At 44.5% G+C, this 144,179-nt stretch overlaps 3 protein-coding genes across 5 annotated transcripts; 1 reads left to right on the top strand and 2 right to left on the bottom strand.

The window, feature by feature from the left end:
• Nucleotides 1-30,860: 30,860 nt before the first annotated feature.
• LOC138663585 (oocyte zinc finger protein XlCOF22-like) lies at nt 30,861-77,203 on the bottom strand. Of its 3 annotated transcripts, XM_069749841.1 has the most exons (9): nt 77,148-77,203; nt 57,311-57,497; nt 46,153-46,239; nt 41,556-41,705; nt 41,247-41,426; nt 41,040-41,163; nt 40,862-40,956; nt 40,573-40,663; nt 30,861-32,445 (listed from the first exon to the last, which is right to left on the bottom strand). In XM_069749841.1, exons 3-9 carry the CDS (start codon nt 46,225-46,227, stop codon nt 31,256-31,258), a joined length of 1,905 nt encoding a protein of 634 aa, XP_069605942.1. In that variant the 5' UTR covers nt 46,228-46,239; nt 57,311-57,497; nt 77,148-77,203; the 3' UTR covers nt 30,861-31,255. The 3 variants fall into 3 exon arrangements, with proteins under 3 accessions (XP_069605942.1, XP_069605941.1, XP_069605943.1); XM_069749840.1 differs by lacking the exon at nt 77,148-77,203 and having other exon boundaries at nt 31,057-32,448; nt 57,311-58,748; XM_069749842.1 differs by lacking the exons at nt 46,153-46,239; nt 77,148-77,203 and having other exon boundaries at nt 31,057-32,448; nt 57,311-58,748.
• An 11,030-nt stretch (nt 77,204-88,233) lies between these two features.
• LOC138663587 (oocyte zinc finger protein XlCOF22-like) lies at nt 88,234-107,521 on the top strand. Its single transcript, XM_069749845.1, has 7 exons — nt 88,234-88,293; nt 101,469-101,617; nt 101,747-101,926; nt 102,003-102,126; nt 102,210-102,310; nt 102,513-102,603; nt 105,506-107,521. The coding sequence occupies exons 2-7, from the start codon at nt 101,540-101,542 to the stop codon at nt 106,696-106,698; spliced, it is 1,767 nt and encodes a 588-aa protein (XP_069605946.1). The 5' UTR covers nt 88,234-88,293; nt 101,469-101,539; the 3' UTR covers nt 106,699-107,521.
• An 18,946-nt stretch (nt 107,522-126,467) lies between these two features.
• Nucleotides 126,468-131,157, bottom strand: LOC138666499 (gastrula zinc finger protein XlCGF71.1-like). The gene is made up of 3 exons (XM_069754714.1): nt 131,106-131,157; nt 126,977-127,177; nt 126,468-126,856 (listed from the first exon to the last, which is right to left on the bottom strand). Exons 1-3 carry the CDS (start codon nt 131,155-131,157, stop codon nt 126,468-126,470), a joined length of 642 nt encoding a protein of 213 aa, XP_069610815.1.
• Between the last annotated feature and the right edge of the window lie 13,022 nt (nt 131,158-144,179).

Genomic DNA, 144,179 nt, shown 5'->3' with positions numbered 1-144,179 from the left:
CGGAATGGCACCGACTTTCATGACGCCTACGTGGCGTCAAAGGTCGGGAAGGGGTTAAAGGGCTTTGAATGGAGGCCCGATAGAGTCTTGTGCAATAAAAAGCGTTGCTGTTTGTATGTGATATATTTTCCGTATCTGGTATGGTAAGATATACGTGTTGTTTCGTACTTATAGTCAGAATAGTGCCAATCATTGGTGGCCAATGGTGGTAACTGCGTCCTAGAGATGAAATATAAGGAGCTTAGATAAGTTTCTATTAGGCTGTGAAAGCGGCACACTATATGTGGAGAGACTGTACCTGAGGCTGTAGAACCGTCGGCGATATGCTTGCGCCCTGTTCCCCTGGCTGGCGTGGAGTGAGAGCACATGTGGGAGGTATAAATAGCAATGCAGCTGCATACTAATGAGTGCAGAGCGGCTTAGTGTTGTGTGCTACCAGAACAACATAGAGACGGGGCGGGTATGAAGCGGGCCATAGTGACAGGGCTATTGTAACCACTGGTTTGTTCAGGTGTGATAAAGACTGGGGGTGGATAGGGATAGAAGGATGAAGAAACAGACTATTGAATGGGGCTAATGGACTCACCATTAGAATGTAGTGTCAGCGCGTCTGTAGAAAATAAAGGAAAAGTAGTAACAGTTTAAAGTAGCCAATTGATCTCACGATGAAGGCCTTTGGGAGCCAAGATATCCAATCTGTGGATCCAAAAATATTCCCTTGCTTTAAGTAATTTAATATGGTTCCCATCCCTTCTTGGTCTGGGTACCTGCTCAATAACTAGATATTTTAGTTGTGCCACGGTATGTTTATTTGCTACAAAATGGTCCGGTAGAGGCAACCATGTTTTGCCACAACGTATGGTGGATTTGTGGCTTGCAATATGATCTTTTACATGTTACGTTGTTTCCCCCACGTACAGGAGGCCACATGGGCATTTTATTACGTAAACAGCAAAATTAGCGTCGCAGGTATGGAAGCAACATATAGGGTAGGATTTTCCAGTTCTAGGGTGTGTGACACAGTCGGATTTAATAATATATGAGCATGCTGCGCAATTAAGGCAGGGGAAGGTGCCATTACGGCGTGCGCTGAGGAGTCACTGGGTGGCGGTGGGTTGTGAATTGCCTATTTCTGCTCGTACTAGTCTATCCCTTATCTTGGGAGCTCTTCTACTACACATAAGTGTAGGGGCGGTGAAGCATTCGATGTTGGGGTAGGTTTTATCGAGAAGTGGCCAGTGTTTCCTGATAATGGAGTGCACTTTGGGCATGAGGGGATGGTAAGTATGTACGAAAGGGACCCTTTCCTTTGCATTAAGTGGGGGTGGAGAGGGTTGTGGGTTAAGAGTAAGGGCCTTCTCCTGTTCTAGCAAGCGCTTACGGTATCTCCTATCCCTAAATTTCTCTGTCATGTCCTGAAGGCGAATGGGGAGAATACTGGGGCTAGAGACTATTCTGTATACTCTTTTGAATTTGGATCTTGGGAGGCTGTTTTTGGTTGCTCTGGGATGACTACTTGAGTAATGAAGCAAGCTGTTACAGTCAGTAGGTTTTGTGAACAAGTCAGTAGAAAGTTTACCCCTAGAGTCTTTCTGTACCATGGTATCAAGAAAGGAGATTTTGCTCATATTGTGATTGATAGTGAACTGTTGTTCAGGGTAGACAGAGTTCAGGTGTAGATGAAATGATTGAAGTAGTTCCAATGATCCCATCCAAATGAGAAAGATATCGTCTATATAGCGATGGTAACATATAGTATGGCCGGTAAACTGAGTCTCTGAGTAAATATAGTTCTCTTCGAAGAGGTTCATATACACATTAGCTTAGGCTGGTGTGACATTGGAACCCATCGCGGTCCCACGTGTCTGAACATAGAATACATCTTCGTAAAGAAAACATTTTTCATAAAGAACCAATTTGAGGAGTTCTAGGCGGAATTGTATGGAACTTGGTGACATGTTAGAAGTTTCTAGAAGTGTTTTTGTTGCCAGGATACCTCTCTCATGAGGGATTGATGTATGTAAGCTGTTCACATCAAGTGTTACTAGTATACTATCAGGCGGTACCAATATTAAAATATTATAAATTTTATTGAATATGATTAAAATGATTTAAAAAATACCAAACAAAGCTATAAGAGCCACACAAAAGAAGAACACACAGACAAGGAGACCTATGGACAATGCCAATTGAATGTCTATAAACCAGGTATGTTAAGAATTTATGCCATAATTCATGAAACTTTCATGCGCAACAAGATATATAGTCAGCCTGACATAATAATACTAGAAACGATGCGCCTTATGTGCAAAAAATGCTACAAAAGTGACGGCTAGCAAATGCTACTTAAAGTGCCTGGTATATTCACAACCAATTGCTCAATTTAATACTAACCCCTTCCATATGGTGGGTATTGTACCATTCCATAAGACTATCTCATATATAGCGTGACCAACAATGAATGATCCCCACTATGGTACTATTTAAAAACAATATTTTATTGAACAAGACAATTCCATAAAACAATATATTAAATATCCATAACTGCATGTAACAATAGAGTGCAAATTCCACAGACAAGGGACTATGATGCCGTAGGTAATCTCTCAAAGAATGTAGGCTGATATATGCATAGGTTGTAATAGTCTGCCAATATTTAACCACACCACAATCAAGATTGAAATAGTCTCTCAGCAGTGTGAGCAAAGGGTAAACAGTGCCGATGCTCCGAAAAGAAAAATAGACCTATATGTGTGCCCTATTCGCTGACACTGCCTGAACTAGTAACATTAGTAAGATACATAGAGTGTGTGGCTAAGTGGCAATAAAATAATTACCTGGCAATCGGCCCGTGAAGATACCTCGGCGTCCCTCTGCCCTGACGCGCGTTTCGCAATGCTTCTTCGGGAGGCGTGTCAGGGCAGGGGGTAAGCCGGGTTAAATAGGGCAAGCCTCTACAATGATTGGATCTGTATAATTAAAAGACCGTGTTCAGCTGGAAGACGTGACGCCTATCCCACACGCATTAGTGAGACCAGCGTGTGGCGGTGTATGAAGCCCAAAAGTGCGACAAGCGGTGATTGTACGTAAACCGGAGGTACCCGGAAGTGAAGTCAAAAAAGGCACCGCTGTACGGAGTTCTTCACAACCTAAGCTCAATGACGCATTCGCAGATCCGCAGTAATCTGTGGCAAATGGAGAGTCGGATCGCGGTCACGAGGTCGGAGAGGCCGGGTCCACCTAGGTGTGACGCGGCGTCCCCAGCCCCTATCGACCGCTATCCGCCCTCTCCTCAGGTCTGCGTTCCGCGCATGCGTGCCGCCCATGGAAGGAGAAGGGACACCGTTCTATAAATCTGTAAGTATGTAGGTTGCGACTTGCTATATACGTAATATGTGTCCAAAAGAAGTGCCTATGTGCCAACTTGTCAAAAAAGATCCAAAATATGGATCTATATACCTGAGTGTAAAAAAATGTGTAAATATGACTCAACGTGCTAATAAATATGCAGAATAAATAAACTTATCTAAAATCAGCGATTCGCTGAAGATAATCCTCAACTAGTGACATGACCTTAATCATCATCCCTATATGCAATAAATATATCTATTAAAAGATCCTCAGATTGTGATGTGGGCTACTACCTATCCCAGTGAATACATATCCATGTTATATGCTAAATGTGAATCTCATGTGCATGTGTAGATAACAATTCTAAAAATGGTTAATAACAACCTCTACTATACAAAGTCTACACTGGTTTCTTCATCCAACATAGACATACATAATTTACTACTAAATTATAAGTAATAATAATACAAACAGTCCATACAATCCCCCCATGGACGGGGTAATGGAATCTATAATTAGCTGATATATTCCAGATGAATAATGATCTCTCGATGTTGTCTTCCTCCATTCAATAGCCGATTTCTTCCGTCCAATCAAAGAAGATGGTACTCTCAAGTAATAGGCAATAAACACTCTGCAGTAAAGAAAGAACAGGTAAGTTAAAAACCCTCAAAAACCCATAAAAAAGGAGAGAAATATCACGGCCCACCTAATAGGTCAATGACAAACCCCCTACCACTCTACTATCCTCTAGAAGTATCTCTTACAAAAACGCACTAAATCCAAAACTCTCGTTTAATCCCTGTGGTACTAAGGTTCCCAATCTGTAAATCCATTGGCTTTCCTTTGTTGCCAATCTTTTGCCCATGTCGCCCCCCCCTAGGTCCTAGATCCAACATATCGATACCTGTGACTGACAATAGCTTGGAATTGCACTGATGGTAGCGCCTGAAATGTTTGGGGAGGGTTTTAAGCGTGGTTTCATCCATGGTGTTTTTGGCCTTGTCAATGTCTAAGCAGTGTTCCCTGACCCTGATTTTCAATTCACGACTAGTCATACCGATGTAAACTTTCCCACATGGGCACACTGCATGGTATATAATACCCCTAGATGAACATGTAATATGCGCCCTGATGTCAAGCATCCTAGTGCCATCGTGATTTTGAAAGGTAGTTTTCTTCATATTAGCGCACCCCTTGCAAATACCACATGGGAAGAATCCCTGTCTAACGGTGGACCTCTTATCTCTGGCTACTCTTTTGGGATCATAGGCACTGTGTACCAAAATGTCCCGTAGACTAAGTGCTCGTCTAGCTACTAGGGAAGGTTGTTCTGGTAGGATTTTCCGTAAACAGGATCTTCCAATGTTTTTGGACAATACTGCGTAGATCATGCCATTCATTGCTGAAGTTGGTAATAAACCTTACCTGGTTGTCCTGCCCTTCCGTTATTGGGGTGATTTGGTTTTTATGTAAAAGTTGTTGTCGAGGAGTCTTTTTCGCTCTCCAATAACCCCTCTGAATAACTCGTCGGTTATATCCCCTATCTTGGAATCTCTCCCTCAGAGATTTGGCTTGTGCCTCGAATTGTTCTTCCTCGGAGCAGATCTTTTTGATGCGTAAGTATTGGCTAGTCGGTATACTGTTGGTGGTGGATTTTGGATGTGATGACGATGCGTGTAGCAAAGAGTTCGTTGCCGTGGGTTTGCGGAACACTGTTGTTGATAAATGTCCATCAGGTAGGGCTGTAATGAATAGGTCCAAAAAATCAATCTCTCGTCCAAATTTGTATGTGAGTTTAATGTTTCTATCATTTTGGTTTAGTCTAGTCATTAAGGCATTAAGTTCTTCAATAGGGCCTTCCCAGATGAACAAAATGTCATCAATGAAGCGGATCAATTGTGGATCCGCTCCATGCCCGGGATCTCATTTTCCTGGAAAATAGACCATTCCCAGGCTCCCATGAACAAATTGGCATACGAGGGGGCACAATAGGCCCCCATTGCTGTGCCTTGTAATTGCAGGTACACCGTGGTAGGACGGCCTACAGGCAGTAGAGAAATACTTAATACATAGCAATATGGAGAGGGAGATGTCAAAATTTAATCTCAAGCTACTTAAATTTATTCTCACCCACAATGCCTTCATGTTTGCGGGGAGGGTGTACCTGCAATTACCAGGCACAGCAATGGGGGCCTCTTGTGCCCCCTCGTATGCCAATTTGTTCATGGGAGCCTGGGAATGATCTATTTTCCAGGAAAATGAGATCCCGGGCATGGAGCGGATCCACAATTGGATCCGCTTCATTGATGACATTTTGTTCATCTGGGAAGGCCCTATTGAAGAACTTAATGCCTTAATGACTAGACTAAACCAAAATGATAGAAACATTAAACTCACATACAAATTTGGACGAGAGATTGATTTTTTGGACCTATTCATTACAGCCCTACCTGATGGACATTTATCAACAACAGTGTTCCGCAAACCCACGGCAACGAACTCTTTGCTACACGCATCGTCGTTACATCCAAAATCCACCACCAACAGTATACCGACTGGCCAATACTTACGCATCAAAAGGATCTGCTCCGAGGAAGAACAATTCGAGGCACAAGCCAAATCTCTTAGGGAGAGATTCCAAGATAGGGGATATAACCAACGAGTTATTCAGTGGGGTTATTGGAGAGCGAAAAAGATTCCTCGACAACAACTTTTACATAAAAACCAAATCACCCCAATAACGGAAGGGCAGGACAACCAGGTAAGGTTTATTACCAACTTCAGGAATGAATGGCATGATCTACGCAGTATTGTCCAAAAACATTGGAAGATCCTGTTTATGGACCCTATACTGCGGAAAATCCTACCAGAACAACCTTCCCTAGTAGCTAGAAGAGCACCTAGTCTATGGGACATTTTGGTACACAGTGCCTATGATCCCAAAAGAGTAGCCAGAGATAAGAGGTCCACCGTTAGACAGGAATTCTTCCCGTGTGGTATTTGCAAGGGGTGCGCTAATATGAAGAAAACAACTACCTTTCAAAATCACGATGGCACTAGGATGTTTGACATCAGGGCGCATATTACATGTTCATCTAGGGGTATTATATACCATGCAGTGTGCCCATGTGGGAAAGTTTACATCGGTATGACTAGTCGTGAATTGAAAATCAGGGTCAGGGAACACTGCTTAGACATTGACAAGGCCAAAAACACCATGGATGAGACCACGCTTAAAACCCTCCCCAAACATTTCAGGCGCTACCATCAGTGCAATTCCAAGCTATTGTCAGTCACAGGTATCGATATGTTGGATCTAGGACCTAGGGGGGGAGACATGGGCAAAAGATTGGCAAAAAAGGAAAGCCAATGGATTTACAGATTGGGAACCTTAGTACCACAGGGATTAAACGAGAGTTTTGGATTTAGTGCGTTTTTGTAAGAGATACTTCTAGAGGATAGTAGAGTGGTAGGGGGTTTGTCATTGACCTATTAGGTGGGCCGTGATATTTCTCTCCTTTTTTATGGGTTTTTGAGGGTTTTTAACTTACCTGTTCTTTCTTTACTGCAGAATGTTTATTGCCTATTACTTGAGAGTACCATCTTCTTTGGTTGGACGGAAGAAATCGGCTATTGAATGGAGGAAGACAACATCGAGAGATCATTATTCATCGGGAATATATCAGCTAATTATGGATTCCTTTACCCCGTCCATGGGGGGATTGTATGGACTGTTTGTATTATTATTACTTATAATTTAGTAGTAAATTATGTATGTCTATGTTGGATGAAGATACCAGTGTAGACCTTGTAGAGTAGAGGTTGTTATTAACCATTTTTAGAATTGTTATCTACACATGCACATGAGATTCACATTTAGCATATACAGTTAGGGCCAGAAATATTTGGACAGTGACACAATTTTCGCGAGTTGGGCTCTGCATGCCACCACATTGGATTTGAAATGAAACCTCTACAACAGAATTCAAGTGCAGATTGTAACGTTTAATTTGAAGGGTTGAACAAAAATATCTGATAGAAAATGTAGGAATTGTACACATTTCTTTACAAACACTCCACATTTTAGGAGGTCAAAAGTAATTGGACAAATAAACATAACCCAAACAAAATATTTTTATTTTCAATATTTTGTTGCAAATCCTTTGGAGGCAATCACTGCCTTAAGTCTGGAACCCATGAACATCACCAAACGCTGGGTTTCCTCCTTCTTAATGCTTTGCCAGGCCTTTACAGCCGCAGCCTTCAGGTCTTGCTTGTTTGTGGGTCTTTCCGTCTTAAGTCTGGATTTGAGCAAGTGAAATGCATGCTCAATTGGGTTTAGATCTGGAGATTGACTTGGCCATTGCAGAATGTTCCACTTTTTGGCACTCATGAACTCCTGGGTAGCTTTTGATGTATGCTTGGGGTCATTGTCCATCTGTACTATGAAGCGCCGTCCAATCAACTTTGCAGCATTTGGCTGAATCTGGGCTGAAAGTATATCCCGGTACACTTCAGAATTCATCCGGCTACTCTTGTCTGCTCTTATGTCATCAATAAACACAAGTGACCCAGTGCCATTGAAAGCCATGCATGCCCATGCCATCACGTTGCCTCCACCATGTTTTACAGAGGATGTGGTGTGCCTTGGATCATGTGCCGTTCCCTTTCTTTTCCAAACTTTTTTCTTCCCATCATTCTGGTACAGGTTGATCTTTGTCTCATCTGTCCATAGAATACTTTTCCAGAACTGAGCTGGCTTCTTGAGGTGTTTTTCTGCAAATTTAACTCTGGCCTGTCTATTTTTGGTATTGATGAATGGTTTGCATCTAGATGTGAACCCTTTGTATTTACTGTCATGGAGTCTTCTCTTTACTGTTGACTTAGAGACAGATACACCTACTTCACTGAGAGTGTTCTGGACTTCAGTTGATGTTGTGAACGGGTTCTTCTTCACCAAATTAAGTATGCGGCGATCATCCACCACTGTTGTCATCCGTGGACGCCCAGGCCTTTTTGAGTTCCCAAGCTCACCAGTCAATTCCTTTTTTCTCAGAATGTACCCAACTGTTGATTTTGCTACTCCAAGCATGTCTGCTATCTCTCTGATGGATTTTTTCTTTTTTTTCAGCCTCAGGATGTTCTGCTTCACCTCAATTGAGAGTTCCTTTGACCGCATGTTGTCTGCTCACAGCAACAGCTTCCAAATGCAAAACCACACACCTGGAATCCACCCCTGACCTTTTAACTACTTCATTGATTGCAGGTTAACGAGGGAGAAGCCTTCAGAGTTAATTGCAGCCCTTAGAGTCCATTGTCCAATTACTTTTGGTCCCTTGAAAAAGAGGACGCTATACATTACAGAGCTATGATTCCTAAACCCTTTCTCCGATTTGGATGTGAAAACTATCATATTGCAGCTGGGAGTGTGCACTTTCAGCCCATATTATATATATAATTGTATTTCTGAACATGTTTTTGTAAACAGCTAAAATAACAAAACTTGTGTCACTGTCCAAATATTTCTGGCCCTAACTGTAATATGGATATGTATTCACTGGGATAGGTAGTAGCCCACATCACAATCTGAGGATCTTTTAATAGATATATTTATTGCATATAGTGATGATGATTAAGGTCATGTCACTAGTTGAGGATTATCTTCAGCGAATCGCTGATTTTAGATAAGTTTATTTATTCTGCATATTTATTAGCACGTTGAGTCATATTTACACATTTTTTTACACTCAGGTATATAGATCCATATTTTGGATCTTTTTTGACAAGTTGGCACATAGGCACTTCTTTTGGACACATATTACGTATATAGCAAGTCGCAACCTACATACTTACAGATTTATAGAACGGTGTCCCTTCTCCTTCCATGGGCGGCACGCATGCGCGGAACGCAGACCTGAGGAGAGGGCGGATAGCGGTCGATAGGGGCTGGGGACGCCGCGTCACACCTAGGTGGACCCGGCCTCTCCGACCTCGTGACCGCGATCCGACTCTCCATTTGCCACAGATTACTGCGGATCTGCGAATGCGTCATTGAGCTTAGGTTGTGAAGAACTCCGTACAGCGGTGCCTTTTTTGACTTCACTTCCGGGTACCTCCGGTTTACGTACAATCACCGCTTGTTGCACTTCCGGGCTTCATTCACCGCCACACGCTGGTCTCACTAATGCGTGTGGGATAGGCGTCACGTCTTCCAGCTGAACACGGTCTTTTAATTATACAGATCCAATCATTGTAGAGGCTTGCCCTATTTAACCCGGCTTACCCCCTGCCCTGACACGCCTCCCGAAGAAGCATTGCGAAACGTGCGTTGGGGCAGAGGGACGCCGAGGTATCTTCACGGGCCGATTGCCAGGTAATTATTTTATTGCCACTTAGCCGCACACTCTATGTATCTTACTAATGTTACTAGTTCAGGCAGTGTCAGCGAATAGGGCACACATATAGGTCTATTTTTCTTTTCGGAGCATCGGCACTGTTTACCCTTTGCTCACACTGCTGAGAGACTATTTCAATCTTGATTGTGGTGTGGTTAAATATTGGCAGACTATTACAACCTATGCATATATCAGCCTACATTCTTTGAGAGATTACCTACGGCATCATAGTCCCTTGTCTGTGGAATTTGCACTCTATTGTTACATGCAGTTATGGATTCATGCCGCGGCCCTTTTTCATTTTTGTGTTTTCGTTTTTCGCTCCCCTCCTTCCCAGAGCCGTAACTTTTTTATTTTTCCGTCAATATGGCCATGTGAGGGCTTGTTTTTTGCGTGCCGAGCTGACGTTTTTAATGATACCACATTTGTGCAGATATGTTCTTTTGATCGCCCGTTATTGCATTTGAATGCAATGTCGCGGCGACCCAAAAAAACGTAATTCTGGTGTTTCAAATTTTTTTCTCGCTACACTGTTTAGCGATCAGGTTAATGCTTTTTTTTTACTGATAGATCGGGCGATTCTGAACGCGGCGATACCAAATATGTGTAGGTTTGATTTTTTTTTTTTATTATATTTTGCATGGGGCGAAATGGGGGTTATTTAAACTTTCATATTTTTTTATTTTTTTTCATATTTTTAAAAACATTTTTTTTAACTTTTGCTATGCTTCAATAGCCTCCATGGGAGGCTAGAAGCTGGCGCCACTCGATCGGCTCAGCTACATAGCAGCGAACATCAGATCGCTGCTATGTAGCTGAATTGCAGGTGTGCTATGAGCACCGACCACAGGGGGGCGCTCACAGCAGGCCGGCATCAGTAACCATAGAGGTCTCGAGGACCTCTATGGTTACCATCCTGACGCATCGCCGACCCCCGATCATGTGACGGGGGTTGGCGATGCGCTTCTTTTCCAGCCGCGCGACGGTTAAATGCCGCTGTCAGCGTTTGACAGTGGCATTTAACAGGTTAATAGCGGCGGGGGAATCGCGATTTCTCCCGCCGCTATTGCGCGCACATGTCAGCTGTACAAAACAGCTGAAATGTCTCAACTTTGATGTGGGCTCAACGCCGGAGCCCACATCAAAGGGGGAGACACGATATGAGCAGTACATGTACTGCTCATGTCATGAAGGGGTTAATATACTGATTTATGGAATTGTCTTGTTCAATAAAATATTGTTTTTAAATAGTACCATAGTGGGGATCATTCATTGTTGGTCACGCTATATGTGAGATAGTCTTAAAGTGCCTGGTGCATTCTACAAACAAAAGAAACTGAATATATATGTATGAATGGTGCTAAACAAACTGTCAGATACAGATAAATAAGCTGAATAACAAAGAGGCTACAAAAATCATGTGTGCACAAAAGATGATAATAATCAGTCTGACAAGACAGACCTTTTTTATAAATAAATAATGAAAGTAATGAAAAAAAATGTGATCATACCTGAATATGAGTGAGTGTGGAAGGTCCCAAACTGCACGTGTGCTCTCACCCCGACAGCGCTGTTTCGCTATTGCTTCCTCTATGGGGGCATAGGATGCACCAGGCACTTTAAGTAGCATTTGCTAGCCGTCACTTTTGTAGCATTTTTTGGTATCTTTTACATCATTTTAATCATATTCAATAAAATTTATAATATTTTAATATTGTTGCGTTATCGTCTTTTCTACTCTTTATTTAAGTAGTAGTGTGTATTCATATTGTACCTGACGTTTTTTGCAAGGAATTTTTTTCAAGACTGTGTTGAATAATATCAGGAGGTACTGAATCATATTGTTTAATTAAGTCCAGGAAGTGTCCGGTGTCCAAGAGAAAAGACTTAGTAGATCTGACCAAAGGTGTAAGTATTTTTTCTAGGCAAATTGAGAGGGGAGATAATATGGAGTCTGTAGACGCCACAATTGGTCTACCCAGTGGATTGATGAGTGATTTATGAATTTTTGGGAGGATATAGAAGACAGGAGTGATTGGATGTTGATTAATGAGAAACGTAGCTGTCTTTTAGTCAAAGGTATTATTGTCAAGGTAAATACTGATCAGATTTTGAATCTTGTTAATAATGAGGGTAGTAGAGTCCTTATGGACACTTTTGTAAGTTGTGGAATCAGATAGTTGTCTCTTGACCTCATTAGAATAGGCAGTACGGTCCACTACGACAATAGCACCGCCTTTGTCGGCTGGTTTGATATAATGGATTTATTATTTTGGAGAGATGTAATTGCCTGTTTCTCTGTTTGTGTAAAGTTGTTATGAGTTGGGAAAAGACCCAAACGTTGTTGGTGTGATATCTCTTTTCCATCACGATCAAATAGAGGGATGAATGTTTCAATAGCATGGTACGATTGTGGCAGCAGAAGTTGCTAGGATTGTGGAGTCCTAGGGTAGAGATGGATATCTCAAAAGCAGAGACATCCCCTGTGGGAGACACTTTGCTGTCTGAGGTCCCAGTCTGGATCCCGAAATGAGTCTTAAGTCTTAGAGTACGATAGAAACGTTGGAGGTTCTGTTCCAGCTGGAATGAGTCCCATGGGGGTAGGACAGTAGCACAGTCCTTTCTGGAGAACTGAAAGCTCTGCAGGGAAGAGCGTATGACCAGAAATGTTAATCACCAGGTTAGGTGTCTTACCTGGGACCGGGTCATCATTTTTTTTTCTGGATCGTCGCATCAGTCTACGCGTTGATATCCTCCCCTGCGGCCTTTGGATCAAAAACAGGATCTGTTGGAACCAGTGGATGAGTCGCTGTCCGTACTGTAGGATCTGGGTCTGCATTGACGATGCCAATTTCTTGAACCAGCAGAATCGCTCCATTTATAAACTCTGTTATGTTATTGGCGTAGTCATCTGTATCACGCTGAAACTTGAGGCTTTTCCTCTCTTGTAAAAATTTCTCGTGGACAGCCAGGCACTTGTCGGTCTTTTCTTCAATAATTATTCCAGGAATGTAATGCACAGTTAGCTCTTTATTTTCTCACTATTTATACCCTTTGCTTAGCGTCCTCTCATTATATAAGCTATTAATTTATAAGTGCACAGTATCTATTGACCTTAGAAACTGATATAAAGTGACATTTCTACAATTCATTTATATATACAGTACAGACCAAAAGTTTGCACACACCTTCTCATTTAAAGATTTTTCTGTATTTTCATGACTATGAAAATTGTACATTCACACTGAAGGCATCAAAACTATGAATTAACACATGTGGAATTATATACTTAACAAAAAAAAGTGTGAAACAACTGAAATTATGTCTTATATTCTAGGTTCTTCAAAGTAGCCACCTTTTGCTTTGATGACTGCTTTGTGCACTCTTGGCATTCTCTTGATGAGCTTCAAGAGGTAGTCACCGGGAATGGTTTTCACTTCACAGTTGTGCCCTGTCAGGTTTAATAAGTGGGATTTCTTGCCTTATAAATGGTGTTGGGACCATCAGTTGTGTCTGGTGGATACAAAGTCTGGTCTGGTGCAGAAGTCTGGTGGATACAAAGCTGATAGTCCTACTAAATAGACTGTTAGAATTTGTATTATGGCAAGAAAATAGCGCTACAAAGAAACTGGCTCACATGAGGACTGCCCCAGGAAAGGAAGACCAAGAGTCACCTCTGCTTCTGAGGATAAGTTTATTTAAGTCACCAGCCTCAGAAATCGCAGGTTAACAGCAGCTCAGATTAGAGACCAGGTCAATGCCAGAAGAGACTTGTTTGGGCTAAAGAACACCAGGAATGGACATTAGACCAGTGGAAATCTGTGCTTTGGTCTGATGTGTCCTTGTGCGATGCAGAAAAGGTGAACGGATAGACTTTACATTCCTGGTTCCCACCGTGAAGCATGGAGGAGGTGTGATGGTGTGAGGGTGCTTTTCTGGTGACACTGTTGGGGATTCATTCAAAATTGAAGGCATACTGAACCAGCATGGCTACCACAACATCTAGCAGTGGCATGCTATTCCATTCACACTTCTTTTGTTAAGTATATAATTCCACATGTGTTAATTCATAGTTTTGATGCCTTCAGTGTAAATTTACAATTTTCTTAGTCATGAAAATACAGAAAAATCTTTAAATGAGAAGGTGTGTCCAAACTTTTTGTTTGTACTGTATCTATGTATGTATTTATTTTATACTCAATAAATCAATAAATACAGTGCACTTAAAGGGCCACTGTCACCCCCTCCAGCCGTTATAAACTAAAAGAGCCACCTTGTGCAGCAGTAATGCTGCATTCTAACAAGGTGGCACTTTTAGTTTTTGGTGCATGTATTCCAAAAATAAAGCGTTTTATAACTTCTCCAAAATACCCGTCTTTCGCCAGGGAGGCAGGTCCTCACCCCCCTGCTTGAACCGCCACATTGCCATCACTCAAATCTTCAGGGGCTCCGGGCGCCGCCCCCTCCATGCTGTCGGCTGTGCGGCCACCCACCGTAATCCCAGCCCCGCAGTGTGTTATGCATTATGCACAGTGCGGGGCTGAGATTCCTGGGCATGCGCACTGCGTGTGTCAGCCACTCACCCAGGTCCCCCGCTGACACACGCAGTACGCATGCCCAGGAATCCCAGCCCTGCACTGTGCATAATGCATAACACACTGCGGGGCTGGGATTCCCAAGGTGGGTGGCCGCACTGGCCGCACAGGCGCAGTCTGCAAGCCTGGCTGGGACGTCAGATGGCCAGAGCTTACTGCGCCTGCACGAGACAGTACTACACAGCGCAGGTGCCTGATTTCATGCGAAAACAGCGCGGAGCGGGTGGCGCCCGGAGCCTCTGAAGATTTGAGTGACGGCAGTGTGGCGTTTCAAGCAGGGGGTTGAGGACCTGCCTCCCTGGCGAAAGACAGGTATTTTGGAGAAGTTATAAAATGCTTTATTTTGGGAATACATACACCAAAAACTAAAAGAGCCACCTTGTTAGAATGCAGCATTACTGCTGCACAAGGTGGCTCTTTTAGTTTATAACAGCTGGAGGGGGTGACAGTGGCCCTTTATTCTCATTTCAACCTTGATAGTGACACTGTCTTAGGAAAATATTTAGAATTGAGAGTCCTCAGTGGTTGATACCTTTTAATGGCTAACTGAAAAGATGGTATCAAATTGCAAACTTTCGATACTACTGCTCAAGTCTCTTCATCAGACACAGAATAATATAAAATCTGAAGAATCACATATTTATACACAACACAGCACAGACATAATTCAATACATAAGACAAGTGACATGAAGCAGAATTATCATCATGGGAGAGGGATAAACAGTGGTAGCCATAAATATTGGAACACTTCATAGATTAGGAGTGTGAAAGTTTTATTGTTCTCTGATAGGGGTCTGGTTCTGTGTTGTGATGCCCCCACAAGGTCTGAGGAGCACATTCCTTAATTGATGTAAAAAGACATGAATTCATGCGACACATTCATGCCTTCATTAAGTGTGTCCAAAGATTGTTATGGGTTTATGCTTCCAGATCCTTCTGTCTCTCTGAGATTTGATGTTACCGTTTTAATACAAGTAATTTCATGTTCATGGTGGTATGATCAGTGCTACAAAAATGTTTTGCCACAGGTAGATCCATTTTTTTCTTAGTGTGGTGGTTAGAATTCATCCTTGTTCTAAGCTTTTGCCCTGTCCCCCACATACAGACCCCCAGATGGAAATTTGGTACAAAAAATGAAGTACACCACACTTACATACCTTACACCACACTTAATTATTTGTGGAGCTACAACTTTCGACATTTGCCTAAAATTTTATATCTACACATGGTTTACACAAATTATATTTTGTTGTCTTAACTATATACTAATTAACATTATAAGCTGTGTATTTTTAGAATTATTTGTATGTATACATGATTGATTACCACTTCTGTCTCTAAAAACAATCCGCTTTCTGACATAGGGTGTAAATGTATGCCGATGTTGGACTCCCTCCCTTTGATGTGTGCTCCGACACTGAGCCCACATCTTTTCCGATACATGTCAGCTGTTTTGAACAGCCTCTGACAGCGGCATTAAGCTCGCACTTCTGGCAAGCGCGCCAGAAATCCCGCCCATCTGCGACCCCGTCATGTGATCGCGAGTCACCGATATGTTGGCATGACAACCAGAAGTCTCCAGCAGACCTCTATGATTGTCACTGCTGGATTGCAATGAGTGCTGCCCGCTATCAGATAACCACATGGACCAGGGATCGTCCAGCCAAACTCTCGCATTTTAACATGAGCAAAACGCTACTCAGACAACACAGGGTGAGGGTAAAACAGTGCTTTATAGAACTGCAAAACATGCAGGTAACACGTAGAACAGTCCCAGCAAAATACATAAGATGGTGCACATTAGAGTCTCACCCTTCCGCTGACTCGCTAGGATAATAGCAGCCGTGACTTCAGATCTTCCAGGGTCGCTACACCACCTGTGGCACGCACACAGAGAGGAGGTAACGACAAGCGTAGGAAAATGACAGTCCATTCAGTCTATACAAGGCAGGTTGATCCGAGGATCACAACCTGGCTTCATATTCCAGGGTCGGTTACTCCACCTGTGGCACGCACACAGAGATGGGGTAACAGCAAGTGTAGGAAGATGACAGTCCATTGAGTCCATACAAGGCCAGTTGATTCGATGTCTTGGATGGATGTCTTGGCAGAATTTCATGCTGTTTCTCTCTCTCAGTCTCTTTATACAGAGGCATGTAATCTATTTTTAGACTTAACAATTGTCCCTCACTCAGTATTTACATAAAGGGTAAGAATGGAGACAAGATCAAGAAGCATTACTTGATTATGTAAACTATTTGCATAGTTTTTCCTTTCCGCTTAAGAAGTCAAGACACAGGTTCCTTAATACACTGCTCAAAAAAATAAAAGGAACACTAAAATCTCACATCCTAGATATCACTGAATTAAATATAGTGGAATGCGTTGAGAAGAATAAAACATAAAAATGATCAATGTAAATCAAAATTAATATCCCATGGAGGTCTGAATTTGGAATTATACTCAAAATCAAAGTGGAAAATTAAATTACAACTTCAGTGGAAATGCCTCAAGACAAGGAAATGATGCTCAGTAGTGTGTGTGGCCTCCACGTGCCTGTATGACCTCCCTACAACACCTGGGCATGCTCCTGATGAGGTGGTAGATGGTCTCCTGAGGGATCTCCTCCCAGACCTGGACTAAAGCATCCGCCAACTCCTGGACAGTCTGTGGTGCAATGTGACGTTGGTTGATGGTGCAAGACTCGATGTCCCAGATGTGTTCAATCGGATTCAGGTCTGGGGAATGGGCAAGCCAGTCCATAGCTTCAGTGCCTTCATCTTGCAGGAACTGCTGACACATTCCAGCCACATGAGGTCTGGCGTTGTCCTGCATTAGGAGGAACCCAGGACCAACCGCACCTGCATGTGGTATCACAAGGGGTCTGAGGATCTCATCTCGTTACCTAATGGCAGTCAGGCTATCTCTGGGGATCACATGGAGGGCCATGCGGCCCTCCAAAGAAATACCACCCCTCATCATTACTAACCCACTGCCAAACCGGTCATGCTGAAGGATGTTGCAGGCAGCAGACCACTCTCCACGGCGTCTCCAGACTGTCACATGTGCTCAGTGTGAACCTGCTTACATCTGTGAAGAGCACAGGGCACCAGTGGCGAATTTAACAATCCTGGTGTTCTGTGGCAAATGCCAAGTGTCCTGGACAGTGTTGGGCTGTGAGCACAACCCCCATCTGTGGACGTTGTGCAGTCAGACCATCCTCATGGAGTTGGTCTATAACTGTTTGTGCAGACACAGGCACATTTGTGGCCTGCTGGAGATCATTTTGCAGGGCTGGCAGTGCTCCTCCTGTTCCTCCTTGCACAAAGGCTGAGGTAGCGGTCCTGCTGCTGGGTTGTTGCCCTCCTACGGCCCCCTCCATGTCTCCTGCTGTACTGGCCTGTCTCCTGGTAGCGCCTCCATCCTCTGGACACTACGCTGATACAGCAAACCTTCTTGCCACAGCTCGCATTGATGTGCCATCCTGTATGAGCTGCACTACCTGAGCCACTTGTGTGGGTTGTAGAGTCCGTTTCATACTGCCACGAGTGTGAAAGAACAATCAACATTCAAAAGTGACCAAAACATCAGAAAGCATTGGTCCTGAGATGTGGTCTGTGGTCCCCACCTGCAGAACCACTCCCTTATTGAGTGTGTCTTGATAATTGCCAATAATTTCCATCTGTTGTCTATTCCATTTGCACAACAGTATGTGAAATTGATTGTCAAACAGTGTTGCTTCCTAAAGGTACCGTCACATTAAGCGACGCTACAGCGATATAGACAACGAGCCGATTGCTGCAGCGCCCCTGTTTAGGTCGCTAGGAGACGTCAAACACGGCAACAGCTGAACGATGCAGGAGCGATCCAGAGACGTACTTATCGTTCTCACTGGTTGTTAGCTCCATGAAAAAACATTGCAGGCATCGTAGCTTTTGCTGTCAAACATGACGAATCACACCAACCTGACGACCAAATAAAGTTCCGGACTTCTAGATACGACCAGCGATGTCACAGCGGGATCCTGATCGCTGCTGCGTGTCAAACACAACGAGATCGCTATCTAGGACGCTGCAACGTCACGGATCGCTGTCCTCGTTCTAAAGTTGCTCATTGTGAAGGTACCTTTAAGGTACCGTCTCACAGTGGCACTTTGGTCGCTACGACAGCACGATCCGTGACGCTCCAGCGTCGTAGACTGCAGTCACACTTCGCAATGCACGACGCTGGAGCGATAATTTCATGACGTATTTGCGATGTAGAAGCCATTGGTTACTATGCGCACATCGTATACAATATCGTGCACACCTTTGTTACACCATGCGATCATGCCGCCACAGCGGGACACTAGACGACGAAAGAAAGTTTCAAACGATCTGCTACGACGTACGATTCTCAGCGGGGTCCCTGATCGCAGTAGCGTGTCAGACACAGCGAGATCGTAAGTATATCGCTGGAACGTCACGAATCGTGCCGTCGTAGCGATCAAAATGCCACTGTGTGACGGTACCCTTAGTGGACAGTTTGATTTCACAGAAGTTTGATTTACTTGGAGATATATTCTGTTGTTTAAGTGTTCCCTTTATTTTTTTGAGCAGTGTATAATGCATAATTAGCATATCAGCAAACATCAGTAGTGATTAAGGATAAGCGCACAACAAGAGTCAATATTACAGGCTTAATCAAACAAAAGTCTGTTTTCTTGACCAACCAGAAAACAACACTTAAGGTACCGTCACACTTAGCGACGCTGCAGCGATACCGACAACGATCCGGATCGCTGCAGCGTCGCTGTTTGGTCGCTGGAGAGCTGTCACACAGACAGCTCTCCAGCGACCAACGATCCCGAGGTCCCCGGTAACCAGGGTAAACATCGGGTAACTAAGCGCAGGGCCGCGCTTAGTAACCCGATGTTTACCCTGGTTACCAGCGTAAAAAAACAAACAGTACATACTTACATTCAGCTGTCTGTCCCTTGCCGTCTGGTTCCTGCACTGACTGCTGGCCGTAAAGTGAAAGTGAAAGCACAGCACAGCGGTGAGTCACACAGTGGTGACTCACCGCTGTGGCTGTGCTCTGCTTTCACTTTACGGCCAGCAGTCAGTGCAGGAACCAGACGGCAAGGGACAGACAGCTGAATGTACGTAAGTATGTACTGTTTGTTTTTTTACGCTGGTAACCAGGGTAACATAGTAACATAGTTAGTAAGGCCGAAAAAAGACATTTGTCCATCCAGTTCAGCCTATATTCCATCATAATAAATACCCAGATCTACGTCCTTCTACAGAACCTAATAATTGTATGATACAATATTGTTCTGCTCCAGGAAGACATCCAGGCCTCTCTTGAACCCCTCGACTGAGTTCGCCATCACCACCTCCTCAGGCAAGCAATTCCAGATTCTCACTGCCCTAACAGTAAAGAATCCTCTTCTATGTTGGTGGAAAAACCTTCTCTCCTCCAGACGCAAAGAATGCCCCCTTGTGCCCGTCACCTTCCTTGGTATAAACAGATCCTCAGCGAGATATTTGTATTGTCCCCTTATATACTTATACATGGTTATTAGATCGCCCCTCAGTCGTCTTTTTTCTAGACTAAATAATCCTAATTTCGCTAATCTATCTGGGTATTGTAGTTCTCCCATCCCCTTTATTAATTTTGTTGCCCTCCTTTGTACTCTCTCTAGTTCCATTATATCCTTCCTGAGCACCGGTGCCCAAAACTGGACACAGTACTCCATGTGCGGTCTAACTAGGGATTTGTACAGAGGCAGTATAATGCTCTCATCATGTGTATCCAGACCTCTTTTAATGCACCCCATGATCCTGTTTGCCTTGGCAGCTGCTGCCTGGCACTGGCTGCTCCAGGTAAGTTTATCATTAACTAGGATCCCCAAGTCCTTCTCCCTGTCAGATTTACCCAGTGGTTTCCCGTTCAGTGTGTAATGGTGATATTGATTCCCTCTTCCCATGTGTATAACCTTACATTTATCATTGTTAAACCTCATCTGCCACCTTTCAGCCCAAGTTTCCAACTTATCCAGATCCATCTGTAGCAGAATACTATCTTCTCTTGTATTAACTGCTTTACATAGTTTTGTATCATCTGCAAATATCAATATTTTACTGTGTAAACCTTCTACCAGATCATTAATGAATATGTTGAAGAGAACAGGTCCCAATACCGACCCCTGCGGTACCCCACTGGTCACAGCGACCCAGTTAGAGACTATACCATTTATAACCACCCTCTGCTTTCTATCACTAAGCCAGTTACTAACCCATTTACACACATTTTCCCCCAGACCAAGTATTCTCATTTTGTGTACCAACCTCTTGTGCGGCACGGTATCAAACGCTTTGGAAAAATCGAGATATACCACGTCCAATGACTCACCGTGGTCCAGTCTATAGCTTACCTCTTCATAAAAACTGATTAGATTGGTTTGACAGGAGCGATTTCTCATAAACCCATGCTGATATGGAGTTAAACAGTTATTCTCATTGAGATAATCCAGAATAACATCCCTCAGAAACCCTTCAAATATTTTACCAATAATAGAGGTTAGACTTACTGGCCTATAATTTCCAGGTTCACTTTTAGAGCCCTTTTTGAATATTGGCACCACATTTGCTATGCGCCAGTCCTGCGGAACAGACCCTGTCGCTATAGAGTCCCTAAAAATAAGAAATAATGGTTTATCTATTACATTACTTAGTTCCCTTAGTACTCGTGGGTGTATGCCATCCGGACCCGGAGATTTATCTATTTTAATCTTATTTAGCCGATTTCGCACCTCTTCTTGGGTTAGATTGGTGACCCTTAATATAGGGTTTTCATTGTTTCTTGGGATTTCACCTAGCATTTCATTTTCCACCGTGAATACCGTGGAGAAGAAGGTGTTTAATATGTTAGCTTTTTCCTCGTCATCTACAACCATTCTTTCCTCACTATTTTTTAAGGGGCCTACATTTTCAGTTTTTATTCTTTTACTATTGATATAGTTGAAGAACAGTTTGGGATTAGTTTTACTCTCCTTAGCAATGTGCTTCTCTGTTTCCTTTTTGGCAGCTTTAATTAGTTTTTTAGATAAAGTATTTTTCTCCCTATAGTTTTTTAGAGCTTCAATGGTGCCATCCTGCTTTAGTAGTGCAAATGCTTTCTTTTTCTGTTAATTGCCTGTCTTACTTCTTTGTTTAGCCACATTGGGTTTTTCCTATTTCTAGTCCTTTTATTCCCACAAGGTATAAACCGCTTACACTGCCTATTTAGGATGTTCTTAAACATTTCCCATTTATTATCTGTATTCTCATTTCTGAGGATATTGTCCCAGTCTACCAGATTAAGGGCATCTCTAAGCTGTTCAAACTTTGCCTTCCTAAAGTTCAATGTTTTTGTGACTCCCTGACAAGTCCCCCTAGTGAAAGACAGGTGAAACTGCACAATATTGTGGTCGCTATTTCCTAAATGCCCAACCACCTGCAGATTTGTTATTCTGTCAGGTCTATTAGATAGTATTAGGTCTAAAAGTGCTGCTCCTCTGGTTGGATTCTGCACCAATTGTGAAAGATAATTTTTCTTGGTTATTAGCAGAAACCTGTTGCCTTTATGGGTTTCACAGGTTTCTGTTTCCCAGTTAAAATCCGGGTAGTTAAAGTCCCCCATAACCAGGACCTCATTATGGGTTGCAGCTTCATCTATCTGCTTTAGAAGTAGACTTTCCATGCTTTCTGTTATATTTGGGGGTTTGTAACAGACCCCAATGAGAATTTTGTTACCATTTTTCCCTCCATGAATTTCAACCCATATGGACTCGACATCCTCATTCCCTTCGCTAATATCCTCCCTTAAAGTGGACTTTAGACAAGACTTTACATAGAGACAAACCCCTCCTCCTCTCCGATTTTTACGATCCTTTCTAAACAGACTGTAACCCTGTAAGTTAACTGCCCAGTCATAGCTTTCATCTAACCATGTCTCGGTTATTCCCACTATGTCAAAGTTACCTGTAGATATTTCTGCTTCTAGTTCTTCCATCTTGTTTGTCAGGCTTCTGGCGTTTGCGAGCATGCAGTTTAGAGGATTTTGTTTTGTTCCAATCTCCTCACTGTGGATTGTTTTAGAAATGTTCTTACCTCCCTTCTGAGTATGTTTTCCTGGGTCGTCTTTGTTCGAGTCTAATGTTTTTCTTCCCGTCCCCTCTTCTTCTAGTTTAACGCCCTCCTGATGAGTGTAGCGAGTCTTCTGGCGAATGTGTGTTTCCCAGGTTTGTTGAGGTGTAGTCCGTCTCTGGCGAGGAGTCCATCATACCAGTAATTCACACCGTGGTCCAGGAATCCAAATCCTTGTTGTCTGCACCATCGTCTTAGCCAGTTGTTTGCATCAAGGATCCTGTTCCATCTCCTGGTGCCATGCCCGTCTACTGGAAGGATAGAAGAAAAAACTACCTGTGCATCCAGTTCCTTTACTTTCTTCCCCAACTCTTCAAAGTCCTTGCAGATTGTCGGTAGGTCCTTCCTTGCCGTGTCATTGGTGCCAACATGTATCAGAAGAAATGGGTGGACGTCCTTGGAGCTGAAGAGCTTTGGTATCCTATCGGTCACATCCTTGATCATCGCACCTGGAAGGCAGCATACTTCTCTTGCAGTTATGTCCGGTCTGCAGATGGCTGCTTCGGTGCCTCTCAGTAGTGAGTCTCCCACCACCACCACTCTTCGTTGCTTCTTGGCTGTACTTTTTGCTGTCACTTGTTGCTGTGTGCCCTTTTCTTTTTTGCTTGCTGGTATTGCTTCATTCTTAGGTGTGCCATCTTCATCCTCTACAAAGATTTGATATCGGTTCTTCAGTTGTGTGGTTGGTGATTTCTCCATGGTCTTCTTGCTTCTTTTGGTCACATGCTTCCACTCATCTGCTTTTGGAGGTTCTCTGACACTTTTTGCACCTTCTGTGACCAGTAGAGATGCTTCTGTTCTGTCTAGAAAGTCTTCATTCTCTTTGATGAGTTTCAAAGTTGCTATTCTTTCTTCCAGACCCCGCACCTTTTCTTCTAAAAGGGCCACTAGTCTACACTTCTGACAGGTGAAATTGGATTCTTCTTCTGGTCGATCTGTGAACATGTAGCACATGCTGCAGCTCACCATGTAGGTTGTCACATCTGCCATGTTGCTCCTAGATCCTGCTGACTTGCTGTGTGTTTTCCTTCTTGTGTAATCTACTCAGCCAAGCTCTCTTGCAATAATGTCCTACAGGCAAAAATTCGCGCGCCATAAGGCGCGCGGTTTGGTGATGCTTTCGAAGCAGCTGGTCCCGGCTGTACCCAACGATCTTCTAGCTTAGGGAGACTTCGCTTCTCCCAGAAGGCACCTGGAATATGCAAATTAGCCTCCTGAAGCTTGAATCCCTGGTTTGGTGATGCTTTCGAAGCAGCTGGTCCCGGCTGTACCCAACGATCTTCTAGCTTAGGGAGACTTCGCTTCTCCCAGAAGGCACCTGGAATATGCAAATTAGCCTCCTGAAGCTTGAATCCCTGGTTTGGTGATGCTTTCGAAGCAGCTGGTCCCGGCTGTACCCAACGATCTTCTAGCTTAGGGAGACTTCGCTTCTCCCAGAAGGCACCTGGAATATGCAAATTAGCCTCCTGAAGCTTGAATCCCTGGTTTGGTGATGCTTTCGAAGCAGCTGGTCCCGGCTGTACCCAACGATCTTCTAGCTTAGGGAGACTTCGCTTCTCCCAGAAGGCACCTGGAATATGCAAATTAGCCTCCTGAAGCTTGAATCCCTGGTTTGGTGATGCTTTCGAAGCAGCTGGTCCCGGCTGTACCCAACGATCTTCTAGCTTAGGGAGACTTCGCTTCTCCCAGAAGGCACCTGGAATATGCAAATTAGCCTCCTGAAGCTTGAATCCCTGGTTTGGTGATGCTTTCGAAGCAGCTGGTCCCGGCTGTACCCAACGATCTTCTAGCTTAGGGAGACTTCGCTTCTCCCAGAAGGCACCTGGAATATGCAAATTAGCCTCCTGAAGCTTGAATCCCTGGTTTGGTGATGCTTTCGAAGCAGCTGGTCCCGGCTGTACCCAACGATCTTCTAGCTTAGGGAGACTTCGCTTCTCCCAGAAGGCACCTGGAATATGCAAATTAGCCTCCTGAAGCTTGAATCCCTGGTTTGGTGATGCTTTCGAAGCAGCTGGTCCCGGCTGTACCCAACGATCTTCTAGCTTAGGGAGACTTCGCTTCTCCCAGAAGGCACCTGGAATATGCAAATTAGCCTCCTGAAGCTTGAATCCCTGGTTTGGTGATTTTTTCGAAGCAGCTGGTCCCGGCTGTACCCAACGATCTTCTAGCTTAGGGAGACTTCGCTTCTCCCAGAAGGCACCTGGAATATGCAAATTAGCCTCCTGAAGCTTGAATCCCTGGTTTGGTGATGCTTTCGAAGCAGCTGGTCCCGGCTGTACCCAACGATCTTCTAGCTTAGGGAGACTTCGCTTCTCCCAGAAGGCACCTGGAATATGCAAATTAGCCTCCTGAAGCTTGAATCCCTGGTTTGGTGATGCTTTCGAAGCAGCTGGTCCCGGCTGTACCCAACGATCTTCTAGCTTAGGGAGACTTCGCTTCTCCCAGAAGGCACCTGGAATATGCAAATTAGCCTCCTGAAGCTTGAATCCCTGGTTTGGTGATGCTTTCGAAGCAGCTGGTCCCGGCTGTACCCAACGATCTTCTAGCTTAGGGAGACTTCGCTTCTCCCAGAAGGCACCTGGAATATGCAAATTAGCCTCCTGAAGCTTGAATCCCTGGTTTGGTGATGCTTTCGAAGCAGCTGGTCCCGGCTGTACCCAACGATCTTCTAGCTTAGGGAGACTTCGCTTCTCCCAGAAGGCACCTGGAATATGCAAATTAGCCTCCTGAAGCTTGAATCCCTGGTTTGGTGATGCTTTCGAAGCAGCTGGTCCCGGCTGTACCCAACGATCTTCTAGCTTAGGGAGACTTCGCTTCTCCCAGAAGGCACCTGGAATATGCAAATTAGCCTCCTGAAGCTTGAATCCCTGGTTTGGTGATGCTTTCGAAGCAGCTGGTCCCGGCTGTACCCAACGATCTTCTAGCTTAGGGAGACTTCGCTTCTCCCAGAAGGCACCTGGAATATGCAAATTAGCCTCCTGAAGCTTGAATCCCTGGTTTGGTGATTTTTTCGAAGCAGCTGGTCCCGGCTGTACCCAACGATCTTCTAGCTTAGGGAGACTTCGCTTCTCCCAGAAGGCACCTGGAATATGCAAATTAGCCTCCTGAAGCTTGAATCCCTGGTTTGGTGATGCTTTCGAAGCAGCTGGTCCCGGCTGTACCCAACGATCTTCTAGCTTAGGGAGACTTCGCTTCTCCCAGAAGGCACCTGGAATATGCAAATTAGCCTCCTGAAGCTTGAATCCCTGGTTTGGTGATGCTTTCGAACCAGCTGGTCCCGGCTGTACCCAACGATCTTCTAGCTTAGGGAGACTTCGCTTCTCCCAGAAGGCACCTGGAATATGCAAATTAGCCTCCTGAAGCTTGAATCCCTGGTTTGGTGATGCTTTCGAAGCAGCTGGTCCCGGCTGTACCCAACGATCTTCTAGCTTAGGGAGACTTCGCTTCTCCCAGAAGGCACCTGGAATATGCAAATTAGCCTCCTGAAGCTTGAATCCCTGGTTTGGTGATGCTTTCGAAGCAGCTGGTCCCGGCTGTACCCAACGATCTTCTAGCTTAGGGAGACTTCGCTTCTCCCAGAAGGCACCTGGAATATGCAAATTAGCCTCCTGAAGCTTGAATCCCTGGTTTGGTGATGCTTTCGAAGCAGCTGGTCCCGGCTGTACCCAACGATCTTCTAGCTTAGGGAGACTTCGCTTCTCCCAGAAGGCACCTGGAATATGCAAATTAGCCTCCTGAAGCTTGAATCCCTGGTTTGGTGATGCTTTCGAAGCAGCTGGTCCCGGCTGTACCCAACGATCTTCTAGCTTAGGGAGACTTCGCTTCTCCCAGAAGGCACCTGGAATATGCAAATTAGCCTCCTGAAGCTTGAATCCCTGGTTTGGTGATGCTTTCGAAGCAGCTGGTCCCGGCTGTACCCAACGATCTTCTAGCTTAGGGAGACTTCGCTTCTCCCAGAAGGCACCTGGAATATGCAAATTAGCCTCCTGAAGCTTGAATCCCTGGTTTGGTGATGCTTTCGAAGCAGCTGGCCCCGGCTGTACCCAACGATCTTCTAGCTTAGGGAGACTTCGCTTCTCCCAGAAGGCACCTGGAATATGCAAATTAGCCTCCTGAAGCTTGAATCCCTGGTTTGGTGATGCTTTCGAAGCAGCTGGTCCCGGCTGTACCCAACGATCTTCTAGCTTAGGGAGACTTCGCTTCTCCCAGAAGGCACCTGGAATATGCAAATTAGCCTCCTGAAGCTTGAATCCCTGGTTTGGTGATGCTTTCGAAGCAGCTGGTCCCGGCTGTACCCAACGATCTTCTAGCTTAGGGAGACTTCGCTTCTCCCAGAAGGCACCTGGAATATGCAAATTAGCCTCCTGAAGCTTGAATCCCTGGTTTGGTGATGCTTTCGAAGCAGCTGGTCCCGGCTGTACCCAACGATCTTCTAGCTTAGGGAGACTTCGCTTCTCCCAGAAGGCACCTGGAATATGCAAATTAGCCTCCTGAAGCTTGAATCCCTGGTTTGGTGATGCTTTCGAAGCAGCTGGTCCCGGCTGTACCCAACGATCTTCTAGCTTAGGGAGACTTCGCTTCTCCCAGAAGGCACCTGGAATATGCAAATTAGCCTCCTGAAGCTTGAATCCCTGGTTTGGTGATGCTTTCGAAGCAGCTGGTCCCGGCTGTACCCAACGATCTTCTAGCTTAGGGAGACTTCGCTTCTCCCAGAAGGCACCTGGAATATGCAAATTAGCCTCCTGAAGCTTGAATCCCTGGTTTGGTGATGCTTTCGAAGCAGCTGGTCCCGGCTGTACCCAACGATCTTCTAGCTTAGGGAGACTTCGCTTCTCCCAGAAGGCACCTGGAATATGCAAATTAGCCTCCTGAAGCTTGAATCCCTGGTTTGGTGATGCTTTCGAAGCAGCTGGTCCCGGCTGTACCCAACGATCTTCTAGCTTAGGGAGACTTCGCTTCTCCCAGAAGGCACCTGGAATATGCAAATTAGCCTCCTGAAGCTTGAATCCCTGGTTTGGTGATGCTTTCGAAGCAGCTGGTCCCGGCTGTACCCAACGATCTTCTAGCTTAGGGAGACTTCGCTTCTCCCAGAAGGCACCTGGAATATGCAAATTAGCCTCCTGAAGCTTGAATCCCTGGTTTGGTGATGCTTTCGAAGCAGCTGGTCCCGGCTGTACCCAACGATCTTCTAGCTTAGGGAGACTTCGCTTCTCCCAGAAGGCACCTGGAATATGCAAATTAGCCTCCTGAAGCTTGAATCCCTGGTTTGGTGATGCTTTCGAAGCAGCTGGTCCCGGCTGTACCCAACGATCTTCTAGCTTAGGGAGACTTCGCTTCTCCCAGAAGGCACCTGGAATATGCAAATTAGCCTCCTGAAGCTTGAATCCCTGGTTTGGTGATGCTTTCGAAGCAGCTGGTCCCGGCTGTACCCAACGATCTTCTAGCTTAGGGAGACTTCGCTTCTCCCAGAAGGCACCTGGAATATGCAAATTAGCCTCCTGAAGCTTGAATCCCTGGTTTGGTGATGCTTTCGAAGCAGCTGGTCCCGGCTGTACCCAACGATCTTCTAGCTTAGGGAGACTTCGCTTCTCCCAGAAGGCACCTGGAATATGCAAATTAGCCTCCTGAAGCTTGAATCCCTGGTTTGGTGATGCTTTCGAAGCAGCTGGTCCCGGCTGTACCCAACGATCTTCTAGCTTAGGGAGACTTCGCTTCTCCCAGAAGGCACCTGGAATATGTAAATTAGCCTCCTGAAGCTTGAATCCCTGGTTTGGTGATGCTTTCGAAGCAGCTGGTCCCGGCTGTACCCAACGATCTTCTAGCTTAGGGAGACTTCGCTTCTCCCAGAAGGCACCTGGAATATGCAAATTAGCCTCCTGAAGCTTGAATCCCTGGTTTTGCCCTGCGCTTAGTTACCCGATGTTTACCCTGGTTACCAGTGAAGACATCGCTGAATCGGTGTCACACACGCCGATTCAGCGATGTCTACGGGGAGTCCAGCGACGAAATAAAGTTCTGGACTTTCTTCCCCGACCAGCGACATCACAGCAGGGGCCTGATCGCTGCTGCCTGTCACACTGGACGATATCGCTAGCGAGGACGCTGCAACGTCACGGATCGCTAGCGATATCGTCTAGTGTGACAGTACCTTTAAATTTGAAAACCAACATACAGATAACATTCTGTTATTCTTGGTTTGCTAAATATAGTCGTCTGGTTAATTAAGATACAATGATGTATGTTTTCACAATGCCAAAAGTAAAAAATAAAATGTTTTTAAAAATATTTAAAAAATGTAAAAAAATATAAAAAGTGTAAATTACCCCCATTCGCCCCACTCAAAAACAATAAAAAAAAAAATCAAACATATACGTATTTGGTATCGCTGCATTCAGAATCGCTTGTTCTTTCAATGTAAAAAAAGAATTAACCTGATTGTTAAACGGCGTAACGAGAAAAAAAGTAAAAACACCAGAACTAAGTTTTTTAGGTCGCTGCAACAATGCATTAAAATGCAATAACGGTGATCAAAAGATCGCAGTTGCAACAAAATTGTATTCATTAAAAATGTCAGCTCAGCACACAAAAAATAAGCTCTCACCCAACCCGAAATCATGCAAAATGGAGACGCAACAGGTATCGGAAAATGGTGCAATTCTTTTATACTTTACCTAATATAGATGAGTCATTTGTACTGATAAATGTTTGTTTTGGGTAATTTATTTTCTGTTGGTATTTGGTTTATCCTATAAAACTCCTATATAATATTCTCAATTCGAATTTAATCTATAAAACTCCCATATAATATTCCATCCTTGAACGCACGCCGCGTGCATCATGTTTTTGTCAATTTGTCAATAACATACATAGGTTCTCCCCGTCAGAGTTATTTTTGACGTTCAACAAAATATGATTTTCCTGTAATTCATTTCTCACTCTAGGTATGATAATAACTTTTCTCTCTGGGATTTTTGATGTTTAAAAAGCTTGGCCACTAGTTGGACAACCCCTTTTCATTCCTTATGTTTGGTCCTATTAAAATAAAAACACTTATACAAACCTCCCATGCTGGCACCATTTCAGCGGTTCATTCTTGGGTCTCTTTTGAGATTTTTACATCATGTGAGCCCTGTGCCCAATCAGCGCTGGTGTCACTGTCCCCACTTTCGGACAAATCGAGCTTCATGAGGCAGTCAGAGAGCAGCCGCGGCCCTGGCTTCCTGTTGATGTTCAGTACGTCCAAAGGCGAAAACAGTGAAGCTGCCGCTGATTGGGCACAAGGCTTGTGTGATGTAACAACCACACATAAGCCCCGGGACACTGAGTCTCGACACCACTAAAGCAGAGGAGGTACGCCAGCAGAGTATGAGTGTTTTTATTTTAATGAGGCCAAACATGAGGAATGAGTTCACTGAGAAAAAATAATTATATATGTATATAATTATCCCTTGATTAGAAGATTCACTGACAAAAGGATAAAACTAAACTTTATTAATTGCAAATGTAAAACTATACCCACAATTCACCCCCTGAAGGCTAGTCAGAAGGTGACTAATAGAAAAAACATATATCCCACGCCTCAGTATATAAGGTGAGGTGATGTGTACATACTCACTCTCCAAGCCTCTCATTTCTATGGGTTTCGTCATCCTCACCAAAGACGACTCATCAGGAGACTTTATTTAATATTGACCTATATTCACACGAGACTAGATGAAGAAAACCCTAAAATCGTGTATCATGTTATCCGAAACATTCAGAAAACTAGCCACATATTGGCAGATACCAGACTTCAAACTATATACTTCGTAAGTTTATAAGTCACTCCAGTGTCAGGAATAGATAGTATGTGAAAATACAGTATATACCGCTCAGGGAACACTTAACTGCTCCAGATATAATTTCCATATTCATACTGAATATTTGCACAAATCTCCCAGACATTATGATTGCCCATATTCCTAATCCTTATAATGATCTTGCACTCATTGCTTGACAGACTGCAGCATGGCCATTAGTTAGAAGCTGCCATTGATCTTTGAAGCAGGTAAGTGTTCCATGAGTTGTACATATTGGGCCGTCTGAAAACTGAGTTCAGTTTAGGACAATTTGTCTGCACTACTAATTGACAGCTGTTACAATTCCAAACTAGGGCAGTCACTATAAGAGAAAAATCACAATTATACTGTATTTTCACATACTTTCTATTCCTAACTGACCGCCACTGGAGACGCTTATAAACTTAAGAAGTCTATAGTTTGAAGTCTGGGATCTGCCTATATATGGCTAGTTATCTGACTGTTTCGGATAACATGATATATGATTTTAGTTTTTTTTTTTTTTAGTCTTGTCTCGCTTGAATATAAGTCAATATTAAATAAAGTCTCCTGATGAGTCACCTTTGGTGAGGACGATGAAACCTGTAGAAATGAGAGGCTTGAAGATTGAGTGTGTATACATCACCTCACCCTATATACTGAAATGTGGGGTACATGTTTTTTCTATTAATCACCTTCTGACTAACCTTCAGGGGGTGAATTTGTGTGTATAGATTTACATTTGGAAATAATAAAGTTTAGTTTTATTCTTTTGTCATCAAACATGAGGAATGACAAGAGATAACCCCTTTAAGAAGATCAAATTTTGGTTAAAACTATTTCAACATTATGAACATAAAAAAGGCTTCTCCCCTATGTGACATCTCTGATGTTTGATTTCCAAGTAAAATATTCCCCACATTAAGAAAATGAAAAAGACTTCTCCCTTGTGTGACTGCTCTGATGTCTAAAAAGATCCCATTTCCGGTTAAAACATTTCCCACATTCTGAACAGGAAAAAGGCTTCTCCCCTTTGTGAGTTTTCTGGTGTATAGCAAGACTGCATTTTTGGTTAAAATATTTCCCACATTCTGAACAGGAAAAAGGTTTTGCTCCTGTGTTAATTCTCTGGTGAGAAACAAAATTTGATTTACGTGCAAAACATTTTCCACATTCTGAACAGTAAAAAGGCTTCTCCCCTGTGTGACCTTTCTGGTGGTTAGCAAAGTGTGATTTCTGTGCAAAACATTTCCCACATTCTGAACATGAAAAAGGCTTCTCCCTTGTGTGGATTCTCTGGTGCGTAACACAATCTGATTTATTGTTAAAACATTTCCCGCATTCTGAACATGAAAAAGGTTTTGCTCCTGTGTGAATTTTCTGGTGAGAAACAAAATTTGATTTACGTGCAAAACATTTCCCACATTCTGAACATGAAAAAGGCTTCTCCCCTGTGTGGATTCTCTGGTGCGTAACATAATCTGATTTATTGTTAAAACATTTCCCACATTCTGAACATGAAAAAGGCTTTTCCCCTGTGTGGATTCTCTGGTGACTAACAAGAGCATTTTTCCAGTGAAAACATTTCCCACATTCTGAACAGGAAAAAGGCATTCCCCCTGTGTGGATTCTCTGGTGCTTAACATAATATGATTTATTGTTAAAACATTTTCCACATTCTGAACATGAAAAAGGCTTCTCCCCTGTGTGGATTCTCTGGTGCATAACACACGATGATTTATTGTTAAAACATTTCCCGCATTCTGAACAGGAAAATGGCTTCTCCCCTGTGTGAGTTCTTTGGTGCATAACAAAACGTGATTTCCATGTAAAATATTTCCCACATTCTGAACATGAAAAAGGCTTCTTTGCTTTCAGAGCAGATTGTTTTTTAATGCCTCTTTTGTGACTTTGATTTTCCTTACTAGTCGGTAATGAATCAGAAGATGGGACTTGTTTCATAGGATCAGATGACAGATCTTTGCTGTGAATGGATGATGGTATATCTGGAGTAAAAGCAATCACTTCAGTTGTATCTTGTAGGATCTCAAGATCATCAGATTTAAAAACTGAAGATCTCAGCTGTTCCTCTGATCTTTTGGTACAGTCATCTGCTAAGATAAAAAACAATTATTATTTTATAATAAAATATCCTTGAGTTTTATATTTTTGAACATTTCTAATGAAACTGTCCATAAAAATGGCAAGCTGTGTAAAAAAAACTTATTTACCAAGACAATGACAGTTCACAGTCTAATAGAAAACCATGATGGATGAACCAGAAGTGCGTGGTGTTCAACTGTTTGTTCATTCTGCCTCACAAATAACGAATAAAAGGAAACCAATTAATTCTCAATCTCACAAAAAAAGTCCCCACTCAGGTTCATCATCTGTCAATGGAAAAACAGAGGTTACCACTCTATTAGTGGCTTAAAAGCTATGGAAAAGCAACAGAGTTTCTATAAACCATCCAGAAAAATCCACTCTCACTTCTGAATCTTGCAGTGAGTGCTCAAAGAACATTTAGGGTCCCTGTATTTAGCAATATTATAGTGAGAAGAATCCACTTAATTTGCGGTGTGTGTCTCCTGGAGCACAATCTGGGAACTATGGGTTGGGTAATAAAATGGCAAATGTGTAAAGGTACCTTCACACTAAATGATATCGCTAGCGATCCGTGACGTTGCAGCGTCCTGGCTAGCGATATCGTTCAGTGTGACACGCAGCAGCGATCAGGATCCTGCTGTGATGTCGTCGGTCGGGGCTAGAAGGCCAGAACTTTATTTGGTCGCTGGCTCTCCCGCTGACATCGCTGAATCGGCGTGTGTGACGCCGATTCAGCGATGTCTTCGCTGGTAACCAGGGTAAACATCGGGTTACTAAGCGCAGGGCCGCGCTTAGTAACCTGATGTTTACCCTGGATACCATCCTAAAAGTAAAAAAAACAAACGCTTCATACTTACCTTCGGCTGTCTGTCCTCGGCACTGTGCTTTCCTGCACTCACTGTGAGCACAGCGGCCGGAAAGCAGAGCGGTGACGTCACCGCTCTGCTTTCCGGCTGCTGTGCTCACAGCCAGTACAGAGAAGCACAGCGCCGGGGACAGACAGCGGCCCTGCGCTTAGTAACCCGATGTTTACCCTGGTTACCAGCATCGTTGGTCGCTGGAGAGCGGTCTGTGTGACAGCTCTCCAGCGACCAAACAGCGACGCTGCAGCGATCCGGATCGTTGTCTGGATCGCTGCAGCGTCGTTTAGTGTGAAGGTACCTTAAGTTTCATTCTCCAACATCCACTGCTGGTTAATTTCCGGAAAATGGCTGTGGAGTCAAAATATTCACTCCTCCTACACACTTGGTCAAAATTGTTGGTACCCCTCTATTAATGACAGAAAAACCCACAATGGTCACAGAAATAACTTGAATCTGACAAAAGTAATAATAAATTAAAAAATGTATGAAAATGAACAAATGAAAGTCAGACATTGCTTTTCAACCATGCTTTCACAGAATTAAAAAAACTCATGAAATAGGCGTGGACAGAAATGTTGGTACCCTTAGCTTAATATCTTGTTGCACAACCTTTTGAGGCAATCACTGCAATTAAAACATTGCTGTAATTGTCAATGAGACTTCTGCACCTCTCGACAAGTATTTTGGTCCACTCCTCAAGAGCAAACTGCTCCAGTTGTCCCATGTTTGAAGGTTGCATTTTCAAGACAGCATGTTTCAGCTCTTTCCAAAGAAGCTCAATAGGATTTAGGTCGGTGCACAAACAACCACTGGCAAAAATTATGGAATCACCAGCCTTGGAGGATGTTCATTCAGTTGTTTAATTTTGTAGAAAAAAAGCAGATCACAGACATGGCACAAAACTAAATTCATTTCAAATGGCAACTCCCTGGCTTTAAGAAACACTAAAAGAAATCAAGAACAAAAAATGTGGTGGTCAGTAATGGTTACTTTTTTTAACCAAGGATGGGGAAAAAATTATGGAATCACCCTGTAAATTTTCATACCCAAAACTAACACCTGCATCAAATTAGATCTGCTCGTTAGTCTGCATCTAAAAAGGAGTGATCATGATCACCCATTGGAGAGCTGTTGCACCAAGTGGACTGACATGAATCATGGCTCCAACATGAGAGATGTCATTTGAAACAAAGGAGATGATTATAAAACTCTTAAAAGAGGATAAGTCATCACGCAATGTTGCAAAAGATGTTAGTTGTTCACAGTCAGCTGTGTCTAAAATCTGGACCAAATACAAACAACATGGGAAAGTTGTTAAAGGCAAACATGCTGGTAGACCAAGGAAGACAGCAAAGCGTCAAGACTGGAAACTTAAAGCAATATGTCTCCAATACAGGAAATGCACAACAAAAACAAATGAGGAATGAATGAGTGGAAACTAGACTCAATGTCTGTGACCGAACTGTAAGAAACCGCCTAAAGGAAATGGGATTTACATAAAGAAAAGCTAAACGAAAGCCATCATTAACACCTAAACAGAAAAAAACAAGGTTACAATGGGCTAAGGAAAAGCAATCGTGGACTGTGGATGACTGGATGAAAGTCATATTAAGTGATGAATTGCGAATCTGCATTGAGCAAGGTGATGATGCTGGAACTTTTGTTTGGTGCCGTTCCAATGAGATTTATAAAGATGACTGCTTGAAGAGAACATGCAAATGTCCACAGTCATTGATTATATGGGGCTGCATGTCAGGTCTAGGCACTGGGGAGATGGCTGTCATTATATCTTCAATAAATGCACAAGTTTATGTTGATATTTTGGACAGTTTTCTTATCCCATCAATTGAAAGGATGTTTGGGGATGATGAAATCATTTTTCAAGATGATAATGCATCCTGCCATAGAGCCATAACTGTGCAAACATTCCTTGAAAAAAGACACATAAGGTCAATGTCATGGCCTGCAAATAGTCCGGATCTCAATCCAATTGAAAATTTTTGGTGGAAGTTGAAGAAAATGGTCCATGACAAGGCTCCAACCTGCAAAGCTGATCTGGCAACAGCAATCAGAGAAAGTTGGAGCCATATTGATGAAGAGTACTCTTTGACACTTATTAAGTCCATGCCTCAGAGACTGCAAGCTGTTATAAAAGCCAGAGGTGGTGCAACAAAATACTAGTGATGTTTTGGAGTGTTTTTTTATTTGTTTTTCATGATTCCATAATTTTTTCCTCAGAATAGTATTGAGTGATTCCATAATTTTTCCCCTGTGCTTGGTTAAAAAAAAGTAACCATTACTAACTACCACACTTTTTGTTCTTGATTTCTTTTAGTGTTTCTTAAAGCCAGAAAGTTGCCATTTGAAATGACTTTAGTTTTGTGGCATGTTTGTGATCTGCTTTTTTTCTACAAAATTAAACAACTGAATGAACATCCCCCAAGGCCGGTGATTCCATAATTTTTGCCAGGGGTTGTAGAAGGCTACTTCAGAATAGTCCAATGTTTTCTCCTCTTTGTCATTCTTGGGTGTTTTGGGTCATTATCTTGTCGTAAGACCCATGACCTGCGACTGAGACCAAGATTTCTGACACTGGGCAGTACATTTCTCTTTAGAATCCCTTGATAGTCTTGAGAATTCATTGTACACTTAAAAGATTCTAGACACCTTGTGCCATATGCAGCAAAGCAGCCCCAGAACATAACAGAGACTCCTCCATGTTTCACAGTAGGGCCAGTGTTCTTTTCTTGATATGCTTCATTTTTCCATCTGTGAGCATAGAGCTGATGTGCATTGTCAAAAGTTCAATTTTTGTCTCATTGCCAATAGGACACTCTCCCAGAAGCTTTGTGGCTTGTCAAAATGTAATTTGGCAAATTCCAGTCTGGCTTTTTAGGATTTTTTTTCAACTGAATTGATGTTCCTTGAGCTCGAAGTTCACCTTTAATCTGTTTAGATGTTTTCCTGGGCTCTTTTGTTACCGTTCGCATTAGCTGTTTCTTTGATTTGTCATAAATTTTCCTCCTGCGGCCACGTCCAGGGAGGTTGGCTACATGGCTACAGTCCCTTGGAGCTTACATTTCTGAATAATATGTGCAACTGTAGTGACAGGAACATCAAGCTGCTTGGAGATGGTCTTATAACTTTTACCTTTAACATGCTTGTCTACCATTTTCTTTCTAATCTCCTGAGACAACTCTTTCTTTTGATTCCTCTGGTCCATGTTGAGTGTGATACACACCATGTCACCAAACAGCACTGTGAATATCTGTAGCCCTATATATACACAAAGTCACTGATTCAAAGATAGTAGACACATGTGATGCTAATTAGTGGGCAGACCTTGATTTAACATGTCCCTTTTGTCTCATTATTTTCAGGGGTACCATCATTTCTGTCCAGGCCTATTTCATGAGTATTATTTTTTTTTAAATTCTGTAGAAGCATGGTTGAAAAGCAATGTCTGACTTTCATTTGTTCATTTTTATAGATTTTTTATTTATTATTACTTTTGTCAGATTCAAGTTATTTCTGTGACCATTGTGGGTTTTTCTGTCATTAAACGAGTGGTACCAACAATTTTGACCACGTGTGTATGCTGTTTACATTGATACCTTGTGATGAAATCCATCTTGTGGTTGTTGTTTAATCTTTATTTGTAGTTTTCAGTCAATGAGATTCTCGTGCTCTGGGGCGGGGCTGTGGGTGGGGCTTTATGTGGTGCTCTGATTACATATTCAGATGTATTGGCTTATGACAAGTCACTGATCCTTCTTGACATCAGTGAGGGGCTCAGTATATGGCTACAGATACTCACTGTGCTGTCTGGTGACTTGGTGTGTATCACGCTCAACATGGACTAGAGGAAGTGAAGGAAAGAGATGTCTCAAAAGAATAGAAAGAAAATTATAGATAAACATGTTAAACGTAAAAGTTATAAGACCATCTCCAAGCAACTTGATGCTCCTGTGACTACAGTTGCACATATAATTCAGAAATGTAAGATCCATGGGACTGTAGCCAACCTCCCTAGACGTGGCCGCAGGAGGAAAACTGATGACAAATGAAAGAGACGGATAATACGAATGGTAACAAAAGAGCCCAGAAAAACTTCTAAAGAGATTAAAGATGAACTTCAAGCTCAAGGAACATCAGTGTCAGATTGCACCATCCGTCGTTGTCTGAGCCAAAGTGGATTTCATTGGGAGATGACCAAGGAGGACACCATTGTTGAAAAAAAATCATAAAAAAGCCCGACTGGAATTTGCCAAACTACATGTTGACAAGCCACAAAGGTTCTGGGAGAATGTCCTATGGACAGATGAGACAAAAGAGAAACTTTTAGCAAGGCACATCAGCTCTACGTTCACAGACGGAAAAATTAAGTGCATCAAGAAAAGAACACTGTCCCTACTGTGAAACATGGAGGAGGCTCTGTTATGTTCTGGGGCTGCTTTGCTGCATCTGGCACAGGGTGTCTAGAATCTGTACAGGGTACAACGAATTCTCAAGATTATCAAGGGATTCTAGAGAGAATTGTGCTGCCCAGAATCAGAAATCTTGGTCTCAGTCACAGGTCATGGGTCTTGCAACATGATAATGACCCAAAACACACAGGTAAAAACACCCAAGAATGGCTGAGACGAAAACATTGGACTATTCTGAAGTGGCCTTTTATGAGCCCTGACCTATATCCTATTGAGCATCTTTGTAAAGAGCTGAAACATGCCGTCTATATATAAGCAGCTTATGGCTGTGCAATTAGAAAAGTATCCTATCACAGCCAAAGTAAAGTGGGAAAGAGATGTGGGTCTCCTATCTGAGGAACAATGGAAAGAGGTGCTAGATCTAGTTTCGAACTTATCCTTGTCTGAATCACAAAAACTGACCCAAATCTTTCTTACTCATAGAGTATGTAAGACCCCCAGTATCCTATTTAAAATTGGTAGAAGAGTGGACAACATGTGTCCAAGGTGTGGGAAAAACAACGCTCACCTAATCCACATGATGTGGGAGTGTGTAAACATTTGGAATTATTGGAAAAGGTGGTAGTTGACTTGATAAAATCTGTGTTCGGAATCCATGCCTCGTTGTAACCCAGAATCTGCATACTTGGTATGTTGAAGGGGGGCTGGATTCCGGATTCCCCTCTAGCTATAGATATCTCCCTAGTGCTATTTCAAGCTAGAAAATTATTAGCACTACACTGGATAGAAAAATTCCCCCCAACGATAGAAGAGTTAAAATCCAAACTAAATATTGTCTTATGTATGGAAAGGAGAACATATATTAAAAGAAAGGCCCACAAAAATTTATAAAGATATGGGAACAATGATTAACTTCTCCGGGGAATGCATCGGAAAGCCGTCTCAGAAACACGATGATACTACGTCTCTACCGTTCATTGTCATAAACCTGTAAAATCTCCTAACTCATCTCAGATCCTTAACTCACATATCCAAAGTGTTAGATTTCGGTTCTGGGAAACAAAGGGGTCCTAGAAAACTATATCTAAATGGTGTGATTCTCTGTATTTTGGCACAAGACACAAGCAGTCAGATGGTCTTCATTTATATTTTTATTCATGTATGTAAACAGTAGCAAGTAAATGATAATACCTACGATGAATGTTAATGTGAACCCTTTTGTATTTGGTGTGTAATGACGTATGTTATTTTAATTTTTGTGTTTATTCCATTTAGTTTTAATTGTTTAAAAAAAAACAAAATCAAAATGTGAATATATCTTGATATTTTTCACAATACAAAATGATCTGATTGAAACATGCCGTCTGGAAAAGGCAACCTTCAAACATGGGACAACTGGAGCAGTTTGCTGTTGAGGAGTGGGCTAAAATACCTGTCGTTTGATTGTAGTGATTGCCTCAAAAGGTTGTGCAGCAAAATATTAAGTTAAGGGTACCAACATTTCTGTCCACGCCTATTTCATGAGTTTTTTTAATTCTGTGAAAGCATGGTTGAAAAGCAATGTCTGACTTTCATTTGTTCATTTTCATAGATCTTTTAGTTATTATTAGTTTTGTCAGATTCAAATTATTTCTGTGACCATTGAGAGATTTTCTGTCATTAAACGAGGGGTACCAAAAATTTTGACCATGTGTGTAATAGCGCTGACATAACACTGTGTGTAGGTTACTGTGCACAATCCTGCTGACAGGTTCACTTTAAATTTAGATCTTAGGCATTTGGAAGAGGCGATGGAGAGCTTTTTTTAAGACTATGAGGGAGTTACAGACTCACCTAAGTCAGGCAGATCAATCCCACCACAATCAAACTATCATACAGAATGAACAGGTAAAAAAAAAGACAATTAAAATATGTTACATCCCCAACAACAATGTATGTATTAGGGGAGAACTCCAACAGTAATCCGGAGTTGCATTCATTTATGGTGGACCATTGGGGCTACTGTGAGTCCTGACCAGATGAGTAGTGAAAGTATTAGTACCCCCATTTCAGGAGAGATTGTACAGTAATCTGAATTCCTCAGGATCGAAAACAATGTAATTTATGATGTGGAGTGAATCCTTAAACCAGGGCTCGAGCCAACACATCTCCTGCAGGGGTGAATAAATGTATATTACAGCCATCAGCCGCACACAGCTTAGAGATATATCATGGCACAGGAATAATATTTTTCCTGTAGTTTATCACAATCCTCTCTGAAATTAATTAGTTTTAATACAAATTGAAAAGTCAGGATACAGGGAAACTCTGATGTTATTGTACAGAAATTCACACTTGGCCTCACTGCACATTTACTGTTGTTGATCATAAATGCAAAATTTGGCCAGAAAGACTGGACCTGGTCTTGTAGGGACCATATGAGAACATTCAGCAGCACAGAAGGGAGAGAAGGTAGATTCATCCAATAGGATATCAGGGTTCTAGGAAGCCAACAGCAGAGGCCCATCATAACACTTTTTTTCAAGTGATTTTCTAACTTGTTAGCACATTCTACGTACACTGTCATTTGGCTTTGTAGTTTACAGATCTGGGCAGGTAACAGTCAGCGTCTTCTAATCCAAGGGTACAGTAGGTGGATCTTCCAGGTTTTAGGTTCTATAGAAAAGGGCTTTCAATGTCCAAAGTCAATAGAACAGTTTTGAGAAGAGGAGAATGTTGTGGTCTTGAGGCCAAATGGTGATAACTGATTGTGATACAGCCAGACTACACCACCGATAAAGCAGCCACAGCCGGTGACTGAGAAGAATCTGTGACTTCCTTGTACTTAGTAGTTACTACTCACCTGGGTAGTCATATGTAGGAATCTCCTCTTTACACCACTCATCACCCCTCACATATGTCTCTGTAGTATTAATATGGGTCAGATCTTCACCCTGAAACAAATATTGTAAAAGTCACAGACGGATGGAGAAGTCATATCTATGATCAGCTCTAATCCTGCCATCTACACCCTTCTCATTATACAAGTATAAAACATATAATACTGGTGGATAAAACAAGACTGAGCACAAGACCTTCACAGCCATCTACACATCATAGGGGAGATCTCATGACACCTTCTCTCCATCTACCTGATGATCCTGAGGAGCATTGGGATCTTCTTGTTTATAGTCCTGTGGAAGAAGATGGGGACATCTCTCTGGTGTTGTCCTCTTACTGGGTAGAACTGAAGGAAACATATACAGGGACTGAATTCATTCTTTATATACAGATAATTATAGGCCGTGTGTATTTAGTCTTGTCTATTACCTGGTGATGTGAGGGGCTGGGGAACCTCCATCGTGACATCCTTGTACAGATCTTTGTGTCCTTCTAAATACTCCCACTCCTCCATAGAGAAATAGACAGCGACATCCTGACACCTTATTGGAAACTGAGACATACAATGATACCATCATCCCGCCGCTCCCCGCATAGCGTTACTGTATAATGTCCCAACATTCCCAGCAGTGTCACCTCTCCAGTCAGCAGCTCAATCATCTTGTAGGTGAGTTCTAGGATCTTCTGGTCATTGATGTCCTCATGTATCAGGGGGTGAGGTGGAGGCCCAGTGATTGGGCTCAGGGATCTTCCCCATTCCTCAGACACAGGGTCCTGACAGCGCTCACTAGAGGTCTTCTTCACTACTGTGTAATCCTGGTTATGGAGAGACACATTAATAAATCTCACTACAGACATTTCCAGAGTCCTCACCTCTCCAGTTCTGTCCGTCTGTTATTCTCATATATAAGAATGATGCAATGTGACGTCATCAGAATCTCTCACCTCTCCAGTAAGCCGGAAGAGGATCTCTAGGGTGAGGTGTAATATCCTCTCTGCCATCTTGTCTCTGTCCATATACATCTTTGATGGGTAAATCAGGAAAATTCTCTTATACAGAAGATCTTCACTGAGAGGATCCGATATTGTAGAGACCTGAATGAGAAGGTGAGCCGATGTAACATCATAAAAATCCTGTGTAATAATACAATTACTGGAGATAATAAGGGAAACATATGAGGAGAGTTAATATTTTACAGTATTTAGTTTTTTTCTTTACATCTACTAATAAAACCTATATATTTTAGGCCACAGACAACAAGCAGTTTCTTCCTCGGAGTCGGCAGCTGAATACGTTCCTCATAGACTCATCTTCCATAACGCTAATTCTCGTCTCATTTACCGACACTGGAATCGGCATTAGCAATACTGCAGGAGATATTCATTACACGTGACAGGAGAAATAACTACTTCATAATGAGGACGACATCTTCATCTTCTACTACGGCTCTAGAAACATATTTGTCCAGAGTCCATCACTGACTCCATCACCACCGGCCGTCTATATGAAGGTTTCACGTCTTCCCCGCACTGTAATCTTCTATCATGTTAGATCTCAGGTCTGATTCACACACAGAAGTTTGAGGCTTTTATAAAAGATTTTATGTTTCCACAAATACAGCGGGCAAAAATTATCTGATCCTAAAGTCTCCATGTACAGTGTTTTATGGAGTTTATTTCTGGCCTTAGGCTTTCCTATATTACAGGAAAAACACCAGAAATAACCAGATAATAAAATGTTTAAAAAGGAAATTGTCATCAACAATTCTTGTAAAAAGGGAATAATATAAAAAAGCAGAAGACACAGTTTGTTTTTAAGGCTACTTTCACACTTCCGTCGGTACGGGGCCGTCGCAAACCGTCGGCCCGACGTACCGACGGACGTTGTGCTAAATTTAGCACAACGTGGGCAGCGGATGCAGTTCTACAATGCATCCGCTGCCCATTGTGATGAGCGGGGAGGAGGGGGCGGAGTTTCAGCCGCGCATGCGCGGTCAAAAATGGCGGACACGTTGCACAACAGTTACATTGAACTTTTTTTGTGCAGACGGTCCGCCAAAACACGACGCATCCGTCGCACAATGTGTCACTAATGCAAGTCTATGGAAAAAAAACGCATCCTGCGGGCAACTTTGCAGGATGCGTTTTTTCTCCAAAACGACGCATTGCGACGGCCATCAGAAGATGGAAGTGTGAAAGTAGCCTTACACGTCAAACATTTGTTTGTTTGTTTTATTTTTTTAAGTCTTTTGTGCACAAGAGCATACATGTACACTGCAGGGACAGCACAGGTGCGGCTGCAACAAAAACCCTGGCAGTTTAACCACTTGCTGCTGTCAAAAGCAAACATGGCATCTAAGAAGGTGTGACAGAGTTCAGCTGAATGCCTCTCCACCCCCAAGTACTCGATAGTATGGGGTGGTTTAGTTAATAAGATACTTACATGCCTAATAATGGTGTCTGGGCCTGCAATGTATGAAGGTTTACTAGACCGAGCCAGAGGCAGTGTCCAATAAGTTACCTTTTAACACTCCCATACACATTATAGTAAAGTTACATGAAAGCACTGATTTTGGGGGGTTTGGGCGACTATATAATGTATTTGGGGGCCACCGATAGATGACATCAGGCCATAGAAGGATCTAGATAATCCTCCGCTAGAGGAGTCTGGAGGCGACTCTCTCATACAGACCACAGGAAAACCGGAATATTTGTGTGTATGGGGGAGTCGGGAGAGATAGCCGTCTGCCAAATGACTGTTCAGCCAACACTTATCTCATGTGTATAGGGCCGTTAGTATTACACTGACAGGCAGTGATGATACACGGCACTACAGTAGTACAGTGCATCACCGGAGCCATCAGAGGCTTGTATGTTGTATGATCGCACTGATCAGAGTCATTTAAAAAAGTTAAAAAAGGTTTAATGTGAAAAAAAAAATCACAGTTTTAGCAACAAGAAATATCCGTCACTATAGGGAAAACAGTCACTGCACAAATGTGAGCTAAATCACGTCCATAACAACTTTATTATTCGCTATCATCCTATACACAGGGGAATAGATAGAAATCACAGATCAGACGGCAATAGCTATAATTGGGCCCTCCAATTTAAAGGAAAAACTTATACAGATATATACAGTACAGACCAAAAGTTTGGACACACCTTCACATTTAAAGATTTTTCTGTATTTTCATGACTATGAAAATTGTACATTCACACTGAAGGCATCAAAACTATGAATTAACACATGTGGAATTATATACTGAAATTATGTCTTATATTCTAGGTTCTTCAAAGTAGCCACCTTTTGCTTTGATGACTGCTTGACACACTCTTGGCATTCTCTTGATGAGCTTCAAGAGGTAGTCACCGGGAATGGTTTTCCAACAATCTTCAAGGAGTTCCCAGAGATGCTTAGCAGTTGTTGGACCTTTTGCCTTCACTCTGCGGTCCATCTCACCCCAAACCATCTCGATTGGGTTCAGGTCTGGTGACTGTGGAGCTCAGGTCATCTGGTGTAGCACCCCATCACTCTCTTTCTTGGTCAAATAGCCCTTACACAGCCTGGAGGTGTGTTTGGGGTCATTGTCCTGTTGAAAAATAAATGATTGTCCAACTAAACGCAAACCGGATGGAATAGCATGCCACTGCAAGATGCTGTGGTAGCCATGCTGGTTCAGTATGCCTTCAATTTTGAATAAATCCCCAACAGTGTCACCAGCAAAGCACCCCCACACCATCACACCTCCTCCTCCATGCTTCACGGTGGGAACCAGGCATGTAGAGTCCATCTGTTCAACTTTTCTGCGTCGCACAAAGACATGGTGGTTGGAACCAAAGATCTCAAATTTGGACTCATCAGACCAAAGCACAGATTTCCACTAGTCTAATGTCCATTCCTTGTGTTCTTTAGCCCAAACAAGTCTCTTCTGCTTGTTGCCTGTCCTTAGCAGTGGTTTCCTAGCAGCTATTTTACCATGAAGGCCTGCTGCACAAAGTCTCCTCTTTACAGTTGTTGTAGAGATGTGTCTGCTGCTAGAACTCAGTGTGGCATTGACCTGGTCTCTAATCTGAGCTGCTGTTAACCTGCGATTTCTGAGGCTGGTGACTCCGATAAACTTATCCTCAGAAGCAGAGGTGACTCTTGGTCTTCCTTTTCTGGGGCGGTCCACATGTGAGCCAGTTTCTTTGTAGCACTTGATGGTTTTTGCCACTGCACTTGGGGACACCTTCAAAGTTTTCCCAATTTTTTGTAAGTAATGGTGGCTGCTCGTTTTTCTTTATTTATCTGCTTTTTTCTTGCCATAATACAAATTCTAACAGTCTATTAAGTAGGACTATCAGCTGTGTATCCACCAGACTTCTGCACAACACAACTGATAGTCCCAACCCCATTTCTAAGGCAAGAAATTCCACTTATTAAACCTGACAGGGCACACCTGTGAAGTGAAAACCATTCCCGGTGACTACCTCTTGAAGCTCATCAAGAGAATGCCAAGAGTGTGCAAAGCAGTCATCAAAGCAAAAGGTGGCTATTTTGAAGAACCTAGAATATAAGACATAATTTCAGTTGTTTCACACTTTTTTATTAAGTATATATTTCCACATGTGTTAATTCATAGTTTTGATGCCTTCAGTGTGAATGTACAATATTCATAGTCATGAAAATACAGAGAAATCTTTAAATGAGAAGTTGTGTCCAATCTTTTGGTCTGTACTGTATATATATATTTGGCGGAGTCATATCTCCCGACTCTACAGATTGCATGCTGCCTTTGTTAATTTAAGTCTGCAACTAAATAGACCGAAAGTCTATATTTCTCACTTACTAATTCATATCAGACTCATCACCAGGAAATTTTCCCTCTGGTGATCCAGGTAACTCAGTATGATGTCTCCCACACAGTATGATGGACCCAACAGATTCCACACAATATTATGATCCAAACATACCTCATACAGTATTATGGCCACCACAGCCTGCTACACAAATTAAGGACCCCCACTCAGCATGGAGAGGACTGTGGTGCTGTGGGAACATTATACTGTGTATAATGATGATGGTACTTTGATAGCATTGTACTCTGTGTAGGGGGATAGCAGTACTATGGGGACAGTATACTGTGCGGAGGAAATGACAGTACTGTGGGAGCATTATACTGTGCATGGTGGAATGGCGGTACTGTGGGAAGGTTATTCTGTCTCTAGGGGAATGGCGGTATGGCGGGAATATTATACTGTGAGGAGGGAATGACGATACTGTGAAAAGATTACTGTATAATGTGTGTGAGGGAATGGCGTTGCTGTGGGAGCATTATACTGTGTGGTGGGATGGTGGTACTGTGGGAATATTATACTGAGTGGAGGGAATGATGGTACTGTAAGAAGATTATACTGTTTGTGGTGGACTTATGGTACTATGAGAACATTATACTGTGTGTGTGTGGGGGGGGGGGTGGCGGTACCATGGAAATATCTTTTGTGTGAGAGATGTCAGCACTGTTTGAACATTATACAGGGTGAATGGTATCATACATACTGCATAAGGGGTGTAAAAAGGTGTGGAAGCGGGAATTCTCAGCACTATGCGGCATTTGTTCAAGAAGACTGCCATCCAGGCGGGACCCTGAGGAATCAATAGGAAGAGGGAGAGTTTCAGCAAGGAAAAATCTTGATGGTACTTTGAAGATGCAGTTTCTTGATATAAAAGGCCAGTACAAAAAAAAAGGAACAAATTTGTTGGCAAGCAAAAAACGGGCAGGAAGTGTGCCAGGGAAAAACTGAGGCTGTGGTTCCAGCTTGTGGTATGCCAGGAAGCAGAACCCAGGCGGCACTAGATGACTCCCAGAATCCAGGCTACACAAGCCAAAGTCCGAGAACCAGATCTGCGCCAGACAAGACCCGGAGTCCAGACTACTCCAGGTATGATAAGTCATATAGTCATCTACATTTATGGGTATCTGATTTAAATATTTGGACATTGCGCAACATGCAGATACGTCTTATAAGTTGTTATCTACTATAGGTAACAGCCAAGTCCCAGCCCTCACTACTTCAGGTACTTGAGCCGTCCGCCATTGGTCAAGCACCAAAGATGCAAGAGTAGATTTTGCTCGGGAGTATATGCCTGCAGTGAAGAACAGGAGGTGCAAGTGAGCTGGGTCATTGCTTAAAGCACTGATGTACCAGTACAGGGGTTGGTCCGGGATAGTACAACAGTCAGGACAGGGGCCGGTTGAAGTGAAAGCACTTCAGCTAGCCTTAAAGGGAACCTGTCACCCCGTTTTTTCAGTATGAGATAAAAATACCGTTAAATAGGGCCTGAGCTGTGCTTTACAATAGGATATTTTTTGTCCCCTGATTCGCCACCTATGCTGCCGAAATACCTTACAAAAGTCGCCGTTTTCGCCTGTCAATCAGGCTGGTCTGGTCCAAAGGGCGTGGTCACAGCGCTGTTTGTCCCTCACATCTTGCTTATGTTCCCGTTGGTGGCGTAGTGCTTCTCGCATGCGCAAGTGCCGAATGCACTGCGCAGTTGTAGAAAAAGAGCGCGCTCTCCGCTATTCAGCGGTTTCTCGGTGGGCGCGGCCATCTTCCTGAGGCCGCGCGTGCGCAGATGGAGTGTCCTGCTTCCCGGGGCTTCAGGAAAATGGCCGCCATGATCTCCATCTGCGCATGCGCGGCATCCCGCGGCCATTTTCCTGAAGCCCCGGGAAGCAGGACACTCCATCTGCGCACGCGCGGCCTCAGGAAGATGGCCGCGCCCACCGAGAAACCGCTGAATAGCGTAGAGCGCGCTCTTTTTCTACTGCTGCGCAGTGCATTCGGCACTTGCGCATGCGAGTAGCACTACGCCACCAACGGGAACATAAGCAAGATGTGGGGGACAAACAGCGCTGTGACCACGCCCTTTGGACCAGACCAGCCTGATTGACCGGTGAAAACGGCGACTTTTGTAAGGTATTTCGGCAGCATAGGTGGGGAATCAGGGGACAAAAAATACCCTATTGTAAAGCACAGCTCAGGCCCTATTTAACGGTATTTTTATCTCATACTGAAAAAACGGGGTGACAGGTTCCCTTTAATATACTTTGTCAGGAGGACGTGGCCTAACAGAAAGAACTGGAGACTTCCACTATGGCCTGTGTTCACAGCAGAGGTAGTGTTGAGGCCTATATGTGTCAGGACCATCACTCTTGTCAGTAGCTAACGTAACATATGGTTAGAGGCTGCTATTACAGTGATTGTGAGGAGAATTCATTCTATTTATGATATTGTATATTTCACCTCATAATCACCCTGCTTTGTATTATTCACGGTTGCTATAGTTACCACAATTCCCTACCATTATCAGGGAAATAAATCATATTGGTTACTTCTGCCTTCTGTTTGTTTGTGTGTTGTATCTGGTCACTCAATACAGGGACACAATGAGGGCATTACACTGTTTGGAGGGATGGCAGTACCGTGGGAACATTACACTGTGCGGGAGGATGGCAGAATTGGGGGGAACAATATACTGTGTGTGGGGTATTGACAGTACTGTGGGAACATTACACTGTGTGTAAGGGGAAGATGGTACTGTGGGAACAATATGTGGCACCCCAGGAGTTCGGGTACCATAGTGGTGCTGCCTTCCTCTTGGGCAGGGTAATGCCATGCCTGAAGACAGGAGGGATCCCTTTGGCAGGTAATCTCACATTCAACACATTCTGACTCCAGGCCAGAGGGGGGAGCTCAAACCCCGGTTTTAGGGGAACTTCCCCGATATACATCCTGGTCTAGAGGAGGAGTTAGACAGTCTGGTGCAGACAAGAGACAGGGAAAGAGAACAGAGGAGTGATTAGGAGCTAGAGGAGGGCTGTGACTGGGCCCCTCTAAGCAGAGCGCAGAGGCCGGGAACCCGAGGTTGTGGGCAACTGCAGGTCCCACAGCAGAACTGGAGGGCAGAGAGCTGAAAATAACCTGCCCCATTAAACCTGAGGTACAGCAGCATTCCAGAGCCCAGAGTCACTGTATACAGAGACCCTAGAGAAACGGCTTAAGTTGCCTACCATATAGGTACTACCCCAGGGCAGGAGAGAACGAGGACCTTGTTAGGACACTTCAGGCAGGAGGGGACCAATAGTCTACGCAATGTGGAAGGCTCCCAACCTGACCTGCCAAGGGGGTTTCCACCTGTCTTCAGGCTGCCTGGACTCCATCTACCCCTGTTGCCGGTATCCTGGACTGTGGCCTGCTACCATCAGTAAACCAGGTAAAAACTGCAACCCTGTGTCCTCCGTTTATTTATCGGCAACCCATCATCCTTGCCCACTCCACTGGGAGCATTGGGGACCCCGCTTCACCTGTGGGAAGCGTCACCATGTATGCTGCAGTAACATCACCCCAGAGGACCCCTTTAAGCAGCGTCAGTCCCCTCTGACCAAGAACCACAGGTGGCATCACGAATACAAACTTTATTTCAAAGCCCCTTAAAAGACTTTTCCCTTTTAACTGAGTGCCTAGGGCCACGACTGGGTCGCAGCCTCCGTGACATCCCCTTTAAGTGCGACCGGATCCGGTACCGAGTATCCCCATTGCCCTGGTGGGTGACTCAACTTTGGCGTCACGAACAGGATTGCATGCCCTGGCATCACCAGGTACTGTGTGGCAGAGACTGTGACAATTTGCCTGCAAGCCTCCATTGCCTCGCTGTGTGGAGCGCGAGGGGGAGGAGTAGGTGTAACTTCGTGGGCAGAGCCAGCAAAAGAGCGCGAAGATGAAGCTGGAGCCGTGCTTTGAGAGGAGCCACAAGTGAAGACGCCATGCGGCAGAGCCGCAAGTGAAGACGCCGTGCCAGAGCCCCGGAAGGAGGACCAGGAGGAGCGCCCAACCGCACACAGCAGGAACCGCTACAGACTCCGGTGGCAAGACGTCAGCCCTGCAAGGTTAGCAAGGGGGAAGGGGACATGACTGACCCAGAAGGAGAATTGGCGGCGGTCGCAGCCACAGGCCCCATGATGCCCCCTGGCCCCGCGGTTGTCGCAGCCACATGCCCCATGATGCTCCAAGGCCCTGCGGTGGACGCAGCCACATGTCCCAGGCCCCACAGTGCCTGTAGCTCCTGCAAGTCGGCAGGACCCTGCCACATAACAGCTCCTATAATGCCGCTATCCATGGCCTATATACATGGAGTAGAGGAGCTGCGGAGACACCATCACGTGTTTCTCAACGCAGGCAGTGAATAGCCAGGCCTTTCACCGGGAAGGAACAACCAAGGGAAGGGCAGCATCCAATAAAGGAAAACATCCAATAAAGGAAATCCACCTATGCCAAGCATGGTATCCATCCACAGACAGCTGTTTCGGGGTTTTTGCCCCTCATCAGTGTGGAGTAGGAAACTGGCTATCAGGAGCAATGCCTAGTAGAAAGTCTATAAAGGCACGGATGATTGACCTCGTGGAGGTCAAAACATCCAACACCGCGGAGACACCATCACGTGTTTCTCAACGCAGTGATCCAGAACACTGCCCCCAAATATGCAAATGCAAGTAGAGGAGCTGCGGAGACACCATCACGTGTTTCTCAACGCAGGCAGTGAATAGCCAGGCCTTTCACCGGGAAGGAACAACCAAGGGAAGGGCAGCATCCAATAAAGGAAATCATGGCTATCAGGAGCAGTGCCTAGTAAAAAGGCTATAAAGGCACAGATGATTGGCCTCGGGGAGACCAAAACATCCAACACCGCGGAGACACCATCACGTGTTTCTCAACGCAGTGATTCCAGAACACTGCCCCCATCCCTTATGGGAAATATGCAGATGCATGTAAAGAAGCTGCGGAGACACCATCACGTGTTTCTCAACGCAAGCAGTGAATAGCCAGGCCTTTCCCCGGGAAGGAACAACCACAGGAAGGGCAGCATCCTATGAAGGAAAGCCACCTATGCCAAGCATGGTATCCATCCACAGACAGCTGTTTCGGGGTTTTGCCCCTCATCAGTGTGGAGTAGGAATCTGGCATAGGTGGTTTTCCTTTATTGGATGTTTTCCTTTATTGGATGCTGCCCTTCCCTTGGTTGTTCCTTCCCGGTGAAAGGCCTGGCTATTCACTGCCTGCGTTGAGAAACACGTGATGGTGTCTCCGCAGCTCCTCTACTTGCATTTGCATATTTGGGGGCAGTGTTCTGGATCACTGCGTTGAGAAACACGTGATGGTGTCTCCGCGGTGTTGGATGTTTTGACCTCAACGAGGTCAATCATCCGTGCCTTTATAGACTTTCTACTAGGCACTGCTCCTGATAGCCAGTTTCCTACTCCACACTGATGAGGGGCAAAAACCCCGAAACAGCTGTCTGTGGATGGATACCATGCTTGGCATAGGTGGTTTTCCTTTATTGGATGTTTTCCTTTATTGGATGCTGCCCTTCCCTTGGTTGTTCCTTCCCGGTGAAAGGCCTGGCTATTCACTGCCTGCGTTGAGAAACACGTGATGGTGTCTCCGCAGCTCCTCTACTTGAATTTGCATATTTGGGGGCAGTGTTCTGGATCACTGCGTTGAGAAACACGTGATGGTGTCTCCGCGGTGTTGGATGTTTTGACCTCCACGAGGTCAATCATCCGTGCCTTTATAGACTTTCTACTAGGCACTGCTCCTGATAGCCAGTTTCCTACTCCACACTGATGAGGGGCAAAAACCCCGAAACAGCTGTCTGTGGATGGATACCATGCTCGGCATAGGTGGTTTTCCTTTATTGGATGTTTTCCTTTATTGGATGCTGCCCTTCCCTTGGTTGTTCCTTCCCGGTGAAAGGCCTGGCTATTCACTGCCTGCGTTGAGAAACACGTGATGGTGTCTCCGCAGCTCCTCTACTTGCATTTGCATATTTGGGGGCAGTGTTCTGGATCACTGCGTTGAGAAACACGTGATGGTGTCTCCGCGGTGTTGGATGTTTTGACCTCCACGAGGTCAATCATCCGTGCCTTTATAGACTTTCTACTAGGCACTGCTCCTGATAGCCAGTTTCCTACTCCACACTGATGAGGGGCAAAAACCCCGAAACAGCTGTCTGTGGATGGATACCATGCTTGGCATAGGTGGTTTTCCTTTATTGGATGTTTTCCTTTATTGGATGCTGCCCTTCCCTTGGTTGTTCCTTCCCGGTGAAAGGCCTGGCTATTCACTGCCTGCGTTGAGAAACACGTGATGGTGTCTCCGCAGCTCCTCTACTTGCATTTGCATATTTGGGGGCAGTGTTCTGGATCACTGCGTTGAGAAACACGTGATGGTGTCTCCGCGGTGTTGGATGTTTTGACCTCCACGAGGTCAATCATCCGTGCCTTTATAGACTTTCTACTAGGCACTGCTCCTGATAGCCAGTTTCCTACTCCACACTGATGAGGGGCAAAAACCCCAAAACAGCTGTCTGTGGATGGATACCATGCTCGGCATAGGTGGTTTTCCTTTATTGGATGTTTTCCTTTATTGGATGCTGCCCTTCCCTTGGTTGTTCCTTCCCGGTGAAAGGCCTGGCTATTCACTGCCTGCGTTGAGAAACACGTGATGGTGTCTCCGCAGCTCCTCTACTTGCATTTGCATATTTGGGGGCAGTGTTCTGGATCACTGCGTTGAGAAACACGTGATGGTGTCTCCGCGGTGTTGGATGTTTTGACCTCCACGAGGTCAATCATCCGTGCCTTTATAGACTTTCTACTAGGCACTGCTCCTGATAGCCAGTTTCCTACTCCACACTGATGAGGGGCAAAAACCCCGAAACAGCTGTCTGTGGATGGATACCATGCTTGGCATAGGTGGTTTTCCTTTATTGGATGTTTTCCTTTATTGGATGCTGCCCTTCCCTTGGTTGTTCCTTCCCGGTGAAAGGCCTGGCTATTCACTGCCTGCGTTGAGAAACACGTGATGGTGTCTCCGCAGCTCCTCTACTTGCATTTGCATATTTGGGGGCAGTGTTCTGGATCACTGCGTTGAGAAACACGTGATGGTGTCTCCGCGGTGTTGGATGTTTTGACCTCCACGAGGTCAATCATCCGTGCCTTTATATATACATGGAGTGACCTGGCTGCCACAATATTCTGTGGAGTCCCATACGTTAAGTAACTTTAAGGATAGGCTTTGCAGCCTATCTGAAGTATATCCCCTGACAGAGCATCAAAAGGTCAGCATACTAACTGGCCAACTAATTGGCACAGAGAAGTAAAATCCTGGCCGGATATGGAAAAAGGAACTATTAAGCAGATATTTGCCAAACTTAAAACCACTTTTGACACCCGCACCGCTGCAGAAATCAAAATGAGGTTTTTCGGGTGCAAACAAAGAGCACATGATAGCATACGGGACTATGCCCTTAATCTCCAGGAGGCACTACGGGCCATTAAACAGGTTGACCCTAACAGGGTGCAGGATGCAGACAAGCTCTTAAAGGAACAGTTCATTGAGGGGCTCCTGTCCAGCACCCACAGGACACAGTTGCGCATCCTGGCCTTGCAAAACCCTGACCTGGACTTTGCACATTTTAAAGCCAGAGCCATCCGGGTGCTGCATGAACCAATGCCCAGCCACACAGTGCCCCCTAGACATTCAGCAATCACATACCACCAGGAGGTGGCATCATTTCATCAGGCCCCCGTTGAGGCCGACACACAGATCCTGGATGATGATCCCTCCAAAGGACTGCACCACCAGGGCCAGGAACTGACTAAAAGCGTAGCTGCAATAGCCAGAACCGTGCAGTCCTTGCAGGAATCCCCAAAGGAGAAAATCCAGCTGGATTCCAGTCCGGAGGACGTCCCCTGTCGATGACAGAAAAGGATCCCACCGATCAGAAGAAGAGACAACAACTGCTATCATCAGGGTGGAGGACCCATCTGCCGACGCTGCAACCAGGCAAGACACATCGTAAGGTTCTGCCATTTAAATGAGCGTCCCCTGGGGCAGAGGGCCAACCCCCAGGAATAGGATGACCAGGCCCACAAAGCTGGTGAGCCAAGTACGTCGGAGGACGACCGGACCTCCTCATTGTGATCGATGGCATCCCGATGAATGCTTTACTGGACACCGGCTCTCAGGTAGCGACTATGCCTTACATTCTCTACAAACGGTATTGGTCTGACTCAGACATTACCCGTGGCCCAGATAGTGATTTGACAATAGTAGCCAGTAATGTTCAGCTTTTGCCACAGGTGGGGTACAAGGAGGTCACCATTAAGGTGGGGCAGGTAGAATTGAAGGCCCAAGTACTGATGATTGTTGATATTGACCAACGGGAATGTAACCCCATGATGACCAGAGGTACTGATGTCATAGAAAACTGTCTTGCCGAGGTTATTGTCTTGCTACAACAGGTGGCCGAGACTGCTAATTTCAGTCAGCAGCGTGTCCTGCAAAAAGAAATCAGAGCCCTGGTGCAGAGACAACAGGTATAATTGTCTGGTGGAGAAGTCGGACGTGTCACAGTGAGTGATCCAATCCCCACTGCAATACTCCCAGGAGTGAAATGTTAATATGGTGTCGGGCAACAATAGGCCTCAGAGGTAAAGATTACGAGGCCCTGGTAGAACCTGTGTATTCAGATAGTAGGCCCACAATACGCAAGAGGAGGGTGCCAGTACATGTACTTAACTGTGGAAAGAAAGAGGTCCACTTACCCAGATAGTAAACAGTTTAGCAAATGTGGCCTGTTAATGATAATGCAATAAAAGCGACAGAGCCCTTAGTCCCGTCCGACCAGGCGGAGGACAATGGCTCTGCAGGACAGATGGAGGATTGGTGTCAGAAGTTACATGTGGGCACTGAATCTACCCCATCACACCAAAAACAAGGGGCTTACCAGGTGGTCCATGAGTATGAGCGGGTATTCAGCAAGCACCCACTAGGTTTTGGGCAGGTAAAAGGGGTTCAACATCATATCCCCACTGGAGGTCATCCGCCCATTAACCCCTTAACTCCCAAGGGTGGTTTGCATGTTAATGACTTGGCCAATTTTTACAATTCTCACCACTGTCCCTTTATGAGGTTATAACTCTGGAATGCTTCAACGGATCCTGATGATTCTGACAATGTTTTATCGTGATATATTGTACTTCATGATAGTTGTAAAAATTTTTTGATATTACCTGCGTTTATTTGTGAAAAAAACGGAAATTTGGTGAAAATTTGCAATTTCCAACTTTTAATTTTTATGCCCTTAAATCAGAGATATGTCACAAAAAAATACTTAATATAAGTAACATTTCCCACATGTCTACTTTACATCAGCACAATTTTGGAACCAAAATTTGTTTTTGTTAGGGAGTTATGAGGGTTAAAAGTTGACCGTCAATTTCTCATTTTGAGGGGTCTATATGACAGAAAATAACCAAGTGTGATGCCATTCTAAAAACTGCACCCCTCAAGGTGCTCAAAAAAACATTCAATAAGTTTATTAACCCTTCAGGTGTTTCACAGGAATTTTTGGAATGTTTAAATAAAAATGAACATTTAACTTTTTTCTCAAAAAATTTATTTCAGCTCCAATATGTTTTATTTTACCAAAGGTAACATAAGAAAATGGACATCAAAAGATGTTGTACAATTTGTCCTGAGTACGTCGATACCCCATATGTGGGGGTAAACCACTGTTTGGGCGCATGGCAGAGCTCGGAAGCGAAGGAGCGCCATTTGACTTTTCAATGCAAAATTGACTGGAATTGAGATGGGACACCATGTTGCGTTTGGAGAGCCCCTGATGTGCCTAAACATTGAAACCCCCACAAGTGACACCATTTTGGAAAGTAGACCCCCTAAGGAACTTATCTAGATGTGTGGTGAGCACTTTGACCCACCAAGTGCCTCACAGAAGTATATAATGCAGAGCCGTAAAAATAAAAAATCATATTTTTTCACAAAAATGATCTTTTCGCCCCCAATTTTTTATTTTCCCAAGGGTAAGAGAAGAAATTGGACCCCAAAAGTTGTTGTACAATTTGTCCTGAGTACGCTGATACCCCATGTGTGGTGGTAAACCACTGTTTGGGCGCTTGGCAGAGCTCAGAAGGGAAGGAGCGCCATTTGACTTCTCAATACAAAATTGACTGGAATTGAGATGGGACGCCATGTTGCGTTTGGAGAGCCACTGATGTGCCTAAACATTGAAACCCCCCAAAAGTGACACCATTTTGGAAAGTAGACCCCCTAAGGAACTCATCTAGATGTGTTGTGAAAGCTTTGCACCCCCAAGTGTTTCACTACAGTTTATAACGCAAAGCCGTGAAAATAAAAATTATTTTTTTTCCCACAAAAATTATATTTTAGCCTCCAGTTTTGTATTTTCCCAAGGGTAACAGGAGAAATTGGACCCCAAAAGTTGTTGTCCAATTTGTCCCGAGTACGCTGATACCCCATATGTGGGGGGAAACCACCGTTTGGGCGCATGGGAGAGCTCGGAAGGGAAGGAGCGCCATTTGGAATGCAGACTTAGATGGAATGGTCTGCAGGCGTCACATTGCGTTTGCAGAGCCCCTAATGTACCTAAACAGTGGAAACCTCCCACAAGTGACTCCATATTGGAAACTAGACCCCCAAGGAACTTATCTAGATGTGTTGTGAGAACTTTGAACCCCCAAGTGTTTCACTACAGTTTATAACGCAAAAATTATTTTTAGCCCCCAGTTATGTATTTTTCCAAGGGTAACAGTTGAAATTGAACCCCAAAAGTTGTTGTCCAATGTGTCCTGAGTACGCTGATACCCCATATGTTGGGGTAAACGCCTGTTTGGGCGCACGGGAGAGCTCGGAAGAGAAGGAGCACTGTTTTGCTTTTTCAACGCAGAATTGGCTGGAATTGAGATCGGACACTATGTCACGTTTGGAGAGCCCCTGATGTGCCTAAACAGCAGAAACCCCTAACCCTAATCTCAATGGTAACCCTAACCACACCCCTAACCCTGACACACCACTAACCCTAATCCCAACCCTATTCCCAACCGTAAATGTAATCCAAACCCTAACTTTAGCCCCAACCCTAACCCTAACTTTAGCCCCAACCCTAACTCTAACTTTAGCCCCAACCCTAACTGTAGCCCTAACCCTAGCCCCAACCCTATCCCTAGCCCCAACCCTTACCCTAATGGAACAATGGAAATAAATACATTTTTTTAATTTTTTTATTTTTCCCTAACTAAGGGGGTGATGAAGGGGGGTATGATTTACTTTTATAGCGGGTTTTCTAGCGGATTTTTATGATTGGCAGCCGTCACACAATAAAAGACGCTTTTTATTGCAAAAAATATTTTTTGCGTCACCACATTTTGAGAGCTATAATTTTTCCATATTTTGGTCCACAGAGTCATGTGAGGTCTTGTTTTTTGCGGGACGAATTGATGTTTTTATTGGTAACATTTTCGGGCACATGACATTTTTGGATCGCTTTTTATTCCGATTTTTGTGAGGCAGAATGACCAAAAACCAGCTATTCATGAATTTCTTTTTTTTTTGGGGGGGGGGGGGCGTTTATACCGCTCCGCGTTTGGTAAAATCTATAAAGCACACAAAACTAAAGATATAAGCGGCACTAGGTGATGTAGATGTTCCAAGTTCACTAGCCGATGTAGGATCCTAATTGGAACATGTGCGGCACATGTATCTGCAAACCAGCGGGTGGTGCTCAACACAGAGCAATACTCCAGTAGAAATCAAAGAAAAAGGAAAGTGGCACTCACCTTGGTGTTGTTGTGATTCAATGTCTTTTATTCATATCACAAAAAGACAGGCATAATGCGGAGAGGTGGCTGGCGTGAGATGCGGTGCAGGGAGGAGGAAAGGACGACGGCCTTTTCGCGCGTGTGCGCTTCCACGGGTCCAGGTGCACAATTAAAAACGTCATATCCTATATAGGGAGCTAGACGACTTAATGTGAACATGTGAACAATTAAAAAAAAACACATTGGATATAAGTATCAAAGCACAATAATAAGCACTGTATAGAATACCAAATATAGTTTCACATATTTTAAACATATTTGTTCGATGAATATAGAAACTTTACAAAAAAATAGTCATGTCTAATTTGTCATTAAGTCCGATAGGTCCTTGCGCGTTAGTTTCTATAATCCACTTCGCTTCTCGTTGTAGTAATAATTTCTTGCGATCTCCGCCATTAGGCGGACATTTCACTATCTCTAAACCAGCGAAATGTAGTAAATTCGGGTTTGCATTATGTTTATCCCGCATGTGTTTGATAAAACGGGGGCAACCTTTTTCAGATGATACTGAATTAAAATGTTCCCTAAATCTATTCACCATCGGACGTATTGTTTTGCCGATGTAGAAAAACAGGCAGGGGCAAGAGATTATATATACTACATACTGAGACTTGCATGTAATTAACTGACGGACTGTATGACAGACAGAACCCATGCGGATGGGGTTGTTTAGGAGTCTCAGGTGACAGAAACTGCAATTCCCACATTTAAAGTTACCAGTGGGTTGTGATTTCATTAGCCAATTATTATTATCTGCTGGTGCAAGCCGATTTTTAACTAATAAGTCTCCCAAATTCTTTGTTCGCTTGTAAGCAAAAGTCGGATGATTTATTGTGAGAGCTGCTAATGCCCTATCATTTTGTAGCACATGCCAATTTTTGTTAATAGCCCTATAAATTTCTTTATCAATTGGGCTATGTGTGAATGTGAATACAAATTTATTCTCATTTTTCGTCATAGGAGAATATGGGCGTTTTTTGCGACTCTTCAATAAATCATGTTGTGTGAGTTTTTTCACTCTACTTTCAGCTGCTGATAGAATTTTTGGAGGATAATTTCTGTTCAAAAAGTTGGTTTTAAGTTCTGCAATTTGTTTCTTAAACGTTATTTCGTTATTAATTTTTCTGTAACGCACCATCTGGCTGTAGGGAATGCTATTCTTCGTGTGAAAGGGATGAGCACTAGAGTTGAGCGACCTTGACCTTTTTAGAGTCGAGCCGGGTTTCGCGAAACCCGACTATCTCAAAAGTCGGGTCGAGTGAAATCGGCCGATTATGACGTAAAGTCGGGATCGACCGAAACACGAAACCCAATGCAAGTCAATGGGGCAGCATAGTCGGCAGTGAGTGGGGGCCAGGAAAACACCTAGAGTGCCCATTTTAATGTCAAAACCATCCATTCTTCTTAATGAAGCTTGTCAAGCGTAATTTACCTTATAATAATTGGAAGGCATTTGAAATTGGGGGTCATTTGGCTAAAGTTGTGGTGGGTAGGGCTGGTTCAAGTAATTAGTGGGCCCAGGAAATCTGGACCACGTCACGGCAGTGGAGCAGGGAGAGGTAAGTATTTCAACTTTGCAAGTGCTGTGAACCTGAGCAAGCAGGGGGGGCCCACTCGTTGGCATTGGCACTGGCACAGGGCCCCTCAAAGTACAGCGGTGTGTTTGCACGGCGGGGGCGCCTCCCACCGGCAGCAACACTTTTGCGTACCATGAGAGGCCCTGTGCCAGTGATGTCGCCAACTAGTATTCCTCCCCCCACCTGATGAAGGAACCTGCACTTTCATCTGCACCTTCCTGTTTGTCCCCGTGTAAGGTGGTATGGTATGCGGAAAGGGGGACCTGACTTTCAGCAGGGTCACAATCTTGCAGTGTAGCGTGCACGGGAAATGTTGCGTTATGGGTCAATGTACCAGCAGACTCATCTATCACTGGCTGGGCAATGGGCAGGATGAGGAGGAAACACAGATATAGGCCCAAAGAATAAAGTGGGCTAAATGCAGTTCAAAATTGGTAACACAGGACTAATCAGGGGGCATTGCAGTGGAGGACAACTGGAATGAGAGGCTGACACAGAGAGTACGCCCAAATCAGTAAGTAGTCGAAATGCAGTTCAAAATTGGCAACAGTAGTAAACAGGCGGCACAGCTTTGTTCAGTGGAGGAGAACAGCAAGGAGTGGCAGACACCGATAGTAGGCCCCAACCCAACTAGTAGGCCAAATGCAGTCTAACATTAACAACTACTTAACGAGCGCCTGAAAACGGAATTTCAGGACAGGAAACCAGGAGAACAGCAAGGAGCGGCAGACACCGATAGTAGGCCCCAAACCAACTAGTACGCCAAATGCAGTTGTTCCGTTTAACCACAATTTAATGAGAGCCTGAAGATAGAAGTTCAGGAAAGGCAACCTGGAGAACACCTTGGAGTGGAACACACCATCTCTCTACACCCCATACCCAATTTGTAGGTCTAATGCAGCGTAGTTTCCAACAACTACTAAACGAGAGCATGATGATCGAAGCATTGGCGAGGAAACCTGGGGAACACCTTGGAGTGGAACACACCATCTCTCTACAGTGGAACACACCATCTCTCTACACCCCATACCCAATTTGTAGGCCTAATGCAGCGTAGTTTCCAACAACTACTAAACGAGAGCCGGAAGATCGAAGCAATGGAGAGGAAACCTGGGGAACACCTTGGAGTGTAACACACCATCTCTCTACACCCCATACCCAATTTGTAGGCCTAATGCAGCGTAGTTTCCAACAACTACTAAACGAGAGCCGGAAGATCGAAGCAATGGAGAGGAAACCTGGGGAACACCTTGGAGTGTAACACACCATCTCTCTACACCCCATACCCAATTTGTAGGCCTAATGCAGCGTAGTTTCCAACAACTACTAAACGAGAGCCGGAAGATCGAAGCAATGGAGAGGAAACCTGGGGAACACCTTGGAGTGTAACACACCATCTCTCTACACCCCATACCCAATTTGTAGGCCTAATGCAGCGTAGTTTCCAACAACTACTAAACGAGAGCCGGAAGATCGAAGCAATGGAGAGGAAACCTGGGGAACACCTTGGAGTGTAACACACCATCTCTCTACACCCCATACCCAATTTGTAGGCCTAATGCAGCGTAGTTTCCAACAACTACTAAACGAGAGCATGATGATCGAAGCATTGGCGAGGAAACCTGGGGAACACCTTGGAGTGGAACACACCATCTCTCTACAGTGGAACACACCATCTCTCTACACCCCATACCCAATTTGTAGGCCTAATGCAGCGTAGTTTCCAACAACTACTAAACGAGAGCCGGAAGATCGAAGCTCAGGAAAGGCAACCTGGAGAACACCTTGGAGTGGAACACACCATCTCTCTACACCCCATACCCAATTTGTAGGCCCAATGCAGCGTAGTTTCCAACAACTACTAAACGAGAGCCGGAAGATCGAAGCAATGGAGAGGAAACCTGGGGAACACCTTGGAGTGTAACACACCATCTCTCTACACCCCATACCCAATTTGTAGGCCTAATGCAGCGTAGTTTCCAACAACTACTAAACGAGAGCCGGAAGATCGAAGCAATGGAGAGGAAACCTGGGGAACACCTTGGAGTGTAACACACCATCTCTCTACACCCCATACCCAATTTGTAGGCCTAATGCAGCGTAGTTTCCAACAACTACTAAACGAGAGCCGGAAGATCGAAGCTCAGGAAAGGCAACCTGGGGAACACCTTGGAGTGTAACAAACCCTCTCTCTACACCACGGAAGGGCTGATTCTTAGGAAGGAAGGCTGTCGGAAAGAAGCAGGGCGCGTCCGAGGGTGATTATATTCTTATTAGGTATATACTCACCCTCGGACGCGTCCTGCTTCTTTATTTGTAATGAATGTTTATTTGCAATGTGGTTTTGACTTACTCTATTTTTTTGGTAAATAATGATTTTATTATTTTCATTGTTTTGCATCTTCTTGGCAATAATATAAAGAAGACGCGACAGGACAACACTCGGTGGATGCCATATCTGTGTTTAAAATTGAAAAAACCTTTCAGTTAACTACTTGCAGGAGAAAGTTATTGTAGCTGGTGGCCATTTTTAGTACTGTACCAGATTTTTGTTGTATGTGTTTGTTTTTAATGTTAAAATGTCTGCATTTGATATCTCTCCAGTATTTTCTTTTTTATAAGCAAAATACTTATTTTTATATTTTCTGATGTTGGTTCCAGGGGTACACGGGCAGCAGTGGTGTGGTCAGTGGAGGCCTAGTGGAAGGAGTGACCGCAGACAGGCATCGAAGGCCTAAAATAATAACACATGGCTGTAGGCAATTTTAAATTGGTTCCAGGGGTACACGGGCAGCAGTGGTGTGGTCAGTGGAGGCCTAGTGGAAGGAGTCACCGCAGACAGGCATCGAAGGCCTAAAATAATAACACATGGCTGTAGGCAATTTTAAATTGGTTCCAGGGGTACACGGGCAGCAGTGGTGTGGTCAGTGGAGGCCTAGTGGAAGGAGTGACCGCAGACAGGCATCGAAGGCCTAAAATAATAACACATGGCTGTAGGCAATTTTAAATTGGTTACAGGGGTACACGGGCAGCAGTGGTGTGGTCAGTGGAGGCCTAGTGGAAGGAGTCACCGCAGACAGGCATCGAAGGCATAAAATAATAACACATGGCTGTAGGCAATTTTAAATTGGTTACAGGGGTACACGGGCAGCAGTGGTGTGGTCAGTGGAGGCCTAGTGGAAGGAGTGACCGCAGACAGGCATCGAAGGCCTAAAATAATAACACATGGCTGTAGGCAATTTTAAATTGGTTCCAGGGGTACACGGGCAGCAGTGGTGTGGTCAGTGGAGGCCTAGTGGAAGGAGTGACCGCAGACAGGCATCGAAGGCCTAAAATAATAACACATGGCTGTAGGCAATTTTAAATTGGTTCCAGGGGTACACGGGCAGCAGTGGTGTGGTCAGTGGAGGCCTAGTGGAAGGAGTGACCGCAGACAGGCATCGAAGGCCTAAAATAATAACACATGGCTGTAGGCAATTTTAAATTGGTTACAGGGGTACACGGGCAGCAGTGGTGTGGTCAGTGGAGGCCTAGTGGAAGGAGTGACCGCAGACAGGCATCGAAGGCCTAAAATAATAACACATGGCTGTAGGCAATTTTAAATTGGTTCCAGGGGTACACGGGCAGCAGTGGTGTGGTCAGTGGAGGCCTAGTGGAAGGAGTCACCGCAGACAGGCATCGAAGGCCTAAAATAATAACACATGGCTGTAGGCAATTTTAAATTGGTTACAGGGGTACACGGGCAGCAGTGGTGTGGTCAGTGGAGGCCTAGTGGAAGGAGTGACCGCAGACAGGCATCGAAGGCCTAAAATAATAACACATGGCTGTAGGCAATTTTAAATTGGTTACAGGGGTACACGGGCAGCAGTGGTGTGGTCAGTGGAGGCCTAGTGGAAGGAGTGACCGCAGACAGGCATCGAAGGCCTAAATAATAACACATGGCTGTAGGCAATTTTAAATTGGTTACAGGGGTACACGGGCAGCAGTGGTGTGGTCAGTGGAGGCCTAGTGGAAGGAGTGACCACAGACAGGCATCGAAGGCCTAACATAACAAAAATGTAAATACAATGGTATTGTCAGTGGCAGGCATTGAAGGATGTCAGCGCATAGACTAAACATTGGTGGAGCTGTGAGATAATTTTGCAAGTGGTAGAGCACTGTTTGAGCTGGGGTGGGGGGAAACTGTCTTGTGGCCGGCGGTACAGGCCCAGGGCCCCTCATATTACAACGGTGTGTCTGACGTTGGGTGCGCACCACCACCGCCAGAGACACTTTATTGTACTAGGAGGGACCCAGTGGCAGTGCCGTCGACCAAAAGCGGGCTCACCCACCTCTTCAGACAAACAGCACTCTCACGGGTGCTGTCGCCAAGTGTCGATACCACGGCCCCGTGTGGGGAGTTTGGCCATTTAGTGAGGTGTAAACATGTCGTATGCTGGACAATCAGGTGCAGAAAATTACGAGATTGGAAAAGGCATTCAGAATAGTCCACAGGCAAGACCTTTTCATAGGAAAGCTAGGTGTCAGCCGGGCAAGGTGGGGCAAAAGATTTCGAAATCCAGTTGTGGTTCATTTTAATGAAGGTTAGATCATCTACATTTTGGGTAGCCAGACGAGTCCTTTTTTCTGTTAGTATTGAACCTGCAGCACTGAATACTCTTTCTGATAGGACACTAGCTGCCGGGCAAGCAAGCTCCTGCAATGCATATTCTGCCAATTCTGGCCAGGTGTCCAATTTTGATGCCCAGTAATCAAATGGGAATGACGGTTGAGGGAGAACATCGATAAGGGATGAAAAATAGTTTGTAACCATACTGGACAAATGTTGTCTCCTGTCACTTTGAATTGATGCTGCAGTACCTGTCCTGTCTGCGGTCATAGCAAAATCACTCCACAACCTGGTCAGAAAACCCCTCTGGCCAACGCCACTTCTGATTTCTGCCCCTCTAACTCCTCTGGTCTGCTGGCCCCTGCAGCTCGTGTGAGAACGATCACGGGCGCTGTGTGCAGGGAATGCCAGAAGCAAACGGTCAACAAGAGTTGATTGTTTGGTTGCTAATATTAGTTCCAAGTTCTCATGTGGCATTATATTTTGCAATTTGCCTTTATAGCGAGGATCAAGGAGGCAGGCCAACCAGTAATCGTCATCATTCATCATTTTAGTTATGCGTGTGTCCCTTTTGAGGATACGTAAGGCATAATCCGCCATGTGGGCCAAAGTTCCAGTTCTCAAATCTGCGGTTGTGCTTGGTTGAGGGGCAGTTTCAGGCAAATCCACGTCACTTGTGTCCCTCAAAAAACCAGAACCCGGCCTTGCCGCGCCACCAATTTCCAGTGGCCCCGGAAAAGCTTCCTCATTAAAAATATAATCATCCCCATCATCCTCCTCGTCCTCCTCCTCCTCTTCGCCCGCTACCTCGTCCTGTACACTGCCCTGGCCAGACAATGGCTGACTGTCATCAAGGCTTTCCTCTTCCTCAGCTGCAGACGCCTGATCCTTTATGTGCGTCAAACTTTGCATCAGCAGACGCATTAGGGGGATGCTCATGCTTATTATTGCGTTGTCTGCACTAACCAGCCGTGTGCATTCCTCAAAACACTGAAGGACTTGGCACATGTCTTGAATCTTCGACCACTGCACACCTGACAACTCCATGTCTGCCATCCTACTGCCTGCCCGTGTATGTGTATCCTCCCACAAAAACATAACAGCCCGCCTCTGTTCACACAGTCTCTGAAGCATGTGCAGTGTTGAGTTCCACCTTGTTGCAACGTCTATGATTAGGCGATGCTGGGGAAGGTTCAAAGAACGCTGATAGGTCTGCATACGGCTGGAGTGTACGGGCGAACGGCGGATATGTGAGCAAAGTCCACGCACTTTGAGGAGCAGGTCGGATAACCCCGGATAACTTTTCAGGAAGCACTGCACCACCAGGTTTAAGGTGTGAGCCAGGCAAGGAATGTGTTTCAGTTGGGAAAGGGAGATGGCAGCCATGAAATTCCTTCCGTTATCACTCACTACCTTGCCTGCCTCAAGATCTACAGTGCCCAGCCACGACTGCGTTTCTTTCTGCAAGAACTCGGACAGAACTTCCGCGGTGTGTCTGTTGTCGCCCAAACACTTCATAGCCAATACAGCCTGCTGACGTTTGCCAGTAGCTGCCCCATAATGGGAGACCTGGTGTGCAACAGTGGCAGCTGCGGATGGAGTGGTTGTGCGACTGCGGTCTGTGGACGAGCTCTCGCTTCTGCAGGAGGACGAAGAGGAGGAGGAGGGGGTGCGAACGGCTACAGCCAATTGTTTCCTAGACCGTGGGCTAGGCAGAACTGTCCCAAACTTGCTGTCCCCTGTGGACCCTGCATCCACCACATTTACCCAGTGTGCCGTGATGGACACGTAACGTCCCTGGCCATGCCTACTGGTCCATGCATCTGTTGTCAGGTGCACCTTTGTGCTCACAGATTGCCTGAGTGCATGGACGATGCGCTCTTTAACATGCTGGTGGAGGGCTGGGATGGCTTTTCTGGAAAAAAAGTGTCGACTGGGTAGCTCGTAGCGTGGTACAGCGTAGTCCATCAGGGCTTTGAAAGCTTCGCTTTCAACTAACCGGTAGGGCATCATCTCTAACGAGATTAGTCTAGCTATGTGTGCATTCAAACCCTGTGTACGCCGATGCGAGGCTAAGTACTTCCTTTTTCTAACCATAGTCTCATGTAGGGTGAGCTGGACTGGAGAGCTGGAGATCGTGGAACTAGCGGGGGTGTCGGTGGACATGGCAGACTGAGAGACGGTGGGAGATGGTATTGTTGCCACCGGTGCCCTAGATGCAGTGTTTCCTACTACGAAACTGGTGATTCCCTGACCCTGACTGCTTTGGCCTGGCAAAGAAACCTGCACAGATACTGCAGGTGGTGCGGAAAATGGTGGCCCTACACTGCCGGAAGGAATGTTGCGTTGCTGACTAGCTTCATTGGCCGAGGGTGCTACAACCTTAAGGGACGTTTGGTAGTTAGTCCAGGCTTGCAAATGCATGGTGGTTAAATGTCTATGCATGCAACTTGTATCGAGACTTTTCAGATTCTGTCCTCTGCTTAAGGTAGTTGAACATTTTTGACAGATGACTTTGCGCTGATCAATTGGATGTTGTTTAAAAAAATGCCAGACTGCACTCTTTCTAGCATCGGATACCTTTTCAGGCATTGCAGACTGAGCTTTAACCGGATGGCCACGCTGTCCTCCAACAGGTTTTGGCTTTGCCACGCGTTTTGGGCAAGATACGGGCCCGGCAGATGGAACCTGTTGCGATGTTGATGCCTGCTGCGGCCCCTCCTCCTCCGCTTCAGAACTGCTGCCGCCTGCACCCTGTTCCCCCAATGGCTGCCAATCGGGGTCAAGAACTGGGTCATCTATCACCTCTTCTTGTAGCTCGTGTGCAACTTCGTCTGTGTCACCGTGTCGGTCGGTGGTATAGCGTTCGTGATGGGGCAACATAGTCTCATCAGGGTCTGATTCTTGATCAGCACCCTGCGAGGGCAATGTTGTGGTCTGAGTCAAAGGACCAGCATAGTAGTCTGGCTGTGGCTGTGCATCAGTGCACTCCATGTCAGATTCAACTTGTAATGGGCATGGACTGTTAACTGCTTCACTTTCTAAGCCAGGGACGGTATGTGTAAAGAGCTCCATGGAGTAACCCGTTGTGTCGCCTGCTGCATTCTTCTCTGTTGTTGTTTTTGCTGAAGAGGACAAGGAAGCGACTTGTCCCTGACCGTGAACATCCACTAACGACGCGCTGCTTTGACATTTACCAGTTTCACGAGAGGAGGCAAAAGAGCTAGAGGCTGAGTCAGCAAGATAAGCCAAAACTTGCTCTTGCTGCTCCGGCTTTAAAAGCAGTTTTCCTACTCCCAGAAAAGGGAGCGTTCGAGGCCTTGTGTAGCCAGACGACGAACCTGGCTCCACAGCTCCAGACTTAGGTGCAATATTTTTTTTCCCACGACCAGCTGATGCTCCACCACTACCACTACCCTCATTACCAGCTGACAATGAACGCCCCCGGCCACGACCTCTTCCACCATACTTCCTCATTGTTTTAAAAACGTAAACAAACTAACGGTATTTGTTGCTGTCACACAAATTACACGGTGAGCTATAACTTCAGTATGATTTAGCTACCCCTTTACAGGTGAGTGAGACCACAACGAAAATCAGGCACAATGTTACACACTCTGTTGTTGGTGGCAACAAATGAGAGAGATGCCACACACGCAGGACTGTCACTGAATTTGATTTTTTTTTTTTTAAGGGAGACTTTAGGAAAAAAAAATAATAGAATAAAATGATTTTTTCAGGAAGAATTTAGAAACCAAATAAAATAAAATGATTTTTTCAGGGAGAATTTAGAAAACAAATAAAACAAAAAAAGGCTTTCTATGGCCCACTGAGTGAGAGATGACGCACACAGGAGTCAGGAGTGGCACACAAGCCCAGAGGCCAATATTTATCTCCCACTGATTGATGTAGTGATTTTTTCAGGTAGATTTTGGAACCCAAATCAAGCTAAAAAAATAATAGGCTTTCTATGGCCCACAATTGAAGAGAGAGAGAGAGAGATGGCACACCCAGGAGTCAAGACTGGCACACAAGCAGAAAGGGCAATATTAATCTCCCACTGATTTGTTGTTTTTTTTTTTTTTTTTCAGGGAGACTTTAGGAAAAAAAAAAATAGAATAAAATGATTTTTTCAGGAAGAATTTAGAAACCAAATAAAATAAAATGATTTTTTCAGGGAGAATTTAGAAAACAAATAAAACAAAAAAAGGCTTTCTATGGCCCACTGAGTGAGAGATGACGCACACAGGAGTCAGGAGTGGCACACAAGCCCAGAGGCCAATATTTATCTTCCACTTTTTTTTTTTTGTTCCAGGGAAAATTTATAAACCCAATAAAAAAAATAATAAATAGGCTTTCTATGGCCCACTATCTGAGAGACAGAGAGAGATGGCACGCTTAGGACTGGCACACAAGCCCAAAGGCCAATATTAATCTCCCTTTTTTTTTAAGGGAGAATTTATAAAACCAAAAATAAATAAATAAATAGGCTTTCTATGGCCCACTATTTGTGAGAGAGATGGCACGCTCAGGACTGGCACACAAGCCCAGAGGCCAATATTAATCTCCCACTTTTTTTTTTTTTCCAGGGAAAATTTATAAACCCATTAAAAAAAAAAATAAATAAATAGGCTTTCTATGGCCCACTATCTGAGAGAGAGAGATGGCACGCTTAGGACTGGCACACAAGCCCAAAGGCCAATATTAATCTCCCTTTTTTTTTAAGGGAGAATTTATAAAACCAAAAAAATAAAAATAAATAGGCTTTCTATGGCCCACTATTTGTGAGAGAGATGGCACGCTCAGGACTGGCACACAAGCCCAGAGGCCAATATTAATCTCCCACTTTTTTTTTTTTTTTCCAGGGAAAATTTATAAACCCATTTAAAAAATAAATAAATAAATAAATAAATAGGCTTTCTATGGCCCACTATCTGAGAGAGAGAGATGGCACGCTTAGGACTGGCACACAAGCCCAAAGGCCAATATTAATCTCCCACTGATTGATTTATTGATTTTTTCAGGTAGAATTTAGAACCCAAATAAAGCAAAAAAAAAAAAAAAAAATGGGCTTTCTATGGCCCACTGAGTGAGTGATGATGCACACAGGAGTCAAGAGTGGCACACAAGCCCTGAGGCCAATATTTTTCTCCCACTGATTGATGTAGTGATTTTTTCAGGTAGATTTTATAACCCAAATCAAGCAAAAAAATAAATAGGCTTTCTATGGCCCACTGAGTGAGAGATGACACAGACAGGGATGGCACTCTAGCAGAAATGTCAATCTTAATCTCCCACAAAAAAAAAAAAAAAACAGGGAGTGTCCTTCAATTACTATCTCCCTGCAGTAATCTCAGCCAGGTATGGCAGGCAGCAATAAGGAGTGGATTGATGCACAAATTAAATAAAAAGTGTGTACAAACCAAAAAGATAGCTGTGCAGAAAGGAAGGAACAAGAGGATTTGTGCTTTGAAAAAAGCAGTTGGTTTGCACAGCGGCGTACACACAGCAATGCAGCTATCAGGGAGCCTTCTAGGGCAGCCCAATGAGCTACAGCGCTGAGGGAAAAAAAAAAAAATGTAGCTTCCACTGTCCCTGCACACCGAAGGTGGTGTTGGGCAGTGGAAATCGCTACAGCACAAGCGGTTTGGTGGTTAATGGACCCTGCCTAACGCTATCCCTGCTTCTGACGAAGCGGCAGCAACCTCTCCCTAAGCTCAGATCAGCAGCAGTAACATGGCGGTCGGCGGGAACGCCCCTTTATAGCCCCTGTGACGCCGCAGACAGCAAGCCAATCACTGCAATGCCCTTCTCTAAGGCTACGTTCACATTGGCGTTCCGCCAATGTGCGTCGCTGTTGCGCCGGCGACGCAGCGGCGACGCAGCGGCGACGCGCCCCTATGTTTAACATAGGGGACGCGTGCGTCGTTTTGGTGGCGTTTTTCGCCACGTGCGTCGTTTCCGACGCTAGCGTCGGACGCAAGGAAACGCTACATGTAGCATTTTCTGTGCGTCCGATTTTCGTCGGAAAACGACGCACGCGTCGCAAAACGCGCGCGTTTTTGAGCGCGTTTGCGTGCGTTTTAGCGTGCGTCGCGCGTTGCGTCGCCGACGCACGGCGGCGCAACGCTAATGTGAACGTAGCCTTAGATGGTGGGGACCAGGACCTATGTCATCACGCTGCCCACACTCTGCGTTTACCTTCATTGGCTGAGAAATGGCGCTTTTCGCGTCATTGAAACGCGACTTTGGCGCGAAAGTCGCGTACTGCATGGCCGACCCCGCACAGGGGTCGGATCGGGTTTCATGAAACCCGACTTTGCCAAAAGTCGGCGACTTTTGAAAATGAACGACCCGTTTCGCTCAACCCTAATGAGCACTATTAAAGTGTAATAAATTATTTGTTGCTGTAGGTTTTTTGTGTACACATGTATTTAATCTACCGTCTATTATTTCAAGTCTCACGTCTAAAAAATCCAATGTGTTACCCCCAAAGCAGGCAGTGAACAACATATTATCCTCATTAATGATATTAAGATGGCTAACAAAATTATCAAAATCACTCTTGGAACCGTCCCAAACGATAAAAATGTCGTCTGCGAACCTAAGATAAGTACGTATGTATTTAAGGAAAGGGTTAGAAATAGATGTTATATATCTCTCTTCGAAGACTGCCAGAAATAAATTGGCAAATACATATGCGACGGGCGTACCCATCGCAGTTCCTGTACATTGTAGAAACCATTTATCGATAAATTTGAAAGCATTGTGTGATAAGATGAAATCAAGGCTTTCAGTGATGAAAGCGACGAAGTCCAAATTTTTATCAGTATTCAACAAGATCGTACGTACAGCTTCAATACCTTTATTTTGCGGTATTCTTGTGTATAAATTGACGACGTCAATTGATACAAGAGAAAAGGAAGGTTGCCAGTCTAATGTTTGTAAGGCTATTAGGAAGTCACCAGAATCCTTGACGAAAGATGGAATTTTCTGCAGCAGGGGTTTGAGTAGCCAATCAAGAAATTGGGACAGGGGCTCAGTTAATGATCCGATGCCGGATATAATCGGATGCCCTGGAGGATGGGACACATTTTTATGAATTTTAGGTAAACCATACCAGTGGGGTGTATTAGGGAATTCTGGTAGTAATTTTTCAGCTTTGCTTTTCAATAGAGTGCTATTTGCTACATATTTGTTTAATAATGATCTCAGTTTTTCTCTGAATTTCATTGTCGGATTGTGATCTAAGGAAATATAAGTAGTTTTATCATTCAGCTGAGGTAGTGCTTCTTCAATGTAATAATGTTTATCTAGGATGACAAGATTACCTCCCTTGTCGGCCTTCCTTATAATTACGTCATCCCACTGCTGCATTTCGCGTATGGCTTTTTTCTCATTAGATGATAAATTTTTTTGTGGTTTTCGATATAGTATAGCCTCCACATCCTTCACCACAAAATCCTGAAATAAATCAATAGCATTCCCTGGAGAAATGGGAGGCATGAAGGTGGATTGTGTGCCTCCTTTAAAGGGTTCAAAAGTAGGAACATTTTCAATCGTGGGACCAAGATTTTCTTTTTCAGCAAAAGGCTCGCATAAGTTCGCTAAGAGCCATGCGTCCTCAATGTTTTTTGGATCCGAGGGCGGAAAAGCAACAAACTCCAAATTACCAATAGAAGCAGGACTTTCCGTAGAAGCATTCTGGAGAATTTTTTTATGATTTCCGGTAGAACATTTTTTTTTTAGGTGTAATTTTCTTGTAGCCTTAAAAAGATTGATTTTAAACTCCGTAAGGTTGAAATCCCTTGGAATGCAGAAGTTCAAGCCTAATGACAACACATTCTTTTGTTCTGTGGTGAGGACTCTATTAGATAAGTTAATAATCTGAAGCCTGTTGGCATTATCCGTCACTTCCTCCACGAAACCTGTTTGCGTTTCTTCTGTCCGTTTGTTTTTACGCCCACCTCGTCGGATCTTTTTTCTAAAGGGACATCTAATCGTGCAGATGTTATAGCGGAGGATGTACTTTCTAATGGTTCCTCTATACCACTGGAGTCCGAGTCTGTGACCCATCCATCTCTTTGCGCTTTGCGTTTGTTGAATTTTTTGGAGGAATAATTCCTTTGAGAATTTCTCCTTTTGTTTTTATTCCAGGAAAAAATTTGTCCTGTCGCAAAGTCGTTTTTGTCCCTTAAAAATTTATCTTTTTTCTTCTGTTTCGTTTCCATCTGAATTAGGATTAATTTTTTATCTAGTTTTTTGAGGAATGATTTATTTTGATTATCAGTAACACGTGAGCTTAGTTCTTTTTTAGCATTATCTAATTGTTCACATAAGATAGCATACTCTTTCTCATTTTGAGTGATGACCAAAGCCAGAAGGTTTTGTGAACACTGTAGATGGATTTTTTCCCATGCTTCTTGAAACAATTGATCTCCAGCAAATTGGGAAATTTCTTTGTACACGCGAAGTCCCCTTGGAACTCGCCCACATTCCACATAAGACTTTAAAGATTTAATAGTCCAATAAAGTCTAATTTCTCTCTCAGCTAGAGAATGAATTTTAGTTTCTAATGTTTTAGTGCTTATTAATGATAATTCATCTTTATGGTTGCAATCCATAAAGAACTCCTCCGCACCCTCTCGTCCAGCCAATAAACCGAACTCCGAAGGAGTGCCAGCATCAGAGTCCATAGGATCTTCATGGTTAACATCCATTGTAGAAGGAATGTCACTGAGCACTCGAGAACCTACTTGTAACGCCTGTGCTCAGCTCAAAAAAGGTGAAAAAATCGTGAGAAGCACACAAAACCAAAGATATAAGCGGCACTAGGCGATGTAAATGTTCCAAGTTCACTAGCCGATGTAGGATCCTAATTGGAACATGTGCGGCACATGTATCTGCAAACCAGCGGGTGGTGCTCAACACAGAGCAATACTCCAGTAGAAATCAAAGAAAAAGGAAAGTGGCTCTCACCCTGGTGTTGCTGTGATTCAATGTCTTTTATTCATATCACAAAAAGACAGGCATAATGCGGAGAGGCGGCTGGCGTGAGATGCGGTGCGGGGAGGAGGAAAGGACGACGGCCGTTTCGCGCGTGTGCGCTTCCACGGGTCCAGGTGCACAATTAAAAACGTCATATCCTATATAGGGAGCTAGACGACTTAATGTGAACATGTGAACAATTAAAAAACCACATTGGTTATAAGTATCAAAGCACAATAATAAGCACTGTATAGAATACCAAATATAGTTTCACATATTTTAAACATATTTGTTCGATGAATATACAGTAGAAACTTTACAAAAAAATAGTCATGTCTAATTTGTCATTAAGTCCGATAGGTCCTTGCGCGTTAGTTTCTATAATCCACTTCTCTTCTCGTTGTAGTAATAATTTCTTGCGATCCCCGCCATTAGGCGGACATTTCACTATCTCTAAACCAGCGATATAGGGCTATTAACAAAAATTGGCATGTGCTACAAAATGATAGGGCATTAGCAGCTCTGACAATAAATCATCCGAATTTTGCTTACAAGCGAACAAAGAATTTGGGAGACTTATTAGTTAAAAATCGGCTTGCACCAGCAGATAATAATAATTGGCTAACGAAATCACAACCCACTGGTAACTTTAAATGTGGGAATTGCAGTTTCTGTCACCTGAGACTCCTAAACAACCCCATCCGCATGGGTTCTGTCTGTCATACAGTCCGTCAGTAAATTACATGCAAGACTCAGTATGTAGTATATATAATCTCTTGCCCCTGCCTGTTTTTCTACATCGGCAAAACAATACGTCCGAGGGTGAATAGATTTAGGGAACATTTTAATTCAGTATCATCTGAAAAAGGTTGCCCCCGTTTTATCAAACACATGCGGGATAAACATAATGCAAACCCGAATTTACTATGTTTCGCTGGTTTAGAGATCGTGAAATGTCCGCCTAATGGCGGGGATCGCAAGAAATTATTACTACAACGAGAAGCGAAGTGGATTATAGAAACTAACGCGCAAGGACCTATCGGACATAATGACAAATTAGACATGACTATTTTTTTGTAAAGTTTCTATATTCATCGAACAAATATGTTTAAAATATGTGAAACTATATTTGGTATTCTATACAGTGCTTATTATTGTGCTTTGATACTTATAACCAATGTGGTTTTTTTAATTGTTCACATTAAAGGTACCTTCACACATAACGATATTGTTAACGATATCGTTGCTTTTTGTGACGTAGCAACGATATCGTTAATTAAATCGTTATGTGTGACAGCGACCAACGATCAGGCCCCTGCTGGGAGATCGTTGGTCGCTGAATAAAGTCCAGAACTTTATTTCGTCGCTGGACTCCTGCTGACATCGCTGGATCGGCGTGTGTGACACCGATCCAGCGATGTCTTCACTGGTAACCAGGGTAAACATCGGGTAACTAAGCGCAGGGCCGCGCTTAGTAACCCGACGTTTACCCTGGTTACCATGCTAAAAGAAAAAAAAAACAAACACTAGATACTTACCTACCGCTGTCTGTCCTCCAGCGCTGTGCTCTGCACTCCTCCTGTACTGGCTGTGAGCCGGAAAGCAGAGCGGTGACGTCACCGCTCTGCTTTCCGGCTCACAGCCAGTACAGGAGGAGAGCAGAGAGGCAGAGCGCAGCGCTGGAGGACAGACAGCGTTAGGTAAGTATGTAGTGTTTGTTTTTTTTTACTTTTAGCATGGTAACCAGGGTAAACATCGGGTTACTAAGCGCGGCCCTGCGCTTAGTTACCCGATGTTTACCCTGGTTACCGGCATCGTTGGTCGCTGGAGAGCGGTCTGTGTGACAGCTCTCCAGCGACCAAACAGCGACGCTGCAGCGATCCGGATCGTTGTCTGTATCGCTGCAGCGTCGCTAAGTGTGAAGGGGCCTTAAGTCGTCTAGCTCCCTATATAGGATATGACGTTTTTAATTGTCCACCTGGACCCGTGGAAGCGCACACGCGCGAAACGGCCGCCGTCCTTTCCTCCTCCCCGCACCGCATCTCACGCCAGCCGCCTCTCTGCATTATGCCTGTCTTTTTGTGATATGAATAAAAGACATTGAATCACAGCAACACCAGGGTGAGTGTCACTTTCCTTTTTCTTTGATTTCTACTGAAATCTATAAAGCAGTTTTATTCTTCAGGTCAGTACGATTACAGCGATACCTCATTTATATCTTTTTTTATGTTTTGGCGCTTTTATACGATAAAAACTATTTTATAGAAAAAATAATTATTTTTGCTTTATTCTGAGTACTATAACTTTTTTATTTTTTTGCTGATGATGCTGTATGGTGGCTCGGTTTCTGCGGGACATAGTAACATAGTAACATAGTAACATAGTTAGTAAGGCCGAAAAAAGACATTTGTCCATCCAGTTCAGCCTATATTCCATCATAATAAATACCCAGATCTACGTCCTTCTACAGAACCTAATAATTGTATGATACAATATTGTTCTGCTCCAGGAAGACATCCAGGCCTCTCTTGAACCCCTCGACTGAGTTCGCCATCACCACCTCCTCAGGCAAGCAATTCCAGATTCTCACTGCCCTAACAGTAAAGAATCCTCTTCTATGTTGGTGGAAAAACCTTCTCTCCTCCAGACGCAAAGAATGCCCCCTTGTGCCCGTCACCTTCCTTGGTATAAACAGATCCTCAGCGAGATATTTGTATTGTCCCCTTATATACTTATACATGGTTATTAGATCGCCCCTCAGTCGTCTTTTTTCTAGACTAAATAATCCTAATTTCGCTAATCTATCTGGGTATTGTAGTTCTCCCATCCCCTTTATTAATTTTGTTGCCCTCCTTTGTACTCTCTCTAGTTCCATTATATCCTTCCTGAGCACCGGTGCCCAAAACTGGACACAGTACTCCATGTGCGGTCTAACTAGGGATTTGTACAGAGGCAGTATAATGCTCTCATCATGTGTATCCAGACCTCTTTTAATGCACCCCATGATCCTGTTTGCCTTGGCAGCTGCTGCCTGGCACTGGCTGCTCCAGGTAAGTTTATCATTAACTAGGATCCCCAAGTCCTTCTCCCTGTCAGATTTACCCAGTGGTTTCCCGTTCAGTGTGTAATGGTGATATTGATTCCCTCTTCCCATGTGTATAACCTTACATTTATCATTGTTAAACAAGATGACATTTTCAGCGGTACCATGGTTATTTATATCCGTCTTTTTGATCATGTGTTATTCCACTTTTTGTTCGGCTGTATAATAATAAAGCGTTGTTTTTTTTTGTTTTTTTTTACGGTGTTCACTGAAGGGGGTAACTAGTGGGACAGTTTTATAAGTCGGGTCGTTACGGAAGCGGCGATACTAAATATGTGTACTTTTATTGTTTTTTTTTATTTAGATAAAGGAATGTATTTATTGGAACAACATAGTTTTTTTTATTATTATTTATTTAGGAATTTATTTTTATTTTTTTTACACATGTAAATTTTTTTTTTTTACTTTTCTACTTTGCCCCAGGGGGGCATCACAGTAAAGTGACAGATTGCTGATCTGACACTTTGCTGTGCACTGTGTCAGATCAGCAATCTGATGTGCACTCCTGGAGGCTTCCCGGCGCCTGCTCTGGACCCGGAAGTACTCCCTGCAGGACCCGGATGCAGCCCCGTGGCCATTTTGGATCAGGGCCTGCAGGGAGGAGGAGGTAAGAGACCCTCGGAGCAACGCGATCACATCGCGTTGCTCCGAGGGTCTCAGGGAAGCACGCAGGGAGCCCCCTCCCTGCGCGATGCTTCCCTATACCGCCGGAACACTGCGATCATGTTTGATCGCAGTGTGCCGGGGTTAATGTGCCAGGGGCGGTCCTTGACTGCTCCTGGCACATAGTGCCGGATGTCAGCTGCGATAGTCAGCTGACACCCGGCCGCGCTCCCCCTGTGAGCGCGGCTGATCGCTCTGGATGTACTATTCCGTCCTTGGGAAGTAGGGCCCACCCCACATGGACGGAATAGTACGTCCAATGGCAGAAAAGGGTTAAAAAATTGAAATATAAAAATATACCAAAATTATATTGGTCAATTTAACAAATGGTTAATAGGTTAGAGTAGAGTAGGGCCCGGCCAAAAGAGTCTACCTTGTCGTGGTGGCAACTTAAAAAGTATTTTTGCCAAAACAAAAGCTGCCGGTTATATGTGTGATCTGGTTATGGGAACTGTCAATGTGTGATTGGTGAGAAGTGGAGTTTTTTCATGAGAGAGCAGTGGATTTGTGGACAGTTCGAGGAATGGAGCCTGGACAGAGCCTCAAGGTATTTCCAGTATGGGGCCCTGAAATTCCTAGTAGCAGCCCTGACTGTAGGAACGTTATACTGTGTGTGGTGGGTGATGGCGGTACTGTGGGGGGGCATGATACATACTACATAAGGCGCATTACACTGTGTGGGGGCAATCACAATCCGTTCCCTCACTTCCTGTCCTCCATAGTTGGGTCCTATGTATCTATTACAGGAAACAGAACAAAAACGCAATGATTCTTATAAAGTGGCAACAACACCAGAAGAGTCTCAGTACTCAAGGGGTTAATGTCCCCCACTGATGGGGAATCTCCAGCACCTACCTCCACCTGCAGAGCCGCCACCACATATATGGCTGCTCTGTGCGCACAGGACCTGTGATGAGGTCACAGGAGGGGAGGAGTCAGGGGTCACATGGTCAGGGGCCTCAGTGAATGATATCCACAGTGAAGACTCTACATGGAAACTTCTCCTCAGTCAGTGACATATCCGCCATTATTTCCCCTCACTACTGGCACAATTACCCCGCGCCGCCTTTTCTGCACAGTGTTATATGTGGAATGTAACGTGTGATTTCTCTGGAGACAAATAGACCCCACACATGAGGGAATTATCACCGGTTACCGGACGTCTACTATATGGCGGCATATTTCTCTTGACTTATTGTATTCTATTATAGTGGTAACATTTCTTTGATATGACTTGTGTTTATTTGTGAAAAAATCAGAAAGTTGATAAAAATTTAGAAAATGTTGAAATTATCAAATTTTTCACTTTGAGGCTATGTGCCCACGTTCAGGATATCTTGCAGAAAATTCTTGAGAAAAACCTGAAATTTTCTGCAAGAAATCTGCATGCGTTTTTTGCGCGTTTTTGCCATGTTTTTGATGCGTTTTTAATGCTTTTTTTACGGACATTTCCCAATGCATTTTATAAAGGGAAATCCGCAAAATTAATGAACATGCTGCGTTTTTTACCGCGATGCGTTTTTTTCATGGAAAAAAATGCATCATGTGCACAAAACATGCAGAATTCATTCAAAATGATGGGATGCATATTGTATGCTTTTTTTGTGGTTTTATAGCGTTTTTATCGCGAAAAAAACGTGAAAAATCAGCAACATGTGCACACAGCCTTATGCAGATTAAATCAGAGCAATATGTCACACAAAATAGTTAATAAATAACATTTCCCACATGTCTACTTTACATCAGCACAATTTTGGAAACATATTTTTTTTTTGTTAGGGAGTTATAAGGGTTAAAAGTTGAGCAGCAAATTCTATTACTTTTACCAAAAAATTTACAAAAGCATTTTCTTAGGGACCACATCATATTTGAAATGACTATGAGGGGTCTATATGACAGAAAATACCCAAAAGTGACACCATTCTAAAAACTGCACCCCTCAAGGTTCTCAAAACCACATTCAACAAGTTTATTAACCCTTCAGGTGTTTCGCAGGAATAAGTGGAACAAGTAAGGAAAAAAAATGAACATTTAACTTTTTTTCACAAAAATTTTACATTAGACACCATTTTTTTTATTTTAACAAGGGTACCAGGAGAAAACAAACTGCAAAATTTGTTGTGCATTTTCTCCTGAGCACGCTGATACCCCATATGTTGAGGAAAACTACTGTTTGGGCGCACGGCAGGCCTCGGAATGGAAGGAGCACTATTTTACTTTTTGAATCCAAAAAAAATTGCTGGAATCATTAGCAGACACCGTGTCGCGTTTGGAGAGCCCTTGAAGTGCCCATAGAGTGGAAATTCCCTCAAGTCACCCCATTTTGGAAACTAGACCTCTCAAGGATCTTATCTAGATGTATAGTGAGCACCTTAACCCCCCAGGTGTTTCATAGACGTTCATAACGTTGTGCAATGAAAATAAAAAAAAAATCACATTTTTTCCCATCAAAAATAATCTTTTTGGCCCCCAATTTTTTTACAGGGTTAACAAGAGAAAATGAACCTCAAAATTGGTTTTGCAATTTCTCCTGAGTTGTGATGGGCGAACCCCTGGATGCTCAGGGTTCGACCGAACAGTTAAAAACAATACCCGAACCCTGAACCCTTTCACTTGAATAGGGGGCCTGAACATCCGGTATTGGCCATGCTGTCATGTACATGACAGCGCAGCAAACACTGCCTCTGATCGGCAGTTAAATCAGGTGCGGGCTCACCCTGTCATTTTCATGAGAGCAGTGGCTCTCTGACCAGCGGTGGTCAGAGAGCCACTGCTCTCATGAAAATGACAGGGTGAGCCCGCACCTGTGACTGTAAGTAAAAAGTTTACCTCCGTTCACTGGTATCGGCTGATGGGACTACTACTCCCACCAAATTGAAAAAATTGAGATGCGTAGCACATAATTTGACCAATTAATGCATGCCCAGCAGCCAACAATAAAGCAGTCTTAAAACTGCTGGGAACCTACGTGTCTAGTGTGAATACCTCTCTGAGGCCGGTTTCACACGTCAGTGGCTCCGGTACGTGAGGTGACAGTTTCCTGATGTACCGGAGACACTGACTCACGTAGACGCATTAAAATCAATGTGTCTCTGCACATGTCAGCGTGTTTTCACGGACCATGTGTCCGTTTGGAAAACACGGAGACATGTCAGTGTTCGTGGGAGCGCACGTATTACACGTATTTACACGTGTAAAACACGTACCGCACACGGATGTTGTCCGTGTGCAGTCCGTGTGTGTGTAAGCGCTGTCCCCCCCGCGTGTGGTGCTGAAGCCCCATTCATTTCTTTTCTCCAGCAGCATTCGCTGGAAAGAAGGAATGAATAATCTTTTTTTTAATTTATTTTTGTTTTTAAAATAAAGTTGCCGGTAATCTGCCCCCTCCCACCCCCTGTGCGTCCGCCCGCTGGCATTAAAATACTTACCCAGCTCCCTCGGCGCTTGCATCCTCTCCGCGTCGCTGCTTGTCCTGTATGAGCGGTCACATGGTGCCGCACATTACAGTGATGAATATGCGGCTCCACCTCTCATAGGGGTGGAGCCGCATATTGATTACTGTAATAAGCGGCACCACGTGACCGCTCATACAGGAAGAGCTGCATCGTGGAGAGGATGCAAGCGCCGAGGGAGCTGGGTAAGTATTTTAATTATTCATTCCTTCTTTCCAGCGAACGCTGCTGGAGAGAAGAAATGAATGGCGGCTTCAGCACCAGATGCAGGGGACAGCGCTTAACTGTAGCGCTGTCTCCTGCACGGTGTGTGTGGTACCCAGTCGGCACACGGGCGTTCAAAAAGTAAAATGGAGCTCCCTCCCTTCCGAGCCCCGACGTGCGCCTAAACAGTGGTTTACCCCCATATATGGGGTATCAGCGTACTCAGGACAAACTGGACAACAAATTTTGGGGTTCAATTTCTCCTGTTACCCTTGTGAAAATAAAACATAGTGGACTAAAAAATCATTTTTGAGGAAAAAAAAAAGATTTTTTATTTTCACGGCTTACGTTATAAACTTCAGTGAAGCACTAGGGGGTTCAAAGTGCTCACCACACATCTAGATAAGTTCCAAAATGTGGTCACTTGTGGTGGGTTTCTACTGTTTAGGCACATCAGGGACTCAGCAATTGCAACGTGACGCCCGCAGACCATTCCATCAAAGTCTGCATTTCAAAACGTCACTACTTCCCTTCTGAGCCCTGACGTGTGCCCAAAGAATGGTTTACCCCCTCATATGGGGTATCAGTGTACTCAGGACAAACTGGACAACAACAGTTGGGGTCCAATTTGTCTTTTTACCCTTGTAAAAATAAAAAATTGAGGGCTAAAAATAATTTTTTTGAGGAAAGAAAAATGATTTTTTATTTTCACGGCTCTGCGTTATAAACTTCTGTGAAGCACTTGGGAGTTCAAAGTGCTCACCATACATCTAGATAAGGTCCTTGGGGGGTCTAGTTTCCAAAATGGGGTCACTTGTAGGGGGTTTCTTCTATTTAGGCACATCAGGGGCTCTGCAAACGCAACGTAACGCCTGCAGACCATTCCATCAAAGTCTGCATTTCAAAACGTGACTACTTCCTTTCCGAGCTCCGACGTGTGCCCAAAAAGGAGTTTACCCCCACATATGGGGTATCAACGTACTCAGGACAAACTGGACAACAACTTTTGAGGTCCAATTTCTCCTGTTACCCTTGTGAAAATAAAAAATAGCGGACTAAAAAAATCATTTTTGAGGAAAAAAAGATTTTTTTATTTTCACGGCTCTACGTTATAAACTTCTGTGAAGCACTTGGGGGTTCAAAGTGCTCACCACACATCTAGATAAGTTCCTTGGGGGTCTAGTTTCCAAATTGGGGTCACTTGAGGTGGGTTTCTACTGTTTAGGCACATCAGGGGTTCTGCAAACGCAACGTGACGCCCACAGACCATTCCATCAAAGTCTGCATTTCAAAACGTCACTACTTCCCTTCCGAGCCCCGACATGTGCCCAAACAGTGGTTCCTCCCACATATGGGGTATCAGCGTACTCAGGACAAACTGGACAACAACTTTTGGGGTCCAATTTCTCCTGTTACCCTTGTGAAAATAAAAAATTGCGGGCTAAAAAATAATTTTTGAGGAAAGAAATTTTTTTTATTTTCACGGCTCTGCGTTATAAACTTCTGTGAAGCACTTGGGGGTTCAAAGTGCTCACCGCACATCTAGTTTAGTTCATTGGGAGGTCTAGTTTCCAAAATGGGGCCACTTGTGGGGGAGCTCTAATGTTTAGGCACACAGGGGCTCTCCAAACACGACATGGTGTCCGCTAACGATTGGAGCTAATTATTCATTCAAAAAGTCAAATGGCGTTCCTTCCCTTCCAAGCCCTGCTGTGCGCCCAAACAGTGGTTTACCCACACATATGAGGTATCAGTGTATTCAGGAGAAATTGCCCAACACATTTTACAATCCATTTTATCCTGTAGCCCATGTGAAAATGAAAAAAATTGAGGCTAAAAGAAATTTTTTGTGAAAAAAAGTACTTTTTCATTTTTACGGATCAATTTGTGAAGCACCTGGAGGTTCAAAGTGTCTCACTATGCATCCAGATAAGTTCCCTGAGGGGTCTGGATTCCAAAATGGAGTCACTTGTGGGGGAGCTCCAATGTTTAGGCACACAGGGGCTTTCCAAACGCTATATGGTGTCTGCTAACGATTGGAGCTAATTTTTCATTCAAAATACAAATGGATCTCCTTCCCTTCCGAGCCCTGCCATGCGCCCAAACAGTGGTTTACCCCCACATATGAGGTATCGGTGTATTCAGAAGAAATTTCCCAACAAATTTTATGATCCATTTTCCTGTAGCTCATGTGAAAATAAAAAAAAATGAGGCTACATTAATTTTTTTGTGAAAAAAAGTAGTTTTTCATTTTTACGGATCAATTTGTGAAGCACCTGGGGGTTCAAAGTGTTCACTATGCATCTAGATAAGTTCCTTGGGGGGTCTAGTTTGCAAAATGGAGTCACTTGTGGGGGAGCTCCAATGTTTAGGCACACAGGGGCTCTACAAACACAACATGGTGTCCGCTAGCGATTGGAGCTAATTTTTCATTCAAAAAGTCAAATGGCGCTCCTTCCTTTCCGAGCCCTGTCGTGCGCCCAAACAGTGGTTCCCCCCCCCCACATATGGGGTATCGGCGTACTCAAGACAAATTGGACAACAACTTTTGGGGTTCAGTTTCTCCTTTTACCCTTGGTAAAATAAAAAAATTGTTGCTAAAAGATCATTTTTGTGACTAAAAAGTTAAATGTTCGTTTTTTCCTTCCATGTTTTTTCTGCTGCTGTGGAACACCTAAAGGGTTAATAAACTTCTTGAATGTGGTTTTGAGCACCTTGAGGGGTGCAGTTTTTAGAATGGTGTCACTTTTGGGTATTTTCAGCCATATAGACCCCTCAAACTGACTTCAAATGTGAGGTGGTCCCTAAAAAAAATGGTTATGTAAATTTTGTTGAAAAATTGAGAAATCGCTGGTCAAATTTTAACCCTTATAACTTCCTAGCAAAAAAAAATTCTGTTTCCAAAATTGTGCTGATTTAAAGTAGACATGTGGGAAATGTTATTTATTAACTATTTTGTGTCACATAACTCTCTGGTTTAACAGAATAAAAATTCAAAATTTGAAAATTGCGAAAATTTCAAAATTTTCACAAAATTAGTTTTTTTTTTCACAAGTAAACGCAAAAATTATCGACCTAAATTTACTACTAACATGAAGCCCAATATGTCCCAAAAAAAACATTCTCAGAATCGCTAGGATCCGTTGAAGCATTCTTGTGTTATTACCTCATAAAGAGACACTGGTCAGAATTGCAAAAAAATGGCCAGGTCATTAAGGTTAAAATAGGCTGGGTCATGAAGGGGTTAAAGGAGTGTAGTAAAGTCCTGATAATGGGTAAGGGCAAGCATCGCAGGAAAGAATTGAGAGGACTCAGCAAGATGCGGTCTTCACACTTTACTCACTGTTCAGATGTTATTCTCCCGCCAGGGTGCTGTGTCCTCCAGGTCAGTGGTCAAGGAAACTGTCCGGTAACTTGGGGCTCCTGTCCAGAACCTCCTTTTTATATGCCTTTCCTGGCCGTCTCACTGCACTGTCTGCCTCCTCTCCTGCCCTGCTATTCACACCCAGTGTCCCAAGCTGGTAGTCGCGGGTCCTGCCGGGCAACATCTTTACTGTCCTCTTGACCCTGTATATCTACCTTTTCAGCAAAGTAGGTGCGAGCTTGTCTGTCGCGCTTACAAACATGGCAGCCTCCGGGTTCCTAGTTGAGACCTGTAGTTCTTCCACTAGATCAGGGGCCGGTTCCCCTTTCTGCGACCCAGTCCCTCCACCTGATGCTGGTCAGCCTGGATGCAGGCTTCTGCACTTCCGTTCCCCTAGGACCCCTTCTTTCTTCCTGGGAGCTTCTTTCCTTTCTCTCTCTCTTCAGACTGACAGGAGCTGCAGACCCACACCTCTGCTCTGTTCCACTTCACCTCACAGACTCCCTCTCCCGTCTGGTCTTCTCTCTGTCTTCTCACAGACTGACTAACTTCCTCACTCCTCCCATTCCCCTCTTTCTCCACCCACACCCTCTACCTAATCCCTCCCTGGCCCGGAGAGGTCTGGTGTTGGGTGCTAGTGTTAGAGTTCTGTGCAGTGTCCCCTACTTACCAGAGAGTTGGGGTACCACACCTCTTGTCTGAGATGCAGTACCTCTGTGGCGACTGGACCTTCAGGGGCGCCACATACCCCCCTCCCCCCATTAAACACAGCACATCTCGGGCTGGAACAAAGCAAAAACAGATGACTACATACAAAAATTTTGTGGAATGCATTCAAAAACAGGTAACATCAACTCATTTTCGCTTTATGGAAGGTGCTTTTTTGAAATGTTACATTTAAAGATGCAAAACATTCTGAAAGTGCAAAACATATTGAAAGTGCAAAACATTTTAAAAGTACAAAACAATAATTTAAGTGCAACAGGTTGTGAGATCCTGTACCGGGGTGTCCTTCTCACTAACTGTTCCTGGTGCAACATGGGGGACCCATCTCAAACCCCAAATGTAAGCCCTGGGCATGGCTACAAGGCGTAGCTGGTCTCCACTTTGAACCACTTCTTCGGCCATGCCAGACAGTTTTTATTCTGTGGTTTGAGGTTGAACAGAGAAGGTTCTACTCACATCGACCGTGTGAGGAAAAACCAATAAGTTTCACCACAGAATATGCATCAGTCCCTGTGTTTTCCAGGAAGAATTTGCAGGCATTACAACAAACTACGGACCCATCTAATTCATAACAAGGAAAAGAAACTGCACAGATTGTGCCTCAGTTCAGGACTCTATACAGATACAAAACAAAGCCAAAACCTGACAAATTGGACAACCACTCCATTCCAGACACAAAAGCATCTAACTGTGTCATTCAGAGGACTCTCATTTTGTCCTACTAAGGCCCTGGATAAAACTGAACTCTGCAGTGATATGGAACAGATTTTCAGGAGACTGGGCCTGAGGGAATATTTCAATGATACAGAAGATTCAGAACCCACCTGGACTGAAGGAAAAGGGATCCTAACAACAAAGAAGAGGTCAGACTGGACACCTCCACCTGGACGCAACCCTCATTTGGATAAGTATATAGACTCCTTCAGACATTTGATAAAATCCACCATCAGAGATACTAACAGGAGACAAGCATCCAACATTAGTGCCCAGGAGAGAAAGGCCATACAGTCTGTGAAAACCAATAAAGATATCATCATCAAACCTGCTGACAAGGGAGGTGCAATAGTCATGATGAACACATCAGACTATATGAGGGAAGCAAACTGACAACTTATGGACACACACTACTACAAAAAATTTGGAGTTGGATCCTACACAGGATTATTACAAGGAACTAAACAAGTTGGTATCTTGTCTGCCCGACGAATCCATAAGAGCCAATGACCTGATACCAGAAAGTCTAAGAACAGGTACATTCTACATGCTTCCCAAAATCCACAAATCTGGAAACCCAGGAAGACCAATTATTTCATGGGTGGGCACCTTTACTGAGCAAGTATCTGGATGGGTAGAGGGTATTCTTAAACCCCTGGTAAAGGATACACCCAGCTTCATTCAAGACACAACTGACCTATTGAATAAACTATCAGCAATAGGTCTTCTACCAGAAGGAATCATCCTGGCTACCATGGATGTGACACAGGGACTGATGCATATTCTGTGGTGAAAGTTATAAAATTCATCCTCACCCACAATTACTTTGAATTTGACAAGAAGATCTATCTACAGGAGACTGGCACAGCAATGGGAAGTAAAATGGCCCCACAGTATGCAAATCTTTTCATGGCCAAGCTTGAAAGTGACTTTTTGTCCTCAGGTCCCATCAGGCCTCTGGCCTACTACTGCTACATTGATGATATTTTAACTATCTGGACAGAGTCTGAGCCACAGCTAAAGACGTTCCATGAACAGTTTAATCAATTTCATCCTACCATCCACTTGACACTCAACTACTCCTGCACTGAAATTAACTTTTTGGACACCATCATTAAGCTGCAGAACAATAAAATAGAGACATCCCTGTATCAGAAGCCAATCAACCATCCAACATACCTTAAATGGGACAGTTTCCATCCAAAACACAAAAAAAACTCTATTGTCTACAGCCAAGCCATCAGATACAATCGTATATGTTCCAACCCAATGGATAGGGATGAGCACCTTGGTCGCCTCAGAAAGACATTTTTGAATCAGGGCTACCATCCAAGAACAATTGAAAACCAGATTACAAGAGCCACCAGAATATCAAGGAATCACCTGCTACATTACAAAGCTAAAGAAGAAAATAACCAGGTACCTCTAGTAGTTACCTACAATCCAAATCTGGAGGTGCTAAAGGGAGCTGCACGGAAATTACAACCTTTACTGCAAAAAGATGCCCGCTTACAATCCATTTTTCCAGACCCCCCACTGCTGTGTTTTAGGCAGCCCCCAAATCTAAGAAGCATTATTGTCAAGAGCTTCCTGTCCTCTCCAACAGCTGCAGGTACCTTTCCTTGCAATCAGAAAAAATGTAAAACCTGTCCATTTATAATGACCATGGACAAGATAAAGATCCCCAATTCACATCAGGACTACAAGATACCAGGTACTTTCAGCTGCATCACTTCTAATGTGGTGTACCTAATTATTTGGACTAAATGTCCAACTGGGGGTCTGTATGTGGGGGAGACAGGGCAAAAGCTTAGAACAAGAATGAATTCTCACCGCCACACAAGAAGAGAAAAAAGAATGGATCTACCTGTGGCAATACATTTTTGTCTCCCAAATCATAACATTATGGACATGAAATTACTTGTGTTAAAAGGTAGCTTCAAATCTCAGAGAGACCGAAGAGTCTGGGAATATAAACTGATGACGACCTTTGACAGCCTTAATGCAGGAATGAATGTGTCGCACGGATTTATGTCTTTTTACATCAACTAAGAAACTTGCCCCTCAGACTATGAGGGGTCATCACAACAGAGACCCTAATCAAAGGACAATAAAACATTCCTTATCTAAGAGCTGGCCCAATATTTATGGACATAACTGTTTATCGCTCATGATAATTCTGCTTCATGTCACCTGTCTTATCCATGCTTTCCCCCTTTTTTTTCTCTATGTTGTGCATAAATATGTGATTCTTCAGAATTTGTTTTAGTCTTTGCCTGATGAAGAGACCTGTGTAGTCTCGAAATCTTGCAATTTGTTACCATCTTTCCAGTTGGCCATTAAAAGGTATCAACCACTGAGGACTCTCAATTCTAAATATTTTTATGAAATATATAGACTTTATATATATATATATATATATATATATATATATATATATATATATATATATATATATTATATGTGTGTGTCACTGACATATATATGCTGTATATTATACCTATTCTATGTGTATATATGTAATCTATCTTTTCTATTCTAACCTGTCAGTCTGACTTTACTGTACCGGCATATGAATTGCCAGCTTTTCAAAGGACACCAGTGCTTAAAAATTGCACAACACTCGCATGGTGCGTGTGCTATGCAATTTTTTTTTAATCGCACCCATTGACTTCTATTGTGCGATGTGATCTATTTTCTGATTACATTCGCAGCTGCAACTTTTTTTCCAGGCCGATCGTGATCCAGTCTGAGCTGGAAAAAAAATGCAGATGAGCACACAATCATAACTTAACAGTGGTCCTAATTCAATCCGATTTTTTTATCGGATTGAATTCGTCCGATTTCATCACAAGTGAGCATGAGCTCTAAGGTTGAAAAACGCAACAAAAAGGCTATGTGTGAACATAGCCCAAGTGGTGGAGGAACATTTTTCATTTTGGAACATAGCCCAAGTGGTGGAGGAACATATTTGTTTTGGGTTATTGTCCTTTACATACAAATCATTACCCTGGAAAGGATGCTCCTTAACATATTTCCCAGGAAAATCCATTTTGGTTTCGTTTTTGGTGTTTCATTGTGCGTAAAACTCTGACAACATTGTTCACAGCAATGACCTGGGAGTCAGAAATGCTTCCAGGGGTCTTCCCCATGATGTTCCTATGTCATTTGAACACTGTTCCCATCGATTTTCAATGTTTTTAGCCCCTAAAATGATCCTCAAGTGGTTTGTGGCAAAAATGCTCGGGTTTCCCATAGACTTACATTGGGCTCGTTGCTCGGGTTGAGCATTGGAGCATTCCAATTTGCTTGACCCGAGCAACAAGCACCCGAGCATTTAGTGCTCGCCCATCATTAGTGCTGAGCTAAGTGGACAGGATTATCTGAGGACCTCGCTCCAGCAACTCCCTGCCATGACCCATGTAGTCACTGAGACCCCTGATCATGTGACCCCTAACTCCTCCCCTCCTGTGAGCTCATCACAGGTCCTGTGGGCACAGAACAGCCGCAGCCATATATGTGGAGTGTGGCTCTGGAGGAGGTAGGTGCTGGAGATTCCCTATTACTGGGGGTGGGGGGCATTAACCCCTTCAGCACTGAGGAGACTCTTTTGGGGTCCCTGTGTGGTGTGAACAGTGACGTAACAGCTGTGGACAGAATGTGGCTTAGCTGGTTCCACATTAGATCCATTCAGATAACTGCAGGATGAGAGGACAGAAGCCATTTTCCTTTATATTTACCCTGAGACATATCTGGTCCCATATATATTTATCTCAGGGTAACTAGGGTATCTGAAGGGCAGCCACCAGTGAGCGGGGACGCCATTGTCGTTCCTTACTTCCTAGCTGTGGAGGTTGGCACCGTATCAGCTTTGTTTAGGTACAGGATAGGGCAAGGTAGTGACAATCAATTATTCAGCAGCTTGTAATTTTCTAGTTTTAACCCCTTAATGACCACTGATACGCTTTTTAATGGTGCTGAGGAATACGTTTATAATGCCCCCCAAGTGTCAGAAAATATCTGGGCTCTCAACCACCTGGGCTAACTGTGACCACGGAGAACATGATTCGGGTCAGGTTTTACCATCCCCAGTGTTGACATCGCTGTTATTCATCGAATAAAGGCGACCGCAAAAAAGAGGTTTGATTTCCCATTTATCTATCTCTCCTCTGATATGATCTAGCACATCAGAGGAGAGAGAAATGGGGTACCCCAAGCCCTCCAGTACCTCCGGTGTCCCTGGACCCATCGGCTCTGTCCCCTGACCCTCGGTGTCTTCTTTCAGGAAGAAAATGGGCACATGCGCAGTGCGCCCGTCGAAATCTTCTGGCCGGTAACAATAGGAGATTTTTCCTATTGGTTTATTTTGATCACTGTGATAGACACTATCACAGTGATCAAAATAAAAAATAGTAAATCAAACTCCCCTTTATCACCCCCTTAGGTAAAAATAATAAAATAAAAAAATGTTTTTTTTTTCATTAGGGTTGTGTTAGGTCTCGAGTTCCCACTTCTGCACAGGGGGAATCTCGGGCCGTCTCCGCTGCGGTCTCCCATTCCTATCCAGCCGCAGTGAAGTCTGCTCAGCAGGGACGTCAGTCCCAGCGTCTTGCTCGGTCTCGCTCTGTACAGAGAGTTACTGCTGCTTCTTCAGCCATTAAAGTCAGTGCTGGTCAGCAGCGAGCGGACTTCTCTGGGACTAAGTCCTTATTTGCGCACACTGAGCATGCCCAGGGCAAGATCTCCCGTTGGAGATCGAGGGTCATGTGCTCAGGCTCTGCAGCGCATTCCATTGGTCCTCTTGGCAGGTCTTGGAAGGGCAAAGTTTCTGTGGCCACTTCCTGTCCTGCAACTATATAAACTGCGCATGACCGCACGGCCATGCGCTAGTGTACAATTATTATGTGTGTGTGTAGATGGATGTATGTCGATGGATGAAAGCTCCTAAGTATCCCTCCCTAGAGTTGTTGATTGCTCGCGGATGATGGTATCTCTCCAGCGCCCGACTGTCCATCTGTATGTTACACACATCACAGCGTCCTATAGCTGTGCCTGCCAGTACGGCGCCGTGCGCTTGCCTTGCGCTTTCCATACCCAAGCCTGGGTGGTTAGTGGCGTCCGTCAGTGTGGCATCGCACGCACTCTTGTGCTCATATATTACTAATAAGGTTCATTACACACCCAGTTGCGGTGTTGTGCCAGCAAGGGTCTAATCGGACTTCAATCCCTTTCGGGGTTAAGTTCGCTGACTACTTGCTCGCGCTCTATGTGCGGTACCGCGGTCCTGTGACTTAACAGGATCGCTTTCTTCACGTTGGGTGAGGTTTAACCCACGTGTTTATACTTTTAAGTACCGCCATATAGTCTGTCATACACTAGCGCCAGGGTCTGGCTAGTGATGACAGACAAACAGCAATCCTTCCGGTATATCCAGCAGCTGGAGGGTAGGTTGGCGGCTCTCGAGAGCGCAACCTCGGCTGTGGATGTTACCGCAGTTGCTGTACAGGCTGCCAGCGTGGCTGCAGCAACTTTGTCCATTGCCACCCCTGTTCCGACATTTTCTCGCCTCCCGCTGCCAGAAAAATTTTCTGGTGATAGCAAATTTTGTAGGGGATTTGTGAGTCAGTGCTCTATTCATCTTGAGCTCCTGGCTGCACGCTTCCCCACAGAGCGGGCTAAGGTGGGATTTATTGTATCTCTATTGTCGGACAGGGCGTTGGAATGGGCTACGCCGCTGTGGGAGCATGGCGATCATGTGGTCCAGAGTGCTCCGCTGTTTTTGAATACTCTGAAACAGGTCTTTTTAGGACCTCAAGTCACCCATGATACTGCGCTCCAACTGCTGGCATTAACTCAGGGTGAGTCCTTGGTCAGTCATTTTGCCGTCCAATTCCGCACTTTAGCATCTGAGCTGGAATGGTCGGATAAAGCTCTTATCCCCATATTTTGGAGGGGCTTGGCTGACCACGTAAAGGACGCTCTGGCCACTAGGGAGATTCCTACCACACTGGAGGAGTTAATAACAGTCTCCACTCGAATTGATCTCCGTTTTAACGAGCGGAGGTTAGAGCGAGCCCAGTGTAGGCAGAGGTTTCGGCTGGCTCCTACTTTCGCCAAACCTCTGGAATCTCCGGTCCTGGTTCCTGAGTCACATGAAGCCAGAGAAGTGTCACAAGCGGGATCTAAGTCCCAGACCGCTTGTGCACTCAGGGTCTGTCATGTTTGCCAGCAGTCAGGACATCTAGCCACCAGATGTCCTCAGCGGTCAAGGAAACGTCAGCGTCTAGTGGTCGTAGGTGGAGGTACACTAGACACGGCGACGTTTGCCTCTAAATTGTCCTTTAAGGGGACAATTACTATAGGCTCATTCTCCCACTCGGTAGAGCTCTGTGTGGATTCTGGGGCGGAGGGCAATTTTATGTCTTCTGCCTTCGCCCAACGTCACGCAATACCCCTGGTTATGCTAGCTCAATCTGTAACGGTACGAGTGGTGAATGGGTCGACACTGCCCTCACAGATAACACACCAGACCATCCCTTTTACTCTGTCCATGTCGCCATCTCATCAGGAGATTATTTCTCTGCTCGTCATTCCAGAGGGAATTGATGAGGTCCTGTTGGGAATACCTTGGTTACGGTACCACTCTCCTCATATCGAGTGGTCCTCAGGCAGAATTCTGGGATGGGGTGAATCTTGTGGGGGTAGGTGTCAGAGGGAGTGCGTTCAGGTTGCTACAACAGAGGTACCCGCAGATCTATCCTCTATCCCCAAGCAATATTGGTCTTATGCAGACGTGTTCTCCAAAAAGGCGGCGGAGACCCTTCCGCCCCATCGCCCCTATGACTGTCCTATTGACCTCTTGCCTGGTGCTGAGCCTCCCCGGGGTAGAGTCTATCCGCTATCTCTCCCGGAGACGGAGGCAATGTCACAGTACATCCAGGAAAATCTGGCAAGAGGGTTCATCAGGAAGTCAGTGTCACCTGCTGGGGCAGGATTCTTCTTCGTGCAGAAGAAGAATGGGGAATTGGGTCCATGAATAGACTACAGGGGTCTTAACGCCATCACCGTTAAGAATAAGTACCCTTTGCCTCTGATATCCGAGCTATTCGATAGGCTTCGGGGAGCAAGGGTATTTACTAAATTAGATCTGCGGGGTGCTTACAATCTGATTCGCATCCGTGAGGGGGACGAATGGAAGACGGCGTTTAACACCAGGGATGGGCACTATGAATATCGGGTGATGCCCTTCGGGCTCTGTAATGCCCCAGCCGTTTTCCAAGACTTTGTGAACGATATCTTCCGGGATATGCTTTCCACCTCGGTCGTAGTCTATCTGGATGATATTCTCATCTACTCTCCAGATATTGACTCCCACCGGAGAGATGTTAGCAAAGTCTTCGACCTCCTACGGGCAAACTCCCTCTATGCCAAGTTGGAGAAGTGTATGTTTGAGCAGGAGTCCTTACCTTTCCTAGGCTACATCATCTCAGCCCAGGGATTGGCTATGGATCCTGCCAAACTGCAGGCTGTGATGGACTGGCAGGAACCCCATTCTCTTAAAGCGGTGCAGCGCTTTATGGGATTCATCAATTATTATCGCCAGTTCATCCCGCACTTCTCAACTTTGGTAGCTCCCTTGGTTGCCCTCACCAAAAAGGGGGCGAATCCCAAATTGTGGTCTGAGGAGGTCTCCAAGGCCTTTATCTCTATAAAGTCACACTTCGCTAGCGCTCCCATTCTACATCGCCCCGATGTTGATAAGCCATTTATCATGGAGGTGGATGCCTCTTCTGTTGGTGCTGGAGCAGTCCTCTTCCAAAAGGATGCTCAAGGTCGGAAGCATCCATGCTTCTTTTTCTCCAAGACCTTCACACCAGCAGAGAGGAATTATTCCATCGGGGACAGGGAGTTGCTAGCCATGAAGTTGGCTTTCTCGGAGTGGAGACATCTCTTGGAGGGAGCACGTTTTCCCTTCCAAGTCTTCACAGACCATAAAAATTTGGTGTACCTGCAGACAGCTCAGCGGTTGAATTCTCGCCAGGCCAGATGGTCCTTGTTCTTCTCCCGGTTTCATTTCACTCTCCATTTCCTTTCTGGGGAGAAGAACATTCGGGCCGACGCTCTCTCTCGCTCCGTTGTGTCATCTGCGGAGGAGGAGCCTCGGCTTATTGTCCCCACCGAGAGCTTGAGAACTGTGGCTCCGGTTTCGCTGGAGTCTGTGCCCCCGGGCAAGACTTTTGTTCCATCCAGTTTGCGACCGGAGGTTCTTTCTTGGGCGCACTCGTCCAGGGTGGGTGGACATTTTGGTACTAAAAGGACATCTGAGTTACTGGCGAGGACATACTGGTGGCCGCATATGGCCCGTGATGTTGCGGAGTATGTTCGGGCGTGTGTCTCTTGCGCCAGGAACAAGACTCCTCGGCAACGGCCAGCTGGTTTGCTTTATCCTCTGCCCGTGGCGGACAGGCCCTGGGAGATGGTCGGGATGGACTTTGTGGTGGGCTTGCCCAAGTCTCGTAACTGCACAATTATCTGGGTGATCACCGACCATTTTTCCAAAATTTGGTGCCTCTTCCACGGTTACCATCTGCACGGGCGTTGGCTGTCTTGTTTATCAAGCATATCTTTCGCCTACACGGTATGCCAGACAAAATTGTTAGTGACCGGGGTCCCCAGTTTGCGTCTCGATTCTGGAGTGAGCTTTGTCGTCTACTCAGTATTGAGTTAAATCTCTCTTCGGCATATCATCCAGAGACGAATGGGTTGGTTGAAAGGGCCAACCAGACCTTGGTCACATATCTGCGACATTTTGTTTCTGCCAGGCAGGATGACTGGGCATCCTTGCTACCGTGGGCAGAGTTTGCACTTAACAATGCCGTAGCCGACTCCACCGGTCAGACTCCATTCCTCTTAAATTACGGCCAGCATCCGCGTGTTCCTGTGCCCATGCCTGTGTCTTCCGCTGACTCCAGGGTGGCAGACTGGGCTGTGGAGGCACGGGACATTTGGGATCGCACGCAGGATGCCATTCGGGCCTCCAAGGAAAGAATGAGGTCCTCCGCCGATGTTCATCGGCGCCCCGCTCCGACCTTTGCCCCTGGCGACTTGGTGTGGCTCTCCGCCCGTAACATCAGGCTGCGAGTTGAGTCCACTAAGTTTGCTCCTCGTTACTTGGGTCCCTTCAAGGTTCTCGAACAGGTTAATCCCGTGGTCTACCGTCTGGCTCTTCCTCCACGCTTAGGTATCACCGACACCTTTCACGTGTCCCTCTTGAAACCCGTATACATGTCCCGGTTTTCCGAGTCATCTGCCGGGACATCGGGTTCGTCTACGGACGATTATGAGGTGAACACTATTTTGGGGTGCAAGGTGGTACGCGGCAAAAAGTTCTATTTGGTGGATTGGAAGGGTTATGGCCCAGAGGACAGGTCATGGGAACCTGCTGAAAACATTCGGGCCCCACAGCTCATTGCTGCCTTCGAGCGTAGCGAGGCCCAAGGAGGGGGGGTAATGTTAGGTCTCGAGTTCCCACTTCTGCACAGGGGGAATCTCGGGCCGTCTCCGCTGCGGTCTCCCATTCCTATCCAGCCGCAGTGGAGTCTGCTCAGCAGGGACGTCGGTCCCAGCGTCTTGCTCGGTCTCGCTCTGTACAGAGAGTTACTGCTGCTTCTTCAGCCATTAAAGTCAGTGGTGGTCAGCAGCGAGCGGACTTCTCTGGGACTAAGTCCTTATTTGCGCACACTGAGAATGCCCAGGGCAAGATCTCCCGTTGGAGATCGAGGGTCATGTGCTCAGGCTCTGCAGCGCATTCCATTGGTCCTCTTGGCAGGTCTTGGAAGGGCAAAGTTTCTGTGGCCACTTCCTGTCCTGCAACTATATAAACTGCGCATGACCGCACGGCCATGCGCTAGTGTACAATTATTATGTGTGTGTGTAGATGGATGTATGTCGATGGATGAAAGCTCCTAAGAATCCCTCCCTAGAGTTGTTGATTGCTCGCGGATGATGGTAGCTCTCTAGCGCCCGACTGTCCATCTGTATGTTACACACATCACAGCGTCCTATAGCTGTGCCTGCCAGTACGGCGCCGTGCGCTTGCCTTGCGCTTTCCATACCCAAGCCTGGGTGGTTAGTGGCGTCCGTCAGTGCGGCATCGCACGCACTCTTGTGCTCATATATTACTAATAAGGTTCATTACACACCCAGTTGCGGTGTTGTGCCAGCAAGGGTCTAATCGGACTTCAATCCCTTTCGGGGTTAAGTTCGCTGACTACTTGCTCGCGCTCTATGTGCGGTACCGCGGTCCTGTGACTTAACAGGATCGCTTTCTTCACGTTGGGTGAGGTTTAACCCACGTGTTTATACTTTTAAGTACCGCCATATAGTCTGTCATTCACTAGCAGCGGGTTTCGCCTGCACGGTGGACCCCGGACTGCGAACGCATCTATATCATCTTACTTGGTGCGTTCCGCCAGTCCTAACAGGTTGGACTAGGGTTAGGGTTGGGGCTAGGGTTAGAGTTGTGTTGGGGTTAGGGTTGTGGTTATGGTTAGGGTTGGGATTAGGGTTAGGGTTGTGTTAGGGTTAGAGTTAGAATTGTGGGGTTTTCACCTTTTTATGCACATCAGATGGTCTCCAGACCCAACATGGCGCCACCATTGATTCCAGTCAATTTTGCATTCAAAAAGACAAAAGGGTGCTCCCACCCTTCTGAGCCCTATCATGCGCCCAAACTGTGGCTTTCCCTCACATACGGGGTATTGGTGTACTCAGGAGAAACTGCATAACAAATTTTGTGGTCCATTTTCTTCTGATACCCTTGTGAAAATAAAAAAAAATTGGTTCCAAATAAATTTTTGTGAAAAAAGTAAAATGTTCATTTTTCCTTCCACATTGCTTTAGTTCCTCTGACCACCAGAAGGGTTAATAAACTTCTTGAATGTGGTTTTGAGAACCTTGAGTGTTGCGGTTTTTAGAATGGTGTGACTTTTGGGTATTTTCTGTTAATTAACCCCTCAAACTCACTTCAAATATGAGGTTGTCCCTAAAAAATGGTTTTGTAAATTTTGTTGGAAAAATGAGAAGTCGCCGGTCAACTTTTAACCCTAATGAAGTCCTAGATAAAAAAAATGATGTTTCCATGATTGTGCTCATGTAAAGTATACATATGGGAAATGTTATTTATTAATTTTTTTCTGTGACATATCTCTCTGATTTAAGGGTACACAAATTCAAAGTTTGAAAATTGCATTGGTACTGAGATGTGGTCTGTGGTCCCCACCTGCAGAACCACTCCTTTTTTGAGTGTGTCTTGATAATTGCCAATTATTTCCATCTGTTGTCTATTCTATTTGCACAACAGCATGTGAAATTGATTTTCAGTGTTGCTTCCTAAGTGGACAGTTTGATTTCACTGAAGTTTGATTTACTTGAAGTTATATTCTGTTTGTGTTCCCTTTATTTTTTTGAGCAGTGTATATATACTGTATATTCAGTTTGTCTGATTTTTATAGGTATATTTTTCAGTTAATTGTAAATTGTTGTTTTATTCAATAGACTTCTGACATGTCTCTGAAGTGCCAAACAATAAATTTTGTATTTATTTTCTGAAAATGAGAAATGTTCAAAATAACAAATGCATTGCTTGTAGACCTGAAATAATGCAAAAAAAAACAACAAGTTCATATTCATTTAGAAACAACAATACTAATGTTTTAACTCAGGAAGAGTTCGGAAATCAATATTTTGTGGAATAACCATGATTTTTAATCACAGCTTTCATGCGTCTTGGTATGCTTTCCACCAGTCTTTCAAACTGCTTTTGGGTGACCTTATGCCTCTCCTGGTACAAAATGTAAGCAGTTCTTCTTTGTTTGATGGCTTGTGACTATCCATCTTCCTCTTGATTACATTCCAGAGGTTTCCAATGGGGTTCAGACATAATGACGTCACTACATCAGACCTGTAGTATCGCCATACTCCATACAGTGCTCAAACTGCACAGAATGGAGCAGTTCACCTCGGGAGTGTGTTTTTTTTCTTTAAATATCAGAAATTATGGGGACAGCATATTAGGTGGAGGTCTGTGGGGGCACTGATACTGAGTGAGTGGCTGGTGTGGGCCATTACACTGAGGGTGGAGCCGTGGTGGACTGTAAGGGCCTCCATACTGGGTCGGGGTCTTCATTTTGTATAGCAGGCTATTGTAACTATAATATAATATATTGTAACTATAATACTGTGTGGGGTGCTGTGGGGGCCATCATACTGTGTGGAATATATGGTGGCCATAATACTGTGTGGCAGCCCTCATACTGAGCTACATGGGCACAAGGGAGAACAATTTCCTGGTGTTGAGTCAGATAGGGATAAGTAAGTGACAAATACAGACCTTTGGTCCATCTGGTTGCACCCTTGAAATGATATGGAATTGTGTCCCAGAATGGAGATGTCAAATAGTAAGTTGTGAAGGAAAGCAAAGATATAATGGCAGCTGAGACAAACAGCAGGGTGAAGTCCTTAGCTCATGCTAAGAGGTCTACTTAAAGGGTGCAGAACAATGTCCTAGGTGGGCAGAAGGTCCTTATCTTAAGGTACCGTCACACTAAGCGACGCTGCAGCGATACCGACAACGATGTCGATCGCTGCAGCGTCGCTGTTTGGTCGCTGGAGAGCTGTCACATAGACAGCTCTCCAGCGACCAACGATCCCGAAGTCCCCTGGTAACCAGGGTAAACATCGGGTTACTAAGCGCAGGGCCGCGCTTAGTAACCCGATGTTTACCCTGGTTACCAGCGTAAACGTAAAAAAAACAAACACTACATACTTACCTTCCGTGTCTGTCCTCCGGCGCTCTGCTTTCCTCTGCACTGTCAGCGCCGGTCAGCCGGAAAGCACAGCGGTGACGTCACCGCTGTGCTTTCCGGCTGGCCGGCGCTCACAGCCAGTGCAGAGAAGCACAGCGCCGGGGACAGACAGCGGAAGGTAAGTATGTAGTGTTTGTTTTTTTTATGTTAACGCTGGTAACCAGGGTAAACATCGGGTTACTAAGCGCGGCCCTGCGCTTAGTAACCCGATGTTTACCCTGGTTACCAGTGAAGACATCGCTGGATCGGCGTCACACACGCCGATTCAGCGATGTCTGCAGGGAGTACAGCGACGAAATAAAGTTCTGGACTTTCTGCAGCGACCAACGATCTCCCAGCAGGGGCCTGATCGTTGGTCGCTGACACACATAACGATTTCCTTAACGATATCGTTGCTACGTCACAAAAAGCAACGATATCATTAACGATATCGTTATCTGTGATGGTACCTTTAGACAAACAGGATTTAAATAAACAATTGTCTGTACTAGAGAGGAAGCTACAGTGTCACCAAACTGGGAAATGAGTTCTCCTGCAGAGAGCTAAAGATGCAGTGTGACAGCAAGGAGTGTGAGGCCCTAATCGAATGGACTTTGAGAGTACTAGTGAGGAGTCCTGCAGATGTGCCTCAGCCAGCGAAGTCCTCACAAATCATCTGCGAGCTGAGAGGAGCTCTGAGGGACTGTAGGGACACATCTCTACCAGTGCGGTCCTCACAGAGTATGATGGGCCTTCCCATAATGGTTTGCTGTTGTAGCTTCTAACAAAAGTTATATGCCACATGTAACTGGAAAGTTCTTGATTCTGCATAATGGAGAAGAAGCATTCATAAAGTGTTGTGCCTGCTGATGTGCCATATTTTTTGCACTATAAGAGGCACTGGACCATAAGACGCACCTAGCTTTTAGAGGAGGAAATTAGAAAAAAAATCTGAAGCAAAAAATGTGGTCAATTCTGTACTTAATATCCCCTATCCTGGTAAATATGGTCCCTTCATCCCCATCCTGATACACATGGCTCCCTCATCCGTATCCTGGTATGCATGGCCCCCTTATCCCTATCCTGATATGCATGACCCTCAACCCTAGCCTGGTATGCATGGCCCCATCATCCCTAACCTGGTAGGAATGGCCCCCTCATCCCCATCCAGGTATGCATGGCCCCCTTATCCTTATACACATGGTCCTCCTCAACCTTATCCTGGCAGGAATGATCTCCCTCATCCCTATACTGGGATACGGGGTCTCCATCTCATCCAAGTATGCATGGCTCCATCCCTATCCTGGTATGCAATGCCCCATCCTTAACCTGGTATGATTGGCCCCATCCTAGTCCTGGTATGCATGGTCCCATCCTTGTTCTGGTATGATTGGCCCCATCTCGGTCTTGGTATGCATGGTCCCATCCTTATCTTCCTATGATTGGCCCCATCCCGATCCTGGTATGCATGGTCCTATCCTTATCCTGGTATGATTGGCCTCATCCCAGTCATGGTATACATGTCCCCATCCTTATCCTGCATGATTGGCCCTATCCCAGTCCTGGTATGATTTGCCACATCCTGGTCCTGGTATGCATGGTCCTATCAGGAAAGATTAAAAAAAAATTACAGTTACCTTCCTCCGCTTCCTGGCAGCACCTTGTTCTGATGCCAGCAGCTTCTTAATGCTTGTAAGCAGCACATGGCAGGGACATCATGCGCTGCTCACAAGCAGAGCACAGCTGCCGGAATACTCACCGTGATTGTTCATCGCAGAGAGCTGTGAGTATTCATTGCTCTTCAGCAGCATGCAGTGTCAGCCATCGGCTTCCTGCTGCTGCTGGTGGTCAGATGTGCCGATACTTAAGAGAAATGAATATTCAGAATATTCATTTCTCTTAAGTATCGGCACATTTTATATATAAAAGATAACTTATTGGATGCTGCCTCTAGCCCGGCCTAATAAACCTTCTTACATTGCAGGCCCAGACACCATTATTAGGCATGTAAGTATCGTAGTAACTAGGCCGCCCCATACTATCGAGTACTTGGGGGCGGAGGGGCATTCAGCTGAACTCTGTCACACCTTCTTAGATGCCATGTTGGCTTTTCACAGCAGCAAGTGTTTAAACTGCCAGGGTTTTTGTTGCAGCCGCTCCTGTGCCATCCCTGAGGTGTACATCTATGTTCTGGTGCCCAAAAGAGTTCTTTTTTTTTTCAAACAAATGTTTATTGTGTTAAAAATTTAATAAAGTTTGTCTTCTGCTTTTTGTATTTTTTTTCTTTTTACGAGAATTGTTGGAGCCAATTTTCTTGTGAAACATTTTAATATCTGCTTTTTCTGGTGTTTTTCTTGTAATATAGGAAAGTCTAAGGCCAGAAATAAACCCCATAAATCACTGTACATGGAGACTTTGGGATCAGATAATTTCTGTCCGCGGTGTTTGTGGAAACAAAAATCATTTATAAAAGCCTCAAACTTCTGTGTGTGAATCAGACCTGAGATCTAACGTGATAGAAGATTACAGTGCGGGGAAGACGGGAAACCTTCATATAGACGGCCGGTGGTGATGGAGTCAGTGACGGACTCTGGACAAATGTTTCTAGAGCCGTAGTAGAAGATGAAGATGTCGTCCTCATCATGAAGTAGTTATTTCTCCTGTCCCGTGTAATGAATATCTTCTGCAGTATTGCTAATGCCGATTCCAGTGTCGGTAAATGTGACGAGAATTAGCGCTATGGAAGATGAGTCTATGAGAAACGTATTCAGCTGCCGACTCCGAGGAAGAAACTGCTTGTTGTCTGTGGCCTAAAATATATAGGTTTTATTAGTAATTAAATGGGGTAGAAACCGCGCTTGAGGAAAAGCACAACAACAGTAACGGGGTAATCCGAAAAACTGCTCCAAACAGAAGAACAATATAACAATATTACTCCCCCAGGAAGAACAGCGATGCAATCACCTAACGGTCTGCCCACATAGTAACCTTGCAATCATATAACCAAGGAAGGCACTGAGGCTGATAGCTTACCTAGGTTTGTGAAGTGCTGCAGCGTGCTGATTGCTGGCTGCAGGTACCGGGATTGTGGTCCTGTCTGTGTCCAGCGGTAAGGCACTACGAGCAACGCTTTCCTGGAGGTTTGTGGATATGATCATCCGGGTTTGCGGCACTGGCTGTGCCGGAGGGTGGAACGCACTGTGGGACCAGGGGCGCTCCAGCAAGTAGCGCTTCGTGGAGTCCACGAGGAATGGAAAAAAAGATGGCTGGTAGGCTCTTCCTTCTAGTGACGTCACTATCAGTATGGAACGCCGACGATCATATCCACAAACCTCCAGGAAAGTGTTGCGTGTAGTGCCTTACAGCTGGACACAGACAGGATCACAATCCCGGTACCTGCAGCCAGCAATCAGCACGCCGCAGCACTTCACAAACCTAGGTAAGCTGTCAGCCTCAGTGCCTTCCTTGGTTATATGATTGCAAGGTTACCATGTGGGCAGACAGTTAGGTGATTGCATCGCTGTTCTTCCTGGGGTGTAATATTGTTATATTGTTATTCTGTTTGGAGCAGTTTTTCGGATTACCCCATTACTGTTGTTGTGCTTTTCCTCAAGCGCGGTTTCTACCCCATTTAATATCATATATTACGCATACGGGTGGGCACTACCCGGTTTGATTCTAGCAGCTGAGGAGCATTGTGTTTAGGGTGAGCGCCAGTGTTTTTTATCTAGGTTTTATTAGCAGATGTAAAGAAGAAAACTAAATACTGCAAAATAATAAATCTCCTAATATGTTTCCCCTTATTATATCCAGTAATTGTATTATTACACATTATGTTTATGATGTTACATCGGCTCATCTTCTCATTCAGGTCTCTACAATATTGGATTCTCTCAGAGAAGATCTTCTGTATAAGAGAATTTTCCTGATTTACCCATCAAGATGGATATGGACAGAAACAAGATGGCGGAGAGGATATTACACCTCACCCTAGAGATCCTCTTCCGGCTTACTGGAGAGGTGAGAGATTCTTAAGATGTCACCTTACATTATTCTTATCTATGTGAATAACAGAAGGACAGAACTGGAGAGGTGAGGACTCTGGAAATGTCTGTAGTGAGATTTATTAATGTGTCTCTCCATAACCAGGATTACACAGTAGTGAAGAAGACCTCTAGTGAGCGCAGTCAGGATCCTGTGTCTGAGGGATGGGGAAGAACCCTGAGCCCAATCACGGGGCCTCCACCTCACCCCCTGATACATGAGGACATCAGTGACCAGAAGATCCTAGAACTCATCTACATGATGATTGAGCTGCTGACTGGAGAGGTGCTGGGAATGCTGGGACATTATACAATAACACTATGGAGGGAGCGGGGGATGACGGTATCATTGTATGTGTCAGGTTCCTATAAGGTGTCAGGATGTCGCTGTCTATTTCTCTATGGAGGAGTGGGAGTATTTAGAAGGACATAAAGATCTGTACCAGGACGTCATGATGGAGGTTCCCCAGCCCCTCACATCACCAGGTAATAGACAGGGCTAAATACACACGGCCTATAATTATCTGTATGTAAAGAATGAATTCAGTCCCTGTATGTTTTTCCTCCAGATCTATTCAGTAAGAGGACAAAACCAGAGAGATGTCCCCATCCTCTTCTTCTTCCACAGGACTGTAAACAAGAAGATCCCAATGTTCCTCAGGATCATCAGGTAGATGGAGAGAAGGTGTCATGTGATCTCCCCTATGATGTGTAGACAGCTGTGAAGGTCTTGTGCTCAGTCTTTTTTTTTTTATCCGCCAGCATTATATGTTTTACACTTGTGTAATGAGAATGGTGGAGATGGCAGGATTAGAGCTGATCATAGATGTGACTTCTCCATCTGTCTGTGACTTTTACAATATTTGTTTCAGGGTGAAGATGTGACCCATATTAATACTACAGAGACATATGTGAGGGGTGATGAGTGGTGTAAAGAGGAGATTCCTACAGATGATTACCCAGGTGAGTATTAACCACTAAATACAAGAAGTCATAGATTCCTCTCAGTCACCGGCTGTGGCTGCTTTATCGGTGGTGTAGCCAAGCTATATCAAAATCATGTGATCATCATTTTTGCCTCTTGAGCACAATATTCTCCTCCACCCAAAACTGTTCAAATGACTTTGGTCATTGAAAGCCCTTTTCAATAGAACGTACAAGCTGGAGGATCCACCTACCCCCTGGGATTAGAAGATGCTGACCGTTACCTGCCCAGATCTGTAAACTACAAAGTAAAATGACAGTGTACTTAGAATGGGTGGACAAGTTAGAAAATCACTTGAAAAAAATTATTTTCATGTTCCTGTAAGAGAAAGCAGAGGGTAATGATCCTGTTGGCTTCCTAGAATCCTGATATCTTATTGAATGAATCTACCTTCTCTCCTTTCTGTGCTGCTGAATGTGCTCATATGGTCCCTACAAGACCAGGTCCACTTTTTCTGACCAAACTTCACTTTTTTGGTCCATAACACAAAATGTGCAGTGAGCGCTAAGTGTGAATTTCTGTACAATAACAACAAATCCTGGTTTTATGGATTCACTCCACATCATGAATTTCATTATGTTTTCAATCCTAAGGAATTCAGATAACTGCACAATCTCTCCTGAAATGGAGAGCACTAATACTTTCTCTACTCTGCTCAGTACTCATACTGTCTCCAATGGACCACTAAAAATGAGTTCAACTCCTGTTTTGTATGGGAGTTCTCCCCTCATACATACGTTCTTGTTGGAGATCTAACTTGTATTTTTCTTCTTCTTTTTTTCACAGGTTCATTCTGTATGATAGTTTGATTTTAGTGGGATCGGCCTGCCTCAATTATGTGTGTTTGTAACTCCCTGATAGTCTTTAATAAAAGTTCTCCATAACTTCTTCCAAATGCACAAGATCTAAATTTAAGACACATCATCTCTGCAGTATTATATAAAAAGTTCTCTTTTTAATGTCTAATATTTCTTCAAGAAACTCATCCAATAGAAAATATTGGCCCTTACAATAATTGATATTGCCAAGAGCTACCGAACCCCATACTGTAATTACCCCAGAGAGGTTTCACCACTAGTTACTCATTTACTACTGATGAAGACTGTTGAGTTTGATCATTTCAGTAGATGTGTTATTATCTTTAGTTCACAGTTTTTGACTACAGTAGTTAATGCCCCAAATTCTCTAGTTTAAGCACTTCCCACAGCCAGTTTTGTGTTCCTAATCAGACCCCAATTTTAAATCTGATGTGTGTCTCTTTATGTGGTGATAACTTTGGAGTTCTTCACAAAGAATAATAGAAAACAGATGGACCTTACAAATAATTTTCCAACTTCTCTTGAATCCGACAATACCCTACATAAGGTTATACACTACTGCCTAGGGCACATGACAGGTTAAGAAGGGAGGGAGTGCCATTTTGCTATTTGAATGCAGATCTTTCTGGATAAGTTTGCAGACACAATGTATTGGGAGCACTGTTAATGGTCACCTGAAAGCTCAAAATATGGCCACCATTATCAGGCTCTACTTAGATTTGCAGATTCCATCCCAGGGAGTACCTTGCTCATCACCCTTTAACCTCTCTACAGGATCTGGACTTACACAGAGACCCCTAGGCTTTTGCTACGGTGTAACCTGTTGTAATGTGGCATGAGATGGCAAGAATAATATTCAGATAGCTGGGTCAGAACAATGAGGACAGAGAAAATACAAAATCAAAAGATGCAAAAGTATTCAGTTAGCTGGCCAGGGTCACAACAGGAAACAAATATGCCAGCCGGGAGCTGAGCATAGAGGATTGAATCAGAGGAGAACAAGGCTGTATCTGGCAGTTTCTGGCAATATGCTTCAGATGGGTGTGGTGCTTTCCTATTGACTGAAGCAGGGAGCAGATTACTTCAGCTGTACAGCACTTACACACATACTGCCATACTGGATGATACTACTGGTCCCAGGCACCCTAATCTTATTGGCTGGACACACCCTGTGCCTCCGAGGGCTTCTGGTTCCCATGTGTCCTCCATTACCAGCACCGCCTGCTGAATGAATAAGGCGGCTCCTGGTGACAGAAGCAGATGTTGCAGGAGCAAATCCCAGAAGAGATGGGGCACTATTTCCAGAAGCACTAATATGACAAAAGGGCAGAAAACCAGAGCAGTAGAAATCCAACGTGACTCCATTTTGGAAACTAGAACCCTGAATGAATTTGTCTTTAGAAGTAGGGAATATTTTTACTCCACACTTTCCGGGAATTAGCATGCAGTGGATGTTGGAGAGTGAAAATTGCACATTTGCTATTTTATTACCCAACACATAGTGCTCTGATTGTGCTCCAGGAGTCACACACCTTGAGTTAAGTAGGTTCTTCTCACTATAGTTATGCTAAACACATGGATGCTAAATGTGGTTTGGGTGCACTGCAAAGCTCAAAAGCAAGGGGAAGATTTGACTTTGGGAGAGCAGATATTGCTGAATTGGTTTATGGAAGTCATGTTGCTTTTCAGGACCCTTTGAGCCACTGATAATGTGGAAACCTCTGTTTTTTCATTTAGAGATGATGGACCTGAGTGGGGACTTGTATTTGTGAGATGAGTTGACGTTTTTATTGCTGTTACTTTCACCTACAGTACATAACATTGTTTGGTAGCTTTTTATTCCATAATTAGAAGTCAGAATGCTACCTGTTGAACACCATGCTCTACTGGTTCATCCTATGAGGTTTTCTATTAGTCTGTGAACTTTCATTGCCTTGGTGAATAATTCAATATTTTTACATATCTTGTCATTCTTATGTACAGCTTAAGTAAAAATGTTCAAAAATATAAAATTCAAGGATTCTTTATTAAAAAAAATAACAATTGGTTTAATTCTTGGCAGATAATTGTACCAGGAGATCAGAAGGAGAACTGACATCTTCAATTTTTAAATCAGATGATCTTGAGATCCTACAGTATACAATTGGAGTGAATTCCATTACTCCAGATATACCATCATCCCTTCACAGCAAAGATCTGTTATCTGATTCTTTAAAACAGGTCCTGTCTTCTGATTCATTACCGACTACTAAGGAATATCATAGTCGCAAAATAGACATTAAAAAACAATCTGCTCCTAAAGGAAAGAATTCATTTTCACATTCAGAATATGGAAGTAGTTTTCCCCTTGAAAAGTCTTTTCTTAAACATCAAAAAATGAACACAGTAGAGAATAGAATTTCTTGTTCCAAGTGTGGGAGATGTTTTAACCGTAAATCACATCTTGTTAGACACCAGCGAACCCACACAGGGGAAAAGCCATATTCATGTTTAGAATGTGGGAAATGTTTTAATCAGAAATCAGACTTGGTTACGCACCAGAGAATTCACACAGGGGAGAAGCCATTTTCATGTTCAGAATGCTGGAAATGCTTTAACCAGAAATCAAATCTTGTTAAGCACCTGAGATCCCACACAGGGGAGAAACCTTTTTCATGTGCAGAAGAATGTGGGGAATGTTTTAGCCGGAAAGATCAGCTTGTTAGACACCAGAGAAGTCACACAGGGGAGAAACCTTTTTCATGTTCAGAATGTGGGAAATGTTTTTTATGGAAATCAGTTTTTGTTAAACACCAGAGAACTCACACAGGGGAGAAGCCGTTTTCATGTTCAGAATGTGGAAAATGTTTTACAGATAAATCAACTCTTGTTAAACATCAGAGAATTCACACAGGGGAGAAGTCTTTTTCATGTGCAGAATGTGGAAAATGCTTTAGCCGCAAAGAGCAACTTAATAGCCACCAGAGAATCCACACAGGGGAGAAGCCTTTTTCATGTTCAGAATGTGGGAAATGTTTTTTATGGAAACCAATTCTTGTTCAACACCAGAGAACTCACACAGGGGAGAAACCATTTTCATGTTCAGAATGTGGGAAATGTTTTCTAGATAAATCAACTCTTGTTAAACATCAGAGACTTCACACAGGGGAGAAGCCTTTTTCATGTTCAGAATGTGGAAAATATTTTCGAATTAAATCAACTCTTGTTAAACATCAGAGAATTCACACAGGGGAGAAGCCTTTTTCATGTTCTTAATGTGGAAAATGTTTTACTTGGAAATCAACTTTTAATTAACATCAGAAAAGTCATACACGTGAGAAGCCTTTTTCATGTTCGGAATGTTGGAAAATTTTTACTGAAAATCTTCTTAAAGGGGTTATCTACCACTAGGACATCCCTTTGTCATTCTTCATGTTTGGACCCATTAAAATAAAGACACTCATGCTCACCTCCCATGCTGTCACCGTTCCAGCGATGTCGGGACATGCGTTCAAAGAACTCACATAAGGTTGTTACATCACACTAGCCCTGTGCATAATTAGTGTAATTTACTGTCACTATACCTGGACTGTAGGGGCATTACACTGTATAGAGTTCTGTGGGGGACATTATACTGGGAGTTGTGGGGTACATTATACTTGGGTCTGTGGCGACATACTGTATAAGGGCCTGGGGGATGATACTGGAGGCTGTGGGGATATCAAACTGTTTAGGGGCTGAGGGGGGCATTATACTGCTGTCTGTGGTAAGAGCACACTGTTTTGATGGCTGCAGGAGAAATTATACTGGTGGCTGTGGGGACATCATACTGTACAGGAGTCTGAGGTGGCAAAACTGCATAGAGTGATGTGAGGGACATTATAGTGGGGTCTGTGGTGACCATCCAGTATTTGGGGCTGTTAGGCACCCTAGGTTGACACTCGAGAAGGAAATCTGCACAGTAAATCTCTAAGGGTACTTTCACATTACGTAGGTGTTGTCCGTCTAATGTATACGTTAATCATATCTGTCAAACGGAGTATGACATTTTTCTATATTGGTCTTATTTTTCAAGTAAAAAAGTATACGTTAAATGTAACCTAATACGTTTGGCCCCTTTTGTTAATAGGACAATAAAGTGTTTTTTTATTTTGAAACTGGTGTCTCTGGCTATTTTCCTGCCAGAGTAGGGTAGACATTCTTGAACAACTGGAAAGGCTGTGAGCCGCAACATGATTGTATCTCTGCTTGTGAAATATCACTTAAAGCAATTGCGTCGGAGGCAGATCAGACATCATGGAAGAAGCCAAACTTGGGTGCATTCAGTGAACTCTATGCGCCAAAGATATGGTGTTTTCCACACCCTTTATTACCAATTGTGATTTTTTTTTCCTGGAGAAATTTGTAAATTATCTTCAAATGTCCATTGAAACCTTTGATGCTCTGTTATCCAATATACATCAATAAATGCAGCGTCAGGACACAACGGTTCGTAAAAGCATTAATCCAGAACGATTAGAAGTGACACTGTGGTAAATAATTTAATTTTTTTTTTTTATTGTAAATATTTTTTTGAAATTTCCATCACATGCACAATTTACTATAAATCTGTCACTTGAATGAAGTTGATTAAATTAAATTTACATCCATTTACTGTCATTTTGTTAGTCATTTTTTGTGGCATAATTCCTTTCATATTTGTCATAGACACCTGGCTACTGGATAAAACTTCACTTCACTACATTATCAATTTCACTTAGGAATTCCAACTATTTTAACTATTTATCAATTGGTACAAGGTCATTTGGGAGAAGTTGCAGCCACTCGTTTACTACAACCAACTCCTGCTCAGTGGCTTAGTATTGCTGAAAGATTCAACCAAGTGGCATCGGTGCTTTGGACAGGAAATGTATCCGCATTCAGAATCCTGTCAATGGTGGATCTCTGTATTATAATTATAACTTTTTTTCAATAGTTCTCATGGCTATTGCGGATTCCAGATACCGTTTTGCGCTGTTGATATTAGTGATTATGGGCGTACCAATGATTCTAGAGTTTTTTTAAATTGTAATTTTTAATGAAATTTTTCAAATTTTACAGGAAAAGAAAAAATAATTTGGCATTTTAGATTTTTCACTAACATTCAATCATTAACAACCAATATTATACTATAGTAATAGTTAAACATTTTCAAGTAGATAAAGCGTAAAATTTTACAAACACATAGACTCAGACAAAAGGAAATTGGAGGAAATGATGTGGAATGTTATGACTACAGATAAGCGAATATGTTTGGAAAACGATCTCCAAACATAAATTCGGCACGAATATGTTACATTCGGATTCGTGATCAGTAACAATAGCATTTTTCTTATAATCGGAAAAAGTGGTAACATTCGGTAAAAGGAGAAAAGCCGGCAATTCATGTGCCATGTTCAGTAAAATCACAGCATGACAGGTTAGAATAGATATATACACACAGAATATGTCAGTGACACACACATATACATATCATATATTTTATATACTGTATATATACAGTACAGACCAAAAGTTTGGACACACCTTCTCATTTAAAGATTTTCTGTATTTTCATGACTATGAAAATTGCACATTCACACTGAAGGCATAAAAACTATGAATTAACACATGTAGAATTATATACTTAACAAAAAAGTGTGAAACAACTGAAATTATGTCTTATATTCTAAGTTCTTCAAAGTAACCACCTTTTGCTTTGATGACTGCTTTGCACACTCTTGATACAGGAAAGAAATATATCTTGGTACCGTGTTAGCCAGTAGATAGAAAAATATTTAGAATTGAGAGTCCTCAGTGGTTGATACCTTTTAATGGCTAACTGAAAAGATGGTAACAAATTGCAAGCTTTCGAGACTACATACTATTATTATTGTATTATGAAGAGACGTATGTAGTCTCGAAAGCTTGCAATTTGTTACCATCTTTTCAGTTTGCCATTAAAAGGTATCAACCACTGAGGACTCTCAATTCTAAATATTTTTCTTGCACACTCTTGGCATTCTCTTCATGAGCTTCAGGAGGTAGTCACCGGGAATGGTTTTCACTTCACAGGTGTGCCCTGTCAGGTTTAATATGTGGGATTTCATGCCTTATAGATGGTGTTGGACCATCAGTTGTGTTGTGCAGAAGTCTGGTGGATACACAGCTGATAGCCCTACTGAATAGACTGTTAGAATTTGTATTATGGCAAGGAAAAAGCAGCTAAGTAAAGAAATACGAGAGGCCATCATTACTTTAAGAAATGAAGGCCAGTCAGTCCGAAAAATTGGGAAAGCTTTGAAAGTGTCCCCAAGTGCAGTGGCAAAAACCATCAAGCGCTACAAAGAAACTGGCTCACATGAGGACTGCTCCAGGAAAAGAAGACCAAGAGTCACCTCTGCTTCTGAGGATAAGTTTATCCGAGTCACCAGCCTCAGAAATTGCAGGTTAACAGCAGTTAAGATTAGAGACATGGTCAATGCCACAAAGAGATCTAGCAGCAGACACATTTCTACAACAACTGTTGAGGAGACTTTGTGCAGCAGGCCTTCATGGTAAAATAGCTGCTAGGAAACCACTGCTAAGGACAGGCAACAAGCAGAAGAGACTTGTTTGGGCTAAAGAACACAAGGAATGGACATTAGACCAGTGGAAATCTGTGCTTTTGTCTGATGAGTTCAAATTTGAGATCTTTGGTTCCAACCACCATGTCTTTGTGCGACGTAGAAAAGGTGAACGGATGGACTCTACATGCCTGGTTCCCACGTGAAGCATGGAGGAGGAAGTGTGATGGTGTGGGGGTGCTTTGTTGGTGACACTGTTGGGAATTTATTCAAAATTGAAGGCATACTCAACCAGCATGGCTGCCACAGCATCTTGCAGTGGCATGCTAATCCATCCGGTTAGCGTTTAGCTGGACCATCATTTATTTTTCAACAGGACAATGACCCCTAACACACCTCCAGGCTGTGTAAGGGCTATTTGTCCAAGAAGGAGAGTGATGGGGTGCTACGCCAGATGACCTGGCTTCCACAGTCACCAGACCTGAACCCAATCGAGATGGTTTGGGGTGAGCTGGACCGCAGAGTGAAGGCAAAAGTGCGAACAAGTGCTAAGCATCTCTGGGAACACCTTCAAGATTGTTGGAAGACCATTCCCGTTGACTACCTCTTGAAGCTCATCAAGAGAATGCCAAGAGTGTGCAAAGCAGTCATCAAAGCAAAAGGTGGCTACTTTGAAGAACCTAGAATATAAGACATAATTTCAGTTGTTTCACACTTTTTTGCTAACTATATAATTCCACATGTGTTAATTCATAGTTTTGATGCCTTCAGTGTGATGTACAATTTTCATAGTCAAGAAAATACAGAGAAATCTTTCAATGAGAAGTTGTGTGCAAACTTTTGGTCTGTACTGTATATATATATATATATATATATATATATCTCATTTCATAGAAGAAAAGCCGGCAATTCAGCAGCCACGGTAGTCTAAAATCACGGCAGGAGCTGACAGGATGGAAGTGATGGATTACATGCAGTAAATACAAATAGAATAGGTAGATATATACTGTAGATATCAGTGACAAATACAATTAGTACAGTGTGTGTGCAGTTTACTGTACATGTATTTAATTAAAAGTTAATTTTTCTGAAAAACATGGTGTGGGCTCCCGCGTAAATTTTGTAACCAGCAGAGGGAAAACCGATGGCTGGGAGCTGATGTTTATAGCCTGGGAAGGGGGAAATACCCATGGAGCTTCCCAGGCTATTAATATCAGCTCACAGCCATATACTTAGCCTTTACTGGCTAATAAAATGGGGGACAGTTAAAAAAGACGTAGGGTCACCCTATGATTAATAATCAGGAAAGGCTATGCAGACAGCTGCGGGCTGATATTAATAGCCTGGGAAGGGGCCATGGATTCTGCCCCCCCCCAGGCTAAAAACATGAGCTCTCAGCCTCCCCAGAAAAATCACATCTCTAAGATGCGCAAATTCTATCACAGCGTCGCTCTTCCCACTTGCCCTGTAGCGGTGGCAAGTGTAGTGATAGTTGGTGGGGTTAATGTCACCTTTGTACTGTCAGGTGACATCAAACCCCGAGGTTACTAATGGAGAGGCATAAATAAGATGCCCCCATTACTATCCCCATATTCACATTGTACACTGCTCAAAAATATAAAGGGAATACTTAAACAACAGAATATAACTCCAAGTAAATCAAACTTCTGTGAAATCAAACTGTCCACTTAGGAAGCAACACTGACAATCAATTTCACATGCTGTTGTGCAAATGGTATAAACAGATGGAAATTATTGGCAATTATCAAGACACAATCAATAAAGGAGTGATCATGCAGGTGGGGATCACAGACCACATCTCAGTACCAATGCTTTCTGGCTGATGTTTTGGTCACTTTTGAATGTTGGTTGTGCTTTCACACTTGTGGTAGCATGAGACGAACTCTACAACGCACACAAGTGGCTCAGGTAGTGCAGCTCATCCAGGTTGGCACATCAATGCCAGAAGGTTTGCTGTGTCTGTCAGCGTAGTGTCCAGAGGCTGGAGGCGCTACAAGGAGATGTGGAGGGGGACGTAGTAGGGCAACAACCCAGCAGCAGGACCGTTACCTCAGACTTTGTCCAAGGAGGAACAAGAACACTGCCAGATCCCTGCAAAATGACCTCCAGCAGGCCACAAATGTATATGTGTCTGCGTCTGCACAAACGGTTAGAAACTGACTCCATGAGGATGGTCTGAGTGCCCGACATCCACAGATGGGGGTTGTGCTCCCAACCCAACACCGTGCAGGATGCTTGGCATTTGCTACAGAACACCAGGATTGCCAAATTCGCCACTGGCACCCTGTGCTCTTCACAGGTGAAAGCAGGTTCACACTGTGCACATGTGACATGCATGAGAGTCTGGTGACGACATGGAGAGCGATCTGCTGCCTGCAACATTCTTCAGCATGACCGGGTTGGCAGTGGGTCAGTAATGGTGTTGGTTGGCATTTCTTTGGAGGGCCACACAGCCCTCCATGTGCTCGCCAGAGGTAGCCTGACTGCCATTAGGTATCGAGATGAGATCCTCAGACCCCTTGTCAGATCATATGCTGGTGCGGTTGGCCCTTGGTTTCTCCTAATGCAGGACAATGCCAGACCTCATGTGGCTGGAGTGTGTCAGCAGTGCCTGCAAGATGAAGGCATTGAAGCTATGGACTGGCCCACCCGTTCTCCAGACCTGAATCCGATTGAACACTTTTGGGACATCATGTCTCGCACCATCCACCAACGTCACGTTGCACCACAGACTGTTCAAGAGTTGGCTGATGCTTTAGTCCAGGTCTGGGAGGCGATCCCTCAGGAGACCATCCACCACCTCATCAGAAGCATGCCCAGGTGTTGTAGTGAGGTCATTCAGGCATGTGGAGGCCACACACACTACTGACCATCATTTCCTTGTCTTGAGGCATTTCCACCGAAGATGGATCAGCCTGTGACTTCATTTTCCACTTTGATTTCGAGCTTCATTCCAACTCCAGACCTCCGTGGAATATTAGTTGTTATTTACGTTGATAATTTTTAGGTTTTATTATTATCTTCACATTCCACTATATAATGAATAAAGATTGACAACTGGAATATTACATTCAGTGATATCTAGGATGTGGGATTTTGGGGTTCCCTTTATTTTTTTGAGCTGTGTATAAAGACACACCAAGAATAAAGTCCTTTAATTGAAAAAATGACACAGACTCCTGTAATAATCGAAATTAAACCATGCTTACAACCTCACCTAATTCCCAGAAGCCCTCATTCTCCTGTAATAAACCAAGAATAATAAAACAACAATATACCATACCTCTTCATCATTCTGTCCCATGCATTAATGCATATCTGGAGGAGAAAGTTTTCAACCTGAACAGTGCCAAGATGTGACCATCCAGGCTGAGAACCACTGGTGACTAAACTGCTGTGAGTGCAGCCTCAGCGATATAATTTGTTACCTTGTTAGAGGCTGCATTCCCAGCCGAGCTGAAGTGTGGTGACCTCGGTGAGATCCACTCTAGCACCGTGAGAAAATCGCATGGTGCAGAGGCGAGTTCACCGGAAGAATTCCACTGAGGTGAACTCACCTCTGCACGTATGACTTTTTCACGCTACTAGCGGGGATCTCACCGAGGTCACCGCAGTTCAGCCTGGCTGGGAACACAGCCTCAGTGACATCACCGCTAGTCATTGAGGCTGTGTTCGCAGCAGTTCAGTCACCAGTGGTTCTCAGCCTTGTCAGTCTCATGTTGGCACCATCCAGGTTGAAAACTATTTCCCCCCAGACATGGATTACGGCGTGGGACAGAACGACAGACAGGTATGGTATATTGTTGTTTTTTTATTTTAGCTTTATTACAGGAGAACGAGGGCTTCGGTTAAATTAGGCGAGATTGTAAGTATGGTTTAATTAAGATTATTAAAGGACTTTATTCTTGGTGTGTGTATTTTTATACAATGTGACTATGGGGTTAGTTATGGGGCGTCTAATTGATGCTTCCATTACTAACCTAGGGGCTAGATGTCACCTGACAATACAAAAGTAACATCAACCCACAAATATGAAACCCACTTGTCACTGCTACAGGGCGTGGGAAGAGACGGGCAAAGCACCAGAATTGACACATCTAATAGATGTGGTTTTTCTGGACAGCTGCAGGCTGCTATTTTTAGGCTGGGGGGTCAATATCCATGGCCCCTTACCAGCCTGAGAATACCAGCCCCCATCTTTATGCTTTAGCAAGGCTGGTTGTCAAAAATAGGGGGTACCTCATGCCACATTTTTTATTTATTTAAATAATTTAAAAAAAATACGGCATGGGGACCCCTCTATTCTTGTTAACTAGCCTTGCTGAAGCTGAGGGTTGCCACCCCCAGCTGTGAGTTTTGCCTGGCTGGTTATCAAAAATATAGGGGAACCCAAGCAGGTTTTTTTTTTCAAGTTATTTATTTACAGTGCAGAAGCAGTTGATGTAAGAGAATGGAGGGATAAATTTGTTTTCAGCTCATCATAGGAATGTAGAATTTGCATTTTATAGTTGAATATGTCAGCGAAGTTAAACAAGCTAGATTGAGTCCATAACCCTGTAAATGACTGGTTTAACCCGTTCATGACCCAGCCTATTTTGACCTTAAAGACCTTGCCGTTTTTTGCAATTCTGACCAGTGGCCCTTTATGAGGTAATAACTCAGGAACTCTTCAACGGATCCTAGCGGTTCTGTTTACTTTACATCAGCACAATTTTGGAAACAAAATTTTTTTTTGTTAGGAAGTTATAAGGGTTAAAATTTGACCAGCGATTTGTCATTTTTACAACGAAATTTACAAAACCATTTTTTTAGGGACCACCTCACATTTGAAGTCAGTTTGAGGGGTCTATATGGCTGAAAATACCCAAAAGTGACACCATTCTAAAAACTGCACCCCTCAAGGTACTCAAAACCACATTTAAGAAGTTTATTAACCCTTCAGGTGCTTCACAGCAGCAGAAGCAACATGGAAGGAAAAAATGAACATTTAACTTTTTAGTCACAAAAATTATCTTTTAGCAACAATTTTTTTATTTTCCCAATGGTAAAAGGAGAAACTGAACCACGAAAGTTGTTGTGCAATTTGTCCTGAGTACGCTGATACCTCATATGTGGGGGTAAACCACTGTTTGGGCGCACGGCAGGGCTTGGAAGGGAAGGAGCGCCATTTGACTTTTTGAATCAAAAATTGGCTCCACTCTTTAGCGGACACCATGTCACGTTTGGAGAGCCCCCGTGTGCCTAAAAATTGGAGCTCCCCCACAAGTGACCCCATTTTGGAAACTAGACGCCCCAAGGAACTTATCTAGATGCATAGTGAGCACTTTGAACCCCCAGGTGCTTCACAAATTGATCCGTAAAAATAAAAAAGTACTTTTTTTTCACAAAAAAATTCTTTTAGCCTCAATTTTTTCATTTTCACATGGGCGACAGGATAAAATGGATCCTAAAATGTGTTGGGCAGTTTCTCCTGAGTACGCCGATACCTCATATGTGGGGGTAAACCACTGTTTGGGCACATGGTAAGGCTCGGAAGGGAAGGAGCGCCATTTGACTTTTTGAATGAAAAATTATTTCCATCGTTAGCGGACACCATGTCGCGTTTGGAGAGCTCCTGTGTGCCTAAACATTGGCGCTCCCCCACAAGTGACCCCATTTTGGAAACTAGACCCCCCAAGGAACTTATTTAGATGCCTAGTGAGCACTTTAAACCCTCAGGTGCTTCACAAATTGATCTGTAAAAATGAAAAAGTACTTTTTTTCACAAAAAAATTCTTTTCGCCTCAATTTTTTCATTTTCACATGGGCAGTAGGATAAAATGGATCATAAAATTTGTTGGGCAATTTCTCCCGAGTACGCCGATACCTCATATGTGGGGGTAAACCACTGTTTGGGCACACGGCAGGGCTCGGAAGGGAAGGCGCGCCATTTGACTTTTTGAATGGAAAATTAGCTCCAATTGTTAGCGGACACCGTGTCGCGTTTGGAGAGCCCCTGTGTGCCTATGCATTGGAGCTCCCCCACAAGTGACCCCATTTTGGAAACTAGACCCCCCAAGGAACTTATCTAGATGCATATTGAACACTTTAAACCCCCAGGTGCTTCACAGAAGTTTATAACGCAGAGCCATGAAAATAAAAAATAATTTTTCTTTCCTCAAAAATGATTTTTTAGCCTGGAATTTCCTATTTTGCCAAGGATAATAGGACAAATTGGACCCCAAATATTGTTGTCCAGTTTGTCCTGAGTACGCTGATACCCCATATGTGGGGGTAAACCACTGTTTGGGCGCACGGCAGGGCTCGGAAGGGATGGCACGCCATTTGGCTTTTTAAATGGAAAATTAGCTCCAATCATTAGCGGACACCATGTCACGTTTGGAGAGCCCCTGTGTGCCTAAACATTGGAGATCCCCCAGAAATGACCCCATTTTGGAAACTAGACCCCCAAAGGAACTAATCTAGATGTGTGGTGAGGACTTTGAACCCCCAAGTGCTTCACAGAAGTTTATAACGCAGAGCCATGAAAAAAAAAAAAATAAATATTTTCTCAAAAATGATCTTTTAGCCTGCAATTTTTTATTTTACAAAGGGTAACAGGAGAAATTTGACCCCAAAAGTTGTTGTCCAGTTTCTCCTGAGTACGCTGATACCCCATATGTGGGGGTAAACCACTGTTTGGGCACATGCCGGGGCTCGGAAGTGAAGTAGTGACATTTTGAAATGCCGACTTTGATGGAATGCTCTGTGGGCGTCACGTTGCGTTTGCAGAGCCCCTGATGTGGCTTAACAGTAGAAACCCCCCACAAGTGACACCATTTTGGAAACTAGACCCCGAAAGGAACTTATCTAGATGTGTGGTGAGCACTTTGAACCCCCAAGTGCTTCATAGAAGTTTATAATGCAGAGCCGTGAAAATAATAAATACGTTTTCTTTCCTCAAAAATAATAATTTAGCCCAGAATTTTTTAATTTTCCCAAGGGTAACAGGAGAAATTTGACCCCAATATTTGTTGTCCAGTTTCTCCTGAGTACGGTGATACCCCATATGTGGGGGTAAACTACTGTTTGGGCACATGCCGGGGCTCGGAATTGAAGTAGTAACGTTTTGAAATGCAGACTTTGATGGAATGCTCTGCGGGCGTCACGTTGCGTTTGCAGAGCCCCTGATGTGCCTAAACAGTAGAAACCCCCCACAAGTGACCCCATTTTGGAAACTAGACCCCGAAAGGAACTTATCTAGATGTGTGGTGAGCACTTTGAACCCCCAAGTGCTTCATAGAAGTTTATAATGCAGAGCCGTGAAAATAATAAATACGTTTTCTTTCCTCAAAAATAATTATTTAGCCCAGAATTTTTTATTTTACCAAGGGTAACAGGAGAAATTGGACCCCAAGAGTTGTTGTCCAGTTTCTCCTGAGTACGCTGATACCCCATGTGTGGGGGTAAACCACTGTTTGGGCACACGTCGGGGCTCAGAAGGGAAGTAGTGACTTTTGAAATGCAGACTTTGATGGAATGGTCTGCGGGCGTCACATTGCGTTTGCAGTGCCCCTGGTGTGCCTAAACAGTAGAAACCCCCCACAAGTGACCCCATTTTAGAAACTAGACCCCCCAAGGAACTTATCTAGATATGTGGTGAGCACTTTGAACCCCCAAGTGCTTCACAGACCTTTACAACGCAGAGCCGTGAAAATAAAAAATCATTTTTCTTTCCTCAAAAATGATGTTTTAGCAAGCATTTCTTTATTTTCACAAGGGTAACAGGAGAAATTGGACCCCAGTAATTGTTGCGCAGTTTGTCCTGAGTATGCTGGTACCCCATATGTGGGGGTAAACCACTGTTTGGGTGCACGTCGGGGCTCGGAAGTGAGGGAGCACCATTTGACTTTTTGAATACAAGATTGGCTGGAATTAATGGTGGCGCCATGTTGCGTTTGGAGACCCCCTGATGTGCCTAAACCAGTGGAAACAGTGGAAACCCAGTGGAAACCCCTCAATTCTAACTCCAACACACCCCTAACCCTTATGCCAACTGTAGCCGTAACCCTAATCACAACCCTAACCCCAACACACCCCTAACCCTAACCACAACCCTAATTCCAACCCAACCCTAGCCCTAAGGCTATGTGCCAACGTTGCGGATTCGTATGAGATTTTTCAGCACCATTTTTGAAAAATCCGCGGGTAAAAGGCACTGCGTTTTACCTGCGGATTTACCGCGGATTTCCAGTGTTTTTTGTCCGGATTTCACCTGCGGATTCCTATTGAGGAACAGGTGTAAAACGCAGCGTTCCCGCGCGGTATTTTCCGCACCATGGGCACAGCGGATTTGGCTTTCCATATGTTTACATGGTACTGTAAACCTGATGGAATACTGCTGCGGATCCGCAGCGGCCAATCCGCACCGTGTGCACATGTCCTAATTCTAAAGGTATGTGCACACTGCGGAAAACGCTGCGCATCCGCAGCAGTTTCCCATGAGTTTACAGATCAATGTAAACCTACGGGAAACAAAAATCGCTGTACACATGCTGCGGAAAAACTGCACGGAAACACAGCGGTTTACATTCCGCAGCATGTCATTTCTTTCTGCGGATTCTGCAGCGGTTTTACAACTGCTCAAATAGAAAATCGCTGTTGTAAAACCGCATTGAAATGCGCAGAAAAAACATGGTAAATCCGCCATAAATCCGTAGCGGTTTAGCACTGCGGATTTATCAAATCCGCAGCGGAAAAATCCGCAGAGGAACAGAATACGTGTGCACATACCGAAACCCTAACCCTACCCCTAACCCTAACCCTAACCCTACCCCTAACCCTACCCCTACCCCTAACCCTAACCCTACCCCTACCCCTAACCCTAACCCTGCCCCTAACCCTACCCCTAACCCTAGTTCTTACCCCAACCTTAGTGGAAAAAAAAATAAATATTTTTTTTATTGTCCCTACCTATGGGGGTGACAAAGGGGGGGGGGTCATTTACTTTTTTTTTTTATTTTGATCACTGAGATAGGTTATATCTCAGTGATCAAAATTCACTCTGGAACGAATCTGCCGGCCGGCAGATTCGGCGGGCGCACTGCACATGCACCCGCCATTTTGGAAGATGGCGGCGCCCAGGAAAGAAGACGGACGGTCCCCGGGAGGCCAGGTAAGTATAAGGGGGGGGAGATCAGGGCACGGGGGGGCGTCGGAGCACGGGGGTGGGGGGGACCGGAACACGGGGGGGTGGATTGGAGCACGGAGTGGGGGATCGCTGTGCGGGCGGGTGGATCGCTGTGCGGGGGGGGGATCGCTGTGCGGGGGGGGAATCGCTGTGCGGGGGGGGGGATCGGAGTGCGGGGGGGTTTGATTGGAGCACGGGGGGTGTGATTGGAGCACGGGGGGAGCGGGCAGGAGGACAGGGGAGCGGAGCACAGGACCGAGGGGAGCAGACCGCAGATCGGGGGGTTGGGGGGGCGATCGGAGGAGTGGAGTGGGTGCACATTAGTGTGTCCAGCCATGGCCGATGATATTGCAGCATCGGCCATGGCTGGATTGTAATATTTCACCATTTTTTTAGGTGAAATATTACAAATCGCTCTGATTGGCAGTTTCACTTTCAACAGCCAATCAGAGCGATCGTAGCCACGGGGGGGTGAAGCCACCCCCCCTGGGCTAAACTACCACTCCCCCTGTCCCTGCAGATCGGGTGAAATGGGAGTTAACCCTTTCACCCGATCTGCAGGGACGCGATCTTTCCATGACGCATATGCTGCGTCATGGGTCGGAATGGCACCGACTTTCATGACGCAGCGTATGCGTCAAAGGTCGGGAAGGGGTTAAACTTTCAGGGAAATTCAGATGGAAAAGGAAGGAAGAACAGAATTCATTGATGCCAGATAGAATTTTTTAGAGTAAACCCTCCATATATTTCTGTTGTACATCATTGAACCCAATATGTCTATTGAAGGGGATTGTAAGCCCCATTCCAGATCAGGGAGTTGGGGTGAGATGGGGCTAAACATAATTTTTCAATTTACAGCCATTTCGTATAGGCAGGTTTAGAAGACCACAATGGGATCATGCGGAGGTGCAATGCCCAATAATAATGAACAAAGTTAGGTGCAGCTAGACCTCCCATATCTTTATCAGCCAACATTACCGACTTCAGAATTCTATGACGTATTCCTGCCCATAAGATATTTAAAGTGACTGCTTAAAAAGTACGTAAATATCTGAGTGGGATCGATACAGGTAAAGTCTCAAATAGATATAGCATTTTTGGGGCAGGATAGTCATTTTTATTGCTGAATTGCGTCCAAATAGTGATTTCCATTTTGTCAATAATGATCGCATTTTTGTATATAATGAAGGGAAATTATTCTCGTATAAAGTGGAGAACGGGGTTGTGAGATTAATTCCTAGGTATGTGAGAGAGGTGGTGCGCCAGTGGTATTTAAAGTTACTCTGGAGGTGATCTAAATGGGAGTAATTTGTTAACTGCAAGGGCTTCAGTTTTACTTGTATTTGTTTTATACCCTGATAATTGGCCAAATTTCAAGAGCAATGAATGGAGGCTAGGAAGCGATGTATTAGGCTTTGTGTTAGTCCGGGGTCACACTTGCGAGTGTGATGCGAGGAACTCAAACAAGTCTTTCGCATCAGTGTGTATCATATAGTATCGTATCCTATCGTACGTATCATAGAAATGCATGCAGCCGCAAACTCCGGTCCCGAATGCCGCCGTCAGTTCCGAGTATTGATGTGCCAGTTTCTCGCATCACACTCGCAAGTGTGACCCCAGCCTTACGAGGATATCATCAGCAAAAAGAGTAATTTAAATTCTTCGCCTGTTAACTGAACTCCTTTAATGTCTGGTGATGCTCTAATGGCAGCAGCCAAAGGCTCAATGCAAAGGACAAAAAGTAGGGTGGAAAGCAGGTAAACCTGTCTGGTGCCATTTTTTTAATCTTAATTGGTTTAAAGGGACTCTGTCACCTGAATTTGGCGGGACTGGTTTTGGGTCATATGGGCGGAGATTTTGGGTGTTTGATTCACCCTTTCCTTACCTTGTGCAGGCATGTACTATGGAGGACAGAGAATGACCTTCAATCCAATATTGCAGCCAGCATGCAGTCAGCGGGTAAGGAAAGGGTGAATCAAACACCCGAAAACTCCGCCCATATGACCCAAAACCAGTCCCGCCAAATTCAGATGACAGGTTCCCTTTAAATTAGCTATGAGGAAGATATACCTTTGCTGAGGGACTAGAGTATAATCCCTTCCCGACATGCGGCACACTAGTACGGCACATGTCGTGTTTCCCCCTTTGATATGGGCTCCGGCGCTGAGCCCACATCAAAGCCAGGACATGTCAGCTGTTTTGTACAACTGACATGTGCCCGCAATAGCGGCAGGTGGAATCGCAATCCACCCACCGCTATTAACTGTTAGGGCTAGCGGAACGCACCAAATAATAAGACTGATAGTGTACGGTGCGTTCGTAGCCCGGGGTCCACCGTGCAGAGATGGAACCTGCTGCTGAGTAATGACGGACTATATGGCGGTACTCATAAGTATACTCGCGTGGGTTAAACTTCACCCAACGTGAAGGAAGCGATCCTGTTGCGTCACAGGATCGCGGTACTGCACATAGAAGGCGAGCAAGCAGTCAGCGAACTTAACCCCAACTAGGATTGAAGTCCGATTAGACCACTTGCTGGCACAACACCGCAACAGGGTGTGTTAGGCAACTCTTATAATTAGAGCACCGAAGTGCGAACTGTGCCGTGCTGGCAGGCACCACTAAGCACCCAGACGTGGGTCAGGAAGCGCACTACTGGCGCGTGGCGCCGCACTGGCGGTCACAGCAATAGACGCTGATACGTGTGTGACACGTTGAGTGATTTGTCGGGCGCTAGATAGCAGCCATACTCCATACGCGAACAGTCATACAATAGGGTAGGGGTATTTAATGAACGACTTGCACTCACAACAAACACACATATTCAATTGTACACTAGCGCATGGCCGTGCGGTCATGCGCAGTTTATATAATTGCAGGACAGGAAGTGGCCACAGAAACTTTGCCCTTCCAGGGCCTGCCAAGAGGACCAATGGAATGCGCTGCAGAGCCAGAGCACATGACCCTCGATCTCCAACGGGAGATCTTGCTCTGGGCATGCTAAGTGTGCGCAAACAAGGACTTAGTCCCATGGAAGTCCGCTCGCCACTGACCAGCACTGACTTTAATGGCAGGAGCTGAAGAAGCAGCAGTAACTCTCTGTACAGAGTGAGAGCGAGCAAGACACTGGGAGCGACATCCCTGCTGAGCAGACTCCACTGCGGCTGGAGGAGAATGGGAGACCGCAGCGGAGACAGATCGAGATTCCCCCTGTGCAGCAGAGGAAACTCGACTCCTAACATTAACTAGTTAAATGTCACTGTCAAACTGACAGTGGCATTTAAAGCGCTCTTCCACCAGTGATGCCAGAAATACGCGCATTGGTGACCCCATCACGTGACCAGGGGTCATCGGCATGACAACCACAGGTGTCAAGGAGATCTCTATGGTTGTTGATGCTGGATTGCTATGAGCGCCACCCTGTGAAATAAATAGCTGAGGTGATCGAGCTATGGCAGCTTCTAGCCTCCTTTGGAGGCTATTGAAGCATGACAAAAGTTATAAAGAAAAATAGTTTTAAAAATATCAAAAAAAGTAAGAGTTCAAATCACCCCCCTTTCGTCCCACTCAAAATAAAAAAAATCAAACACACATATTAGATATCACCACGTTCAGAATCACCCGATCTATCAATAAAAAAAGGATTAACCTGATTGCTAAACGCCATAGCGAGACAAAAATTAAAAACGACAGAATTATGTTTTTTGGTCGCCACGATATTGCATTAAAATGGTCATTAAAATGTCAGCTCGGCACGCAAAAAATAAGCTCTCACCCAACCTGAGATCACAAAAAATGGAGACACTACGGGTCTAGGAAAATCGAGAATTTTTTTTTTTTTTTTTTTAACAAAGTTTGGAATTTTTTTTCACCACTTATATAAAAAAAGAATCTAGACGTGTTTGGTGTCTATGAACTCGTAATGACCTGGAGAATCATAACGGCAGGTCAATTTTAGCATTCAGTAAACCTAGCAAAAAAGCCAAATAAAAAACAAGTGTGGAATTGCACTTTTTTTGTAATTTCACCACTTGGAATGTTTTCCCATTTTCTAGTACACGACATAGTAAAACCAATGGTGTCATTTAAAAGTACAACTCGTCCCGCAAAAAACTAGCTCTCGCATGGCCATATTGACGGAAAAATAAAGTTATGTCTTTGGGAAGGGGAGCAAAAATGAAAACAGCGAAAAAGGGCTTCGGCGTGAAGGGGTTAAAAAGGGCCTTCTACAGTGGGTACAGAAAGTATTCAGACCCCTTTAAATTTTTCACTCTTTGTTTCATTGCAGCCATTTGGTGAATTCAAAAAAGTTCATTTTTTTCTCATTAATGTACACTCTGCACCACATTTTGACTGGAAAAAAGTATTCAGATCCTTTGCTCAGTATTGAGTAGAAGCACCCTTTTGAGCTAGTACAGCCATGAGACATCTTGGGAAAGAAGCAACAGGTTTTTCACACCTGGATTAGGGTATTCTCTGCCATTCTCCCTTGCAGTTCCTCTCCAGTTCCGTCAGGTTGGATGGTGAACATTGGTGGGCAGCCATTTTCAAGTCTCTCCAGTGATGCTTAATTAGGTTTAGGTCAGGGCTCTGGCTGGGCCAGTCAAGAATGGTCAGAGTTGTTCTGAAGTCACTCATTTGTTATTTTAGCTGTGTGCTTAGGGTCATTGTCTTATTGGAAGGTGAACCTTTGGCCAAGTCTGAGGTCCAGAGCACTCTGGAAGAGTTTTTCATCCAGGATATGTCTGTACTTGGCCGCATTCATGTATCCTTCAATTGCAACCAGTCGACCACTCCCTGCAGTTGAAAAATACCCCCATAGCATGATGATGCCACCACGTTTCACTGTTGGGATTGTATTGTGCAGGTGATGAGCAGTGCCTGGTTTTCTCCACACATATCACTTAGAATTATCACCAAAAAGTTCTATCTTCGTCTCATCAGACCAGAGAATCTTATTTCTCATAGTCTGGGAGTCCTTCATGTGTTTTTTAGCAAACTATGCATGCTTTCATATGTCTTGCACTGAGAGGCTTCCATTGGGCCACTTTGCCATAAAGACCCAACTGGTGGAGGGCTGCAGTGATAGTTGACTTTGTAGAACTTTCTCTCATCTCCCTAATGCATCTGTGGAGCTCAGCCACAGTGATCTTGGGGTTCTTCTTTACCTCTCTCACAAAGGCTCTTCTCCCACAATTGCTCAGTTTGGCTGAATGGCCAAGTCTAGGAAGACTTCTGGTGGTCCCAATCTTCTTGCATTTAAGGATTATGGAGGCCACTGTACTCTTAGGAACCTTGAGCATAGCAGAAATTCTTTTGTAACCTTGGCCAGATGTGTGTCTTGCAACAATTCTGTCTCTGAGCTCCTTAGCCAGTTCCTTTGACCTCATCATTCTCATTTGGTCTGACATGCACTGTGAGCTGGGAGGTCTTATATAGACAAGTCCTATCAGTATAATTAAACACAGCTGGACTCCAAAGAAGGAGTAAAACCATCTCAAAGAGGATCACAAGGAAATGGACAGCATGTGACTTAAATGAGTGTCTGAGCAAAGGGTCTATCTATCGATGTATATATCTATAGATAGATGGATAGATATATATGTAGATATATCTATAGATAGATGGATAGATATATCTATCTATAATTACCAAGCCTGATGTTTAGTAATAAACATTATAAAATGGTACATAGAGAGCTAAATAAAGACACACACAAAATAAAGTTACTTACTGATAACAGTATTTCTCTGAGCCTATGACAGCACCACGGAGAGAGGTGATCCGCCCAATAGGGACAGGAAACAAAAATAAAGGCACAGCCAGAATAAAGTATTTTAATGAAATAAAACACTACAGTTTGCCATCTTTATTGTACACCTAATTCCTGCGATGCCCTCGATCTTCTGCAAAAAATAAAAATAAACCAACACAAATACTCCCTGTTCCGACGTAGTCCATTTAATAACGACTGTCCCATGACGATCTCCCCTATAGAGCAGTCACATCTCCTGATCACACCTCCTCTACAGGGCCTCCAGTGACACATTGACAGTAGATAGTGGCTCCTGCAGTGTTATCACTGAGGGTTCAATAAAGTTCATGTTCTCACTTTACAGCACTGCTGCATGAGAATTTTCCCAAGCAGTGGTGCCGCAAGTGAGAGTATGAACTCTGCTGAACTCGCAGCAGGGAGGGATACACTGCAGGAGGATACATGCCGTCAGAGTATCACCGGAGCGATGTGACAGCTCTTCACAGGAGATCATCGTGGGACACTCATTATTAACTGGATTACATTGAAACAGGGAGTATACTGTTGGTTTATTATTTAATTTTTTTTCTTTTTACAGGTGATCGAGGGCATCGGGGACTAGGTGATTGTGAGTATGTTCTGTATGTATGTGTACATGTATGTACATATATATATATACTGAATGTGTGTCACTGTGGCAAGCATAGCTGGATGGGACTAGTAGTCCCATCGGACGATGCCTGCCTACATACAGACCCGCACGCGCCCACACACACAGCCCCGCAGACCCACATACACATCCACACACAGACACGCACATGTTTCCTGCACAGTCTCCGCCCACACAGTCTCAGCCCACACTCCATTCACACACTCTTTCTCCTCTCGATCTGCTGCGTTTCTCGCACACAAATCCGGAGCAAAACCGCTGATCTTGTTAAACCGGCGATTTTGCAGGGGATTCGCCTGACTCAATGGAAGTCAATGGGTGCAGAAACGCTGCAGATCTGCAAAAAGAATTGACATGCTGCAGAAAATAAAACGCTGCGAATCCGAACGTTTTTCACGAATTGCAGAACAATTCTCAATTTCCCATTAACTAAAATTGCTTGTGCACTACACTGTGGATTTGATCCAAAAACGCTGTGGAAAAGCATCAAAATCCGCAACATGTGCACATAGCCTAAGAAGTCAGAGAGTAGTCACAGCTCTGGCTTTATGTTGATACTCAATGCGTCTGAAGGCGGAGACAGTGAAGCTGTCACTGATTGGGAGCATGCCTTGTGTGATGTAACAATTTGAAATGTGCCATGGGAAAGCAAGTGCCTATGGAACGGCCTTAACACAGAAGGTGAGAATAAGTGTTTTTATTTTATCGTGGCCAAATCTGAGGAATGACAAAGGGTTGTTGTAGTAGTGGACAACCCTTTCAAGAAGATTTTCAGTTAAAACACTTCCAACATTCTGAACATGAGAAAGGCTTTTCCCGTGTGACAATTTTGATATTTTTAAGAGTTCATTTCACTGTAAAACATTTCCCACATTCTGAACATGAAAAAGGCTTCTGCCCTGTGTGAGTTCTCTGATGTCTGATAAGACCTAATTTCTGTCTAAAACATTTCCCACATTCTAAACATGAAAAAGGCTTCTCCCCAGTGTGAGTTCGCTGGTGACTAACAAGATTTGATTCCTGGTTAAAACATCTCCCACATTTTGAACATGAAAAGGTCTTCATTCCTGTGTGAATTATCTGGTGACTAACAAGACTTGATTTCTGGTTAAAACATTTCCCACATTCTGAACATGAAAAAGGCTTCTCCCCTGTGTGAGTTCGCTGGTGACGAACAAGATTTGAATTGTGGTTAAAACATTTCCCACACTTAGAACAAGAAAATCTATTCTTCGCTGTTTTTTTTTTTTACGGGAAGAAAAAACTTTTCTTGGGGAAAACTATTTTCAAATTCTGAATGAGGACACGGCTTCTTTGCTTTAGGAGCAATTCGTTTTTAATGCTTAGTTTCTGACTTTGATTTTGTTTAGAAGTCAGTAATGAATCAGAAGACAGGACCCGTTTCAAGAGATCACATGACTGATTTTTGCTATGAAGGGATGATGGTATATCAGAAGTAATGAAATTCACTTCAACTGTGTCCTCTGGGATCTCAAGGTCATCTGATTTAAAAATTGAAGATGTCAGCTGTCGCTCTGATCTCCTGGTACAGTCATCTGCCAAGAATAAAACAAATTATTTTTTAATAAATTATCCTTAATCTTTTTATTTTTGATCATTTCTACTTAAACTGTCCATAAAAAATAGCAAGTTACGTAAAAATATTGAATTATTTACCAAGACAATGACAGTTCAAAGTCTAATAGAAAACCTCATAGAATGAACAAGCAGAGTGGTGCACTGTTTGTTCATTCTGCCCCCCAAACATGGGTTAAAAAGCCAACAATGTTATGTAGGCAAAAATAATACCAACAAAAATTTCTTCTCATCCCGCAAAACAAAAGTCCCCACACAGGTCCATCATCTGCCAGTGGAAATACAGTGCCTTGCAAAAGTATTACCAAAAAGATACCAAATGTAAATTTTGGGTGAAGAATCAACAAGTGGAACACAATTGTGAAGTTGAACAAAATTTATTGCTTATATTAAATTTTTATGGAAAATCAAAAACTGAAAAGTGGGGCGTGCAATATTATTCGTCCCCTTTAACTTAATACTTTGTTGCACCACGTTTTGCTGCGGTTACCGCTGCAAGTCGCTTGGGGTATATCTCTATCAGTTTTTTTACAACGAGAGACTGAAATTCTTCCCCATTCTTCCTTGGCAAACAGCTTGCGCTCAGTGAGGATTGATGGAGATCGTTTGTGAACAGCAGTTTTCAGCTCTTTCCACAGATTCTCGATTGGATTGAGGTCTGGACTTTGACTTGGCCATTCTAACACCTGGATACATTTATTTGCGAACCATTCCATTGTAGATTTTGCTTTATGTTTGGGATCATTGTCTTGTTGGAAGACAAATCTCCATCCCAGTCTTAGGTCTTTTGCAGACTCCAACAGGTTTTCTTCAAGAATGGTCCTCTATTTGGCTCCATCCATCTTCCTATCAATTTTAACCATCTTCCCTGTCCCTGCTGAAGAAAAGCAGGCCCATACCATGATGCTGCCACCACATTTGACAGTGGGGATGGTGTGTTCAGGGTGATGAGCTGTGTTACCTTTACGCCAAATATCTTTGGCATTGTTGCCAAAAAGTTTAATTTTTATTTCATCTGACCAGAGCACCTTCTTCAACATGTTTAGTGTGTCTCCCAGGTGGCTTTTTGCAAACTTTAAATGGCACTTTTTATGGATATCTTTGAGAAATGGCTTTCTTCTTGCCACTCTTCCATAAAGGCCAGATTTGTGCAATGTACGACTGATAGTTGTCCTATGGACAGACTGTCCCACCTCAGCTGTAGATCTCTGCAGTTCATTCAGAGTGATCATGGGCCTCTTGGCTGCATCTCTGATCAGTCTTCTTGTTTGAGAGGAAAGTTTAGAGGGTCGGCCGGGTCTTGGTAAATTTGCAGTGGTATGATACTCCCTCCATTTCAATATGATCGCTTGCACAGTGCTCCTTGGGATGTTGGGATGTTTAAAGCTTTGGAAATCATTTTGTATCCAAATCCGGCTTTAAACTTCTCCACAATAGTATCACGGACCTGCCTGTTGTGTTCCTTGGTCTTCATGATGCTCTCTGTGTTTCAAACAGAGCCCTGAGACTATCACAGAACAGGTGCATTTATACGGAGACTTGATTACACACAGGTGGATTATATTCATCATCATTAGGCATTTAGAACAACATTGGATCATTCAGAGATCCACAATGAACTTCTGGAGTGAGTTTGCGGCACTGAAAGTAAAGGGGAAGAATAATATTGCACGCCCCACTTTTCAGTTTTTGAATTTCCACAAAAATTTTAAATAACCAATAAATTTCATTCAACTTCACAATTGTGTTCCACTTGTTGATTCTTCACCAAAAATTTACATTTGGTATCTTTATGTTTGAAGCATGATATGTGGGAAAAGGTTGAAAAGTTCCAGGGAGCCGAATACTTTCGCAAGGCACTGTATCTTAGGCTAGATTCACACTAGACACATCAAAACAGAGCAACAAAGGAAGCTGGATGCCATAAAAATATACAAATGTTATTGATGGTATAATTAAAATAGAAGATTTTATATTAAAATCCACATCCCCTCGAAAAAGCTAAAGAGAAATGCGCGTCGGGGTGTTAGCACCATCCTTAAGGTATAGTACCCATGAACTACCAATTATTTTTTTACTCATATAAATTGCACTGTTATCAATCACTCCAGGATTTCTTTCTTCATCTTTTAAGGATAGGCATATTAGGCACCTTAATTCCTCTCTTGGGTACATGCACACTTGCACTTTCTCATAATCTGGACATGAATTAATTACTTACTCATTTTTGATCTGAGGCATAACATGATTCTTACTGAAGCAGGATTTTGCTCACTGAAAGTTTTGACATAAAATGCCCTCCTTTTCATATTAGTAAAATTTTTAACATATTTTCCATTGTGGTTATGTTACTGTACTGTGGTATGATATTTTTTTGGATGGTTGCTCTCATTCCACTGGTGTTCCCTATAATCGGAATTGGATTTTAATATATAATCTTCTATTTTAATTATACGATCAATAAAATTTGTATATTTTTATGGCATCCAGCTTCCTTCGTTGCTCTCTTTTGTTGTGTTGATTCCTTTTGGAAGTGCCAATTAGGCTTTTTTCCTTATTTCTTTGATGATTAGCTTCACACTAGAGTTCGGCAGGGCTGCGGATGAAAGCCTTCTTTCTCCGTGAAGCCCTGCCCACTGCCGTGCCTCTTTCTTCAGCTTTGCCTACGTCTGCATGCGTCCTGCGTACCCTATCTTTAACATTGGGTACGCAGGCCATGCGGATGTTTGGGGATGCCTCTGCATGCGTCATTTTGAAGCTGTGCCGACCGCAACAAAATGCAACATATTGCATTTGACACAGGTCAGCACAGCACGGCATCAAGATGATACATGCGGAGGCATCCGCATACATGCGTATGGCCTGCGTACCCTGTTGTGAATTCTGCTTTTGGGTTCCCTCCAGTGGTTGTAGGTGGGAATGCAGTTGTCCCTGAGTTGCAGTCCTGGCCAGGTGTATCTGCTGATTGCAGTTCTGACTGGGATATTTAGGTGTGCAGGATTCATTAGTCCTTGCCAGTTGTCCATGGTTCTGGGAGGTTTTGGATCCTTGTCTGGTTCCTCCTGCCTTGCTGCCAATTCAGCAAAGATAAGTGTCTGGTTTTTGTTTCTGTGGCACACATGCTGTGTGCTTAATAATTCTGTGCTATTCATTTCTTTTCTCTTGTCCAGCTTAGATTGTGTCAGTGTTTTCTCAGTCTTGTTGGATTCTCTGGAGTTGCAGATATACGCTCCACATCTTTAGTTAGATGGTGGAATTTTTTGTATTTTCTGCTGTGGATATTTTTGGAAGGGTTTTAATACTGACCACTTAGTATTCTGTCCTATCCTTTCCTATTTTAGCTAGAGTGGCCTCTTTTGCTAAATCCTGTTTCCTGCCTGCGTGTGTCTTTTCCTCTACTACTCACAGTCAATATTTGTGGGGGGCTGCCTATCCTCTGGGGTTCTGCTCTGAGGCAAGGTAGATTTCCTATTTCCATCTATAGGGGTATTTAGTCCTCCGGCTGTGTCGAGGTGTCTAGGATTTGCTAGGCACACCCCACGGCTACTTCTAGTTGAGGTGTTAAGTTCAGGATTTGCGGTCAGTACAGGTTCCACTAACTCAGAGAAAGTTCCATGCGGCTCCAAGGTCACAGGATCATAACAGTACTCAATGTTAAAGATAGGGTATGCAGGACGCATGCAAACGTAGGCGGAGCTGAAGTTAGAGGCTCCGCAGTGGGCGGGCTTCACGGAGGAAGCAGACTTTCGTCCGCAGCCCTGCCGAATGCTAGTGTGAAGCTAGCCTTACTTACAGGTAACAGGATTTTACAGAGCCCTTTACAGCACCACCTGAGAGAGGGTGTCTGCTCATAAAGGACAGGAAACCTACTGAATAAAAGGCCGGTACCTCTCCTCTGCATTAGTTGGGTTTCAGAACATGAAACATCACCAATCAACATTTCTTCTTAAACACTCTTATGTTATGCACACCAACTAGTGATAAAAAGGGAGGGAATATAAGGGTTCTGACATGGGATCTGTAAATTCCCATTTCCAGTCAGTAACTAAGATTTTTCCCCTTCATTCATTATACAGCATCACCTGAGACATTTACATAGATCAAAGCCTTAGGGAGGGATCACTACTTGCAACATCTTTTTCCAAAAGGACAGGTCATCAGAAGAAGACAGATTAAGTTGATAATGCTTATATAGAAGGTAGGAGAGGATGATGTCGCTGCATTACATATCCTGCTGATCAACACTTCCACCTTCTCAGCCCAGGAAGTTGCCATGGCCCTGGTGGAATGAGCCTTCAAGTTCTATGGAACTGGAATATTATTAGAGCTATGGTAGCTCTTGTTACTGTAAGGCCTTTCCTAACTTCTTGGAATAACACGAATAAGCATTCATTCTTTGTTCAGTGTTTTCATATGGCTAAATACTGCACCAAGAAGCATTTAACATCTAGTGTGTGAAGTCTCTGCTCTGCATTTTTAGGATTGCTATTGAAAGAGGGGAGAACAATTTCTTGGCACCTATGAAATTTAAATGCCAGTTTTGGAAGATATGCACAGTCTGGTCTCAGAACTATCTTCCATGATCTGTGCAAACGGGTGCTTAATTTATAGAACCTGCAATCACTGACTCTGTGGGCTGATCTTAGCGCCACCAATATTACCGTCTTTAGGATGAGTATCTTGAATAGTAATTTGTCTAAGGGCTCAAAGGAAGATCTTGTTAACGCCTCCAAGACCAGGTTTAGATCCCAAGGAGGTATTCTTGGGGCAATATCAGTCCAGACGTATCACAAAGGTTGCCTTCTGATCCTACATCGGTCTTTTCAGCAAAATTCCAAACATTGTCGAATAGAGCTATCCACTATGTCATTACTCCTAATGAGGAGTATATGTGGGTGGAGCAACTGGTTATTTCCACCTTTTACATGCTACTAAAGGTCCACAAGCATGCCACCAAGCCCCCTATGCGTCCAATTGTTTAAAGCATTGGCAGAATACACGAGAAAGCCTGTACCTATGTGGATTTCTTTCTACAACCCCTGGCTAAATCTTTGCTTTTGTTTATTAGGGACTCAGCCCATTTTATTGAAGTTCGTCGTGAAATCACCCTGCCATCAGAGTTTTTACTGGTCACTAGTGATGAGCGAATATACTCGTTATTCGAGATTTCTCGAGCATGCTCGGGGGTCCTCGGAGTATTTTTTAGTGCTCGGAGTTTTAGTTATTCTTGCCGCAGCTGAATGATTTACATCTGTTAGCCAGCTTAAGTACATGTGGGGATTCCCTAGCAACCAGGCATTCTTCGCTCATCACTACTGGTCACGTGTGATGTGGAGTCGCTTTATTCAAATATCAGCCACAAGGATGGGATCAATGCCATTGCATTTTTCCTGGCTAAATATAAGCATGTCTCGTTTCTGCTTGATCTTTTGGAATTCATTCTTCACCACAACTATTTTTTGACAGAGTATTTTATTGACAAATCTCTGGAGTGTTGATGGGGGTTCGTTGTGCACCGGCATATGCAAACATCTATTTAGGATGGTGGGAGGAAAATGTGGTCTATTCATTCGGGATTTTTCAAAATCAGTTTGGTCACTGGCATCATTACATAGACAACATTTTCTTCAAATGGCTGGGTACTGAAACTGAATGTGTTCAGTTTTTGAATAGCTTAAACCTCAATTCACAGAATATTTTTCTTCCCCACTCCATCTCCTCCAGCTTTCTGGATTTGAGGATTATTGTGGATAACTCATGCCTGGCGTTACCGCAAGCCGACTGCCACAAACTCATTATTGGAATATAGCAGTTTCCATCCGATTCACAGGAAGGTGGGTGTGCCTATTGGTCAATTCCTTGGGGTCAGACGGAAATGCAAACATAACCAGGATTTTATTTCACAAGCTCAGGGCTTAACAGACCAATTCAAACTGTTAGGTCTCGAGTTCCCAATTCTGCACAGGGGGAATCTCGAGCCATCTCCGCTGCGGTCTCCCATTCTTATCCAGCCGCAGTGGAGTCTGCTCAGCAGGGACGTCGGTCCCAGCGTCTTGCTCAGTCTCACTCTGTACAGAGAGTTACTGCTGCTTCTTCAGCTTCTGCCATTAAAGCCAGTGCTGGTCAGCAGCGAGCGGACTTCTCTGGGACTAAGTCCTTGTCTGCACACACTGAGCATGCCCAGGGCAAGATCTCCCATTGGAGATCGAGGGTCATGTGCTCAGGCTCTGCAGCACATTCCATTGGTCCTCTTGGCAGGTCTTGGAAGGGCAAAGTTTCTGTGGCCACTTCCTGTGCTGCAACTATATAAACTGCGCATGACCGCACGGCCATGCGCTAGTGTACATTTGCTTACTTGTGTTTGTTGTGAGTGCAAGTCGTCCTTGGATACCCCTTCCCTATTGAATGTCTGTTCGTGGAAGGTGTATGGTTGCTATCTAGCGCCCGACTTATCCTACAGCACTAATCACACGTTACAGCGTCCAGTTGCTGTGACCGCCAGTACGGCGCCGTGCACTTCCTCTGTGCTGTCCTTACCCAAGCCTGGGTAGTTGGTGGCGTTCGTCAGTGCGGCACCGCAAGCACTCTTGTGCTTTAATATTATTATTTAGTTTCCTTACACACCCAGTTGCGGTGTTGTGCCAGCAAGGGTCTAATCGGACTTCAATCCTAGTTGGGGTTGAGTTCGCTGACTACTTGCTCGCCTTCTATGTGCGGTACCGCGATCCTGTGACGCAACAGGATCGCTTCCTTCACGCTGGGTGAAGTTTAACCCACGTGTGTATACTTATGAGTACCGCCATATAGTCCGTCATTACTTAGCAGCAGGTTCCATCTCTGCACGGTGGACCCCGGGCTGCGAACGCACCATACACTATCTGTCTTATTATTTGGTGCGTTCCGCTAGCCCTAACATTACACTAGCGCCAGGGTCTGGCTAGTAATGACGGACAAACAGCAATCCTTGCGGTATATCCAGCAGCTGGAGGGTAGGTTGGCGGCTCTTGAGAGCGCAACCTCAGCTGTGGATGTTACCGCAGTTGCTGTACAGGCTGCTAGCGTGGCTGCAGCAACCCTGTCCATTGCCACCCCTGCTCCGACATTTTCTCGCCTCCCGCTGCCAGAAAAATTTTCTGGTGATAGCAAGTTTTGTAGGGGATTTGTGAGTCAGTGCTCTATTCACCTCGAGCTCCTGGCTGCACGTTTTCCCACAGAGCGGGCTAAGGTGGGATTTATAGTGTCTCTCTTGTCGGACCAGGCGTTGGAATGGGCTATGCCGCTGTGGGAGCGTGGTGATCATGTGGTGCAGAGTGCTCCGTTGTTTCTGAGCACTCTGAAACAGGTCTTTTTAGGACCTCAAGTCACCCATGATACTGCGCTCCAACTGCTGGCATTAACTCAGGGTGAGTCCTTGGTCAGTCATTTTGCCGTCCAATTCCGCACTTTAGCTTCTGAGCTGGATTGGTCGGATAAAGCTCTTATCCCCATATTTTGGAGGGGCCTGGCTGACCACGTTAAGGACGCTCTGGCCACTAGGGAGATTCCTGCCACACTGGAGGAGTTAATAACTGTCTCCACTCGAATTGACCTCCGTTTTAACGAGCAGAGGTTAGAGCGAGCCCAGTGTAGGCAGAGGTTTCGGCTGGCTCCTACCTTCGCCAAACCTCTGGAATCTCCGGTCCTGGTTCCTGAGTCACATGAGGCCAGGGAAGTGTCACAAGTGGGATCTAAGTCTCGGACCGCTTGTGCACTCAAGGTCTGTCATGTTTGCCAGCAGTCAGGACATCTAGCCACCAGATGTTCTCAGCGGTCGAGGAAACGTCAGCGTCTAGTGGTAGTAGGTGGAGGTACACTAGACACGGCGACGTTTGCCTCTAAATTGTCCTTTAAGGGGACAATTACTATAGGCTCATTCTTCCACTCGGTAGAGCTCTGCGTGGATTCTGGGGCGGAGGGCAATTTTATGTCTTCTGCCTTCGCCCAACGTCACGCAATACCCCTGGTTATGCTAGCTCAACCAGTAACGGTACGAGTGGTGAATGGGTCGACACTGCCCTCACAGATAACACACCAGACCATCCCTTTTACTCTGTCCATGTCGCCATCTCATCAGGAGATTATATCTCTGCTCATCATTCCAGAGGGAATTGATGAGGTCCTGTTGGGAATACCTTGGCTACGGTACCACTCTCCTCATATCGAGTGGTCCTCTGGCAGAATCCTGGGATGGGGTGAATCTTGTGGGGGTAGGTGTCAGAGGGAGTGCGTTCAGGTTGCTACTACAGAGGTACCCGCAGATCTTTCCTCTCTCCCCAAGCAGTATTGGTCTTATGCAGACGTGTTCTCCAAAAAGGCGGCGGAGATCCTTCCGCTCCATCGCCCCTATGACTGTCCTATTTATCTCTTGCCTGGTGCTGAGCCTCCCCGGGGTCGAGTCTATCCGCTATCTTTCCCGGAGACGGAGGCAATGTCACAGTACATCCAGGAAAATCTGGCAAGAGGATTCATTAGGAAGTCAGTGTCACCTGCTGGGGCAGGGTTCTTCTTCGTGCAGAAGAAGAATGGGGAATTGCGTCCATGCATAGACTACAGGGGTCTTAACGCTATCACCGTTAAAAATAAGTATCCTTTGCCCTTGATATCTGAGCTCTTCGATAGGCTTCGGGGAGCAAGGGTATTTACTAAACTAGATCTGCGGGGTGCTTACAACCTGATTCGCATCCGTGAGGGGGACGAATGGAAGACGACTTTTAACACCAGGGATGGGCACTATGAATATCTGGTGATGCCCTTCGGGCTCTGTAATGCCCCAGCCGTTTTCCAAGACTTTGTGAACGATATCTTCCGGGATATGCTTTCCACCTCGGTCGTAGTCTATCTGGATGATATTCTCATCTACTCTCCAGATATTGACTCCCACCGGAGAGATGTTTGCAAAGTCTTCGACCTCCTATGGGCAAACTCCAATGCCAAGTTGGAGAAGTGTATGTTTGAGCAGGAGTCCCTACCTTTCCTAGGCTACATCATCTCTGCCCAGGGATTGGCTATGGATCCTGCCAAACTACAGGCTGTGATGGACTGGCAGGAACCCCATTCTCTTAAAGCGGTGCAGCGCTTTATGGGGTTCATTAATTATTATCGCCAGTTCATTCCGCACTTCTCAACTTTGGTAGCCCCCGTGGTTGCCCTCACCAAGAAGGGGGCGAATCCCAAATTGTGGTCTGAGGAGGTCTCCAAGGCCTTTAACTCTATAAAGTCACACTTTGCTAGCGCTCCCATCCTACATCGCCCCGATGTTGATAAGCCATTTATCATGGAGGTGGATGCCTCTTCTGTTGGTGCTGGAGCAGTCCTCTTCCAAAAGGATGCTCAAGGTCGGAAGCATCCTTGCTTCTTTTTCTCCAAGACCTTCTCACCAGCAGAGAGGAATTATTCCATCGGGGACAGGGAGTTGCTAGCCATGAAGTTGGCTTTCTCGGAGTGGAGACATCTATTGGAGGGAGCACGTTTTCCCTTCCAAGTCTTCACAGACCATAAAAATTTGGTGTACCTGCAGACAGCCCAGCGGTTGAATACTCGCCAGGCCAGATGGTCCTTATTCTTCTCCCGGTTTCATTTCACCCTCCATTTTTTTTCTGGGGAGAAGAACATTCGGGTCGACGCTCTCTCTCGCTCCGTTGTGTCATCTGCGGAGGAGGAGGAGGAGCCTCGGCTTATTGTCCCCACCGAGAGCTTGAGAACTGTGGCCCCGGTTTCGCTAGAGTCTGTGCCCCCGGGCAAGACTTTTGTTCCATCCAATTTGCGACCGGAGGTTCTCTCTTGGGCACACTCGTCCAGGGTGGGTGGACATTTTGGTACCAAAAGGACATCTGAGTTACTGGCGAGGACATATTGGTGGCCGCATATGGCTCGTGATGTCGCAGAGTATGTTCGGGCGTGTGTCTTTTGCGCCAAGAACAAGACTCCTCGGCAACGGCCAGCTGGTTTGCTTTTTCCTCTGCCGGTGGCGGACAGGCCCTGGGAGATGGTCGGGATGGACTTTGTGGTGGGCTTACCCAAGTCTCGTAACTGCATCATTATCTGGGTGATCACCAACCATTTTTCCAAAATGGTGCACTTGGTGCCTCTTCCACGGCTACCTTCTGCACGGGCGTTGGCTGTCTGGTTCGTCAAGCATATCTTTCGCCTACACGGTATGCCAGACAAAATTGTTAGTGACCGGGGTCCCCAGTTTGCGTCTCAATTCTGGAGAGAGCTTTGTCGTCTACTTAGTATTGAGTTGAATCTCTCTTCGGCATATCATCCCGAGACGAATGGGTTGGTAGAGAGGGCCAACCAGACCTTGGTCACATATTTACGACATTTTGTTTCTGCCAGGCAGGATGACTGGGCATCCTTGCTACCGTGGGCAGAGTTTGCACTTAACAATGCCATAGCCGACTCCACCGGTCAGACTCCATTCCTCCTAAATTACGGCCAGCATCCGCGTGTTCCTGTGCCCATGCCTGTGTCTTCTACTGACTCCAGGGTGGCAGACTGGGCTGTGGAGGCACGGGACATTTGGGACCGCACGCAGGATGCCAATCGGGCCTCCAAGGAGAGAATGAGGTCCTCCGCCGATGTTCATCGGCGCCCCGCTCCGACCTTTGCTCCTGGCGACTTGGTGTGGCTCTCCGCCCGTAACATCAGGCTGCGAGTTGAGTCCACTAAGTTTGCTCTTCGCTACTTGGGTCCCTTCAAGGTTCTCGAACAGGTTAATCCTGTGGTCTACCGTTTGGCTCTTCCTCCACGCTGGGGTATCACCGACACCTTTCATGTGTCCCTCTTGAAACCCGTATACATGTCCCGGTTTTCCGAGTCATCTGCCGGGACATCGGGTTCGTCTACGGACGATTACGAGGTGAACGCTATTTTGGGGTGCAAGGTGGTACGCGGCAAAAAGTTCTATCTGGTGGATTGGAAGGGTTATGGCCCAGAGGACAGGTCATGGGAGCCTGCTGAAAACATTCGGGCCCCACAGCTCATTGCTGCCTTCGAGCGTAGCGAGGCCCAAGGAGGGGGGGGCCCTAGGAGGGGGGGGTAATGTTAGGTCTCGAGTTCCCGCTTCTGCACAGGGGGAATCTCGAGCCATCTCCGCTGCGGTCTCCCATTCTTATCCAGCCGCAGTGGAGTCTGCTCAGCAGGGACGTCGGTCCCAGTGTCTTGCTCAGTCTCACTCTGTACAGAGAGTTACTGCTGCTTCTTCAGCTTCTGCCATTAAAGCCAGTGCTGGTCAGCAGCGAGCGGACTTCTCTGGGACTAAGTCCTTGTCTGCACACACTGAGCATGCCCAGGGCAAGATCTCCCGTGCTCTGCAGCACATTCCATTGGTCCTCTTGGCAGGACTAGGTCTTGGAAGGGCAAAGTTTCTGTGGCCACTTCCTGTGCTGCAACTATATAAACTGCGCATGACCGCACAGCCATGCGCTAGTGTACATTTGCTTACGTGTGCTTGTTGTGAGTGCAAGTCGTCCTTGGATACCCCTTCCCTATTGAATGTCTGTTCGCGGAAGGTGTATGGTTGCTATCTAGCGCCCGACTTATCCTACAGCACTAATCACACGTTACAGCGTCCAGTTGCTGTGACCGCCAGTACGGCGCCGTGCACTTCCTCTGTGCTTTCCTTACCCAAGCCTGGGTGGTTAGTGGCGTTCGTCAGTGCGGCACCGCATGCACTCTTGTGCCTTAATATTGTTATACAGCTTCCTTACACACCCAGTTGCGGTGTTGTGCCTGTTCTGTCTTCATACACGTTGATACGGTGTGTGATCCGACATACGGCATAAACCACTTCTGTCTCCCAAATAAGCAGACTGTTCTCTGTAGTCTAACTTGTTTATTGGTAAACATGAGCGCGGTAAAACTATAAGAATACAAATGATTTGAGTAAGTATTGGGCAAATAATAACATGACTGCAACTAACAGGGAAAGCATACAGGATGATGCAACTTCTATAATAACTACATACAGCAGGTAACTGAAATCACATTTCCTGTGTACTGGCTGCTATACAGTTAATCACACTCTGTACAACATTACATAGCAAGAACAGGAATAATGGTCTTACCGGATAATCTTAACCGGAATGGCAAGTAAGTGAGGTAGTTCAACACAGCAGATTAACACGTGTGTCCAGGGAAATACACAGAGAGAAAATGGAGTTTCCCCTTCCCATGATACCTTGGTGAATCCCAGAATGCAACACTCTAATAGTTACTGAAAAACACAGGTAATAAATTTAACCACCACTAGGTGGTGCTATAACACAGCAAAACCAAAACTATGGTATTAAACCTTTTAAAAGCTAGATACGAAACCTGACCTTCGCTAGAATGGGCAGAACACTCCCCTCTTGGCATCAACCGATGCCACCCACAGGTTCTTTTGGCGAAAACAGTAAGACAAGTTCCGCAACTGGTCTGAGGAATAGTTTACTCTCCCTGGACTTGCCTACTTTGACCTCAACCTTACGCACTTTCCCATCTTTGCTTGGGAATATTTTAGTGATGAGGCCTAGTGGCCACTCATTACGGTGAGACTGGCTGTCTTTCATGAGAACGACATCGCCGGTTTTGATGTTTGGTTTGTCGGTCTGCCACTTCTTCCTGGTTTGTAAGGTGGAGAGGTACTGCTTCCTCCATCTGTCCCAGAAGGTATTGGAGAGACTTTGGACTTGTCTCCATTGTCGTCTGTAGAGGTCTTTGTTGCTAAATTCTCCAGGTGGAGCGCTGAGAACGCTGGCTTTCTGAGTAAGTAACATGGCAGGGGTGAGAATGGTCGGATCCTCAGAGTCACTAGAAAGTGAAGTCAATGGTCTAGCATTAATGATGGCCGAAACTTCTGCCAGGAATGTGGTTAAACTTTCATGTGTGAGTCTTGCTTCAATGGATCTGGTTGCGTGGTCCGCAGGATTGTGGTTTGTGGACACATAATGCCACTATTTAGGGTCGGTGGATCTCCTGATTCTTAGCACCCGATTGCTGACATAGACATAGAAACGACGAGTTTCATTGCAAATGTACCCCAACACTACCTTGCTGTCGGTGTAGAACTCGATTTCTTTGACCTCCAGGTCCATTTCTGTTGAGATAGGCTCAGCTAACTCTACTGCTAACACAGCTGCACAGAGTTCCAGTCTGGGTACTGTGTGTTCACGGAGCGGGGCCAGTTTTGTCCGGCTCATAACAAGCCTCACGTGGCATTGTTCGTTGATGTCAATAGTTTTCAAATACGCCACTGCTGCAATTGCTTTGGTTGAGGCATCGCAGAAGATACAAAGCCTTTGCATCTTGATTTCTGTTGATGGCACAGAAGCATATGGTCGTGCAACGTAGAGACTTGACAGGGCTTCTAAAGAGTTCTTCCATCTTACCCACAAGTTTCTTTTCTCACTGGGAAGCGGATCATCCCAATCGGACGTCTCTTGGGTGAAGTCTCTCAACATCATTTTACCTTGGATAGTTACAGGAGTTACAAATCCCAGAGGATCGTACAAGCTGTTCACAACGGACAGGACGCCTCTACGCGTGAAAGGTTTCTCTTCTTCGCTGATCTGGAAGGTGAATGCATCCTTTTTCAAATCCCAAAGTAAACCCAGGCTCCGCTGCATAGGAAGGGAGTCCGTGCTTAAATCCAAGTCTTTTAAATCGGTTGAGTAATCTTGAGAGGGAAAGGCTGCCATTAGTTTTTGGCTGTTGGAAGCAATTTTGTGCAACCTCAAATTGGATGAAGCGAGCATTTCTTGTGCCCTTTTCAGGAGACTGACTGCCGACTCATCTGTGGGTGTGGATTTCAGGCAGTCATCTACGTAGAAATCCTTTTCCACAAAAGATCTTACATCCGATCCATACTTTGCTTCACCCTCTCTGGCTGAATGTCTAAGCCCATAGATAGCGACAGCAGGGGAAGGGCTGTTCCCGAAGATGTGTACCTTCATACGATATTCCACGATGTCCTTGTAGGGGTCATTATCGCGGTACCAGAAAAACCTCAAGTAGTTTCTGTGTTCTTCTTTAACAAGGAAGCAGTGAAACATCTGTTGTATATCGGCCGTAAATGCTACTGCATCTTTGCGGAAACGAAGGAGTACTCCCAGAAGTCTGTTGTTGAGGTCTGGACAAGATAGAAAGACGTCGTTTAAAGAAACACCTTCGTATCTGGCACTTGAGTCAAATACCACTCTTATCTGACCAGGTTTCTTCGGATGATACACGCCGAAAATAGGTAAGTACCAACATTCCTCGGAATCTTGAAGTACAGGTGCAGTTTCCGCATGGCCACTATGGAATATTCTCTCCATGAAGGTAAAGAAGTGTTCTTTTGTCTCTGGTGACTTCTGCAGTTTGCGTACAAGGGAGACAAATCGACTATACACAAGTTCTCTGTTGTTGGGTAAGCGTTGCCTCTGTGGTTTGAATGGTAAAGGTGCGACCCAACTCTTTGATTCATCTCTTACTATCTCTCGCTCCATGATGTCCAAGAACAGTCTGTCCTCTATGGACGTTGCTACCTGGTTGTCTTCTCTTGTCCTGTGGAAAACTGTGCACCTTATATGATCTTGCTCACCGTCGCATGCATGGTCTTCACAGGAGGGATCAGCTAACGGACAAGATGGAGGGGTGTTGTGTGGCAATTCTTTAATCAGGAAACTGCTCTCGCATGGCTGGAAGAGAGACGGGCGTCCATTCTCGAGGGTATTGGTGAGCATGCTGTTGACTGATGTCGGCCTGTGTGCTCCACCCAAACAGACGTCTCCCACAATGACCCATCCTAGGTCAAGTCTCTGAGCATATGGGGCATTTTGTGGGCCATTGATCTGTCCTCTAGCCTTGTGGACCCGAAGAATATCTCTTCCGAGGAGTAAGACGATAGGGGCTCCTTGGTCAAGCTCCGGTATCAGGTGAGCTATACGTCTCAAGTGGGTGTGATGAGCTGCTACCTCCGGTGTAGGTATCTCAGACCTGTTGTCCGGAATTTGATTGCACTCTAGTATTGACGGTAAGGATAAGCAGGTTTGACCGTCCATAGACTCTACTTTGAATCCGGTCGCTTTTCTCCCCGCCGTCTCGACAGTACCTGCACATGTCTTCAAGGAGTACGGAGAGCCGGGACCAGCAATGTTGAAGGTGTTGAAGAAAAAGGACTTAGCTAGAGACCTGTTACTCTGATCATCCAAGATTGCATATACCTTGATTGCCTTATCCCGTTGGCTCGCTGGGAATACTCTGACAAGACAGATCTTCGAGCAGGATCTTCCTGCTACAAGTTCCTTGCAGATCTCTGTACACTGAGAAGTGACCACTGGGGTGTCAATGTCAGTGTCCATCTGTTTTTCGGCAGACTCTTCTACTCGCGACGATACCCCTGAGGGTGGTCCAGGGTGTAAAGCCGTGTTGTGCTCCACACTACTGCATTCTGCGCATTTCACACTGGTTTCACAGTTCTTGGCGAAGTGTGAGGTAGTCGCGCAGCATCTGAAGCATATTTTGTTTTCCCTTAGGAAGCTCTTACGGTCTTCTAGAGGCTTCTCCCTGAAGGCTCTACATATTAGTAGAGGATGAGGTTTCTTGTGTAGGGGGCAGTGTTTGCTGGGATCCTGAGGTTTGTCCTCCTCTGGAGAGGACTTACTTGCCCTGTAAGGAAAACCTGTGAAGGTAACATTAGTTTTGTGTACTGCCACTGGTGTTTTACTGGATTTTACACCGGAGGCAGTGGTACATGACATAGTGAAATCGAAACTGGGGTCATTTCTAACTTTAGCCTGCTGAGCAACAAAGTCTACAAACACCCTGAAAGGAGGAAATGGCACCTTATGAGCCTGTTTGTAACGGGACCCGTGACTGACCCACTTTTCTTGTAAATTGTAAGGGAGCTTTTGGACAATCGGGTTGACACCTCTGGCAGTGTCCAGGAATGCCAACCCTGGTAGGTCACCTTCTGCCTGAGCAGCATGTACCTCCATTAACAAGTCGCTCAGTTCCCTGAGCTTTTGATAACCCTTATTTGCTATCTTGGGGAAATCATCAATTCTTTTATACAAAGCATTTTCTATAGCTTCTATTGACCCATAACATTCTTCGAGTCTCTCCCACACCATGCGAAGTCCTGTGTGTGGGTACTTTATGTTAATGTTCCTGATTCTTTTGGCGTGTTCAGCTGACTCGTTCCCAAGCCACTTAACCAGTAGATCTAACTCTTCACTACTGGAAAGATGCAAGTCTCTGATGGCATTCTGGAAGGAGACTCGCCATGCTCCGTAGCTTTCAGCTTGATCAGTGAACTTTACAAGTCCCTTGGTGACCAGCTCCCGGCGGGTAAAGAACCTTGCAAAGTTCATAGTGGCTGAGTCAGTGCCAACATGAGCTGGTGTGCTGTTGTCATGCGGTGTGTGTGGTGCATCCTCATACCTGGTAGGAGCTTCTGGCTTAGGAAAGTCTGTATAAAACCGTTCTGAAGCGAAGGGTGTCCCTGTCAGTCTGGGAGGAGGCCGTACCTTCTGTTCTGTAAGACGGTAGTGGTGGTCGACGTCGTTTCGCAGTATACCTTCCTGCTTCCAGTACGGTGTTTGGAGGAAGGATCTCTGGTAATCTGTATAGGCTGGTTGGTGTAACGGATCAGAGTTGTCTTCTATTCCGGGATGTTGGTGGACATATTCTGAGACGCGTTGAGCAGGGTCCTGACGATCAAGGTCTGGTCCACGTACGTCGCTGTCACGCTCAGATTCGGGAAACTCCACGGCTTCTAAGAACTCAGCTTTGGCTATTGCGGCTGCTGCTTCTTTTTCAGCGGAAAGCCTTTCTAAGGTCGCTCGCAGGCGTGCTGTATCTGCGTCTCTATCGGCTTGCAGGCGGGCTCTTTCTGCTTCTTGGCAGGCTCTTTCTGCTTCTCTATCTGCTTGCAGGCGGGCTCTTTCTGCTTCTTGC

Source organism: Ranitomeya imitator, chromosome 2 (genome assembly GCF_032444005.1).
Source record: "Ranitomeya imitator isolate aRanImi1 chromosome 2, aRanImi1.pri, whole genome shotgun sequence".
Taxonomy (NCBI): Eukaryota; Metazoa; Chordata; class Amphibia; order Anura; family Dendrobatidae; genus Ranitomeya; species Ranitomeya imitator.
The sequence above is the reverse complement of the archived record's forward strand: the minus strand, read 5'-3'. Positions and strand labels throughout refer to the sequence as shown.

Coding starts and splice junctions, on each gene's coding strand:
- LOC138666499 (XM_069754714.1), bottom strand. CDS start 131,157: ATGTTGATTGGTGATGTTTCATGTTCTGAAACCCAACTAATGCAGAGG. Junction 127,178..131,105: donor CCAACTAATGCAGAGGAGAG/GTACCGGCCTTT, acceptor TATTCTTGGCAG/ATGACTGTACCAGGAGATCA. Junction 126,857..126,976: donor GACTTCTAAACAAAATCAAA/GTCAGAAACTAA, acceptor AAAAAAAAACAG/CGAAGAATAGATTTTCTTGT.
- LOC138663585 (XM_069749840.1), bottom strand. CDS start 46,227: ATGGCAGTCTTCTTGAACAAATGCCGCATAGTGCTGAGAATTCCCGCT. Junction 41,164..41,246: donor TTGAGCTGCTGACTGGAGAG/GTGACACTGCTG, acceptor TGTATGTCTCAG/TTTCCAATAAGGTGTCAGGA. Junction 40,664..40,861: donor ATGCTCCTCAGGATCATCAG/GTAGATGGAGAG, acceptor TATTTGTTTCAG/GGTGAAGATCTGACCCATAT.
- LOC138663587 (XM_069749845.1), top strand. CDS start 101,540: ATGGATATGGACAGAAACAAGATGGCGGAGAGGATATTACACCTCACC. Junction 101,618..101,746: donor TCTTCCGGCTTACTGGAGAG/GTGAGAGATTCT, acceptor CTCCATAACCAG/GATTACACAGTAGTGAAGAA. Junction 102,127..102,209: donor CCAGCCCCTCACATCACCAG/GTAATAGACAGG, acceptor TTTTTCCTCCAG/ATCTATTCAGTAAGAGGACA.